The sequence below is a fragment of the Oncorhynchus kisutch genome, linkage group LG28 (assembly GCF_002021735.2).
Source record: "Oncorhynchus kisutch isolate 150728-3 linkage group LG28, Okis_V2, whole genome shotgun sequence".
Classification (NCBI taxonomy): Eukaryota; Metazoa; Chordata; class Actinopteri; order Salmoniformes; family Salmonidae; genus Oncorhynchus; species Oncorhynchus kisutch.
In genome coordinates this window covers 17391365-17514806 of record NC_034201.2, presented here as the reverse complement: position 1 = coordinate 17514806, position 123442 = coordinate 17391365, and the positions used below count along the sequence as shown (strand labels likewise).

At 43.2% G+C, this 123442-nt stretch overlaps 5 protein-coding genes across 8 annotated transcripts; 3 read left to right on the top strand and 2 right to left on the bottom strand.

The window, feature by feature from the left end:
* Nucleotides 1-8637: 8637 nt before the first annotated feature.
* slc6a7 (solute carrier family 6 member 7) lies at nt 8638-17023 on the top strand. 2 transcript variants are annotated; one of them, XM_031808403.1, is made up of 14 exons: nt 8638-9451; nt 11508-11736; nt 12296-12427; nt 12579-12786; nt 13144-13282; nt 13424-13558; nt 13728-13831; nt 13920-14044; nt 14300-14412; nt 14520-14657; nt 14726-14825; nt 14994-15112; nt 15367-15497; nt 15604-15715. In XM_031808403.1, exons 1-14 carry the CDS (start codon nt 9383-9385, stop codon nt 15611-15613), a joined length of 1752 nt encoding a protein of 583 aa, XP_031664263.1. In that variant the 5' UTR covers nt 8638-9382; the 3' UTR covers nt 15614-15715. The 2 variants fall into 2 exon arrangements, with proteins under 2 accessions (XP_031664263.1, XP_020323669.1); XM_020468080.2 differs by lacking the exon at nt 15367-15497 and adding an exon at nt 16041-17023 and having other exon boundaries at nt 8768-9451; nt 15604-15777.
* A 418-nt stretch (nt 17024-17441) lies between these two features.
* Nucleotides 17442-55669, top strand: rb1 (retinoblastoma 1). Its single transcript, XM_020468024.2, has 27 exons — nt 17442-17827; nt 18955-19075; nt 19291-19394; nt 21358-21492; nt 21742-21780; nt 21972-22021; nt 22282-22392; nt 22629-22774; nt 25494-25571; nt 26266-26375; nt 26494-26568; nt 27808-27895; nt 28001-28117; nt 28770-28826; nt 28920-28951; nt 29110-29186; nt 29469-29686; nt 44838-44953; nt 52698-52843; nt 52960-53105; nt 53214-53318; nt 53498-53611; nt 53756-53904; nt 54134-54164; nt 54266-54408; nt 54522-54568; nt 54752-55669. Exons 1-27 carry the CDS (start codon nt 17721-17723, stop codon nt 54820-54822), a joined length of 2733 nt encoding a protein of 910 aa, XP_020323613.1. The 5' UTR covers nt 17442-17720; the 3' UTR covers nt 54823-55669.
* Nucleotides 41311-43669, bottom strand: LOC109875636 (lysophosphatidic acid receptor 6). Its single transcript, XM_020468025.2, has one exon. The coding sequence runs from the start codon at nt 42844-42846 to the stop codon at nt 41746-41748; it is 1101 nt and encodes a 366-aa protein (XP_020323614.1). The 5' UTR covers nt 42847-43669; the 3' UTR covers nt 41311-41745.
* Nucleotides 55198-68384, bottom strand: LOC109875640 (uracil phosphoribosyltransferase homolog). 3 transcript variants are annotated; one of them, XM_020468031.2, is made up of 8 exons: nt 67726-68274; nt 67137-67179; nt 66935-67004; nt 66735-66797; nt 66343-66504; nt 65476-65574; nt 65247-65334; nt 55198-63040 (listed from the first exon to the last, which is right to left on the bottom strand). In XM_020468031.2, exons 1-8 carry the CDS (start codon nt 68013-68015, stop codon nt 62956-62958), a joined length of 900 nt encoding a protein of 299 aa, XP_020323620.1. In that variant the 5' UTR covers nt 68016-68274; the 3' UTR covers nt 55198-62955. The 3 variants fall into 3 exon arrangements, with proteins under 3 accessions (XP_020323620.1, XP_020323622.1, XP_020323621.1); XM_020468033.2 differs by lacking the exon at nt 55198-63040 and adding an exon at nt 63100-64872 and having other exon boundaries at nt 67726-68267; XM_020468032.2 differs by lacking the exon at nt 55198-63040 and having other exon boundaries at nt 63100-65334; nt 67726-68384.
* Nucleotides 68385-88461: 20077 nt separating this feature from the next.
* Nucleotides 88462-122008, top strand: LOC109875623 (neurite extension and migration factor-like). The gene is made up of 3 exons (XM_020468013.2): nt 88462-88902; nt 113806-113927; nt 115546-122008. The coding sequence occupies exons 2-3, from the start codon at nt 113852-113854 to the stop codon at nt 119553-119555; spliced, it is 4086 nt and encodes a 1361-aa protein (XP_020323602.1). The 5' UTR covers nt 88462-88902; nt 113806-113851; the 3' UTR covers nt 119556-122008.
* Nucleotides 122009-123442: the final 1434 nt, after the last annotated feature.

Below are 123442 nucleotides of genomic sequence, written 5' to 3'. Positions count from 1 at the left end.
TGTCAGGATGAGCCTGCAGGAAGGGTACCACATGAGGGAGGAGGATGTCTTCCCTGTAACGCACAGAGTTGAGATTGCCTGCAATGACAACAAGCTCAGTCCGATGATGCTGTGACACACCGGCCCAGACCATGACGGACCCTCCACCTCCAAATCGATCTCGCTCCAGAGTACAGGCCTTGGTGTAACGCTCATTCCTTTGACGATATTCCATTCCTTTGACTCGTCGGTGAAGAGCACTTTTTGCCAGTCCTGTCTGGTCTAGCAACGGTGGGTTTGTGCCCATAGGCGACGTTGTTGCCGGTGATGTCTGGTGAGGACCTGCCTTACAACAGTCATACAAGCACTCAGTCCAGCCTCTCTCGGCCTACTGCGGACAGTCTGAGCACTGATGGAGGGATTGTGCTTTCCTGGTGTAACTTGGGCAGTTGTTGTTGCCATCCTGTACCTGTCCCGCAGGTGTGATGTTCGAATGTACCGATCCTGTGCAGGTGTTGTTACAAATGGTCTGCCACTGCGAGAGCAATCAGCTGTCCGTCCTGTCTCCCTGTAGCTCTGTCTTAAACATCTCACAGTACAGACATTGCAATTTATTGCTCCGGCCACATCTGCAGTCCTCATGCCTCCTTGCAGCATGCCTAAGGCACGTTCACGCAGATGAGCAGGGACCCTGGCCATCTTTCTTTTGGTGTTTTTCAGAGTCAGTAGAAAGGCCTCTTTAGGGTACTAAGTTTTCATAACTGTGACCTTAATTGCCTTCCGCCTGTAAGCTGTTAGTGTCTTAACGACCGTTCCACAGGTGCATGTTCATTAATTGTTTATGGTTCTTGAACAAGCATGGGAAACAGTTTTCAAAACCCTTTACAATTAATATCTGGGAAGTTATTTGATTTTTACGAATGATCTATGAAAGACAGGGTCCTGAAAAATATAGACAGACAGACACACAGACAGACAGACAGACAGACAACAACAAAACATAAACACTGCTCAAAAAAATAAAGGGAACACTTAAACAACACAATATAACTCCAAGTCAATCACACTTCTGTGAAATCAAACTGTCCACTTAGGAAGCAACACTGATTGACAATAAATTTCACATGCTGTTGTGCAAATGGAATAGACAACAGGTGGAAATTATAGGCAATTATCAAGACACCCCCAATAAAGGAGTGGTTCTGCAGGTGGTGACCACAGACCACTTCTCAGTTCCTATGCTTCCTGGCTGATGTTTTGGTCACTTTTGAATGCTGGCGGTGATTTCACTCTAGTGGTAGCATGAGACGGAGTCTACAACCCACACAAGTGGCTCAGGTAGTGCAGCTCATCCAGGATGGCACATCAATGCGAGCTGTGGCAAGAAGGTTTGCTGTGTCTGTCAGCGTAGTGTCCAGAGCATGGAGGCACTACCAGGAGACAGGCCAGTACATCAGGAGACGTGGAGGAGGCCGTAGGAGGGCAACAACCCAGCAGCAGGACCGCTACCTCCGCCTTTGTGCAAGGAGGAGCAGGAGGAGCACTGCCAGAGCCCTGCAAAATTACCTCCAGCAGGCCACAAATGTGCATGTGTCTGCTCAAATGGTCAGAAACAGACTCCATGAGGGTGGTATGAGGGCCTGACGTCCACAGGTGGGGGTTGTGCTTACAGCCCAACACCGTGCAGGACGTTTGGCATTTGCCAGAGAACACCAAGATTGGCAAATTCGCCACTGGCGCCCTGTGCTCTTCACAGATGAAAGCAGGTTCACACTGAGCACGTGACAGACGTGACAGAGTCTGGAGACGCCGTGGAGAACGTTCTGCTGCCTGCAACATCCTCCAGCATGACCGGTTTGGCGGTGGGTCAGTCATGGTGTGGGGTGGCATTTCTTTGGGGGGCCGCACAGCCCTCCATGTGCTCGCCAGAGGTAGCCTGACTGCCATTAGGTACCGAGATGAGATCCTCAGACCCTTTGTGAGACCATATGCTGGTGCGGTTGGCCCTGGGTTCCTCCTAATGCAGGACAATGCTAGACCTCATGTGGCTGGAGTGTGTCAGCAGTTCCTGCAAGAGGAAGGCATTGATGCTATGGACTGGCCCGCCCGTTCCCCAGACCTGAATCCAATTGAGCACATCTGGGATATCATGTCTCGCTCCATCCACCAACACCACGTTGCACCACAGACTGTCAAGGAGTTGGCGGATGCTTTAGTCCAGGTCTGGGAGGAGATCCCTCAGGAGACCATCTGCCACCTCATCAGGAGCATGCCCAGGTGTTGTAGGGAGGTCATACAGGCACGTGGAGGCCACACATACTACTGAGCCTCATTTTGACTTGTTTTAAGGACATTACATCAAAATTGGTTCAGCCTGTAGTGTGGTTCTGGACTCCAAATCCAGACCTCCATGGGTTGATACATTTGATTTCCATTGATCATTTGTGTGATTTTGTTGTCAGCACATTCAACTATGTAAAGAAAAAAGTATTTAATAAGAATATTTCATTCATTCAGATCTAGGATGTGTTATTTTAGTGTTTCCGTTGTTTTTTTGAGCAGTGTATATATGGGAAGCAGGCAAATGCCTTTCACTGAGTTGTGCAAAGACAGACTGACAAGGTTGTCTGCTGTGAAGGAATATCACAACAAGTAAACTACTTGATTGATAAAGGCGTGTCATCCAGCAAAGGCAGCAGCAGTCATCAACTACATGCACCATTTCTTCACCAACTACGGAGCTGGGAAACACATGTGGACCTGAATTGTGATAACTGCAGTGGCCAAAACAAGAACAAGTTTGTGCTCTTCCTGATCACAGGCCACACCAAGTTTGCCCCCGAAAGGTGCTTCGGCCTCATCAAGCAGCGCTTCAGAAAGACCAGAGTGAACACTTTGTCCAAGATTGCTGGTGTTGTGAAGGACAGCACTGTGACAGGAGTGACCACAGATCAAGCAGTTCCAGCACTTCAGGTGAATATCATTTTCATTGGATTGTATGCAGTGGCAACCCGTCATTCAGTGCAGCTGGGGCTTTGGAGCCCCACATTTCTAGAGCAATTTTTTTGGGGGGTGGGGCTTGTCTGTTTTGCATGTTATTTTGGAATTAATACATGTCACATATCAGTTTGCAAACAATGTAAAAAATAATAATAATTGAGTTAATAAAGCCACATACAAACATGGTGTTTTTTTTTATTTCTTGAGTAACAGGCTGACTACACCACTCGCGTCGTGAGTAAATTTAGAAATCTATATTATTCAATTATTGCACCCACACTGCTCGCGCACGCCAACAAGCGTCTGCGTTGCCAAGGGCTAAAATAGAAGTCAGTTCTGTTTGTGACACAGATCGCGCTGCAAGTCCTGCCTCTCCCATCTACGCATTGGTTTATAGAAGCAGGTACTCATGTGCCATCTCCTCATTGGTTATACCCACGTGGGTGATTGAAAGACGAACAAGGTTGCCAATTGCAATATAAAGTCAAGAGAAGAAAAGGCCTAGAAAGAGGAGAGATGACTATAAACGATTCGGTTGACCGTTTTATGTGTGGATTAATTGTAGGAGTAGAGGACCTTCTGCATTTCAGATAAAATAACAACTCAATGTTTATATCGCAGGACAAATTAGCTAGCAACAGCAAGCTAGCTAAATAGGACAAATTAGCTAGCAAGTGCAAGCTAGCTGGCTAAATTAATGTAATTGGTTCAGAGTTTGTTTTGATATTTTAACCTGCGTGTCGTGATCGCGTTTGGTGTGGGGGGGACAAAATGAATTTATGCACGATGGCGCACGCGCGCAGCCGGTTTGGGTTCTGTGTAAGGCAACTCCAAAATGCAGGTGTTTCAGCCTAGCTCAGTGCTTTCTGTGGTGGTGGTGAAGCCAGCGGAAAATACAGTGCGTAGGTGTTGGTAATGTTCTCTAGTTGTGCCGTGATTGGCTCAGTATTCTGTCACTCATGGGGACACTATGTCACCGCCAAGTCTAAGGGTAGAGCTAGAAAATTCAAGCCCCTTGGTTGCTGCCATAGAGTTACATTAGAAGTGCCCATCCAAGAAGGCTCTATGTCATTGGCCACAGATAAAATGACATAAAATCACGTCATATCTACAGTAGCTTTGATTGGGGCGGCAGGGCAGAATCCTAGTGGTTAGAGTGTTGGACTAGTAACCAAAAGGTTGTAAGTTCATATCCCTGAGCTGACAAGGTACAAATCTGTTGTTCTGCCCCTGAACAGGCAGTTAACCCACTGTTCCTAGGCCGTCATTGAAAATAAGAATTTCTTCTTAACTGACTTGCCTAGTTAAATAAAGGTAAAATAAAAAAATATATAAAAAAAAATTGGACATGTCAACATCATACTTTCTGAATCTTAGCTGGCAGTCATTATCATGAATCAAACTGATAATCTACTGGCAAATCCTTTTTAATCCTTGTCATATGAAGAGAAGTAATGAAGAGAAGGAATAGATAAAACGTATCCGTTCTCATCGGCCATTGGACATAAACATGACACAGCAGGTTGGAAATCGCAAATTCAACAATAAGTAGTTTGGATGAAATCAGTGTCTAACTGCAAGCATTGCAATGCCATCACTGGCCTGCTATTCAGTGAGGTGGCTGTATGGTCCTAAATCTTGGATTAAAGGTCTCTTTTCCAAGCATAAAATGATAAACATTCAACATTGGCCATGCTGTCAATCCAGCATGATTTGGGCTTTGCTTAAAACAACTGTTTACATCGGAAAAACGAGCTCCGACCGGGAAAATACATTTTCAACAGTCATCCAACTCTGAAGTGTAAATCCAGAACTCGGGTCTCTTTCTAGAGCTACGACATGAAGATCACTGGCGTCATCATAATTCAACCTGGTTTATTTCAAAGTTCCCAATTGCCTTGAAAGCCCCATAAATCCAGAGAAAGCTAGGCTTTGATGACAAAGTTTGATGACAACATTTGCCCATGAAGGACTTCCGCGCAACCTTCTTGTTCAAGTGAGCACAGCACAACAAGGTGAGTCCAAAAATGTCTTGTATGCTTCTGCATAAATTCTGTTATATGCCAGTGAGATATGTATAGTGTAGCTAAGAAAGTAATACTAAGTGTATGTTGTGTAGTTAGTTGTTAGTAGCCCATGTGCCTCACCTTAATTTTCCCCTCTTAATTTTGCCTACTGTTCTGTCTTGGTGGTGCACATGTAGCCTATAACCTGTTTTAGAGAAATGTAATCAACAAATGTTATAAGAGATTTCATTGTCTGCTTATATGCCCCCTTTATTTATCTGGCAGTTCTGAATGGCCCACTGTAAGAATGGCCCATGTTCTGAATTCTGTCGCTGTACATTTCAAAAGTGCTGAACAAATAGTCATATTGATGTACATTACATCCTAGCTCGCTCATTAATGTCTTAATTGAAATTACAGATGGCCTCTTATCTGCTTGTTGTCCCCTCATACCATAATGTGTACATCTAAATTGTCAGTAGAAAGCACATTTGTTTAAGCAAGTCAGCCATATCAGCTATCATGGTTTTTTAAAAGGCAGTAAATTAGGCTGATTTAACTGTTTTTCTGACAGACAAGGCTCTGCTGATAGCCAGGTGTAAGCAGTGGTAAGGTGTTGGGACAGCTGTTGGGACTCTGCTGTTGGGACAGCTTTATGCAGTCCCTAACAGTTTGTGGGAACCGTTTGTCATTGTTATAGTGCAATTGTTGTGTTGTGTAGTGGCTTTGCTGACATGCATCCCACATTTTCTTTTTTTCCCCCCAACAAGATTTACCTGCTAAAATCACCACTGATTGTATGAGATTCTTCTTCTTATTTAAACTTGGGAGGTGAATTGATGTTATGCAAGGTTGTAATGTTTTCTCAATTTTTGTTGTTGTTGTTATTTCCTGTTTTACAGCTTCGATGCTCTGGAGCCTGGTGTTGTTGTCACCAAAGAGCATTCGGACTCAGTCAGGACCAGGTTTCAGCTGCTGACATCCTTCCTCCCATAGATGGTCTGCCTGTACAAGCACCACCTGGACTGGACACAGCTAAACAAACTTATATTTTTGAGAAGCTCAGGGGGTTTTGCAACAAAAAAGCTATGGACATCACATGCCCTGCAACAAAGTCAAGGGCAAGACAAAAACAGGCTCTCTGATTTTATTTTCCTTTGTTCATATGTGGTTCGCACGGACCAGTCATCAGCACTATCTGCAGTGCCTCTACTCAAATTACTCTCTCCTTACACACACGCCATATGTTGCTGGTACTATTTATTATTTGATCCTGCTGCTCAGCCACTTTACCCCTTATTGTATGCATATTACTACCTGATCTATCACCAGTATCACTGATATGGTTATTGATATTGTTCTTGTACATACTGTATATTATGTAATTATTTCTCTACTGGCATTGACACTTGTTCTTTTTTTATATTGACACTATCTATTTTTGATATTGCTACTATGTCATCTAATATTTATAACATATTTTTGTCTGGACACTTTCAGTTTACCTGGAATTTGTCCTTACTGTAGGCTACTACTTTTACCACTTATAGTCTTAATCTTTACTACACTACTCACTGTTTAGCACATTACCTCACATGTGAATCCTTGTTGGGTGGGGCTGGCTTAAGAGGGTGTGAACAATGCTGAATGGGTGTAGACAAAGAAGAGCTCTCCAGTAGGTGTACCAAAACATTCAAGGGCCATTTTCTCAAAAGTGGGGTTTCAGGTTTATCAACTTTCAAAGGATAATTACTTTCCCATTGTTCCTCAAATGCAGTGTATGTTACCATTTTGTAGCTCTGTGTCTCTGCTTTTATCCAATGTAAAAAAAAAGAAGTAAAATGTTGCTACATAACACCGAATCAAGGTGGTCAGTCACATATAATAATATAACCATCATAAGCACATCCTCCACAGAGTAGGCGTGCTGATCTAGGATCTGTCCATGTTATATTATTCATTATGATCTAAAAGTCCAAACTGATGCAGGATCAGCACTCATAATCTGAGATGATTTGTGGATACGGGCCCTGGGTTATTTGGACTACGTGAGCCCTATCTGGTCATGAACTCAGGCTCAAAAGTCATTCTTGGGCTTTTCTTCTTCCTCTCTGCTGGCTGTCCCCAACAGAGGTTACAGACTGGTAGCTGGCGGGTTTGGCTGCATGGTTCATAAAGGCTGCATCTCTGCCAATGTCGCTTACCTTGGTGTGAAGTGACTGGGACTTTCCTGTAAAGGTTTCTGTAACAAGGGTTTTCCAGGTGGCACAATCTTTTTGATGATAGTGATGATATCAGAAAGCAAAGCATTGATTTTCACTGTCATGCAGACGATACACAACTTTACATTTCTGTGTCACCAAAGTATTTTTAGCTCCACGGATACATTTTAGACTGTATTAGTGATTTAAATACTTGGATGGCTCACAACTTCCTACAGCTAAATCAAGACAAGACCGAGGTACTTATTGTTGGAGCCAAAGCACAGAGAGAGAATCTAGTCACACATTTTAATTCACAGGCAACATAGATAAAACACCAGATAAAAAACCTAGGTGCTATTTTAGATTCTGAACTCAATTTCGAATCACACATTAGGAATGTGACCAAAATGGCTTTTTACCACCTGAGGAACATTGCCAAGGCGAGGCCCTTTCTCTCTCAGGCTGATACAGAGAGTCTCATCCATGTTTTTATTACAAGCAGGCTTGACTACTGTAATGCTCTCCTGTCTGGTCTACCCAAGAAAGCCATTGGTCAACTGCAAAACATACAGAATGCTGCAGCACTGGTCCCAAGACCAGACGGAGAGCACACATTACACCGATTTTAAGGTTTCTGCACTAGCTGTCTGTGAGTTTGAGAATTAATTGTAAGATTTTTCTATTTGTTTTTAAATCAATCCACGATTGTGCACCCCAATACATGTCAGACGTGCTTTTAAGATATGTACCCAGTAGGTTCCTAAGGTCTTCTGGCACTGGCCTTTTAACCATCCCAAAGCCTAGGACCAAGAGGCATGGAGAGGCAGCCTTTAGTTACTATGCCCCCAGCCTCTGGAATAGCCTGTCAGAGAACCTGAGGGGAGCCGAAACTGTGGACATAATCAAAAGTGATCTTAAAACATCTATTTTTGGCTTTGCTTTTCCTTAGGGTGCTTTTTAGTTGTTCAATTTGTCATTATTTAGTTTTTTATGTAATGTTTGTTTTGTAGTAAATATTTTAGCTTTTATGTTCATTATTTATTAATTTTTTTCCCCCCTGTAAAGCACATTGCGTTGCATTCAGTGTCTGAAATGTGCTGTATAAATGAAGCTTGATTTGATTTAAAGTTATGGCCATGGACCATCGCAAGCCAAGATGCCATACAAATTAAGGCATTACCTATTTTTTCCTCGTTTAGCCAATTTGTTCATACGGTCTGCTGTTTTTTTTTTTTTAAATAGATATCATATTACATGTTACATACACAATTCCATCTTCTTGGCCATGCAACAAAACAGGGGAGCTTAATATGTGGTTTCTCATTTCATAGAAAAAGCAACGGCTGCAATTTCCTGCTGTTGCAGTTGGTTTCCTCTACTGGTGCTCTGAGCAACGCTTTCTCAGAATAGAAAAAAGACCGTCTTTGAAGAAGCAGGGTTTGATTAGACGTGCTGTAGCTGCTCAATAACCTGATGAAAATAGATTGAGACAGACAGATACAGTAGGCAAAACATTTAGTGAAGGGGTGCAGTGCAGTTGTAGAAAGGGTGTGGCTCAGTAAAGGTGTTTTAAAAAGAGGGTGTGTTTCCCCCTTTTGTTCAATGGGCGGATTCGATTATGCTGAGCTGCGGTGCACCCGTCTATGGTCGATGACGTTTCCGGGCAAAAGCAGTGAGACAGGAGCGCCCTTCTCAAATGAACAGTAATCTGCGCAGCTCCATCATGTTGTCAACAAGGCAGCATGGTGCATCATCCAGAAACATACATCTCTTTTCCATAAAATATATGTTTGAATTGTCAAACTAATTTTAACTGGGAAGGCGGATAAATCGTTTTTATCAAAAGCAATCACTTTTACATCTGAAAATACAGAATCCTACTCGTTACTCCACGTGCTTAATTATGTCACTTTTGTTTTGGGCCAATTTCGCTGTGGGCTTTGAACGGGCTCACGAATGCAATCAAGCTTCACCCGGTGTAAAACACCCTAACGGGCGCCCGGGCCAGATTAATCGAATCCCCTCAGTGACTGCACCTGCGCTCTACTGTAATTTCCCGGTCATTACCAAAAGTGCCGATTTCAATCATCACTGACGAACATTTCCGTCAAAGCACGAATATATTACCATTAACTTTAATCTGAACAATGTATCGAACATCCAAAGAAACCAAGTGAATCTCTCCCCGGGAAAATGCCGAGCGAGCAGACAAAAACGGCACCTGGGAACATTACAGAGAAAAAATCAACACATCAACAAGGGGTAAGCAAGGAAACAACCTGTTGTTAGTTAACATAAACTTTTTAAACGTCGTTAAAAGGTCTAATTTCACCTTTTTGTGAATATTGGATTGTTTTGGAATTTATGGAAAACGAATGGAACCATCGTTATTTGTAGTTCTATAAAGTAATCTAACCCGTATGTCCTCATTCCTCTGACATCCGATGTAGTGGAAAGTGCAACACCCTACTAGCCTATAGGTCACCATTTTCTACCTCAGTAAAATTAGTTTTGTACTGGATATTCGGTTTTCTCTACCCGATAGCTATTGAACCAAGCATACCATGATAATGAAGATGATGTATTCTGAATCAGGAGTGGATGGATAAAAATTCACAGCTCTTTTTGTTGTTGAAATGTGGGGCTTTTAATCTTTAATATCTCTTACACAACACATTCCATGATAATGAAAATGATATATTCTGAATCGGAACAGGATGGACAAAGATTCACAGCTATTATTGTTCAAATTACATTTTATTTTTGGGGGGAGGCTTTCAATCTTTAATAACACTAACACAAAGCATGCCGAGACTATGAAAAGGATATATTCTGCATCGGTGGAGGATCTACAGATTTTGTTTTTAAACATTTTAATTTTGATCACCTGCCTCCTCCATCTCACCAACCTGCTATTTAACATTTTATGCAGTGGGCTAAACCAGGGCCACACAGAGTGATTCTTAGTAGTCTTAAACAAATCTACTTTGAAACAAAAGTATACACCTCACACATGGTTATGGGCCTAAAAAAATAGTTTAAATGTGTTCAATTTTGAGTTGCATTGCAATATAACTTTTTATATACATCACTAAATATAACAAAACTGTTTGACATAGAAACACCAGACTTGTCAGTAAAAAAACCATTGAGAGGTTTATACCCAAGATAGTTTAATACTGGATATTTGAACCAAGCATGCCATAACTATGAAGATGGTATATTCTGAATCAGGGAAGGATGGACAAAACCCACAGCTTAAAAAAAAAATCTGTAATAACTCTTACACAAAACGTGCCATGACTATGAAAATGATATATTCTGAATCGGGGGGGAGGATGGATTAAAAATCCATGGCTTTTGGTTTTTGGAAATTCAGATTTTGTTTTTGGAGGGTAGGGGATTCAATCTTCAATAGCTCTTACACAAAGTGCGCCATGACAATGACAATTCTATATATAATTGTCATTGTCATGGTGCATTCAGAATATACCATCTTCAGAGTGATGGCATGCCTGGTTCAAATATCCAATATAAAACTACCTTGGGTATAAACCTCTCAATGTTTATTTCAGAGACATAATCAAAGTTAAGACTATCAACATTTCAGTTGATACAGACTTATCATCAATCCATCACATTGCTCTCATTTTATTGTTTGTTTTGCATAACCTATTGTAGCCCATTCTATAACAACTACCTGTAGGCTACTCTTTCTACTCCTTTTATGACTTACAATGTGTCATGATGATGATGATGATGAGGCAGGCGGATGGTAGTGGCCTAAATCAAAGGAATGGCAGTTCTCAAAACTGAACTGCCATTTTCACCTGAACTCCGTCCTCTTGGTGTCCTTAGTTCTTCTCTTTTCTGTCTGTTTAGCCGACTGGTCCACTGACAACACACACACATAAATAGAGGCAATAGTTCCTATTTTGTTGTGAGTTAAATTCTTTGCCTTGCAGGGGAGGAAGCAGAATGAGTGCTTGCATCAGTTGCACTGGATGGCACAACAGTGACAGCTCTAGAGGTCACACGCAATGGTTTACAAAGACTGCATGACAATGTCATATTTCCTGATGTGTGAACCACACCCATATCTGTAAACCTGGACTCTATAGCTATGCCTACCATTGTCACTGACTGTGTTCACCTTAAACAATGTGCAGTCCCAGTGTCTCATACAAGTTCAAATAGAGGGGGGGTACTTTACTTGTGACATGGAATCCAACTTTTCAACATTAAGGCATGACATCGTTATAGGTTATTCTGATAGAGGATCTGTCTGACAGTTGTGAATGTGTTCTATCTGTTCTAGAGTCCAGCACAGCTGAATGGGTTTAATTTAGCTCATGATGTCACCAATCCCTCATCCCAGCCACAGTTTGAGTCCCGCCCCCCGTCCCCTGCACCCCCACCAGACCCACTTATTCTCCCAAGAGAGCAGTGGGGTGGGAAGTATGAGTTTCTGCTCTCTTGTATCGGCTACTGTGTGGGACTGGGGAATGTGTGGAGGTTTCCCTACCTCTGCTACCGCAATGGAGGAGGTGAGTAACCCACAGCCAAGCTGGATTTTAGCCCTCATACACTTCACACTGCCCCTCAGACTCTAAGTATGAATGAAGCTGTATTATTGTATTGAAATGGATGTGTATTATGTTACCTTGGCCTTCCGGTCCGCACTGTCCTCTCCTCTCTGTGGATTGTGCTGCAGAGTTCATCTGAGAGCGGAAACCAAAGCCACGCAATCACAGGCAGCCAGTGGTGCTAGAAAGCCAACACACACCTGTGCACAGAAAAACACACCTTAAGACAGTCTACTGAATGGTTCATTCAAAACTATAGTAAACAAATTTCAGCTCCCCATGTGAAGCTAGCACATGCTGAGACTTCAATAGTTGAGGGATAGAAAAACCCTCTGCTGGCTGGCAGCTTTCCAGATGTAGTAAGTGATTATATAGCCATAGTGCTATTTGTAGGACATACCCGTACATGCCATGTATCCGTGTAACTAGCAGCTCAGTGTTATAACAATTAAATTAATGAGGGATGTCGCCTCTTGTATCACCCATTTCCTGTTTGACTTGTGGCCTCCTCTGTCCCCAGGTGTGTTCCTCATCCCCTACTTCATCATGCTCTTCTTCACCGGTGTCCCCCTCTTTCTCATGGAGCTCAGTCTAGGCCAGTATGGAGCTGCTGGACCAATCACAGTGTGGAAGTGCTGCCCCCTCCTCAAAGGTAAACCTCCATGACCCCCATGCCTCCATTGTCCTCTCAACACTCCATAATTGTCCACCAACACTGATTAGCCTCAATCTTATGTTCGCCAACATCGAAAGCTCCCTCATCTGGACTACACACATCAATCTGCCTCTGTGTCTCTTTATAGGCATTGGCATTGGGATGCTTTGTGTGTCTATGCTGGTGTGCCTCTACTACAACGTGATCATAGCCTGGACCTTCTACTACCTGGGCAGCTCTTTCCAGAGCCCCCTGCCCTGGTCCTGTGATGCCCCAGCCAATGCTTACCTCTGTGGGAACGCCACACTGAACAGCTCCTCTGGCAGAGCCCTCAGCCCCTCAGAGGTCTTCTGGAAGTAAGGGCTCTTTCACCACTGTAGAGTGTTTTTCTCAAAAAATGATTGAATGTCCTTTGCATGATTGAATTCAGATTAGGATTGGTTTATCGTGGGGGAATTAGCGTCATGCTGGCCCTCAACTGTATTGAAATATTGATGACCATGAAATGCCTGAAATGTTCTCCTTCAAAAAGTCTGTGCTGTGTGTACACTGTGCTGTATGTGTTCATGTCGTTAAGGAGATGAGCTGACTTTACTATATGATGTAACATCTATCTCCTGTTAAAAATGTCTCTGTTTGCTGGGTCTATCCAACTAGTTTTGGCTAGAGGTCTGAATACTCTGTGTGTGTTTGCTCGGTGTGTTGTGTTCCAGTGAGCGTGTTCTGGGTGTGGTGAACAGTAAGGGCCTCCATGACCCTGGTCCTGTCAGGTGGCCCCTGGCTCTCTGCCTCCTTGCTGCCTGGGTCATCATCTTCTTCTGCATGCTCAAGGGCATCCGCAGCTCTGGCAAGGTGATATAACACACACGTCATCAGAATACACACACACCTTTAAACACAGACATACTCATGTTACGCAAACATGCCCTCAAAACAAACATCCTTGCACTTGGTGTTGCGATGTACTTAAGAGCTGTTTCTTTAACTTTGTAGGTGGTTTATGTGACTGCGACGTTCCCGTACTTCGTGCTGATCGTTTTGATCATCAGGGGTGCTACACTGGAGGGGTCACTTCAGGGTGTGGCCTTCTACCTCACCCCTGACTGGGGTCGGCTGGCCAGTGCACAGGTAAACTACATCCCCTAGTGGAGACAGGCTGGTAGAATCTCTAGAGTAAAGTCAAGTTAGTTTGTTTTTGTGTGTATTTGTCTACCTGTAATGATGAGTGTCAAGGCTCTTGGTGCTCTTGGCCAACAAAGTATACAGCATGTCTTAACTGTCACCGTTCACCTTGTAGGTGTGGAACGATGCTGCCTCACAGGTCTTCTACTCGTTGGGGATTGGTGTTGGGGGGCTGCTCTCCATGGCCTCCTACAATAAGTTTGACAACAATGTCATCAGGTCAGTTGTACTCTACTCTACTACTGTTCTCTCTGAGGCTACAGGCATGCTGGGAAACTGAGTATATCGAACATTGTGTTGCTTTCAGGGACTGTCTGGTCATCACCATAGGGAACTGCAGCACCAGCTTCTTTGCGGGCTTCGCCATATTCTCAATCCTGGGTCACATGGCCTGGAGGAAGGGAGTGCCTGTTGGCGAGGTGGCAGATACAGGTAGCTCTCAATGAGCCAGTCACTCCACTTGTATTAACAAGCAATCAATCAAATGTATTTATAAAGCCGTTTTTACATCAGCCGATGTCATAAAGTGCTATACAGAAACCCAGCCTAAAACAGCAAGCAATGCAGATGTAGAAGCACATTTCTGTTACGGTTATGACATGGTCATAACAATATACCCAGTTATTATCATGGCATTAAAAAGCTATTTTTATGGCAAAAATAAGCTCATTATTGTTCTTGCTCCAGGTCCTGGTTTGGCATTTGTGGCGTACCCAGAAGCCCTTGCTCTACTGCCAGGCTCGGTGTTCTGGTCCATCCTCTTCTTCCTCATGCTTTTCATGCTGGGGGTCGACACTCTGGTAAACCACAGCCTTGTTCTGTATTGAACCCCTATGTCTTTGAACTAACAAAACGTATACATCTAACATCCCGCTCCCTGTCTTCTGGCCCTGTTTTCACTCTGTAGTTTGGTAACATGGAGGGCATCACCACGGCCGTGCTGGATGAGTTCCCACAGCTCAGAGCTAACATGAAGCAAAAGTCTCTGTTCCTGGGACTGCTGTGTTTCGGCTTCTATCTAATGGGACTGCTGTTGATCACTGATGTGAGTTTGTATTGAAGTATTTGTGTGTGTGTGTCTGTGTGTGTGTACTGATGTCTGTCTCTCCATAGGGAGGGATTTATTGGTTCACCCTCATCGACTCCTTCGCCACTAGCTTCGGCCTCATCATCATCACCCTCTTCATGTGCATTGGCATCTCCTTCTTCTATGGTACACCATGCAACTCCAGCTCCATACCCTGCATGCTACATTCCACATACTAACTAAACATACTAACCACTATTCAGACATGCCACACACTTACTGCATGTCAATAGTGTCTTCAGATACTCTGACTAATCAGCATGCATGTGTGTCTGCATTCTGTAACATTCACAGGAGTGAACCAGTTTTGCCAGGACATCATTGACATGATCTGTCGCTGTCCTCCCTGGTGCAGCAAAGTGCTGCTCTACTTTAAAGCATGCTGGGTATTCTGCACCCCATTTCTCCTACTGGTGAGTCAGACCCTCTACCTTTACATTATGTCTCTGAAAAAGCATCCCTCTGTCTAAAATCCACCCTTTGTTGCACCCTGACAGTGGTGAATAATTTAAAGAGACTGACATTCTATCCCCTTTTCCCCCGGCTGTGTTCTCTATGGGTTTATTTTCAATCACCCCTCATGTATGCACAGTATGTCTGATATGTGTATGTAGTAGCTGTTGAATAGAAACATAAATGAGTGAACTAACCAAGTGTCCTGAGCCAGAAAGAGAGAATGGATCATACCATAGAGGCTCTGCCTGGATTATCATACAGACGTCTGTTTAAGAGTCTGTGCATGCTCTGCCGCACTCTGCTGCGTCTGTCTGGGTGTTGGTCTATCTCTCCAAAGCTACTGTGAGTTTTTGATCACTGCTTTGATTCCATGGTTGCTGTTAAACTTTCTTAGTGTAGTTGCCTTTGTTTCACATGCCCCTCTGTTTCTGTGTTCCTGTGCATCCAGATCATTCTGACCTATATCTTCATTGAGATGTACAACACCCCGCTGCAGTATGGTGCCTATGTGTATCCTCGCTGGGGCAAGGCACTGGGCGTGTGCATGGGTGCCACCTGCTGTCTGCAGATCCCCATTTGGGCCATCGTGGCCATCAGCAAGGAGTCTGGGACACTGAAAAACGTCAGTACCGTCTGCCCCATGTTCCCCTTGTCTGTCATTACACAAGCCATGTTACATGGCTATACGAATTGTCCTAAGGGGACAAATAAATCTGTATTGAAATGACTTGAATACTGAAGCCACACTAAGAACACATTAAACACTTGATAGGTTAAAGGCTGCCAGTGTGCAAATAATTTAAGGGTTACATCAGTTATGAAAATAAACAGTCACATGCCATTCAGTTTAAAAATCTCTTTATTAATCTTTCTCTCTCCATTCAGCGTTTTAAGAAATCCATTCGACCTCTAAATTCCTGGAGGGGGAACAACTTGAACAACAGTGGAGGAGGAGAGGAACGAGTAGAGCCGGAGAGGATGGAGGCACCGTTCACGGTAAACCTGACAGACAGAGACACTGTCAACCTTACCGAGGTGGATTTCACAGCTATAGCCTGGGAAAATGGGACAGAGGCATGACCCTTCCTCACTGGTGGAGGTGAAGAGTATATCATCACCTGCAGAACTTTGTATGAAGAGACAAAGTAAGGATGTCACTGTCCAGGCATCATACCCTGCCAGCCAGAAGGATACCATTTTGCCATTTGCTATACTGACACTTTAAAGATAATTTTTAAAACAAAGACTACTTAGAAAATGTATCGGATTGTCCTTCAGGACAATGTGAATTGGTGGTTTTATTTATGCTTTAAAAATATATTTTACATTGTCTATTTACAATTTTGTTAGTGTGTATATAGCCTACAGGCCATGGCTGCAGCATGCATACACAGAGACCATGGGTGTATTCACTAAGAACTTAACAGAATGAAACGGGGAGGGACCTACCGGAATTGCTCCAATAGAAACTAGTTTTTACTGCAAAACATTTTAGTCTACACTCTTATCCGGAGCGACTTACAGCCTTGCTCAAGGGCACATCAACAGATTGTTTTACCTAGTCAGCTCAGGGATTCAAACCAGTGACCTTTCAGTTACTGGCCCAATGCTATTAACTATTAGGCTACATTTTTCATTTGAAATAAATTGTTTCTGTTGCCAAATGTTTTGGTCTAATGTTTACACCCCATGTTTTTCTTCATGAGAGGACAAATGTAGCGGTGCAGGGCTGTTTCAGTGTCCGCTAACAAAGAGATGCTATAGGACGAGAATCACTGTGTGTGGTCTTCATCTCATCTCTATTCTGATCTGTAGCTCACCAGAGGACTAGCTGTGCAAAGAAATAAAACATATATCATTTTAATGTTAGGCTACTGTACATCTGTTTTTGTCATGTTTTCGTGCTGTTGGTGGGTATACAGAGGGCAGTTCTTTATTGACTGTATAGCTAGGTGAAACTTTGACTAGAGATTTATTTTATTTGAACCTTTATTTAACTAGGCAAGTCAGATAAGAACAAATTCTTATTTACAATGATGGCCTACCAAAAGGCCTCCTGCGGGGAGGGGGCTGGGGTAAAACATTTAAAATATAGGACAAAACACACATAACGAGAGACACCACAACACTACATAAAGAGCATGGCAGCAACACAACATGGCAGCAGCACATGTTTGGTGTCTCTTAAACATTATTTTTGTGTGTCGTTTTTACTAAGCCATTTATTTTGCACCAATACAAGGCAGTTCGTCCATGGCACAATGTATAAATTGCTCTGGTGGTGGAACATTTGGACCTACACACAGATGGCGCCAAAGACGAATGTCAGATTGGCGCGGAGATGACGTCTGGCGGATGTCACGTATGCGACATTTTCCCGCGGTTTCTTTCTTCTGAGAATCGAAGACCTGAATCCGTAGTAGGATTTCAGGAAGCTGACCAGTAAAACCGGGGTTTGTACGGGACCAAATTGGGATATAAACGAAGTAAACTATTAAAAAGGCCATACAATAGAAAACAGATCCATTTAATAATTTAGCTTGAATAATCTGATAACCCACAAAGATGCCTCCCAAAAAACGCAACTCTGGAGCAGCACAGAACAAGGAAATGAAGCCCAGCATAAAAAACGCCTCCCCGGACAAGGAGAATCCAGAATTATCAATTGAAAAGTAAGCAGCCCGTCCATCCATCGTATTTAACAAGATAATTGTTAACATATAACGTACCCGGTTATGTTACTGACTACAATGTAACGTTATTTTCTTTCTGTAAAACGATCGTTTGCTAACTATTTGCTAGCTAACGTAACGTTACCAACAACACCCCCCCCCCCCCACGAAAACAAGTCAAGACGAACAGCTGGGAAAACATGCTAACTAGTTATCAATCAGTAGCTAGCTAGCTATTATTTCGGAATGTGTGACATGCCCATTGTCTTATTTGTTACAAGTTTACTTTTTAAGTTTAGTAACATCAAGCTGTTATTTTCCAGCTATTTAGCTATTTTAGGTGGCTAGATAGCTAGATTCTAAAACAAATTTGTTTCAGTAGCTAGCTACTAGCTAGCTAAGCATCTTGCCAAATGACAAACTTAGCTACTATAGCCATCTCACGACTGTCATCACTTTCACTAATGGGAACACAACTTTCATAGAGCCCCTGATCACGGTTCATAAATATTATTTCCCACTTCAGAAATCGTGTTCAACGTTAGTAAGAATGGACACCGCAACATTTGGGTCTGAACTACAAGGCCTACCATTGAGTGTTAGAATGATGGTGTTAAAGCTAGAGTACGTAGTTGAAACCATAACAAAGGGGAACCCCTTGCCTCTGTTTTGGTAAAAAGATGAGAAAATATATCTGCTCTCATATTCATAAACATCTATGGATGCAAGGACTGAACATCCATGATATCAATAGTATAGTTTTAAGCATGTTTTGAGGCGTTATCGTTTGTTTACATTTACGTTATTTATAAACATTGGAGTAAAACAAGCTTATATTTGGGGTTCTGATGGGGTGCAACAATTGAACTAAGCTCATGAGGCATTTATACGTTATATTCTTTAAGAATCAATGGGTATATATCATTCATTTAGTTTAAAAAAATGGATATAGCAAGACAATGACAAAACACACTAATTCTACATCAACAACTACATGTACTTATTGCCCCCCTCACAAAATCATGACTGTCAAAAGTGATTTTGTTACTATTCTGAGTGCACCATGTCCAAACTAAGTATGGTTGATCTAAATGTGTCTGACTTTTTATCTTTTTTTGAATCATCAGGCACCAAGAAAAGGATGCAGACTTTATGACTCTGTGTCAGAGTCTCCAGGTGATAGATGCTGTGTGTGATCGTGCTTGGACAATATGGAAGGCAGTTCAGGCCTCAGTGGACAAAGTTCTTGTACGTATCCACCCATTGTCTCCAAGTTACTAGTAGACTATACAATGTGTTTTACCTACTGATACCCTTTCTGTCTGCTCTGATGATTGAACGCTTATAGTGAATAAACAACTGAACCATAACTCTCTGTCTCTGAAATAAACTATATTCAAGGCTATTCACACAGACTGACGATGCATTGTTTTACTTCTCTCTCTCTCTCTCTCTCGACACAGGACACTCAAAAAAGGCTTTGGGCTGCTTGTCTGTTTGTGGCTGTGATAGACTTGGAAGTTGCAAGTTTTACCTTTACTCAAATCCTGAAGGCAGTGGATCTGAAGTAAGTACTAGATTCAGGCGTTCCAGTAGGGCCTTTGTCAGTACCAGTTCCCAGATCAGTTGATGTTTTCCCCTGGCAACACTCTTTTGAGTCGCTTACTCACTGGCCGGGTTGGGTTGATTACTTTCTAAACGTAATCCGTTACATTTACTAGTTACCTGTCCAGAATTGTAATCAGTAACAACTTGGGTTACTCAAACTCAGTTACAATCTGATTACTTTAAATTACTTTCAGATGACTTTCCCCTTAAGAGGCATTAGAAGAAGACAAAAATGAATATTACCAATTGAACATCTATTGCAGGATAAATCAATATTAAAGTTTACATAGATGACCATCATTGGATGTTCCATTTTAATTTCTGGGTTGGTTATGTAGGATTCTTCTAACCCATTTCTTTCTACAACAGATAACACAGTTAGGCTGTCTTTACATTATTACCCAACATCTGTCAGATTTACTGTCATTACAATTCATTTAATACCCCTTGATCTTCAATAATAGGACATGGAAATATAGATTAGCCGAACTGTTTTACCTGAGCATAACCCAAAAACGACTTGTTAGCATGCTCTGTTCTTGATTTTGTTGTCATGAACAACTGATTGGACTCATTGCTTTGAGTTGGAAAATAAATGCTGATTTCGGAATGGTATGCTTTGAGCACTACCAAAAAGTGCTATTTGCATGTGAAATATGTATGCCATATGCTGCATTTGATATAGATCTATTGATTATGTTTTTGTTGGTGATATTTAGATAATCAAAAGTGTGAGTTTGAGCATATGTCTGTTAGGCCTATGGACTTTTTTGTTGTTGCATGAATTAGATAATAAATAAAAGCCCCACTCATGGTCTTCTTAAATTAAGCCGGTTCTTGACAGTATTGAGAATAAAAAGAGAACTTCCTCAAACTTGTATTCTATTGGCTGGGATCCACACTATGCAGGTGGTACAAGAGTATATTTTTCACTGGCTGTCCTGGTCGCAAAAACAAGGATTGATAGGCAGCTTAAACTTCTTCAATTCAACTATTATTGGGGTAAAATACACATACATTTGTGAACAGCCATCCATAACTACAATCTGTAAGGGGCAAATAGCTAAATGAGAGAACAGCAGTGTGATTCACATCAATGCATTTTGTAGCTATATCAATAATGTAAATCTGTATTGCCCGAAGGCTTCACTGCTGTTGTCATTACCTCAGAACTTTTATTCAAATTGGATAATCTTTCGATGCCGACAGCAGTTGCGCCATTGAAAGACAGCATGAACTTTAGCCTACAATAGCCTATTCCTGCTCGTTTCCCACAAACCGTGGAGTTTGGTCGGGGAGTCGTTGATGCAGCCGCTCTTCTGTTTTTCTGCCTCTTTATGCTGTGTGCATTAGACAAACTGGATGGATATTGATGATGTAGGCTAAATTAAGTATATCAAGCGTTAATGAAATGTTATGCTGCTGTGGCAGTACTGTGGATATTTAAACTAGCTAGCTAACTACAGGGACTTACCTGGTGACCGCATCTCTCAAGCCATGCATCTTTGGATACCGGGAGACAGACTGGAAAACGGGTATAACCGGGCGTGCGAGCTCCGTACAGGACAGACCAACCAACGGACAAGGTGGGGGACGGCGAACTTGACGGCATCACAATGACTTGCAGGCAGTGGGTTACGACACCAACAACACATTTTCTTTTGGGGGGGATTGTACTACCACCCAAAAGGTAACTTTGGAGACTGGAAGGGCAAAAGGGCATGTGCTCTGCTCCAGTAGAGCCCTATCTGTGCATGTGCCTGCCTCTGTTATAATGAGGAATGCATATATCAGCCGAAGTCTCTGTTCAAAGTTCAGGCCTTAACCCAAACATAACTGGTGTTCGGCCAAGTGAACTCATTCCAATTATTGTTTACAATTAGATGCAGTTCTAGCAGTTTTGTGTGTCCTCTTGTGTGTAGCGTGAAGCAGTTCCTGGGCCTGCTGAAGAAGATGGATGTGAACCTGGACACCATCAGCACCAAGGTGAACTCCGCAGTGACACGCCTGGAGAAGAAGTATGACGTGTCACGGGCACTCTACCAGAGGTTTGAGAAGTGCGTGGGAATATCGTAACGTCATGTTTCCTAATGCCTAGTTTTGATATCTAACTGTGCTGTACCTCTAGATGGCAGTGTAGTTTCTCTGGACCCTTTTGTCAGCTTTTATTGTTATCCAACTTTTTAGATTTTCACAAAAATGCAAACTTCAGAGTACACAACCTGAACTTGAGCTGTTTAGTAATGTAATTATGTTCCCAAAACGGTTTTGAAATGCAATATTAATCACCACTTATCTTGCTTCAGGACATGCAGCAAAATCTATGCAGAAGACTCAGAAGCAAAGTAAGTGAATAAAAAGTACAGGAATACCACTAATTTGAATGATAATCCCTGCCACAATGCTGATCATTGCTATCTTTTAAACCGTGTCTTCACTCAGTCCCGGTTATCCAATAGTAAATGAGGGTCAATGTTGATAATGGGGAGTTTGCTCCCAACATCTTGTGTAATGTCAATAATGCTCTCTGTTCCAGGGGGAAAGAAATACTGCGGAGCTGCTGGACAATGTTCCTTTTGGCTAAGGGTGGGTCAGCACTTGTTGATCACTAACGTTGTAAATGGTTTTTTTCCAAGGCGAAGAACAACATACACGTTTGTAGATGTAGGGCTCTGAGATGGTTTCCATCTTCCACTCGTTATGTTTTCCCTCTCCATGTCATCTCAATAGTTCTGGCGAGATAAACAGCAGGTTTCTGGCCATCGGTCTGTTTCTCCCATGACGCTGTTAAGACTGGCCGGTATTATGATACTGCTCCTGATGTGCGTTGTGTCTACTGTCTGCAGGAAGGGCTCTGCAGATGGAGGATGACCTGGTCATATCCTTCCATCTGATGGTGTGTGTTCTGGAGTTCTTCATCAGGCGTTGCCCGCCCAGCCTTCTGCAACCACTTTACCGTAAGACTCCTTTCCCTCTACTACTGCAAGCCTCAGGCCCTGGGATAGACATGCTCTTCCATTTGCATTGGTCAACTGCCCCTATGAATATATTATCACTCTCATTACTCAACTAAAAACGGGGAAAGTTACCTTTTTAACATAACACATATGTTCAGTGTGTTCTATTACCACAGGTCTGATACGTTCTGTAGATGAATGGTTATAAAATCTAACCTTTTAACCCTTGCCCTCAGAATTGGTCATCAGCACAGCCCAAAGCCCCCCAACAAGAACCTCCCGTCGCAATCAGAGCAAAGCCAAACCCCGTCAAGCCCCGCCAGAGGTGGATGTGCAGCTCCTGGAGACCCTCTGCAAAGAGAACGACTGCAGCGTGGAAGAGGTTCACACAACGTTTTCACTCCTTTACACTCGTGGCTTGTCAAGCTTGTTGTAGCTTTAGATCCCAGTCCCCCAGTCGTCAAAATTCACTACCCCTTTAGTGTTCTAAATAAAAAATTATTGGTAGCACTGGTGCTCCCAACTTAAAATATTTTTTACATTGCTTGAGATACATATAGGACCGATACAGATACTTATATTGGGCCTCAATTAATTCTAACTACTTTTTAAAGCACATGTTGTGCCCTAGACACTAATATGTAACATCAAATACATTTTTTTTCTTTAAATAAAAGCTAAAATGTTGATATGAATACCTGTCATCGAAATGACAGTCAATTGTGGAATATTAGGTTTTTAAATTGTGTAAAAACACTATTTTCCTTTTGAGGTGCATGTTAAATTGTGCACAGTCTCTTTAAAAACATCAAATTTGTGATGACGACATGCAAGCGATCTGTCATTTATTTATTGCTATGATCATTGATCTCCTGAAGAAGAAGCTATACCTTTCTTTCGGTGTCCCCAAATAATATTTGGATATACTGGTAAAGTTGTTAGCTAGCTAGCCAATGAGGTAACATTGAAAAAAGTGTAAACTAATGGTTAATGCGGGGGTTTTAGAACTGCCCACGACACGGTTTATGAAAGTAAAATCGTCCCCGGCGATCTGCTATAGGAAGATACAGTTGTTGGTACTATGGGTCAGATCATATGAACTTGTCGGGCTAGAAGCAAGCCGTTTTTGCTGAAGTAATTGCACAACTATGACGCTAACGAATCTGCACTCGCTTGTTTCTCTTGGGCACTTGGAAACAACGGTACAGCGACGCCTTTATTTACAACAGGTATTATCTGGCAGACTGTTATCACAGTGCTCCCAAAATAAAACTCCTGATTGCACAGCAAAATATATGGTATTGGTCCTACTTTAGAGACCTGCCTTGTATTGTTTTTACATTGTTGCATTTTACGTGTGTGTGACTGTCCTTGTCTAAGTGTATCAATATTTTGTTACTTGTCATGTTTTTTTTTTGTGGACCCCAGGAAGAATAGCTGCTGCATCTGTTAAAGTTAATGGGGATCCAAATAAACAAACACCCAATCCACTTAAGGACAAAATTCAAATGAACGTTTATTAGTCTCATACACAGTTTAGCAGATGTTATAGTTGGTGCAGCGAAATGCTTGTTACTAACAGTGCAGTCAAACAAGTAATATAATAATAATCAAAAATAGAAACACGAAATCACGAATGTCAGGGTGAATTTAGTTAACCCAAACAAAACTGTATCAGTAATCCAAATGTAATCCATGCTTATATACAGCAGAAAGATATACGAAGAATGATATGTACAGTAGTAGATGTATTAGAATGAGCTATGTGAAGAATACAGTGCTTTCGGAATGTATTCAGACCCCTTCACTTTTTATACATTTTGTTACGTTAGACTTATTCTAAAATGAGGAAAAATTATTTAATCCAATCTACAGACAATGCCCCATAATGACAAAGCTTTTTAGAAATCTTGTAAATTAATAACAAAACCTTATCTACATGAGTATACCATATCCTTGAGATGTTTCTACAACCCAATTTCGTAGTATCCAATTGTTAGTAGCTACTATCTTGTCTCATCGCTACAACGATGAGACAAAGGTTGAAAGTCATGCGTCCTCCGATACACAACCCAACCAAGCCGCACTGCTTCTTAACACAGCGCGCATCCAACCCGGAAGCCAGCCGCACCAATGTGTCAGAGGAAACACTGTGCACCTGGCAACCTTGGTTAGCGCGCACTGCGCCCAGCCCGCCACAGGAGTCGCTGGTGCGCGATGAGACAAGGATATCCCTACCAGCCAAACCCTCCCTAACCCGGACGACGCTAGGGCAATTGTGCGTCGCCCCACGGACCTCCCGGTCGCGGCCGGTTATGACAGAACCTGGGCGCGAACCCAGAATCTCTGGTGGCACAGCTGGCGCTGCAGTACAGCACCCTTAACCACTGCGCCACCCGGGAGGCTTGTTTCTACAACTTGATTGGAGTCCACCTGTGGTAAATACAATTGATTGGACATGGTTTGGAAAGGCACACACCGGTCTATATAAGGTCCCAAGGTTGACAATGGATGTCAGATCAAAAACCAAGCCGCGAGGTCAACGGAGTTGTCCATAGAGCTCTGAGACAGGATTGTGTCGAGGCACAGGTCTTGGGAAGGATACCAAAATATTTCTGCAGCATTGAAGTTCCCGAAGAACACAGTGGCCTCCTCCGTTCTTAAATTGAAGGAGTTTGGAACCCCCAAGACTATTCATGGAGCTGGCCACCCGGCCAAACTGAGCAATCGGGAGAGAAGGGCCTTGGTAAGGGAGGTGACCAAGAACCCCGATGGTCACTCTGACAGAGTTCCTTTGTGGAGATAGTTGTCTTTCTGGAAGGTTCTCCCATCTCTGCAGCACTACACCAATAAGGCCTTTATGGTAGTGGCCAGGCGGAAACCACTCCTCAGTAAAAGGCATATGACAGCCCACTTGGAAAATTTAATCAATTTTAGAATAAGGGTGTAACTTAACAAAATGTAGAGAAAGTGAAAGGGTCTGAATACTTTCTGTACACAGTGTATAAAATGGCTTAATGTTTGTGGTTCAGCCTGTTCATTTCCATGGCTGTGTTTGTTTGGGTGTCATCTCATTGGTTTCATTGGTACTTGTGTTCAAGGTGAAGAGCGTGTACCAGACTAGTTTCTCTGCTTTCCTGGACTCCATGAGCCTCTCTGGGACTCGGGACCTTCCTCAGGTAGGAACCACACACTACATTAAATGCTGGAGCTTATTGCTATGACCCAGGTTATATAGAAAATAAGTTCACTAACAATGGTGTCTGTTCAATAATCAGTTGCTAGTAGTAATATCTCTAGCAGACCCACCATATTTCATAACTATATGACAGCCATTGCAAAACAGATCAGTGTTTTTCAGGCAGTGTGCGTGTCTGAAAGCTGTTCTGTCAGGATGTGTTTGTACTGCAATGTTTGGCAGCTGGATTTTCATTAGATGTGGTATCTCAGGACAGTATATTACAGGGGCAGGTATGGAGAAGAAATAGGTTTTAATATTGACTTTGAATTGACAACGATTTGTTTTAATTCAGGACTATTTCCCCACTAGCCAGGAAACAGTCACAAGGATTGACAAAGGCGGCAGTTTAATGTGCTATTTATCTCTGCCAGGACAGTAGCTACATTTGACGTGTGATGTTGGTTTGTCGTAACGACTCGATAACGAATGGTCTCCAGTCATGGGTATTATGATTCATGGTGGCAGTCTGCCTAAATCGTCATGGTAGAGGTCTTTTCCACCCCCCCAACACAAAGCCACACCTTTATACTAAACTGCTGCAGTTTCTGTGTAATTGTGAAATTTACCTGGAATACCCATGATGTTACTGAATTCCTGTCAGAGCCCGTCTTGACCTCCTGTTGACGTTTCAGGCGACTGACCTCAGCAAGCAGTATGAGGAACTCTACTTCAAGAGTAGAGACTTTGACAGTAGGCTGTTCTTGGATAATGACGAGACCCTTCTCACTCCCAAAGTAGAACCGTAAGTAGAACCACAAGTAATGATGTTTCCATAATTTTTGTTTCCAGTATTTTCTCTGACAAAGAAAGTCTCGCTATACCTAGTACTTCAGAGTGTATAATGTCCCCTCACCTCTCAGAATGCCGGTGGAAAGGACACCAAGGAAGAACCTGCCAGAAGATGTTGTTCTCATCCCCCCACAGACGCCTGTCAGGTGAGCCCCCTCTGACCTCCACTGGCTAGAACAGCGTGTTCACCTGGACCAACAGATACTTACTCGGATAATGTTTGAGAGTCCTGTCCACTGGGGTGTACTTGCACATCAACCGCTTCACACTACAGAACAAGGAGCTCCTGCCCTATGGGTTGTTCTGGCTCAAACGAGGCTTACCTACTTATGATGTTTGATAGGTAGTTTTGCCTTCTCAAAGTCATGTGTATTAAGCAGAAACTATTGATAGAAAAACCCTGGCGATATGAAATGGGTTCTTAATTACTTCCACCTCTTCTCTTTATAAATGGGATTACCTGTATGGGTGTGCGTTGAGTCTGTAAATCTATATGTATCAGTTCATGTGACCCTGAATACCACAAGGAGAGATCTGCTTTGATGTTTTGACGTGGCTCTCGCGTGTTTTCATTTGTGTGGCAGGTAGCCTAGTGGTTAGATCGTTGTAACTGAAAGGATGCTGGTTCGAATCCCTGAGCCGACAAGGTGAAAAAACCAACACCGCTGTCAATCACTCTGAAGGGTCGGGTTGAAAATCACACACAAATGACTCAGTTCATGGCTTTGGATTTTAGTCCTGTGTAGATATTCACACTCCTGCTAACTTCAGGTTTTCTCAAATTAGTGTTAAATCTTGTGTCCCTAGAAAGGTATACAAGTCACATGTTGGCCACGTTGCAAAATAAATGTACAAGATAATCATTTCATCTTTCAACTTCTCGCACACGTCAACGAGCATCTGCGTAGCCAGACTCTCTAAAATAGAACTTGTGGGTGATTGGAAAATGAACTGAGGTCCACACTCCAGTCCAGTTGGTGGTGGTAATGCACCTTCATGTTGGTTGCCAACCACCATATAAAGTCCACAGAAGAAGACTGATGGAGGCGAGATTACTAGAAACAAACTAGGTTTCCCCTTTTATCTGTGGATTCATTGTCGAAGTAGAGGACTCAAAATGGGTCATAATTCTACAACGATCCAAAGATCTTAATAACACTATTTACATTCCAGGACAACTTGGCTAGCAATATAGTTGGTTCAGAGTTTGTTTTTATATTTCAACCAGTGTCCTGATCGCGTCTGTGGATCGACAAAATTAGTATGCGCACGTGGATGCATGCGTGTGCCCATTCTAATCAGCATGTCAGTTGATTAAACCGTTTCTGTCTCGTAGAGTCCTAACATTATATTAATCATGTCTGTTTCACCCCATGTCTTTGCAGAGCTGCCATGAACTCCATCGCACAGTTGAGGGTTGATCTCATCACCTCTGGCGACCAGCCCTCTTCCAACCTGGCAGTGTATTTCAAGGTATTTTTCACCACGCCTGCCTTACCATTGAATCATATAGCTCAAGTCATTTTGGGGGCATGTTCCTGCCCTTTTAACACTCTCCTCCTTCCCATCTTGTGACAGAACTGCACAGTGGACCCAACAGAGGAGGTGTTGCAGCGTGTGGAGAGTCTGGGTCTGCTGTTCAGCCAGAGGTTTGGTCAGGCTGTGGGACCACGCTGTGTGGGGCTGGGCAAACAGGTACCACCTGGCTTAAATACAGCACACTATACAGAGGAATTGCACTACTTGAGACAAGGGGGGTGGTATAAACTGTTCATACAGAGGGGTTTTTCCACTTTCAGACCTGACAGAAATACTTATCATGCCACCTTGTGAAACTGGTGTATAATGTTTGGTTGATACACCACAACCCATGATACAGTGCAGGCAGACAACACCATAGGACACTGTAGTCCTAAACTCACCCCATGATAGAGTGCAGGCAGACAACACTATATGATACTGTGTAGTCCTAAACTCACCCCATGATACAGTGCAGGCAGACAACACTATATGATACTGTGTAGTCCTAAACTCACCCCATGATACAGTGCAGACAGACAACACTATATGATACTGTGTAGTCCTAAACTCACCCCATGATACAGTGCAGACAGACAACACTATATGATACTGTGTAGTCCTAAACTCACCCCATGATACAGTGCAGACAGACAACACTATATGATACTGTGTAGTCCTAAACTCACCCCATGATACAGTGCAGACAGACAACACTATATGATACTGTGTAGTCCTAAACTCACCCCATGATACAGTGCAGACAGACAACACTATATGATACTGTGTAGTCCTAAACTCATTCATGTCTTTCCCTTCTTTTCATCAGAGGTTCACCCTTGGCATCCGGTTGTATTACAGAGTCATGGAGTCCATGCTGAAATCGGTAAATGACCTGGTCTTATTCCTATTTCGGTTCTACCTCTATATTTTCTGAAATGTCTGACATATTCTGAAAAATCTATTTTTCCCCAAATAGGAAGAAAAAAGGCTGTCGGTGCAGAATTTCAGGTATGCAAGAGAACAAACTGTGCTCCTCTCACCAGAATTAAAAGGATTTGCTCTTTAATTACCCTCAACAAGCAAACATTTGAATAATATAGCTGCAGAATTTATACTGCAGTGTACTGCCCATTTCCCTGACCTAAATCATGTGATTTCCATTCCAGTAAACTACTCAATGACTCCACATTCCACACCTCGCTCCTGGCCTGCGCTTTGGAGGTCGTCATGGCAACCTATGGTGGTGAGTTTCTTCAGAAGCCACATTCACTCACTGCTAATGGATGCAGTCGTCTGGATGAACATATAGATTATTCTACCGCCCTTTAGTTTCCATATACTCACTTCTCACAGGACACACTAATAGTATTTAATAGAATTAGCAACATGCATATATGTTACAATGCAGTCTGTCATTAGTTGTAACTACTTCCCTTTTAATAACATTTCTAAACAGGATCATAATCAATATAACACTGATGAGCTATGAGTCATGATTTCACTGCCTCTGTTGTCCTCCAATCAGGGAGCACCTTCAAGAATGGTGGCTACAGCAACGGTGGTGTTCCCGTGGAGACGGACCTGTGCTTCCCATGGATCCTGGACGTGTTCCAGCTGACAGCGTTTGACTTCTACAAGGTCATCGAAAGCTTCATCAAGGCTGAGCCCAGCCTGAGCAAAGACATCGTCAAGCACCTGGAGCGCTGCGAACACCTCATCATGGAGACCATCGCCTGGAGGGAGGTAGGTCACACAGCAAGTCTTATCACCACGTAGTTACATTATGACATAACTGCAGCACTCAAGGACAGGTTGCATTCACTTTCTATCAGCAGTTTAACACCTCCAAGCCAGTGCTACCAGAGCAGTTATTGGTTTTATTGATGTCAGGGGGACTTGTTTCTGCATCTATAGATTATAGATCGTACTGTAATAGAATCGACAGTCTCTCTGGGGGCAGCCCCAGCATTGGTCATCATTGGCAGCTGCCTGTGCTGCTGTTAGGCTCCCTATGCACCAGGCTGCAGGAGAAGTAGTAGGTGAGTGGGTTGAGACAGCGGTTGGAGCTGGCCAGGGACAACACCACTGGGTGCAGAGCATTGGTGGTCCGAGCCAGGCCACAGCTGGGCAGCAGGCCTACGTGGGTCAGGGTGTGGCCCAGCAGGTTGAGTGGTGATCTTGAGTGGTGATCTTGAGTGGTGATCTTGAGTGGTGATCTTGAGTGGTGATCGAGAGAGTGGTGATCGAGAGAGTGGTGATCGAGAGAGTGGTGATCGAGAGAGTGGTGATCGAGAGAGTGGTGATCGAGAGAGTGGTGATCGAGAGAGTGGTGATCGAGAGAGTGGTGATCGAGAGAGTGGTGATCGAGAGAGTGGTGATCGAGAGAGTGGTGATCGAGAGAGTGGTGATCGAGAGAGTGGTGATCGAGAGAGTGGTGATCGAGAGAGTGGTGATCGAGAGAGTGGTGATCGAGAGAGCGGTCTGCTGGCACAGCTGTGGTGTGTTGAATGTGCCGGATGGGACGTGAAAAGTCTACAGCTCACAAGCGCACACACATGGGCTATATCAGGGTAATTTCCATCCCAGTAACTGTTCTCCCTAATAAAACACACTGTGCCTGTAAGGTGTGTAATTAACTTCAATGTCCTGTAGAAAATAATCATTCCTTTTAGTGGTTGATTTGCATTTTAATTTCCATGATAATCATCTGTATTGTAAAGGGATCACCTAGGACTTTGGTGTCTCAGTGATTTACTGGGAAAGAAGATGGCATTCAAATTCCTCCTGTACTAAACAAGATAATCTAAATCACAAGACAGTTATGTATATTCTTCTGTCTATCAAATGATATATACATGAACTTAATTTCCTTTAAAGACTCAGACATTAGTTAGAATCTAAATATTGCACAATGTCCTCATTGAATATACACTGCTCAAAAAAATAAAGGGAACACTAAAATAACACATCCTAGATCTGAATGAATGAAATATTCTTATTAAATACTTTTTTCTTTACATAGTTGAATGTGCTGACAACAAAATCACACAAATGATCAATGGAAATCAAATGTATCAACCCATGGAGGTCTGGATTTGGAGTCACACTCAAAATTAAAGTGGAAAACCACACTACAGGCTGATCCAACTTTGATGTAATGTCCTTAAAACAAGTCAAAATGAGGCTCAGTAGTGTGTGTGGCCTCCACGTGCCTGTATGACCTCCCTACAACGCCTGGGCATGCTCCTGATGAGATGGCAGATGGTCTCCTGAGGGATCTCCTCCCAGACCTGGACTAAAGCATCCAAAGCGTCCAGCATCCTGGACAGTCTGTGGTGCAACGTGGCGTTGGTGGATGGAGCGAGACATGATGTCCCAGATGTGCTCAATTGGATTCAGGTCTGGGGAACGGGCGGGCCAGTCCATAGCATCAATGCCTTCCTCTTGCAGGAACTGCTGACACACTCCAGCCACATGAGGTCTAGCATTATCTTGCATTAGGAGGAACCCCAGGGCCAACCGCACCAGCATATGGTCTCACAAGGGGTCTGAGGATCTCATCTCGGTACCTAATGGCAGTCAGGCTACCTCTGGCGAGCACATGGAGGGCTGTGCGGCCCCCCAAAGAAATGCCACCCCACACCATGACTGACCCACCGCCAAACCGGTCATGCTGAAGGATGTTGCAGGCAGCAGAACGTTCTCCACGGCGTCTCCAGACTCTGTCACGTCTGTCACGTGCTCAGTGTGAACCAGCTTTCATCTGTGAAGAGCACAGGGCGCCAGTGGCGAATTTGCCAATCTTGGTGTTCTCTGGCAAATGCCAAACGTCCTGCACGGTGTTGGGCTGTAAGCACAACCCCCACCTGTGGATGTCGGGCCCTCATACCACCCTCATGAAGTCTGTTTCTGACCGTTTGAGCAGACACATGCACATTTGTGGCCTGCTGGAGGTAATTTTGCAGGGCTCTGGCAGTGCTCCTCCTTGCACAAAGGCGGAGGTAGCGGTCCTGCTGCTGGGTTGTTGCCCTCCTACGGCCTCCTCCACGTCTCCTGATGTACTGGCCTGTCTCCTGGTAGCACCTCCATACTCTGGACACTACGCTGACAGACACAGCAAACCTTCTTGCCACAGCTTGCATTGATGTGCCATCCTGGATGAGCTGCACTACCTGAGCCACTTGTATGGGGTTGTAGACTCCGTGTCATGCTACCACTAGAGTGAAATCACCGCCAGCATTCAAAAGTGACCAAAACATCAGCCAGGAAGCATAGGAACTGAGAAGTGGTCTGTGGTTATCACCTGCAGAACCACTCCTTTATTGGGGGTGTCTTGCTAATAGCCTATAATTTCCACCTGTTGTCTATTCCATTTGCACAACAGCATGTGAAATGTATTGTCAATCAGTGTTGCTTCCTAAGTGGACAGTTTGATTTCACAGAAGTGTGATTGACTTGGAGTTACATTGTGTTGTTTAAGTGTTCCCTTTATTTTTTTGAGCAGTGTAGTAATCTAGAGGGAATTATGTTTTTTTTAAATGTTTTTTTTCAGTCAGTGGAGCAGAGGCACACAGCCTCTACTGCAGCCTAGAGTCCATACTGCAGATCAAGCACCATTACTCTAGTGCAGCCTAGAGTCCATACTGCAGATCAAGCACCATTACGCTAGTGCAGCCTAGAGTCCATACTGCAGATCAAGTACCATTACGCTAGTGCAGCCTAGAGTCCATACTGCAGATCAAGCACCATTACGCTAGTGCAGCCTAGAGTCCATACTGCAGATCAAGTACCATTACGCTAGTGCAGCCTAGAGTCCATACTGCAGATCAAGCACCATTCCGCTAGTGCAGCCTAGAGTCCATACTGCAGATCAAGCACCATTACTCTAGTGCAGACTGCACTCATTCATTTCCAGACATTTAGTCTTGTTTTCATTTATTTTATACGGTATTACATTATTGGTGAGTTTAATGTTGGAGTGCATTTTGTTTTATAATGTATAAGAAAAATAGATGTTTAAGTGGATAGATGAGTCACGGAATGTATATGTAGGAAGTAACAAAAATGTCAATGTTTTACTTGAACTTACATGACACTTCACCCATTCAATTGTATTGTGTGTCGGTCAGAGATCCTGAAGCACATGCTCCAGGCAGAGAAAATATTTACAAATGCTGATGTGGTTACTCCATGTTAACCTGGAGAACAACCCTTATCCCAAGTGTCTCTCCTTCCTAGTTCCTTGGAAAAGGAACTCTTACACAATCCTCTATAGATGACAGCCTCTATAGACGACAGCCTCAATAGACGACAGCCTCAATAGACGACAGCCTCAATAGACGACAGCCTCTATAGACGACAGCCTCTATAGACGACAGCCTCTATAGACGACAGCCTCTATAGACGACAGCCTCTATAGACGACAGCCTCTACAGCCTGATATTCTTAGCTGTGCAACATCTCAATAGTTTCCTCAGATGTTATCTATATTTGTATATTGTAGTTATTATAAATCCCATGCAGGAAAACAATCTTGAATGACACTACAGGAATTGTGTGTAAAGAGTCATCTTTGAACAGATATTGAGGAAAGGAGCATATTACCTTATGTTTCAGAAAAATTGTGATCCAAATTCTCTTATTCCGTTAGACTGATGGTCAGTGGTGTATTGGTGTCCAGCCTCTGTCCTATAGTGAAATTATGCTTGGTTTGATTTCGCTGTGGTCTTGGTCCATTTTGAAATGGAGAGGCTACGGTAATAGTTTCATATCAGTTTACGCTCATGTATGGACACCTTAATTCCCAAATACATACTGTACATTCATTATCAGGGTGGCAGGGTAGCCTAGTGGTTAGAGCGTTGGACTAGTAACCGAAAGGTTGCAAGTTCATATCCCCGAGCTGACAAGGTACAAATCTGTCATTCTTTCCCTGAACAGGCAGTTAACCCACTGTTCCTAGGCCGTCATTGAAAATAAGAATTTGTTCTGACTTGCCTAGTTAAATAAAGGTAAAAAAATAAATAATAATCTCTCCAACACACACACTAATTCAATGTTCTCTGGTCACACTGAATCAATAGTGTTGTTTAACCTCACTGTCACTAGCCCAACTCCCAGACAACCTCAGTGGTGTCGTTGACCTGTTAAGTGGTATGGTATTACATTGATGCAAGTCAATATCCTGGAGCTTGCTAGTAAAGTCTCCACATAACAGGCACCAGAGGGAAATTGCCTGATCTTCTATCTCAATCTACACATTTTATGTAGTTAGTGTCAGTGTTTTAATAAGGCTGTTATCTGAGTACTGTACCTGACTGAAACAACCTATCACTTCTCCAGTGTTATTTATGGATGTTTAGGCCTATTTGACTTGTATCAGATTTACCTCACCTTGTATGTTTGAGGATTGGTGCCAAAGCCAAACTAGAGTCTGCATACTTTCCCCACGAGGACGTGTGCTCACTAGTCTGCTTTTGTTTCACAATCCTTCCCATCAGATGAGTAGAGAATCAAATTGTATTAGTCACCTGTGCTGAATACAACAGGTATAGTAGACATTACAGTGAAATGATTTTGGTACATGTCTCTCCCCCCCCCCCCACTGAAGGTCTAATAATAATAATAATAATAGATCAACTTACCATTTCCCTCGGTCTCACCTTACGAATAGTGAGCGCGCAACTTTCAAATAATTTCCCCACTCTTCCCTACCAGCTAACCAAGGAAATTCTGACGAGCATGACAAAGTTTGAGGATATTTCTTTTTACAAAAAGTAAAGAACAGTAAATGTTATGATTTAAGTAGGAGGTCCAGGTTTCAATAAGCTATAAGATATATATTTGGCCTGGCAAAATGGTTTTATGTGTTGACTGAATGTTAGCTGATAATTACTGTATGAGTTCTACTCCGCTGGTCTCGGGAAGAAATGACATGTTCTCATTGTCTGAGACGGAGTCAAGACTGAGTAAAAACGTGTCTGACCCCGAGACACTCGATGTGGTCTCGAGACCAGTCGAGGGTTCCAACACTGCTCTCAGCTATAAGAGCACCATGCAGTCAGTGTGAGCAACAAACAGTCCCTGCTTTCCTGATTGGTTGTTAACCCCCAGTGCCCTATCTGACAGACATACAGTGCTCTCCTTCTGGTCCAAGCACACCAAGACAGTCGTGAAGAGGGCACGACAAAACCTATTCCCCTCAGGAGACTGAAAAGATTTGGCATGGGTCCTCAGATCCTCAAAAGGTTCTACGGCTGCACCATCGAGAGCAGGTTGCCAGAGCAGGTTGCAACCCACTGGTTGCATCACTGCCTGGTATGGCCATCTACCTCCACTACACTACTTCTGATGGTCTAGCCAATGGCTGATTTTAGCTCCCCAGAGACCACTGAAGAAAAATCCTTATTGGATCTTTTTTCTCTTCGGTGTTAATCCTTAATCCAACAACAAGATATTAAATCAGAACATCATTGAAAGTAATATAATTAGTATTTTATAAATCCTTAGCCATTCTCTGAATGTGTGTTTGGGTTAGTAATAATTTGTAGAGTGGCTCTATTGTTCCTCAGCAGCATTTATTCACTATTCTGAATGTCTAAAGAATCCATATGTTGTTCAGAAATAATGGACATTTTGAACTCTTGTGGTGGTGATTTGACAACATTACAAGACCGGGAGGGGGACGAGGGGTCAGTAAAAACCGATACCAGAAAAATGTGACTCCAATGCAAGACCATGATTGTAATTAGTTGTACATTTAGATTAGGAAATGCGTAGCCTAATGGTTGTGTTTGTATTCTTGTGATTGGGACCTAGTGGCAGAGTGAATGGACTGCTTATCCTGAACATCATGCTGTGTGTGCCTGCTGTCTTTCCATTGGTGCTATGTAGTGGTGTAGTGGTGCCTGGAGAAATGGGTACAAACATTATGCCCAAAATTTCCCAAACGGCCTCCCCAGTGAAGGAAAGCACCCTGTGTGAAATAGAACATTTTTTAAAGTCCACAATGCTTAAACTACACCAGGAGAACATTTTGGAGGTCTGGGAAGAATTTATATTATTTTTACCCAATCTGGTCGGGTGGGCCTGGCTCCCCAGTGAGTTGGCCTGTGCCCACCCATGCCTACGCTTCTGATGCAAACCAGGCATGATGACTGAATTGGACATCACAAATAGCTAACCAAGATTTAGGACAACCTTTTCAATACCTGGTTTGCATACCCATTGTTGCCTTAGTTAGCAATTACTGGTAAATATTGTACGTTGAAACGTCTTTCATAACTACCCACCTGCTACCAATGTCATTCTTCCGTGAGCTGCTCCATGCCAAAACCAGTTGAGCTCTCTTGCTGCCTGCAGATGATATTCTGCAGAAACGAGGCCGTGTGCAGCACACGTGAATATATTTCATGTGTAGGTTACTTTGTGCATGATTTCACTTATGTACTACATAATTGGTAAGTCATATACCTCCACTACACTACTTTGATGTGTATCTGTGGGGATTAAGTGAGTATATGCAATGCCCATAAAGTATAGCCTCCAATACACCACTGGCCCTTTGTGTTTTACAGAAAGTGCACTCTCACATGAGTGGCTGGTATTACCGTTGCTGTCCTTTTAAGCATCACAAACTTGTCACACACTGGAGGTCCAATAGGTTCACCACTGTGCAAACATGTCTATAATAGGTATTGTTTCAAGAAAGGAGTGTATCTATTTGGAAGCGGGTTTATGCTCTTACTGCATGGAAGCGGATCATTTTTATTTTTGAACTCTGCTGGTCTCTGGAAGAAGTTACGTTTCCTCACTGTCCAGGACAGAGTCAAGACCGGGTTCAAATGTATCCGACACCGAGACACTCAATGTGGTCTCGACCAAGACCGATCTCAAGTACTACAACACACTGAGTTAAAGCCATAGATTGCTCAAATGTACAATGCATTCGGAAAGTATTCAGACCCTTTCACTTTTTTGCACATTTTGTTACGTTACAGCCTTATTCTAAAATGGATTAAATGGAGACAAAAAAAATCCTCTTAACTCTACACACCAATACCCCATAATGACAAAGCGAAAACAGTTTTTAATTGTTTTTTACAGAAAAAAATTTATTGCATAAGTATTCAGCCCCTTTGCTATGAGACTCGAAATTGAGCTCAGGTGTTTTCATTGATCATTCTTGATGTTTCTTCAACTTGATTGGAGTCCACCTGTGGTAAATTCAATTGATTGGACATGATTTGGAAAGGCACACACCTGTCTATATAAGGTCCCACAGTTGACCGTGCATGTCAGAGCAAAAACCAAGCCATGAGGTCGAAGGAATTGTCCGTAGAGCTCCGAGACAGGATTGTGTCGCTGCACAAATCTGAGGAAGGGTACCACAACGCTCTTTTCCAGCATTGAAGGTCCCCAAGAAAACAGTGGCCTCGGAATCACCAAGACTCTTCGTAGAGCAGGCCGCCCGGCCAAACTGAGCAATCGGGTGAGAAGGGTCTTTGTTAGGGAGTTGACCAAGAACCCGATGGTCACTCTTGAGTTCCAGAGTTCCTCTGTGGAGATGGGAGAACCTTTCAGAAGGACAACCATCTCTGCAGCACTCCACTGATTAGGCCTTTATGGTAAAGTGGCCAGACGTGACTTTCAATGAGTGGCTTCCATGACAGCCAGCTTGGAGATTGAAAAAAGGCACCTAAAGGACTCTCAGACCATAAGAAACAAGATTCTCTGGTCTGATGAAACCAAGATTCAGCTCTTTGGCCTGAATGCCAAGCGTCACATCTGGAAGAAACCTGGCACCATCCCTAAGGTAAAGCATGGTGGTGGTGGCAGCATCATGCTGTGGGAATATTTTTCAGAGGCAGGGACTCGGAAACTAGTGAGGATTGAGGGAAAGATGAACGACGCAAAGTACAGAGGTCCTTGATGACAACCTGCTCCTGAGTGCTCAGGACCTCCGACTGGGGCGAAGGTTCACCTTCCAACAGTACGATGACACTAAGCACACAGCCAAAACAATGCAGGAGTGGCTTCGGGACAGGTCCCTGAATGTCTTTGAGTGGCCCAGCCAGAGCCTGGACTTGAACCCGATCGAACATCTCTGGAGAGACCTGAAAATAGCTGTTCAGCGACGCTCCCCATCCAACCTGACAGAGCTTGAGAGGGTCTGCAGAGAAGAATGGGAGAAACTCCCCAAATACAGGTGTGCCAAGCTTGTAGCGTCATACCCAAGGAGACTCGAGGCTGTCAAAGATGCTTCAACAAAGTACTGAGTAAAGGGTCTGAATACTAATGTAAATGTCATATTTCAGAGTAAAGGGTCTGAATACTAATGTAAATGTCATATTTCAGAGTAAAGGGTCTGAATACTAATGTAAATGTGATATTTCAGAGTAAAGGGTCTGAATACTAATGTAAATGTCATATTTCAGTTTTTTGCAAAAGGTTCTGAAACTGTTTTTGCTTTGTCATTGTTGTTGATTGTGTGTAGAGTTGAGGGCACATTTTAGAATAAGGCTGAAATGGAACAAAATGTGGAAAAAGTGAAGGGGTCTGAATACTTTCCGAATGCCCTGTATGGAGTTTGCGTTTCACTAAGACCCCCCACCCTTACAAAGTGTTCATAAGAAACCCTGATATGGGTTTGGTAAAGGATTATTGAACAGAACTACCCAGTTAAAACCCAATCTGAACAAATATATAATCGCAACATGTAAAGTGTTGGTCCCATGTTTCATGAGCTGAAATAAAATATCCCAGAAATGTTCCATACACACAAAGCTTATTTCTCTCATTTTGTGCACAAATGTATTTACATCCCTGTTAGTGAGCATTTCTCCTTTGCCAAGATAATCCGTCCACCTGACAGTTGTGGCATATCAAGAAGCTGATTAAAAGGCATGATCATTACACAGGTGCATCTTGTGCTGGGGAGAATAAAATTGCACTCAAATGTGCAGTTTTGTCACACAACACAATGCCACAGATGTTTCAAGTTGAGGAAGAATGCAATTGGCTTGCTGATTGCAGGAATGTCCACCAGAGCTGTTGCCAGAGAATTTAATCTTAATTTCTCTACCATAAGATGCCTCCAACTTCGTTTTAGGGAATATGGAAGTAAGTCCAACCGGCCTCACAACCGCAGACTACATGAAACCATGCCAGCCCGGGACCTCCACATCTGGCTTCACCTGTGGGATTGTCTAGAGACCAGCCACCCAGTATTTCTGTCGGTGATAAAGCCCCTTTGTTGTGAAAAACTAATTCTGATTGGCTGCGCCTGGCTCCCCAGTGGGTGTCCCTGGCTCCCAAGTGGGTGGGCCTATGCCCACCCATGGCTGTGCGCCTGCCCAGTCATGCGAAATCCACAGATTAGGGTCTTATTGATTTGATTTCCTTATATGAACTGTAATTCAGTAAAATTGTTGCATGTTGCATTTTTATATTTTTGTTCAGTGTATGAATAAGATGTTGATGCCCTAAAATACAGCATTGAGCTGTTTTTCTTTTCCATAATCATTGAGTGTTGAATCAATGTTGTATTCACTTTGGCTGACTTTGGTACATTTTGGCCACCCACCATTGACATAGTTAGTCAGTGTCACAGGTTTCACATACCTCTGTCCTCTGGCTGTATAACAGAGGCCAGATGCTTCTCACATTTCCCTCATGGCTGATGCTGTCAAAGTAAATGTTTCTTCAGGTAGCAGCCCTTGGCTGTGGTAGTCTAGCTATTCTATGTTGCTGAACAGGGCCAGAATGTGTTCACAGCCTTATTCTCTTTGGTTTTCTCAAATATATATTATTTCATTTTTTTTTGTTCTAAAATAACCATCCAGCAACGCATTAGATCAGACTTAAATCTACTTTCTTCCTACTTTTGTTTTTGTTTCACCCCCTGAACTCAATTTTATGGTCTCGAAGGCGAGATTTAGTTGTGGTGTGACACTCAACTTAATTAAACAATGATTTCACACATGCATGATGAACTGCATCAACAGCAAACAAATCCTTCTTAACTCAGTTGTCATCAGCTAGCCAGACGTTCTTTGTCATGCTTGGCAATGGTTTGAGGTGGTTTCTGTGTGCACTAGCTATTTAGTCGTTCAGTTGTATGATTAATATGAGCAAGGGAGAACGTTATCGCTAAGCTAGTGAGGTGGCGTCATAAACCTGAAGGACTGATAACCACATGTCTTTGTAAAATGCCCTAAATATCTCACTCTGTTTTATTACCCACAAATCAATATATGGCGTGCAAAGGTAAACCTGGGTAATATCATACATATTTACCACCGACTGTTCACTTCTGGTGACTCAACAAAATAGATGAGAACTTGTTTGCTTTCATTATTATTATTTTTTAAATTGGTGTCACAATCACTGTTGAGGGGGGGGGGGGGGGGGGGGGTGCAAGTAAAATGTGTTGCTCTATAAATTGCTATTTCATTATTTTAGTTTATTATACAATATTCTGTACTTATTGTTGCAGGGAAAATACTGACCACTGCCTGGTATAAAGTATTTCAATAGAGCCACATTTAGACACCTGAGTCACTGTTTGACAAGTCACAAAGTGTGTTGTGGGTAAATGTTCACACTTTTTGTTTTGTAAATCTGTAGCACCACAGTCCAGGTTTCCCCGCCAGACCTGTATCATGTAGGAAAATCTTAAGGGCAATTCCATGGTAACAGAGGGATATTGAGACTCATATTTAAATCTTTGTCAAACAAAAACCAACGATTGCCAAGTTAAACAAACCATACAACTATGCACAAGGACTACTTTTAACAATTTCCACTGAACATTTTACAAAAACACATTTACTTGAAGAACCGTGAAGATACGAAGTTTGGTAACAATTTTAATTTGTTAATTCGACGTGGTGATCTTTTTCTGTCTGTAAAACAAATTATATGAGAAATGGCAGTGGAAATGCCTTCATGCGCAAATGTTGATATAATTAACCATCATGTGGAAGTAAACTTGGAGTCGCGATAATGTGTGGTCCTCCCACTACGACTCGGGAAACCATGAAGTTTTATTAGGCTACAGATTAAAATAAATGATTAACTTCAGTGTGGTGAAAGTGCACCCTGATCTTCACGCTTCTTTCCAGTAAATATCGCGGCTCTTATTCTGTTGACATGATGACCGTTGCTTGACTGCCGGTTTTACAAAAAATATTCTCTCTTATCCAGAATAATCTCACAAGACTAGCCTACCCGCACAGCCTACCCGCACTGTTTCTGTCAGCTGTTGGCAGTAGCACAAGTGCCAAGACCAGAGTAGACACATTTGCTATTTAAACCAACAGTTTTTGACAACTATCGGTGGAGTTGAAAATGCGATGGAAACACTTTGAACTTTAGATTTTTATTCGGTACATGAAAATGAAGAGAAATGACATTTTGTGTGCAGTATGGCATTACACAGAGATAGATAGATATCTATCTATCCACCAGTTTGTTTGGTGGAAACGCACCACTGGTGGGTAAATTCACATATTTTATTTGTGCAGATGTTTAGAATATTTGCATAAATCTTTCGCCAATTGAATGGAAACCTAGTTAGTGTCACTGATACCGTGGAATTGCCCTTAACATGACAACACTCAGCTGAGTCAGTGGACTTAGTGGGTACCCTTAATGCAACTGCACTTGCTTCCTGTGATGCTATGGTTCTTATAGAATCCACTCCAGACCACCGATCTCCCATCTTTTGCTTTAGATCATCTGGGTGTGTTGCACCAACACGGAGTCACCTGAAATATTGATGCCTCATCAAGGGGGTGACGTCACACAGTGGATTCATTGTGAAATACTTTTTCTCTCAGAGTTGTCAGGTTGTTCTGCATGGTGCTGTGGCTCTTCAGCGTGTCTGTCTGAAGCCCCACGGACATCTTATTGTTGCGAACTGCCATCGACTTCCGTTTGATGGAGTTCTGGATGGTCTCAGATGTAAAGTAGTAGATGACTGGGTCAAAACAGCAGTTGGTGACCGCAATGCAGAGGGCGATAGGGTAGATGGTCCTCACCACTGACTCCACAGCGCAGCCTTCCAGCAGCTTGGTGCGGACCAGGGCATAGAACACCAGATTGACATTATAAGGGATGAAGCAGAAGCAGAAAATGAGGAGATGAACCACGATCATCCTCAGAATCTTCGTCTTGTTGAGCTGGCCACCACGGCTGATGGCCTGGGGCTGGCGCAGTGTTTGGAGGACCGAGACCGAGCAGAAGACATTGAGTAACAACGGAATCAGGAATCCCACTGTCTCAATAAACACCACCACCTTGGACAGACTGGACTGCCACTGCTTGTTGGAGAAGTTCTCGAAGCAGTAGTTGACAGAGGAGTTGGAGTTTTCGTTTCTGAGCGAGGTGGTGTCCAGGAGGAAGCCCGTCGGCAGGCTGCCAGACAGCACCAACACCCACACGGCACAGCAGGCCAGCTTGGCGTTCCGTTTTGTCCGCAGCGCCTGTGATCGGAATGGGTAGACGATGGCCAGGAAGCGGTCCACGGTGATGCAGGTGAGGAAGAGGATGCTTCCGTACATGTTGGTGTAGAAGAGGGAGACTGAGAGCTGGCAGAGCACCCTGCCGAACGGCCAGTCTCTGTTGATGAAGTAGAAGATCCTGAAGGGCAGGGTGAGGACGAAGAGCAGGTCGGACACCACCAGGTTCATCATGTAGGTGGTGGTCTCGTTACGCAGCTTCAGCGTGCAGGCAAAGATGTAGACTGCGACCATGTTGAAGAGCAACCCGACTATGAAGACCAGGCTGAAGACTGAAGTGTACATGGTGTACTTGAAGCCGTCACTCTTAAAGCAGCTCGTGTTGTTTTGGCTCAAGCCCAGAGAACTGATGCCATCAGTCTCCAGAGTGCTGTTATACATCTTTCGGGAGGAGTGGTGTAAGGTTTGGAGGATGGGAGTGTTGATGAATGTCAATACAAAAATGGGAACGTTTCTGTGGAAAGCAGCAATCACTTGTACAAGATAATTCCAAAGAATAGAGTACAAAATAAGTTTCCTTATTTTCAGGGGTACACATCCGTTGATGTTATCTATGTAATTTCCAGTTAAGCTTTAGCCTCATCCCCAAGCATAAAAGTAAACCATTTTCATTCAATCCAATGGTTTTTAAGCATAATAATGTGCTCTGGTGCAAATACCACCGTCAACTTGCTTTTTCAGAAAGCCCAGTTTTAAAAAGAACAGCAAGCAACTCTGTCAATACCTGTGCTAGTATCCAAAAAGATAACAGTCCTCTCAGTTAATCCATTGGCAGGAGTAAGATGTATCTAGTTAAAGTAATTGTAAGATCCCAGGTCTGTTTTTATGTCCTGTGGTCTTCTTGTGAACAGCCTTGAGGTTGTCTTTTCTGAGTCTGGAGAGTTTCTTCTCTCACTCCAGAGTCAGTGGTGTTCCTTGCTCCAGTGAAAGAGGGGGGAGTCATGTGCCTTTCCTCGGGTCTGTGAGCTGAGAGGCTTTCTGCTGCCCCTCTGGGTCCCTCCCTCTCTCCCGGCCTCCTGCTTTGCCTCTGGCAGCCCTCTTCCAGTCTCTTCCTGCTGCAGCCCTTGGGGGCATGATGTTCCTACTGACCCTACACTTGGAAACTGACAGCGGCTCTGCTGCAGCCTGCCTGTCCACCGGTGATGCAGCCTTAAGTTCAGTGGAGTCAGTGTTCTGTTCTGAAGCTCTACCTTTTAGACTGAAGCTTAAACGACTGTTTGCTCACACACTGGGAGGAGTAGGCCACTACGCCTCCAAGCCCAGCCCACAGCTTTAGCTGAAAGACCTACAGTCTTTCTCGCTCACTTTCTCTCTTGATGTTTGTTTTGAAAATGTCATCTTTAACGCCTTATATCCCCAGGCTGAAGTAACTCTAGATATGTGTTAGCTTGTTTTCTGTGCCCTTAGCATGCTGTCAGGATCTCATGAAAATATCACATTTATATCAAGCAATGAAATGTAGTGTATTATTTTGTCTTTATTTTGTTTGATATCTAAGAGCAATACTACCCCCAAACAGAGCACGCCTTCATTTGGCTCTGCTTGGTGAAAGGAATCAGTTAAGTCATACTCTCATGTCAGCCCCAGAGCCCAGTGTACTTTCTTGAGCTGTTTTGGAGTCAGTGGCGTCACCGAAGCAGCTGCCTCAGAATGACAGGAAGGGGAAGGTTCCAGTGATGGCAAGCCTGAACCTGCAGACTAACTTGATGAGGCAGGCGACTAGGTGCGGCTTTCACCGACTCCGATACAGAGCCGTGCTGTATGCGTCTATTTGTGTGCAAGTGTGGGTGTGCATGTGAGTGTTCAATAAATGTCATACCTTTTGATCTTGGCCCAAAATGCAGCTTGACAAACAGCCACAGGAAGTTTGTCTGCCTTTTTATGTTGCATATAGCACGGGGAACAACTGAAAGTGTTGAATGTGGAGTTCCTGGTGAAGTCTTAGTGTAGATAACCATATAGGCCTGCTTTCATAAACACACCCACCCTTTTGTATGAATATAGTTGAATTGAATATTACGTGTGTCTGATAAGATCTAATACATAGAGGCTTAGGGAGTGTCCATGTTCCAAAGGTCAAACCCGATATCACCAGTGGCATGAGGACGGGATGTTAACCCTGTAGCAACTAATGTTATAAAATGCGATTGTAATAAATTCTGATAATGTAATACATTGCCAATAATGGAGGTATAATGTAATAACGTTTAGGCACATAGTGTAATGTACATTGTGTTGATTATAACATTGAGCTTTAGGAACAAGTTCCATGAAATTGGTATTACTTGCTGTTGTGTTTGTAGTGCTTCGGTGCATGTGTGAAATGCTGTAGTGCCTGTCTAATGAATGCTGTTCCGTGTGTTTCTCCCTAGGACTCGCCACTGTTTGAGCTGCTGAAACGGACCCGTGAGGAGGGTCCAGTGGAGCAGGCAGAGCCCCCTGCCACCCTCAACCAGCCCCTACAGCACAACCACACTGCAGCGGACCTGTAAGTCCCCACCCTCATCTGACACTAACGCACCTTATTCACAGTCCCCATTGTGAAATATGATGATGTCTGGGGAGACTGACTGTTAATGTGTAGTTTACACAGCCTATAAAAAGTCTACACCCCAGACATCGTTGTCATGCTGGAAGGTGAACTGTCCCCGTTTCAGCGTTCTTGCAGAGGGTAGCAGGTTTTCCTCAAGGACCTTTCTGTACAATGCTCCATTCATTTTCCCTTCTATCCTGATAAGACGATGAGAAACATCCCCATAACATGATGCTGCCACCATCATGCTTTCACAGTAGGGGTTGGGTTCTTTGGGTGATGTGTAGGGATTGGGTTCTTTGGGTGATGTGTAGGGATTGGGTTCTTTGGGTGATGTGTTGGGATTGCGCCAAATGTAACATTTGCTTTTAGGCCAAAAAGTTACATTTTAGTTTCATCACAACGTTTTGACACATGGCTACAGAAGCTCCAGTGTTGTTTTGCATAATTCAAACTGCATTCAAGGTGGGCTTTCTTGTGTAATGGCTTCCTTCTTTCCACCCTACCATACATACCAGATTTGGTGGAGTGCTTGGGATATTATCACATGCACATTTTGACCAGTCTTGGCAATATAAGCCTATCTCTCTTTCAAAGTTGCCATTGGACTCTTGGTAGCCTCTCTGATCAGTCTCTTACTTGCTCTGTCATCCAGTTTTGACAGACGGCAGGGTCTTGGTGGCGCCATACACATTCCACTTCTTAATTGAAGGCCTTTTGAAATCTTTTTATACCCAACCCCTGATCTGCCTTTCCACTACTTTGTCCCGGAGTTCTTTTGAAGGCTCCGTGGTGCTCATGGTTGAGTGTTTGCTTTGATACTCACTACCCAGCATAGGGAACTGCTGGATTTATCCTGAAATCATGTGAATCACTACAATTTAATAATATATATATATATATATATATATCTCTATCTATATATATAAATATAGATTTTATTTTATATATAATAAAAAAAATCTGAGATTAAAAGTTTTTACTGTAAATTAAAACATATTACACCCTATGTGTATAAAATCAACTATATATGCATTGAGCTTGTCTGAGGCTTTAAGCTCACTGTTTGATGAAATAAGACACAAATGACTCTAGAGGGAACCAGAGATCAAGATGACAAGAAGAGGGAGAACTGAAGCTGTCCCGACCATTCTCCTCCCGCTCCTACTGGCTTTTGTAGAATTCTGCCATTACTCTCCTGAAGTTGCCGGTAATAGGCTACACAAGGAGTCGGTAAACTTTCTCATGTGGAATGCCAATTTATCTTACCATTTCTACCGATATGTGCGCCACTTGTGGTTTTCATATGAACATTTTCGTGGAACATTGTCATTTAATTTATAACAACGTCTTTGTATCTCAATCAATTTCATTTGGTTAATCTATCTATTTCCAACTATGTAAAAATAGCCTATAAAGCCAACAAATGAAAGCATTGCAGCCTGCAAGTAAAAAAAATATATTCTGACTTTAAAATAAAAAAAATCCTATAAATCACATTGGCTACGCATGGCCTGTCTGCAAGAAACTTGAAACATTGTATCAACTATTAACTGAGCCCTCAGTTTCCTGTGCCAGTGAGCTCGGGACTGACACCGCTGTAGGCTATTTGCTCAAGGGATAATAATAAAATAAGTAGGCCTATGTTATATTTCCACTAGCTCTGAGCATTACATTGGTCATCGAAAGGAAAGATTTTCCAAAAACATTGAGGAGCTATTGTCATTATTGGTTTCTCAAATGACTGCCTCGCTTGGTTCACCAACTACTTCTCAGAGTTCAGTGTGTCAAATCGGAGAGCCTGTTGTCCGGACCTCTGGCGGTCTCTATGGGGGTGCCACAGGGTTCAATTCTCGGGCTGACTCTTTTCTCTGTATACATCAATGATGTTGCTCTTGCTGCTGGTGATTCTCTGATCCACCTCTACGCAGACGACGCCATTCTGTATACTTCTGGCCCTTCGTTGGACACTGTGTTAACTAACCTCCAAATGAGCTTCAACGCCATACAACAACACTCCTTCCGTGGCCTCCAACTGCTCTTAAATGCAAGTAAAACTAAATGCATGCTCTTCAACCGATCGCTGCCCGCACCCGCCCGCCCGTCCAGCATCCCTACTCTGGATGGTTCTGACTTAGAATATGTGGACAATTACAAATACCTAGGTGTCTGGATAGACTGTAAACTCTCCTTCCAGGCTCACATTAAGCATCTCAAATACAAAATTAAATCTAGAATCGGCCTCCTATTTCGCAACCAAGCATCCTTCACTCATGCTGCCAAACATACCCTCGTAAAACTGACTATCCTACCAATCCTCGACTTCGGCGATGTCATTTACAAAATAATCTCCAACACTCTACTCAGCAAATTGGATGCAGTCTATCACAGTGCCATCCGTTTTGTCACCAAAGCCCCATATACTACCCACCACTACGACCTGTATGCTCTCGTTGGCTGGCCCTCGCTTCATATTCGTCGCCAAACCCACTGGCTCCAGGTCATCTAAAAGTCTTTGCTAGGTAAAGCCCCGCCTTATCTCAGCTCGCTGGTCACCATAGCAGCACCGACCCATAGCACGCGCTACAGCAGGTGTATTTCACTGGTCACCCCCAAAACCAATTCCTCATTTGGCCGCCTTTCCTTCCAGTTCTCTGCTGCCAATGACTGGAACAAATTACAGAAATAACTGAAGCTGGAGACTCATATCTCCTTCACTAACTTTAAGCATCAGCTGTCAGAGCAGCTCATAGATCATTGCACCTGTATATAGCCCATCTGTAAATAGCCCATCCAACTACCTCATGACGATATTGCTATTTATTTTTTTGCTATTTTGCACCCCAGTATCTCTACTTGCACATTCATCTTCTGCACATCTATCACTCCAGTGTTTAATTGCTAAATTACAATTACTTTTCCACTACGGCCTATTTATTGCCTTACTCCCTAATCTTACCTCACACACTGATCTTACTAATCTTACTAATCTTACCTCACACACTGTATATCGATTTTTTTCTACTGTGTTATTGACTGTACGTTAGTTTATTCCATGTGTGTAACTGTTGTTTGTCACACTGCTTTGCTTTATCTTGGCCAGGTCGCAGTTGTAAATGAGAACTTGTTCTCAACTGGCCTACCTGGTTAAATAAAGGTGAAATAAAAAAAATCTCAATGGCTGTAAAAACCAACTTTGCTTGCTGTTTGAGGTGAAGAAAACATTACTTTGAGAAGCTCCATAGCTCATTAGTGGTTGTGCATTAAGCCAATCAGAAATACAATCAGATCCCCAAATGGACACACTTTTTTTTGCCTACATTTGTGCGCAGACTAGGCAGCCTATAGGCTTACTTCTATGCATAATCATGTGCGCATCCTTACTCCACATTGACTGGAGGCTCCAAACAAAAGACAATGACTAAATTGACAAAATTCATAAAAAGAATGAAATAAACCAAAACTTGTTTCTCACAGGTGTAGCAAAGGTTGTGCTCTCTGCAAACGTGTCCACTCCCTCTGACAATGAGAACGGTAAAAGGAATAATGTATTGAATGCATTACCGTAACCAAACAAACATTGTCGATTAGGAATTAGCAAACAATTCACACAATGAAGTTATGAAACAATGAATGTGCACAAATTGGTGGGGGAGAGTGAATTCTGGAGGGAGACCTGCATTGTCCAGCCACACTCTCTTTCTTGGACTGTGCCATCCCCGCAGCCTCTGCAATAGATTAGTCTGCCTCAGATTAGTTCACTGAAATGGGTGTGAATGAGATGGGTGTCTCTCCATAAAATATATTTTCGGTACTTCTCGACAAAAAAAAAAATCTTGGTCGACCAACAGCCTATTGACCAAACAATCGACCAGTCGAATAATTGGGGTCAGCCCTAGTCCCCTGGCTACGTTACGTTTTTAGGCTATTCAAAATAGAGGTTGACCGATTAATCGGCATTGCTGATTTCATAACTATCGGTAATCTGCATTTTTGGATGCTGATTATGGCCGATTTACATTGCATTCCACGAGGAGACTGCATGGCAGGCTTGACCACCTGTTATGCGAGTGCAGCAAGGAGCCAAGTTAAGTTGTTAGCTAGCATTAAACTTATTTTTTTTAAACAATTTAATCTTCACATAATCACTAGTTAACTACACATGGTTGATGATATTGCTAGGTTAACTAGCTTGTCCTGCGTTGGTTGGGGGGGGCACACAATGCAAATAGTCCGGGTAACCAATTGGTTAGCTGTTCAGGAGTCTTATGGCTTGGGGGTAAAAACTGTTGAGAAGCCTTTTTGTCCTAGACTTGGTACTCCGGTACCGCTTCCCGTGTGGTAGCAGAGAGAACAGTCTATGACTAGGGTGGCTGGAGTCTTTGACAATTTTTAGGGCCTTCCTCTGACACCGCCTGGTGTAGAGGTCCTGGATGGCAGGCAGCTTTGCCCCTGTGATGTACTGGGCCGTGCGCACTACCCTCTGAAGTGCCTTGCGGTCGGAGGCCGAACAGTTGCCGTACCAGGCAGTGATGCAACCGGTCAGGATGCTCTCGATGGTGCAGCTTTAGAACCTTTCGAGGATCTCAGGAACCATGCCAAATCTTTTTACTTTCCTGAGGGGGAATAGGCTTTGTCGTGCCCTCTTCACGACTGTCTTGGCGTGTTTGGACCATTCTAGTTTGTTGTTGATGTGGACACCAAGGAACTTGAAGCTCTCAACCTGCTCCACTACAGCCCCGTCGATGAGAATGGGGGCATGCTCGGTGCTCCTTTTCCTGTAGTCCACAATCATCTCCTTAGTCTTGGTTACGTTGCGGGATAGGTTGTTATTCTGGCACCACCCGGCCAGGTCTCTGACCTCCCTATAGGCTGTCTCGTCGGTGATCAGGCCTACCACTGTTGTGTCGTCTGCAAACCCTTTAGCTCAGTGTTGGAGTCGTGCCTGGCCATACAGGGAGTACAGGAGGGGACTGAGCACGCAACCCTGGGGAGCTCCAGTGTTGAGGATCAGCGTGGCAGATGTGTTGCTACCTACCCTCCCGACCTCGGGGCGGCCCGTCAGGAAGTTCAGGATCCAGTTGCAGAGAGAGGTGTTTAGTCCCAGGTGTTCCTTAGCTTAGTGATGAGCTTTGAGGGTACTATGGTGTTGAACGCTGAGCTGTAGTCAATGAACAGCATTATCATATAGGTGTTCCTTTTGTCCAGGTGGGAAAGGGCAGTGTGGAGTGCAATAGAGATTGCATCATCTATGGATCTGTTTGGGCGGTATGCAAATTGGAGTGAGTCTAGGGTTTCTGGGATAATGGTGTTGAAGTGAGCCATTACCAGCCTTTCAAAGCACTTCATGGCTACGGACATGAGTGCTACGGATCTGTAGTCATTTAGGCAAGTTGCCTTTGTGTTCTTGGGTGGTCTGCTTAAAACATGTTGGTATTACAGACTCAATCAGGGACATGTTGGAAATGTCAGTGAAGAAACCTGCCAGTTGGTCAGCACATGCCCAGAGCAAACGTCCTGGTAATCCGTCTGGCCCCACAGCCTTGAGTATGTTGACCTGTTTAAAGGTCTTACTCACATCGGCTACGGAGAGCGGGATCACACAGTCGTCCGGAACAGCTGATGCTCTCATGCATGCCTCAGTGTTGCTTGCCTCAAAGCGAGCATAGAAGTGATTTAGCTCGTCTGCTAGGCTCGTGTCACTGGACAGCTCGCGGCTGTGCTTCTCTTTGTAGTCTGTAATAGTTTGCAAGCTCTGCCACATCCAACGAGCGTCGGAGCCGGTGTAGAATGATTCAATCTTAGCCCTGTATTGAAGCTTTGCCTGTTTGATGGTTTGTCGCAGGGCATAGCGGGATTTCTTGTAAGCTTCCGGGTTTAAAGCGTCAGCTCTACCCTTTAGCTCAGTGCGAATGTTGCCTGTAATCCATGGATTCTGGTTGGGGTACGTACAGTCACTATGTGGACGACGTCCTCGATGCACTTATTGATAAAGCCAGTGACTGATGTGGTGTATTCCTCAATGTCATCGGAAGAATCCCGGAACATGTTCCAGCTGTGATAGCAAAACAGTCCTGTAGTTTAGCATCTGCTTCATCTGACCACTTTTTTTATAGACCGAGTCACTGGTGCTTCGTGCTTTAATTTTGGCTTGTAAGCAGGAATCAGGAGGATAGAGTTGTGGTCGGATTTACCAAATGGAGGGCGAGGGAGAGCTTTGTACGCATCTCTGTGTGTGGAGTACAGGTGATCTTTATTTATTATTATTTATTTTTCTCATTTAAGGTTGCACATTTAACACGTTGATAGAGATTTGGTAGAACTGATTTAAGTTTCCCTGCATTAAAGTCTCTGGCCACTAGGAGTGCCGCCTCTGGGTGAATGGTTTCCTGTTTGCTTATTTCCTTATACAGCTGACTGAGTGCGGTCTTAGTGCCAGCAAGTATAGCGTTTCATTATTTATTTGAGACAAATAGATTTTATTTATGTATTATATTAAGTTAAAATAAGTGTTCATTCAGTATTGTTGTAATTGTCATTATTACAAACAACAACAACAAAAAAAATATATATATATAAACAACTTTTTGAGATGTAACTTAGATTCATTGTGAGAAAGCTGCTGTGGAAATTCTTACACAGGGACATTCTAAGTCAATCTTAAATGAATAATTGTCAGCACGCTGGAGAGGTTCCAACAAACGTAATGCACCATTGAATGGGGCAGTCCCATTCCCTTATCTGCAGTATACGTCAAATTTGCATGATTTAGCTTATTCATCGTTCATAATTGGTTAACGTTTGCTTCATTCTTGTGACCGACCAATACCTCACGAGGCTTCTTCTCTCTATTTTGAGACCTTGAAACTGATCGCTTTTGTTCTCAAAACAAGGTCTGGGCTTACTGCCAAATTGCAGATACTGATAAGTGAGGATTTGTTCAATGGGTCGCTTGCATGAACACAGAAGTTGGTACAATTTGTCACTTCTCAATGTCATCATCGACGATCTATGTCAAGCATCGTCAATAGACGATGCTATCGTAATATTGCCCAACCTTAGGTTGTGAGTGTATGACCCCATTTTCATTGACCGTTGTTTTGTTACAAAGCTGGAGTAAGATCCGGTCAAGCATTGATGGGTGCCAGAGATCTGAGTAGTAAATGTTGTTTGTTTTTCAAATGGCATCCCTTTCAGGCTTGGGAAGGCACGCAAGTTGTACTTCTGCCCAATGGATTGATAACCACCAATTTGAGGATATTAAGCTGGATTGGTATGCTCTTGCATTTGAATGCTCACAAAAAAAGCACGGTACACTTTCAGCCTGGTCTTCTTGTAACTGCATTTAGGAACAACATGTATCTTATCGAAGTTGTTTTGCGGAACCCTGACAAAGCATGAACTAAGTAGTTGTGGAATGTTAAGTCTGTGAATGGGTGAAGTGAACAGGGTGGGGGATAATGGGCTTGTCTGGCCACATGAACACTGACCAACAGTAACCGATATCAAAGCCCTAGGCTTTGGGAAAGACTGGTCAGAGGTTAGGTTGAGAACCTGTGAAGATCTCTTCAGGATATTGACCATTTAACCTTTTTTTAGAACATGGTTTAAGAAATAATTGTGCGTCACTGATCCATCTCATTGTTATGCTTGAAGCTTGTACTATTGTTTTTCTAATATTGTTATTCCTCTCTGGCAGGTATCTTTCCCCTGTGCGGCCCAGTAGCCGTACCCTGCCGGCCCCTGAATCTACAGCCCCACCCTCCTCTCAGCCCTCTGCCCCGGTGCCCCATCAGACCCCTAGGCACCCAAAGTCCAACTCTCTCAGCCTCTTCTACAAAAAATGTAAGATTTCACGAGTTGGTAGTTGGTCTACAGTCGTCGGTGGGGTGTTGTTTGTGTATGACTGGTTGTCTGTCTTTGTAACCCGGTTTCTAACTCGTTCCGTGTTCTTCCTGTAGTGTACCGGTTGGCCTACATGAGGCTGAAGATGCTTTACACACAACTTTTGACCTCTCACCCTGAGCTGGAGCCAATCATGTGGACTCTGTTCCAGCACACACTGCAGAATGAGTATGAACTGATGAGAGACCGCCACCTGGACCAGGTACTGTGCTGTGTTCACACACGTACTCTGATGCAAATTGTGCGATTAAAACACTCTATACATGATTATGTACAACTTTGACACCTGTGGCTTTTTATCCCCAAACAGTTGATGATGTCTGCCATGTACGCCATATGCAAGGTGAAGAACGTGGACTTGCGTTTCAAGACCATCGTCACTGCTTACAAGAACATGCCCAACACCAACCAAGAGGTGAGTACACAGTTCATACCCCTGTGTACCCCTATCTACTCCTGCTGTGGAGCTGTAGTGTAGACATGAGGGACTGAAAAGGACTTGCTCCATATGGCTAGTGTGGCAGGCTTTATTAAGTCAGATGAGAGGAAGGATTACCACAGATGCAGAACATCTCATCCCCGTTTTTCTTGCAGACATTTAAGCACGTGTTAATCCGGGAGGGCCAGTATGACTCCATCATTGTCTTCTACAACCTGGTGTTCATGCAGAAACTGAAGACCAACATCCTGCAGTACGCCTCTCCCAGGGTGAGACGGACAGTTAGTGTTCCCATGTGGCACCGCAGCATACTTCACATGGTCCTGATCTCTCACACGCAGGTTCAAAATGCTTGCCTTCTTAATGTTCTAGTATTCTCTACTGACACACTCCCTACGGTCTCTCTCCCCCAGCCCCCCACACTGTCTCCCATCCCACACATCCCCCGCAGCCCCTACAAGTTCCCCAACTCCCCCCTGAGAGTGCCTGGCAGCAACAACGTCTATATCTCTCCCATGAAGAACCCAACACGCATGTCTCCAGTCATGACCCCACGTACCAGGTCAGTACCCTCCCACCCATGAACCAGGCTGACACCTTGTTTTGTATGCGCTTAGTGATGAACCGATTTATAGCTGAGGCACATTTCATTATCTGGATGTTTCAGTTCCAAACTGGCAAAGATATTAGCAAATTAAGTGAAATTTTCTCCTATTTTGTTATGGTAATATCTGTTAAATTTTTTGCGTTATTAACTAGTAAATGTAAACCCTGTGTTTTGTTCTCCACAGAATCCTGGTATCGATCGGTGAATCGTTTGGAGTAAGTGATCATTTTCATCAACATAGTGGAAAATATTCTTTCCTGAAATGGGCATTGTGTCCAGTGCACTAAAAAGATGTTCTGTCTTGTTTCCTCTGCAGACCTCTGATAAGTTCCAGAAGATCAATGCGATGGTGAACAGCAGTGATAGGTCCTTGAAGAGGAGTTTGGATATGAGCTCCGCCCCCAAGCCCCTGAAGAGGTTGCGCTTTGATGTAGAAGGACAGGATGAAGCTGATGACAGGTAGGAGATGGCTATCTTTAATTTTGGTTATACTAGGCTGCAGAATGTTGTGTTCATGCAGAGGTGAGGCACGGTTGAAATAAGTTGCTGATCTCATCTTGCTCTCCTCACAGCAAACCTGGTGAAGAGTCGAGACTGATACAGAAACTTGCAGAGATAGGTACGTTTGTTTCTGGCTTTACCTGAATTCTGCTTTCATCATCCTTCGTTTCTTTTACCATCCCTCAAACATTGTAATCCAATAGACTTTGCTTTTATCTGCCTCAAGTGCTGTAGTCTGTCTGTTAACTGTCTGTTGTTCTGTATGTATGCCATGAAACTCAAGGTTGTCTCTGTTTTTCAGGCTCCACTCGGACCCGTATGCAGGAACAGAAGATGAAGGATGATGCAGAGTCCGAAAAGGACAAGCCTTGAATTTCACTGAAGGACTTACTGTCCAGCACTGTTTGAGTGTACAGGTTCCAGAGACTACTCCCTACCCCTGACATGCTAGACCCCCAACCATCCCTTGAAAAAAGGAATAAATTTTTTTCTGTGCTTTTGTTTTTTTATATTTTAGTTTGGCCTGTTTTATATTTAAGCGATACTCTTTTGAGAGTAATTTGTGAATACAGAGGAGTCTTGTTTCTCTTTCTTGTTTAGTGTGGATTCTTTAACGGAGTGTTTAAAAAAATACATTTAAAAAAGATCAAGTGAGTATTACCATGTTTTATAGCGGGACACTAGTTTTAAAGGTATGCTATAAGAAATTGTTGTTTTGACTTGGTCTTCTGGGGTTTCATAAAGTCAGGGTGGTTGATGCAATATGTATTACATATCTCTTCCTGGTCTATTTTGAAGTAGGAACCTGACTTGAAATAACCTCAAGGATTCTGAACAGGCAGACCTGCGTAATGTTTTTTACAGAAACAATCAACACACCTTGCCTTCATTGACATCTGACATGTTTTAAATCTTGTGATGTGACTGTATAACCTGGAACTTAATTTGCTTTCGGGAGCATTAAAGATGTGACAGTCTTGTTATAGTATCATTAGCAACAATACCTTTTCATTAGATCAAATCCTTAAACGTGTACTATTATCTCTTCACATTGACTGTTGAATGGCTACATAGGAATGTTTGGTTTTTGTATTAAGGACATTCTTTACAGTTCAAAGGGACTTGGTAGCACTTTATTTTACAGAAAAGACCAGGTATTTACTCAAATGTTATATTGGAAGTTATCCCAAAGACACCAATAAATAACATTTTGGGTAAATATGAATTGTCAGTTGAGTTCTTTATAGTAGCAAACCCAGTAACATTTATACTGAACAAACAATATAAACGCAACATGCAACAATTTCAACGATTTTACGGAGTTATAGTTCATATAAGGAAATCATACAGTTGAAATAAATGAATTAGGCCCTAGTCTATGGATTTCACATGACTGTGCAGGGGTGCAGCCATGGGTGGGCCTGGGAGGGCATAGGCCCACCCACTTGGGAGCCAGGTCCACACACTGGGGAGCCAGGCCCAGCCAATTAGAATTTGTTTTTTTGCCACAAAAGGGCTTTATTACAGACAAAAATAATCCTTAGTTTCATCAGCTGTCTGGGTGGCTGGTCTCTCCACGATCCTGCAAGTGCAGAAGCTGGATGTGGAGGTCCTGCGCTGGCATTTTTACTCATGGTCTGCGGTCGTGAGGCCGGTTGGACATACTGCCAAATTCTCTAAAACAGCATATGGTACAGCGTATGGTAGAGAAATTAATATTAAATTCTCTGGCAACAGCTCTGGTGGACATTCCTGCAGTCATCATGCCAATTGCAGACTCCCTGAAAACTTGAAATATCTGTGGCATTCTGTTGTGTGACACCTGTACATGTTAGTGCCCTTTTATTGTCCCCAGGACAAGGTGCATCTGTGTAATTAAGGATCATGCTGTTTAATCTGCTTCTTGATATATCACACCTGGATAAGGTGGATGGCTTGTCTGGATAGGTCAGGTGGATGGCTTTCCTTCAAAGGAGAAATGCTCAATAACAGGGATGTAAACAAATGTGTGCACATCATTTGAGAGAAATAAGCTTTTTGTGCGTATGGAACATTTCTGGGATCTTTTATTTCAGCTCAGGAAACATGGGAATAACACTTTACATATTGTGTTTTATATTTTTGTTCAGTGTATATATGAAATGTTTATACTTTGTACTGGCTCCAGTATGTCATAATACCAGTGCATTCGGGAAAGTATTCAGACCCTTGACTTTTTCCACATTTTATGTTAGTCTTATTCTAAAATGGATTAAATACATTTTTTCCCTCATCAATCTACACATTATACCCCAGTTATGACAAAGCAAAACCAGATTTTTAGCAAATGTATAAAAAAAATAAAAAATACCATATTCACATAAGTATTCAGACCCTTTGCTATGAGACTTGAAATCGACAACACAGAGCCGTAGATGGATATTAATGCAACGGTTGCTCTGCCTTCAGGCAAACATCCTCCAATCACTCGCCACCCAGTACTTAAAAATAAAATAGAGTAACACTGTTGCAGGTGAGGAACAGCAGAAAGAACTTGGAGAATCTGTAGAACCTGCCTTGTTGATAGTGCTGTTAAGAAGGTAGAGCAGCGCTTTATTATGGACAGACTTCTCCCCATCTTAGCTACTGTTGTATTAATATATTTTGACCATGACAGAATACAATGCTTCTATACCTGCATTACTTGCTGTTTGGGGTTTTAGGCTGGGTTTCTCTACAGCACTTTGATATATCAGCTGATGTAAGAAGGGCTATATAAATACATTTGATTTGACAGTCTAGTGTTACTCCAAGCAGTTTAGTCACCTCAACTTGCTCAATTTCCACATTATTCATTACAAGATTTAATTCAGGTTTAGTGAATGATTTTGTCCCAAATACAATGCTTTTTTTTTTTTTTTTTTATAGTTCTAAATAGTCCCATTCTGAAACTAACTGCAGTCCTATAAGGGTTGCAGTCATTTCAGTCGCTGTACTAGCTGACTTGTATTGTGATGAGTCATCCGTATACATAGACACACTGGCTTTACTCATCTAGAATGTCATTGTATGCTGTAGCGTTAAGATTTCCCTTTACTGGAACGGAAGGGCCTAGCCCAAACTATGAAAAACAGTCCCAGACCATTATTCTACCTCCACCAAATTTTACAGTTGGCACTATGTATTCAGGCAGGTAGCATTCTCCTGGCATCCGCCAAACCCAAATTCGTCCATCAGACTGATGGTGAAACGTGAGTCATCACTCCAGAGAACGTGTTTTCACTGCTCCAGAGTTCAATGGCGGCGAGCTTCACACCACTCCAGCCGATGCTTGGCATTGCATATGATGATCTTAGACTTGTGTGCAGCTGCTCGGCCATGGAAACCCATTTCATGACGCTCCCGACGAACAGTTCTTGTGCTGATGTTGCTTCTAGTGATAGTTTGGAACTTGGTTTGAGTGTTGCAACCGAGTACAGACAATTTTTACACGCTATGCGCTTCAGCACTTGGGGGTCCCGTTCTGTGAGCTTGTGTGGCCTACAACTTCGTGGCTGAGCCATTGTTGCTCCTAGACGTTTCCACTTCACAATAACAGCACTTACAGTGCAGGGCAGAAATTTGACGTACTGACTTGTTAGAAAGGTGGCATCCTATGAAGGTGCATTGTTGAAAGTCACTGAGCTCTCCATTCTACTGCCAATGTTTGTCTATGGAGATTGCATGGATGTGTGCTTGATTTTATACACCTGTCAGCAACAGGTGTGGCTGAAATAGCAGGATCCACTATTTTGAAGGGGTGTACACATACTTCTGTATATATAGTGTAATTCCAGAATGCTATTAGAAACTCAAACTGCAGAGGAAGTCATTCATTGTAATTTCACTGTTTGTCACCTCTCTCACTCCTGTTTTATCCCCAGGTTGAACAACTGCGTAGGATTCTCCAAGTTCTTTCTGCCGTTCCTCACCTGCAACAGTGTTACTCTATTTTATTTTTAAGTACTGGGTGGCGAGTGATTGGAGGATGTTTGTCTGAAGGCAGAGCAACCGTTGCATTAATATCCATCTACGGCTCTGTGTTGTCGTCTTAATGGCTCTTTCTTTTTTCTCTTCTCTTTCTCCCTCTGTTTCTCACTCTGAGGGGGCTCCCTAATAGGCCTGCTAAGTTACATGTTCTCTTCCTCATGCTGGTAGCTCTGATGTTCTTGGTGACTCTGTTCCTGTTTGGGTACCACTGCTGACTGGTGGCCAGGAACAAATCTACATTGGGTAAGTATAAATACCCAGAGTGTTCTGCCTTTACAGCTACACTCAACTGCAGCTTGATATGTGATATAAACATTTAGCTGAATCAAAGATGTTTTAAGCATGCTATAGATTTTTTACATATTCTTATCGGTTCACAACATGCAGAGGTTTGGGTGTTGTTTTATGGAACGGTGTGTTTGTCTTCATCGTCTTCTTTCCGTTCTCTTCCCCTCCCTCAGGGCCACTCTGCTCCTTTCTTTCCTGAGAGGAATGGCTTCAACATTGGGCTCTTGGAGAACTTCCTCCAGGTGTTTGGAGAAGATAAGATGCCCTGGTTCATTCTTACCTTCTCAAGGTGTGCTTGGCTATTAGGGCCAAAAGTATGCAGTTAGATATGCAGTTAGTTTTCTTGCATCGTACTGATTTTTATTTACAGCTATATCCCTCCATTACACCTTACAGTATGACATAATAATTGAATCAAGAAATGAAATAAAGCTTGCTGTCACAGATTACAATGGGAAACCCAGCCACGAACTGACAAGTGACGCAAGCCTAACAGACAAGCTAAATGCCTTCTATGTTCGTTTAGAGGCAAGCAACACTGAACCATGCATGAGAGCACCAGCTGTTCCGGATGACTTTGGGATCTCGCTCTCCGTAGCGATGTCAGACCTTTAAACGGGTTAGCATTCTCAAGGCCACGGGCCAGACGAAATACTAGGACGCGTACTCCGAGCATGCGCTGACCAGCTGGCAAGTGTTTTCACTGAAATGTTCAACCTATCCCTGACACGGTCTGTAATTATTGTTTCAAGCAGAACACCATAGTCCCCATGCCAAGGTAACCTGCCTAAATGACTATTGCCCCGTAGCACTCACACCTATAGCCATGAAATGCTTTGAAAGCCTGGTCATGGCCCACATCAACACCGTCATCCCAGACACCCTGGACCCAATCCAATTCGCATACCGCCCCAACAGATCCACAGACGATGGAATCTTTATTGCACTCCACACTGGCCTCACCCACCTGGAAAAAAGGTTTACCTATGTAAGAATGCTGTTCATTGACTACAGCTCAGCATTCAACACCACAGTCCCCTCCACGCTCAGGACCCTGGGACTGAACACCACCTTCTGCAACTAGATCCTAGATTTCCTGATGGGCCGCCCCCAGGCGGTGAGGATAGACAACAACACGTCCGCCAACCTGACTATCAACTTGGGACCCATCAGGGGTGTGTGCTTAGTCTCCTCCTGAACTCCCAGTTCAACCACAGCTGTGAGGCCGCGCACGACTCCTACACCATTATCTAGTTTGCTGATGACACAACGGTGGAGGGCTTGATCACGACGACGAGGGAGGGGGAAGGTTCTGAGACCTGGCATTGTAGTACCAGGACAACAACCTCTCCCTCAATGTCAGCAAGACCAAGGAGCTGATCATGAACAACACGAAACAGAGGGGCGAGCACACCCCCATCCACATTGATGGGGCTGTAGTGGAGCGGGTCGAGTGCTCCAAGATCCTCGATGTCCACATCACTAAGGAATTAACACTTCTTCCCCCCCAGGAGGCTGAAAACATTTGGCATGGGTCCTCAGATCCTAAAAGTTCTGTAGCTGCACCAATGAGAGCATCTTGACTGGCTGCACCACTGCTTGGTACGACAACTGCAAGGCACTGCAGAGGGTGGCGAGAGGGGCCGAGCTCCCTACCATCCAGGACCTCTATACTAGGCAGTGTCAGAGGAAGGCCCCAAAAATTGTCAAGGACTCCAGCCACTCAAGCCATAGACTGTTCTCTCTGCTACTGCACGGCAAGCGGTACCAGTGCACCAAGTTTGGAACCAACAGAACCGTGAACAGCTTCTACCCCTACAAACTGCTAAACAAGACTGCTAAATAGTTAATCAAATGGATACACCCACTGGAGTCTACCCATACACTCACACATACTTACACTGACACCCCAGCACCCCGAACACATAACAAACACACAGAAATGCATACTGACGCCACACACACTCACCTCATACGCTGCTGCTACTGTCTTATCTATCCTGTTGCATAGTCACTTTACCTCTACCTATATATTTTTTATTTAACTAGGCAAGTCAGTTAAGAACAAATTCTTATTTCCAATGACTGCCTACGCCGGCCAAACCCTAAACCGGACGACCCTGGGCCAATTGTGCGCTGCCCTATGGGACTCACAATCACGGCTGGTTGTGATACAGCCTGAAATCGAACCAGGGTCTGTAGTGACACCTCTAGCACTGAGATGCAGTGCCTTAGACCGCTGCACCACTCGGGAGCCGCCCCATATATGTACAGTACGTAATGTAGCTATATCAATTACCTCGTACCCCTGCACATCAACTCGGCACTGATACTCCCTGTATAACCAGGTAGGCTAGTTGAGAACAAGTTCTCGATGTGCAAAACTGATAGAGACATACCACAAGCGACTTACAGCTGTAATCGCAGCAAAAGGTGGCGCTACAAAGTATTAACTTAAGGGGGCTGAATAATTTTGCATGCCCAATTTTTCAGTTTTTAAATTTGTTAAAAAAGTTTGAAATATCCAATAAATGTTGTTCCACTTCATGATTGTGTCCCACTTGTTGTTGATTCTTCACAAAAAAATACAGTTTTATATCTTTATGTTTGAAGCCTGAAATGTGGCAAAAGGTCGCAAAGTTCAAGGGGGCCGAATACTTTCGCAAGGCACTGTAGCTAATGAGGTGTGGAGGGAGAGGGAGGCAGGATCTGAAGAGGAGAGCTTGGGTAAGTCGAGCCCAGCAGGCCAGGGGAATCCAAGGTGATACTCTGGGCCCGGTTTCCCAAAAGCATCTTAAGGCTAAGTTCATCATTAGAACCATGTAGCTCTAACAATGACCTTAACCCTAAGATGCTTTTGAGAAACCGTCCCAGTCATTAGAATAGAATAAAACACTTCACATTTACTGCAACCAATCCAAGGCAATTAATGTAGATGGACATCTTGGGGAGGTGCCGAACACTTTCCAGCAAAGAGATCTGTGGTGCCTCACCCCTGAGGATTACATAACCAGCTACTGTTCATCTGCCGGTGATTGGGTGAATGGCTTCTACATTTAGTGAGCCCTTGTAGCAATAGGAAGGATAATATAGTAAACAGTTTCTAGGTGTCTATGGCAACTGGAAGTTATGCTTTTCTCCCTGATTTAATGGCTAATACAGTACTTGGTAGAAACCTAAGAGACTAGTTGCGCTGACAATGACGACATACCTTGGTGGTGGTCACGGAACCAAAAAATGACTTGATATAAAAGCATATAAAAGATATTTAAAGCTATTCTTATGGGCTTTTGTCTTGATTGAATCTGATCCCTTGTTTTGGGAAATCATCATGTCCGTTGTTAATGTCTAATTCATCAACCTAAGTGTATGACTACCAGCAGTCCAGTAACAACCACACTCACTCATTGACTTGTGAGGTACGTATTGATATAAACTAATTACGGGTACTCACTCAATCATTGTAAAGACACACCACATGTTCGTTCACTGGTGTACCTATTGGTAATCTACATGTAATAAGCAGTCCTGAAATAGGATAGGTTGGTTAGTATGATGACAGGCAGCCTTGCTAAATGGTCTGTGGATGAGACGGCTCCTTCTCTCTGAGCTCTTGGAAAGTACACTCTTAATTTGATTAAGTGGTTATTTTCCTCTAACTTTATCCCAGACAGATAAGACTCCTTAGAAGTCAAATTGTCACAGTGCATGATGAACTGGCGACTGATGATTCAAAACAATCATGCTCTCTATCCTTGCCACTTAGACTTAAGAATGACATTCAACACAATGTAATGTGCATGAAAATCATGCCAGGCCACCAGAACATGTGCAGGTGTAGTGCTACCTAGTGGCCATAAGGTTTGTCATGGTGAGTGCTTGACAAAGTGCATAATAATTTCTCAGAAAACAAGGAACTGGGGGACTGAAATGTGTTTGCAGAGGTATTGTGTTGTTTCTGTCTGTGTTTGGAGTATTGACATTTGATCTATTGTATGATTTCAGCACCTCTGAGAGACCTCCCTGATGTCAATAACAGAGCCAGTGAGTCATAGGGAGAAAGACATTCTATGAAGTGGGATTGGTAGAATCTGGTGAGGGACTTCTCTGTCAGTATCAATAATGTTTTATTCTAAGTGTTTGCATGATATGAGGAATATGTTCCAAACCTTTACTTCTTTGTGGTTATTAGCTAGTAACTTGTTTGTCTCAACAGCATTTGGGCCAGGCAGGCATATGTGAAGATGACTCTTCTTCCCATACAAAGATGATACATTCCAACCTCAAACTCACTCTGAAAGAAAAGGGGTATGCTTTGTCAATAGATCCAATAGACTGAATAATTTATCACAATGTAGTTAATCATTTATTTTTGTATATGGGTTTTATCTGTGTATTCTTTATTTTTTTCTTGAATGATACAAAACGTACAAACAGCATACAGACACACAGAAACCTCGACGTCACACCCCCATCGCCACCATCACGGACTCAAACTGCCTCGTTTTGTTTCTCTGTCGCCCACGCAACACTTTCAACATTTAGATAAAGCATTTGACCTTTCCATTGTGTTCACGATGGAGGTTTGATGACTCCTTAACTACACATAGATGTCATAAGGGCAATGTATTTCTGAGCTTCTTTTTCCAGCCTTTTCCACTCTGAAATGTCCAAATTGCATATTCCATCAAATTGCACTTCAGATCTGGTCAGAGTTTATCTTGATTGGTTTGTTTCTTTTCAGTGTTATGATACATTAAAACTGTTTGTGGCAATAATAATGACAACACTAAAGAAAGAAAAAAAGACAAGACAATAGAATCAGAGTATGTGAGCGGAGCGTGCCCTTTTGACTGGAGCGCGGTGCGAGATCCCCAAAGGCTGGAACGTCGGCCTTCTCACCCGCTCCAATTTTGCTCAAGTAGCGCTCACTTCAAGGACATGGCTGGCGTAGCATGCATTTGTAGTTTACTTTTGTGCTGCTATAGCTCACTAAATATTTCCATAAAGAAACTGATTGAACACACAGGTGAAAAATCAAGGTGACTTACAAAGATGAGGACCAAGAGCAAGAGAGGGATTGTGGTGATGTAGTGTCCACAACTAAAGAATCATTGTGGAAACTGAAAACATATCCTGAAAGCACGATGGTGTACTTATTAAGTGCACATGCTAAAAGAAAGGAACTAAGTGTGTCATTGTAGCAAAGTATTTATAAACTAAAAATAAGATATCTTAAAAGTTCTGTTACATATATCTAGCTCTATACACACACAATAGGCCATATTGATTTTGGCCCAATAAGCCTGGCATATTCCAACATTCAAGGAGCTTTCTGTTTTAATTGGGTTACTTTGCCTAAAAACCTTTAGGCCTACCGATAGAAAAATAAATATACAACTCTGCATCACTACCCAGCCTGGCAAGAGTGGCCAAAGGGGTGTTTAGCATCCCCAGTGGCTCTGCAAGTGCAGAGAGGATATTCTCTGCTGCTGGCCTGCTCTCCACGCATCATCACATGAGCATGAAGCCACAAACTGATGTTTCTAAAAAATAAATTCAAAGGCACTGTAGACTGAGCCTAATAATGTTTTCATTTAATTCTAAGTCACAGCCTAAAAGCACAATTTATAGACTAATGATTGAATACAACTAAACGTTGTTTAAATGCTGAGCGCTTTGTCCCTATCAGCCTATTGTGTTGGACTCGCAAATGCCGCACAATGTATTTCTTTGTAATAATTGAAATAATATAGCCTAAATAATATTTTTTTGTTCCTTCTTAGGCTCCTGACCTTTTGAGTGTTTATATGTTGTTTAATATGACGTGGCCTATTTGAAATGATGAGCGCTTCTTACATTCACCTTTTCATGTTTAGTAGAATACTTTTCATTCAAATCATATGGTTTGGTTTCAATTATTAAAAACCAAATGCTAGGTCCAGGTAGTCAAAAAAATAGATGCGTGTTGGTTAAATGGTGATTTTAATGACTGGAGAGAATTTGGAGCGGCATTTTTCCCCCTGTGAGAGTGGAGAGGTTTGTTGCGGAGTGGTTGGAAAGGACGTGGAGCACCGCTCCATAAGCGACGAGCAGGATTTCCGTCTGCTCAACTCAGCTCACATACTTTGAATAGAATATATTGAAAAAATATATTTAAATTATTTAGACTTTCTAATGAGGAAAAACAACCTAGAATGAACTACCATTACTGAATAAATAAAACGGCAGCAGTACATGCAAGCTCGCTAGACTAGTTCCTAAAAGACCTACATGGAATGTGCTTTTTTGTTGTTTCCAGGAAAATCTTTGCATTGTTTGTCAGACTGAGGAGCACAGGTTAAGGCGGAGTACACAGCAAAGCAAGAATCTTCAGCAGGGTAACAACTCCTTTTGAAATAAGTGGACAAACTGACAGAGGGACCATTCAATGGTTGGTTCTCATAGTATGGTGTCCCATTGAATGGCCCTAGAGGGCTGACTAGTCTGTCCCAAAGTACCTCTGGCCAAAGTGTGTGGGAGCCACAGGGTGCACCTCGGTGGTCAATATGGTGATTTCTGGGAACTCTTGAATGATGGATTTGGCACCTGGTGAGATGACACAACCATTAGACTGTGCTTTCAATAAAACTGAATGAATGGAAAACATGCTGTAGTATGAAACCCCAGAATTTTGAACATTACAGAATCTACTTCGATATTAAGCAAGGAACTGTAGGTGAGGCGTACCGTGAGGGGTGGAGAAGAGACTCAGGAGGATAATATGTTTGGGCTGAAGACCATGTTCAGTCAGAACTCTCACAGCCTCAATCACTGTGTTACCTGTACCTGAAGGCAGAACATGTATAAATAGCATAAACACAGGACAGATATCAGTGACTTGACAAAACAGGCAACATTATAGAAGTATTGAAGAAAAGTCTGCCCTTACTAGCCTTGTGATCATTACTATGACTCATCTGCTGCTACTTTCTATAAAAGAACAAAATGTCATTTTGATTTCTCAAGGCAGTTTTTCATCCTTTCAGAGAGGGATGTTAGTTAGAGGACAAAAAGATTAACATTACTTCTCTTGGTGGCTTCATTTGTCCTATTTATCATTTTCATGGCCTTGCAGTGAGCTCTTCATGGTTTACCCCAAGCAGATAAACTTGTAATTATTTTCTTGGGGTAAATTATGCTGAAAAATATGCAGCATGCTAACTACTAAGGTCATTATCAGAGCCGAATAAAAGACACCTTACCACAATTATCTTAGAGGATGCCTATGATTACACTATTGTCTTGCTAACGGGAGCAATTAAGTCTTCATTTCTGGTTCATTAAAAAGAGACAGTTCTTCAGGCCCAGGGCAGGGCAACACTTCACCTGAACTCTTTGTCCTCAAGAGGAGTTAGTACTGTATTGAGACTGTCTATTAGTGCTTTTCCATGGCAGGGTTTTACAACGTACTTGGCCTAAAGACATGTAAAGACATTCGTTGTTTACATGCGTGTAATCCCCCTGGACTATGATTAAGGATGGGGAATGTGAGTACTACTCTCGCCATACTTACTGAGAATATGGGGTACACAAGTACCGTATATCCATACTCACTGAGAATGGGGTACATGAGGAGGACTTTCCTCCTGCTGATGTCTGGGGGGAACTTTGCATAGTAGACTTTGGCCTTCTGGGTGTCCTCGTCACTCTGGATTAGGATCTTACCGATACGGATGGACCGGCAGCAGTCTCTGAGGCCCTGCTCCATGGCCTCGCCTACACACACAGCAATTAATAGATGTTGCATTAAACTAAATTCATTCAAGGGAAAGCTCATAAAAGATGTAGTAATGGTGAGCAAATCAAACAGTCAAACTGATAGGTCAAACAGTTGAGTGGATAGCACTAGGTATGTCAGGTATAGGCAAGTCCACCAGCCAGGGATTCTATTCAGAGACCAATTCAGATGAATCTTCCTTTAATATCCTATATGATCAGTGCCTTACCACTTCTCATAATGCTGACACCGCAGTTGCCTTTTTCAAACTTGACACCATCATATTTATGCCCTGAAGAAGAGGGGGAAGGGGGGAGCGATTGAAATAGACAGTTCTGTTCTTGGTGAGAAATGTAACAGTAATCCTGTAATACATAGTATTCGCCCAATTTCTATCATTTCTGACAAATTTCATCTAATAGGTCTAACCTGTGGGAGTGGTCACTGTACACTCGCTGTATGGCAGCTGATTGAGTCCCTCTTCAACCACTAGTCTGATCTGTGGGCAAACCGAGTGGGTCAAAACAATACAGTGTGCATTATACAAATGAGTCATTCAATTAAAAACATAATATATTACTATTTAACCTAGAGTAAAAACAACGTCAATTGAACCAAGACAGTTTCTTACCAATCTATCAGCACAAAATACAAAATCTCCCCTGCTAGTAGACCTGTAAAAGAACAAGAATAACATGGATGCTTACAGTAAGGGCTACATAAGAGGAAATCAATGCATGATCCACTTTCACCCCCCAAAAATGTAGGCCTATTCGTGGTATCACCTTACAACAGAAACTCAAATTGTGATTAGTGTACTCATTCAATGTTCTGTTATCACTATCGTCTATTGTTGTCAGTAGGTCTAACATGATTTGAAATTAAACCTCATGCTAGACAAGGAAGTTGTGGCCACGTTTACGCTACTACGGAGTAATGGGGCAGACTATAATGACATTTTGCCTAGGTCTTCATAGAAATAACCAGGTGTATTTACAGTTCTGGGTAACAAAGATCCCAGATAACGCTACCGTAACCATATAAGTGCAGTGTAATATGACAGTTATAAATAGTAACATGGCGTCGATTGGTCATTCACTTGGTTTACAATGCATCATTCAATTCCACATCATTAGACAGTTATCTGGTGCATTATAATACAGGTCCATTATCTGTCAGATAATGTGGTTGCTATTCTTTGACAAAATATGATGACTCACTTGTCTCTAATGATGGTCTGTAATTCTCGTATTTGGTCATTCAAAGGAAGCAGTTTTAATTGCGATCCGATCTGCCTCTGTAGTTCACTGTTGAATACATTTTCACAAGTTTCGGCTACTTCTGCATCTCTATTGGACTCTGTCAGAACGCTGTTTCCGCAGCTAGCAAACCGAACCTGCTTGGTGCTGCTCATTGCCGCGTGTTCTTGTCTGTCATTGTTGTTCAGCTGCTGATTTTGACAAGGCATTTTGATTTCCGTACCAATTCCGCTCTCAAAATACGTTTCCATAGAATTAAGAAAACGCTAAATAGTTGAGCAGTTTAGGCTCTCTGCGGTTTTGCTATTCATATAGCTAAATGTCTTGTCGGGCATTTTTTGTCTTCTCTGATTCTGGGTCGCCGCCATTGGGTGGCCGCAGCAAAAACCAGAGAGGAAGAGGCGAAACGAGAGGGTTCACTCTCGCCTAAATCTGTTCAATAGAAGCGTTTCCCTTAGCGTTTCTATATGCTTATTTTGGACCATGTCGCCTGCCTTCCCGCTTTTGGGACAACGACTCATTGTTAGGGCGGAGACGAGTATCTCGTCATTATAAATACATCTATGTTAGTATAAACCTACAGGAACATAAAGTTTGTAACAGGAAGTAACGTCACACCTGATTCTAGCCTCATAATGGTCAGAATGATGTAGGTCTAGTACCGCTTGAGAGCTCATTGATCGACACTAGTTAACACAGCCACAGAGTCATATATTGCATGAATGAGTTCTTATGTGAAAGTTTGACTGTGTTATCTAGTGGAAACCGGGAGCATTCTGTCAGCGCTTGAGACTATTTTCAATGCCTAGGCATTGATGGACAGTCAAGTGCCATTCTTTTAAAAATGATCACCATTCACAAACCCCTAACAGAGCTCCCCAGCTTGTAGTCCTAAAAAACGAAAATTAGTTACCTATGGTTCGTTCAGTCATTCCTATGGGTTTTGTCTAGAAGGGTACAGCTTTTGTCAAACTTGGCTTTTCGTAGCAGGTTAGGGGAATTAACGTGGCAGGTTAGGATAATTAGGCTAAGGTTAGGAAAAGGGTTGGGCTTAGCTAAAATGCACAACAACAAAAAAAAGACAAACAAGTCCATTTGAAAAGCTGTATCCCATCTAGACATGACTGTTCCTACGGGGGAAAGAATGGGGTTTGGGATAAACACTGAAAATAAGGTTTTAGGTTTACACAGTTTAGGAGATTTTACAAGTTTTGTTCTATGAGATGATATAGGTCCATTAACCTGACCTTTATGAATTATGAAGCTTTTGTACTTGTTTTGATTACATAAATGCTTTAACATTCACAACAAGTGATGTTAACTGATGAAGATTATATCATACAAAACATAGATCTTCTAAGCCTGTGTTTACTAACCACTTATTTTCGGCGTTTATCCAAGAACCCTACAAAAAAATGGTTAACCATGGTTGTGTGAGCTATATGGATCACTCCAATATATTGGTATCACTCCGCAGCCGAGGGATACATCCGAGATGAGGATTTGCAGATTTACTCCCGTGTCCACAGCTGGGGTCCGCCCCTATATATTGACCTCATGGCTGCGACACACATTCTCTACATCAAACCAACCACAGAGGGAGGACCTTCAGGAAGAATGAAGGGTTGGGGCGGAGAGATATACTCCTCCCACCGGGGTCCATCCAGTAGCACTCAGAACTTACCGAAAGAGCATGGAGCTCACCCACACTCTTCATGGAAGCAATCACTACCAAGAAAGCCACCTTAGGGGTTTCAGGGAGGCAGACTCCAACGGTTCAAAAGGCGGCTTTGCCAAAGCTGCCAAGACCACATCCAGATCCCAGCTCGCCATTGAGTGGATCCTAGCTGGACGCAGGCGACGAACCCCTTCATAAACCTGGAGACCAAGGGGTGGTGCCCCACTGGCCTGTCCATCCACCCCACATGGCAGGCAGATATAGCGGCCAAATACCCTCTGTGTTGAGGCCCTCATCCACGCGAGACTGCAGATATTGGAGGACATACTGTACACCGCATGACTCGGGCACAACCTCAATACTAGGGCACCAAGAGCAGAACCGCCGCCAGCGCTACTGGTATGCCGCGGTTGTAGCCGGTGCCCCTGCGATCTGCATGGTGTACATTACACCCTCCTGTAGTCCTAACATGGACCATTGGTGCCGTTCAGCGGCCAAGCCCACAGACTGAGGCAGTACGGTCTCGGATGCCACAGAGTTCCCCCGGCTTGAGACAGCAAGGTGTCTCAGACAACCGGGACAGGAGAATGCTGAACCAGGGTCATCTGGGCCACTATGGGGCCACCAGCAGCAGACGATGCTCCGTCATCCTGGTACTGACAAGCACAGCCAGGATCAGGAGAAAAGGGTGGAATGCGTAAGCTCCAGCTCTGGCCAATCGTGAGCCAGAGCATCCAAGCCCAGAGGCCCTGGTGGTTCCGACATGGAGTACCACAGGGGGCAGTGTGCATAGTCCAGGGAGGCAAACAGGTCCACCTGCACCCTCCCGAACTTGTCCCACAGGTGCTGCACCACCTGGGGATGTAGGCTCCAGTCCCAAGGTGGCAGACCCTCCATGGAGAGAATATCCGCTGCCACATTCAGGATGTCAGGTACGTGCGCTGCGCATAGAGACACTAGATGGCCCTGAGCCCAGAGAAGGAGCTCCCGTGCCATAAGATGGTGGGACCTCAGTCCACCCTGATGGTTGATGTAAGCCTCCACTGTGCTGTTGTCCGTTCTCACCAGGACATGTCTTCCCTTCAGATGTGGAAGAAAAGACTGCAGGGCCAGCAGTACAGCTCGGAGCTGTAGTGTATTTAATGTGCCTGCCACTCCAAGAGAGTAGCCAACTGTTAGGAATATTATGAATAATGACTAAACAATATCTAAATTTTAAATAGAACTATAACAAATGAAACTTATATTCTGTTTTATTATATCTGATTAACAATATTAATTCATAAGGGAGGGATTGTGGAGCATGAAACGGGGTAATTAAATAAAATAAATACCATTCCAGCCAGGTTGGAGAGGCCTGGAATTGTGGGTTTTTAAGTAAGCAAAAAGGGTCATTAACCTATGGTTGAACCGACTCAACTTAGCTCTGGGATGTTTAGATAAGGCAGTGTGTGTTTTCTTAGGTTTTCCATTAGCTGGAACTGTCTGCTGAATGGTGATGGATGAATACTTTAGAAGTTTAATCTTGAATTAACTGTGTGCCTGGAGTAAGAGAGCAAGGGGGTGGGAATAAACTTTTCAACTTTGTTGGGTCCTGGTCGATAGGAGGAAGGACAATTTATAACCTATGATGTCATATTTTGTATATAAACTGTTGTTCGTGGTTTCATGGCAGCGCGCTCCGAGAATAAATACTATTATCTATTTTTGATAAGACTGGTCTCTGTCTATTTTATGCAAATAAGAATCTTACAAATTCTCATACAATGGACTAAGTGAATTCAATTAATGAAAACATATTGGAATTATGAAATTACATTAACACCAACAGCTGCTGGCTGACCTGCCCTTGGTTACATCTCCCCAGCCGATCTGGGAGGCGTCTGTGCTGACCAGCTCACCGCGGCACATCCTCAGCATCTCCACCCCACCTGAGAGAAAGAAGCGATAATGCCACCTCAACAATGCCCTGAAGTACTGTGCGGTCACCCGCAGCTGGCGGTGACGGTGGTGCTTTGGGTGCAGCCGTTGGGAGTTGAACCACCGTTAGAGGCCGGATATGGAGCAGGCCCAGGGGAATCAGCAATGAGGCCGCCGTCAGCAACCTCAGCAGGCGTTGGCAGGTCAGGGCAGATACCACCCGCCCCTGCCGAAAGTGGTCGAGGCAAGATAAGACCGCCTGGAACCTTCTGGTGGGCAGGCATGCTCTCATGAGGACTGAGTCCAGTTCCATGTCGATGGCCACCCTCTGGGTGGGCGTCAGACGACTCTTCTTGTAGTTTACAGTAATGCCCAGCCCGCCAATGTGGGTCAGGGGCATCTCTGTCTGACAGGATCTAGGTCCTTGTCGGGGCACAAATCAGCCAATCATCCAGGTAATTGAGAATCAACCATCCTCGGTAGGTGAGATTTGCCAGGAGAGCATCCATGCACTTTTTGAAAGTAGAACAAGCCACTCGACAAGTTGTTTAAGGTAAATTAAAAATCAAATCAAAATCAAATCAAATCAAATTTATTTGTCACATACACATGGTTAGCAGATGTTAATGCGAGTGTAGCGAAATGCTTGTGCTTCTAGTTCCGACAATGCAGTAATAACGAACAAGTAATCTAACTAACAATTCAAAAAAAAACTACTGTCTTATACACAGTGTAAGGGGATAAAGAATATGTACATAAGGATATATGAATGAGTGATGGTACAGAGCAGCATAGGCAAGATACAGTAGATGATATCGAGTACAGTATATACATATGAGATGAGCATGTAAACCAAGTGGCATAGTTAAAGTGGCTAGTGATACATGTATTACATAAGGATGCAGTCGATGATATAGAGTACAGTATCTACGTATGCATATGAGATGAATAATGTAGGGTAAGTAACATTATATAAGGTAGCATTGTTTAAAGTGGCTAGTGATATATTTACATAATTTCCCATCAATTCCCATGATTAAAGTGGCTGGAGTAGAGTCAGTGGCATTGACAGTGTGTTGGCAGTAGCCACTCAATGTTAGTGGTGGCTGTTTAACAGTCTGATGGCCTTGAGATAGAAGCTGTTTTTCAGTCTCTCGGTCCCAGCTTTGATGCACCTGTACTGACCTCGCCTTCTGGATGACAGCGGGGTGAACAGGCAGTGGCTCGGGTGGTTGATGTCCTTGATGATCTTTATGGCCTTCCTGTAGCATCGGGTGGTGTAGGTGTCCTGGAGGGCAGGTAGTTTGCCCCCGGTGATGCGTTGTGCAGACCTCACTACCCTCTGGAGAGCCTTACGGTTGAGGGCGGTGCAGTTGCCATACCAGGCGGTGATACAGCCCGCCAGGATGCTCTCGATTGTGCATCTGTAGAAGTTTGTGAGTGCTTTTGGTGACAAGCCGAATTTCTTCAGCCTCCTGAGGTTGAAGAGGCGCTGCTGCGCCTTCTTCACGATGCTGTCTGTGTGAGTGGACCAATTCAGTTTGTCTGTGATGTGTATGCCGAGGAACTTAAAACTTGCTACCCTCTCCACTACTGTTCCATCGATGTGGATGGGGGGGTGTTCCCTCTGCTGTTTCCTGAAGTCCACAATCATCTCCTTAGTTTTGTTGACGTTGAGTGTGAGGTTATTTTCCTGACACCACACTCCGAGGGCCCTCACCTCCTCCCTGTAGGCCGTCTCGTCGTTATTGGTAATCAAGCCTACCACTGTTGTGTCGTCCGCAAACTTGATGATTGAGTTGGAGGCGTGCGTGGCCACGCAGTCGTGGGTGAACAGGGAGTACAGGAGAGGGCTCAGAACGCACCCTTGTGGGGCCCCAGTGTTGAGGATCAGCGGGGAGGAGATGTTGTTGCCTACCCTCACCACCTGGGGGCGGCCCGTCAGGAAGTCCAGTACCCAGTTGCACAGGGCGGGGTCGAGACCCAGGGTCTCGAGCTTGATGACGAGCTTGGAGGGTACTATGGTGTTGAATGCCGAGCTGTAGTCGATGAACAGCATTCTCACATAGGTATTCCTCTTGTCCAGATGGGTTAGGGCAGTGTGCAGTGTGGTTGAGATTGCATCGTCTGTGGACCTATTTGGGCGGTAAGCAAATTGGAGTGGGTCAAGGGTGTCAGGTAGGGTGGAGGTGATATGGTCCTTGACTAGTCTCTCAAAGCACTTCATGATGACGGATGTGAGTGCTACGGGGCGGTAGTCGTTTAGCTCAGTTACCTTAGCTTTCTTGGGAACAGGAACAATGGTGGCCCTCTTGAAGCATGTGGGAACAGCAGACTGGTATAGGGATTGGTTGAATATGTCCGTAAACACACCGGCCAGCTGGTCTGCGCATGCTCTGAGGGCGCGGCTGGGGATGCCGTCTGGGCCTGCAGCCTTGCGAGGGTTAACACGTTTAAATGTCTTACTCACTTCGGCTGCAGTGAAGGAGAGACCGCATGTTTTCGTTGCAGGCCGTGTCAGTGGCACTGTATTGTCCTCAAAGCGGGCAAAAAAGTTGTTTAGTCTGCCTGGGAGCAAGACATCCTGGTCCGTGACTGTGCTGGGTTTCTTCCTGTAGTCCGTGATTGACTGTAGACCCTGCCACATGCCTCTTGTGTCTGAGCCGTTGAATTGAGATTCTACTTTGTCTCTGTACTGGCGCTTAGCTTGTTTGATAGCCTTGCGGAGGGAATAGCTGCACTGTTTGTATTCAGTCATGTTACCAGACACCTTGCCCTGATTAAAAGCAGTGGTTCGCGCCTTCAGTTCCACACGAATGCTGCCATCAATCCACGGTTTCTGGTTGGGGAATGTTTTAATCGTTGCTATGGGAACGACATCTTCAACGCACGTTCTAATGAACTCGCACACCGAATCAGCGTATTCGTCAATGTTGTTGGCTGACGCAATACGAAACATCTCCCAGTCCACGTGATGGAAGCAGTCTTGGAGTGTGGAGTCAGCTTGGTCGGACCAGCGTTGGACAGACCTCAGCGTGGGAGCTTCTTGTTTTAGTTTCTGTCTGTAGGCAGGGATCAACAAAATGGAGTCGTGGTCAGCTTTTCCGAAAGGGGGGCGGGGCAGGGCCTTATATGCATCGCGGAAGTTAGAGTAACAATGATCCAGGGTCTTTCCACCCCTGGTTGCGCAATCGATATGCTGATAAAATTTAGGGAGTCTTGTTTTCAGATTAGCCTTGTTAAAATCCCCAGCTACAATGAATGCAGCCTCCGGATAAATCGTTTCCAGTTTGCAGAGAGTTAAATAAAGTTCGTTCAGAGCCATCGATGTGTCTGCTTGGGGGGGGATATATACGGCTGTGATTATAATCGAAGAGAATTCTCTTGGTAGATAATGCGGTCTACATTTGATTGTGAGGAATTCTAAATCAGGTGAACAGAAGGATTTGAGTTCCTGTATGTTTCTTTCATCACACCATGTCACATTGGCCATAAGGCATACGCCCCCGCCCCTCTTCTTACCAGAAAGATGTTCGTTTCTGTCCGCGCGATGCGTGGAGAAACCCGCTGGCTGCACCGCTTCGGATTGCGTCTCTCCAGTGAGCCACGTTTCCGTGAAACAGAGAACGTTACAGTCTCTGATGTCCCTCTGGAATGCTACCCTTGCTCGGATTTCATCAACCTTGTTGTCAAGAGACTGGACATTGGCAAGAAGAATGCTAGGGAGTGGTGCACGATGTGCCCGTCTCCGGAGTCTGACCAGAAGACCGCTTCGTTTCCCTCTTTTTCTGAGTCGTTTTTTTGGGTCGCTGCATGGGAACCATCCCGTGGCGCTGGTTCTAAGGCAGAACACAGGATCCGCATCGCGAAAAACATATTCTTGGTCGTACTGGTGGTGAGTTGACGCTGATCTTATATTCAATAGTTCTTCTCGGCTGTATGTGATGAAACCTAAGATGACCTGGGGTACTAGTGTAAGAAATAACACGTAAAAAAACAAAAAACTGCATAGTTTCCTAGGAACGCGAAGCGAGGCGGCCATCTCTGTCGGCGCAAAATTACAGTTTGTGGCAGCAAGAGCCACCATACTAATGGATGCACACAGAGTCATAGTGTAACGCTAACAAAACACAAGTACGACAAACCACAGGCAGAAGATACAGACAAAAAAGGGGAACTGTGAGTTGAGCACTCAAGAGGAGGGGCTGGCCATGTGGCCAGCTGCTCCAGGCTGCAAACAGTCGAGGAGTATACTTCCACACAGGATATTACACTTACCAGTGACTTACCAAGCGAACTTCAGAAAGTTTGTACCTCAAACCATACGGACGTCCGCCGAGAAAATGAAAGAGAACACGTGTCGTGGCCATGGGGTCTATATATAGGGGCGGACCCCAGCCGTGACACAGGTGTACACGGGAGTAAATCTGTAAATCCTCACCTCGAATGTATCCATCTGCCGCGGATTGAAAATCAATATATTGGAGTGATCCAATATAGTGAAACATAACATGAATTTCCCCAGAGTTGATGCCTTCAAAAAGACACCTTCACTATTGCTCTCTATATGCTATTTTCACATGCCCCATAAATCACAAATTCAAACCAATCTTTGGGTAATTAATATTTCCAGACATTAAAACTAAATACCAGAACATGTTTGAATATGCCAACTTGTCTTGTCAATAAATGCTTTAGAAAGAACCCATTACATTAGAAGTTTATTGACAAAAATGCTTACTATTGAAATAACTCAGTATTTTTTAACATGGTTCCAGTAATGAAAATAAAAATATCTTTCAAGTAGATCACCTGATCTAGTTAAACAAATATCTAACCTCTTGAGGAAAATAGACTCATCACTCATTGCCCTTTGGAAAACGTCAGAAGGTGTTGGTTCTTCTTTCGGGAGTGCTTTCGAAAATTAGTTTAGTTTTAGATTAGATATATTAACGCCATGTTGCAGTCTTAGGGTGCCATATTGCCTGGATTAGAGGAATTTGCACATGCATCTGAGACCGCAGTCATCCCAGTGGCAGCTGGCATTAGACAATAGGCAGCAGAGTAAATAGTCATGTTGGTATCCCTATCTCTGCCTGCCTGACTGCGTCTCTACTGACAGACAAGTACCCCCGATCATCTGGAACCTGAGCTGCTGTTGTGTAGCACCACTTTACGCCTGGTACTTACGTACTGGTACTCTTTTTACAACTGATGAGTTGTTGGTTTGAAGGTTGTGGACATTCTCATATTTTCACCTGAAAGCTGTCTTTTGTGTGTGTGTGTGTGTGTGTGTGTGTGTGTGTGTGTGTGTGTGTGTGTGTGTGTGTGTGTGTGTGTGTGTGTGTGTGTGTGTGTGTGTGTGTGTGTGTGTGTGTGTGTGTGTGTGTGTGTGTGTTGAAACATCTGATTTGGACTAGTGCCACATGAGAAGAAGACTGCAGGCACAACCTAGGTTGTGTCCTTCAGAGTTGAGCATGCCAAATGATCAGTGAGGGGAAGGAAGGTTACTCTTGTGGTTTGGCTAATTGGTAAATGCTAATCTAATGCAAGGCCATTGATACTGATTGAGGGCAATGAGAGGGCAAACAGTTCCCTGTCACATACCACAAACTATACTCTAACTACCATTCATGTTTTTTTATTAATTAAAATTCATGTTTTTTTTTTTTACAGTTTTGTGTAAGATGTCTGCTCATGGAACAGTTGTTTGTATGTCCTTTTCAAACAGGTATTAGAGCTGTTGATGGCATCCCCAGGGGTGATTGGCATAGTTTGTAACAGCAGTGTGGGAGTTATATTGCTTTTCAAAGCACTCTGGTGATGTGAGAAAATTATATTCCTGACATATACAGCAAATGTATGTCTTATTTCTTGTCAAATTTCTCTGTAATTATTTGAATTTTATGAATGTTCATTGTATTGAAAAAGGCGGGGACAGAATCTCAAGAAGGTGGGAAGTATTTTTCATGGTGTGAGATTGTGTGATAAATCCGTAGAACTCCTCGTCAAATTAGAGGGACAAATGAAGATTGACGACAGACCATTAACACGATAGAATGTGCCCAGGGCTCCTGTGGCCCCTGTCAGGCGGTAGCTCCTAAACGATTAACACCATACTGTATGTGGGTGAAAAGCCTGTGAATAAACCTCTGTGCTCTGTTTCAATAGAATGTCTTAATTTGGCCTGAAAGACAATCACACAGACAACCTAGATCTAAACAATTTACTTTCTATTTCGCCTTTGTATTTTCATTTGCATTTAGTTGAATGTATCTTTAAAGATATTAAAGACTCAATGTATGGTTCACCTTATGCATGGTGTAGGTAGAGAATGAGAGAGATAACGAGCATGTTTCTGTGTCAGGGAATAACAACTTCTCTTTTATTGAGATCTATTCAAGAGGTGACCAGCATGATGCCTGGCATGTTTTGATCTACAGGCAGTGAAAGGCCAGTTCCAGATGTCATGATGAAATACACAGAATTGGCACCAAAACTGCATCACCCATGACAACCTCTCCCCTGGCTGCATGGCTGAGGAGCCAGCTTAGCTTAGTTGTCCCTTGGCAGGGGCTGGTTCCTCTCCGAAAGGTTGCTGAATCGTAGACAACAGCTGGTTTCTTACAGAAAAGCCATTTCAGTGTTACTCTTATTTGCTGTGTATTGTCTAATTCTGCCCCTTCCCTGTCACTTAATGCAGGGTCTGGCTTTCCAATTGTTCACTTGCCTGTTAATTTGCTCAATTGTGACTGCAGGGTCGTTGGGTCTCAAAGTGAAATGTACCCGGGAAATTAGTGGCTTTGGCTTTTTTACATGACATCTAATAACTGTTGCTGTTGTTTTGATTGGACAAGTACAGTGCATTCGGAAAGTATTCAGACCCTTTAACTTTTTCCACATTTTGTTATGTTACAACCTTATTCTAAAATGGATGAAATACAAAAAGGTCCTCATCAATCTACACACAAAACCCCACAAAGCGAAAACAGGTTTTTAGAAATGTTTGAACATTTATTACAAATAAAAAACAGATACCTTATTTGTGTAAGTATTCAGACCCTTTGCTATGAGACTCGAAATTGAGCTCAGGTGCATCCTGTTTCCATTAATCATCCTTGAGATGTTTCGAACAACTTGACTGGAGTCCACCTGTGGTAAATTCAATTGATTGGACGTGATTTGGAAAGGCACACACCTGCCTACATAAGGTCCCACAGTTGACAGTGCATGTCAGAGCAAAACCAAGCCATGAGGTGGAAAGAATTTTCCGTAGAGCTCCGAAACAGAATTGTGTCAAGGCACAGATCTGGGGAAGGGTACTAAAAAATGTTTGCAGCATTGAACCTCCCCAAGAACACAGTGGCCTCCATCATTCTTAAATGGAAGAAGTTTGGAACCACTAAGACTCTTCCTAGAGCTGTCCGCCCGGCCAAACTGATCAATCGGGAGAGAAAGGCCTTGGTCAGGGAGGTGACCAAGAATACGATGGTCACTCTGACAGAGCTCCAGAGTTCCTCTGTGGAGATGGGAGAACCTTCTCTGCAGCACTCCACCAATCAGGCCTTTATGGTAGAGTGGCCAGAGAGAAACCACTCCTCAGTAAAAGGCACATGACAGCCCATTTGGAGTTTGGCACACCTAAGAAGACTCAAGGCTGTAGTCGCTGCCAAAGGTGCTTCAACAAAGTACTGAGTAAAGGGTCTGAATACTTATGCAAATGTGATATTTCAGTTTTTTTATTTTATACATTTGAAAAAAATGTATACAAATCTGTGTAGATTGATGAAGGACATTTTTTAAAACTACATTTTAGAATATGGCTGTAACGTAACAAAATGTGGAAAAAGTCAAGGGGTCAGAATACTTTGCGAATGCACTGTATGTTTAAAAAGAGTGGATGCCCCACTGGCCACAAACGGGTTAAATCAACATTGTTTCAATGTAATTTGTTAACATATTGTGATGTGGAATCTATCTGGAAGATACATTGGATTTGAAAAAAGTAATCAACTGTTGTTTTGAGGGTGAAATTTCAACCACAGGATTATGTCACTATGGTAACCAATTCTCAACATAGACAAACAAATCTTCTATAATATATGTTGAATTTCTACATTTGAGACGTCAGATCTTCAAAGTTATATCCACTATAGGCTGGGCAGCACCTCCTACTGGGGAGTTGATTTATCTACAGCTATCCATTTGATCTCCCATTCAGGGTTTTAACCAAGTCCTGCCTAGCTTTGATATTTGTCACTAACTATTACCAATGTGTTATCTTGAGAATGATTATTGAGAGATCTCTAAATAACTAAATAGATTCATTGTTGCTATCAAAGTCATTCCAAAGGGTAGGTTAAACAGAGCAATTTAAATAAAACCATACTTTATTAGTCATGTGTCATCAGGGATAGAATGTAGGTCTACAGCGATTTGTTTAAATTCAACCCATAGTTCAACTAAAATTGACAATACATATAGGCAAAGGGTTCAAGCTTTGGTTGATTTCGAATTGTGTTTGGTTGTCAACGCAACCAAATGTCAAAATTTGAAGATGTATATTTTGTGCATATGACTTAGTCTAGGTTTAATTCCAGTTTTTCTATAAAGAAATAATTGATATGTTGGATTCACGTCTCCGGCTCAACCAAAAATCTAAGTTAAAGGATAGGACTAAATCAAACTTTATTTAAAGTTCATTTAAAATTTGATTATATTTAGTCCTATTCTTTAACTTTGGTTGAGATGGAGACGTGCATCCAACATGTAAATTATTCGTTTGTAGAACGACTGGAATTAAACCCAGACTAAGTCAGTGGCACAAAAGATACATCTCCTTAAAATGTTGACATTTGGTTGTGTTGACAACCAAACACAATTCAATATCACTTTTGCAATACAGTAAATGTCCTAATTGTTATCTTACTTAAACAACCTTAAAATGAGTAACACGTCCATGGCCACGTTTTCAGGTTACTGTAATTGTCTTATGTAATCATAGAAAGCTTGCATGTTAAGATGGCATGCAAAGGGTGCAGTTCTGTGGAGACCTTTGCAATTGCTATAATAGTAATATGTGCAGAATCTCCAATCTGTTGTAATGTAATCTTATTTGCAATCCAGGTAATTTGGTTGCATATGCATGCATAGGTCGTCACAGGTCTGTGGAGATATTCACAATTGCTGTAATAATCTGTGCAGAACATGCAACATGTACTTTTAATGTAATCTCAACTGTAATCCAGGTCATTTGGTTCTGCTATTAGATGAAGCACAGTGATATCACAATCTGTATTATAAATAAAACAATTCCCATTTTTAAACTTTGCTGTGCTTTTAAATGGTTGAATGCGCAGTGGTAACACATTTAGATGACAACTAAACCAAAAATCAGTCATTGTTTTTCCATTGGAATTTGATTGTAGATGGTTAACACATTGTTCAATTCCAGTGGGTGAATAAAGGTTGAAATATTTTTGGTCAAAGTCTCAATCAAATATTACCCACATTTCCACATTGAAATGACGTGGTGTGCCCAGTGGGGCTTTATCATTCAACTTAATTATGGAAAAAATACATACTCTCAATAAATACAAGCACCCACTGTAGCATCTGTGAATGTATTCAATACATTCTGTAACATTTAAATTGTATTATGTTAATTTCAAATATCCTAAATTAATCCTGAACATCATCTCTTGACAGTAGCATTTGGCGGTATATGTAACTCAGTCTTTTGTATAATAAAATGCAGCACAGCAGCCTAAATTTCGCTGCTGCTGGATATTTTAATGAAACCGTTTTAAGTCTTGTGTATAGAACTCTGTGTGGAGATTAATTGGTTTTGTGAAAAGGGAGGGACGGCTCTTGCGGAAAACAAAGACAAAACACAATTTTTAAAAACAAATGACAAAAAGCCTGGCTCCTCAAATAGAATTAATGTAAGCAGCTTATTTGAAATGCTTCCAAATCACCTCAGCATCCGAGTGGAATTGTGTTGCTAACTTTTCTGTTCCTTAATGACAGTAAAACAGAAAAGAGCTTATTTTGTCAGATTATGTCAGTGTGCTCAAGACGCAGGCCTCCTAATTGTCCCTAGAATTTCTAAGCAAACAGCTGGAGGCAGGGCTTTCTCCTATAGAGCTCCATTTTTATGGAACGGTCTGCCTACCCATGTCAGAGACGCAAACTCGGTCTCAACCTTTAAGTCTTTACTGAAGACTCATCTCTTCAGTGGGTCATATGATTGAGTGTAGTCTGGCCCAGGAGTGGGAAGGTGAACGGAAAGGCTCTGGAGCAACGAACCGCCCTTGCTGTCTCTGCCTGGCCGGTTCCCCTCTTTCCACTGGGATTCTCTGACTCTAACCCTATTACAGGGGCTGAGTCACTGGCTTGCTGGGGCTCTCTCATGCTGTCCCTGGAGGGGGTGCGTCACCTGAGTGGGTTGATTCACTGTTGTGGTCATCCTGTCTGGGTTGGCGCCCCCCCCCCCTTGGGTTGTGCCGTGGCGGAGATCTTTGTGGGCTATACTCAGCCTTGTCTCAGGATGGTAAGTTGGTGGTTGAAGATATCCCTCTAGTGGTGTGGGGGCTGTGCTTTGGCAAAGTGGGTGGGGTTATATCCTTCCTGTTTGGCCCTGTCCGGGGGTGTCCTCGGATGGGGCCACAGTGTCTCCTGACCCCTCCTGTCTCAGCCTCCAGTATTTATGCTGCAGTAGTTTATGTGTCGGGGGGCTGGGGTCAGTTTGTTATATCTGGAGTACTTCTCCTGTCCTATTCGGTGTCCTGTGTGAATCTAAGTGTGCGTTCTCTAATTCTCTCCTTCTCTCTTTCTTTCTCTCTCTCGGAGGACCTGAGCCCTAGGACCATGCCCCAGGACTACCTGACATGATGACTCCTTGCTGTCCCCAGTCCACCTGGCCATGCTGCTGTTCCAGTTTCAACTGACCTGAGCCCTAGGACCATGCCCCAGGACTACCTGACATGATGACTCCTTGCTGTCCCCAGTCTACCTGGCCATGCTGCTGCTCCAGTTTCAACTTCCACCTGACTGTGCTGCTGCTCTAGTTTCAACTGTTCTGCCTTATTATTATTCGACCATGCTGGTCATTTATGAACATTGAACATCTTGACCATGTTCTGTTATAATCTCCACCCGCCACAGCCAGAAGAGGACTGGCCACCCCACATAGCCTGGTTCCTCTCTAGGTTTCTTCCTAGGTATTGGCCTTTCTAGGGAGTTTTTCCTAGCCACTGTGCTTCTCCACCTGCATTGCTTGCTGTTTGGGGTTTTAGGCTGGGTTTCTGTACAGCACTTTGAGATATCAGCTGATGTACGAAGGGCTATATAAATAAATTTGATTTGATTTGATTTGATTTGCTGTGTGTTCCATCTCTGAATATGTTACAATTTGTGCAATGAAACACTGGGCACCAGGAGCCTTACTAACACACTGGTCCTGTAGAAACTTGTGAATTGTCAGATTTCCATAAACCATCAACACTGAAAGCACATGGATATGCAAATAGCCTGGCTGGTTTCAGTGGGTCAAATTCTTATTTACATTGACTGCCCCAGTCAAACACAGACAACACTGGGCCAATTGCCTGCCACCCTATGGGACTCCCAATCACAGCCTGTTGTGATACAGCCTAGAATTGAACCAGGGTCTGTAGTGACACCTCTAGCACTGAGAAGCAGTGCCTTAGACCGTTGCGCCACCATGTAGGCATGATGTAAATGGAAATGGAAAAAAATGGAATGTTTGTGCAAAACTGCATAATATGCTACAGTAGGAAATCTCCTTTGTAGAAAATGATAATGACTACAAGAGCCTTTTCTACAAAAGGCTCCTGTATGGACACTGTGTATTGACAACACCCAGGGTCAGAGCTCACCTGAGTCCCACCTCCTGTAACAACTCCTGATACTCCAGTCATAACGAGCTTTAGGTTCACCAGTGTCACCTGACTGCTGTAGCCCTCACTGTCTGTCTGTCTGAACACTGTGTTTCTAAGAAATGTAGACGGATTAACCCTCATTATTACAAAATAACCCCTCTGGATGGGGTATGGAACTCTGCAGCTCCAATCTTTTTCTGATTATACTAGTTAATGAGCATAAGATACAGGAAAACTCTCTGGCCTATCATATTTTATTCCTGAACTAACCATCCTGAAAAATAAATACATACCCATATACTGAATGCACCCTTTGTTTTATTGAGTGTGACGTTTCAAACAGAAGGTCTTCGTCAGTCTTTAGTTCCACTCTCTATTCAAATTCTACAAAGGGGCATAAACCAACAGAGATTACTCTCATTATACTGGTACTTGAACATCATAGATATATGACATGTAATATTTAAAATGGCAGTATAAAGAGTAAGTTGCTGTTAAACGTCTAGTCGCGTCTGAAGCCTTCAGGGTTAACTGCATTAATATCTGTGGAAAGTTTAGATCACTAAGGATTAGGGACATGGTAACCAGAGGGTGGCCTGTTTAGAGCTCACTTATTAGTGAAATAGTTGTGGTGGGGGAGTTTACATGTAGCCCTATAGTTTAACAAATGTATTAAACAATAAGTGGATGTTGCTTATATGAATTTCCACAAGACATAACATTAGGGAAATGGGACCTGAATTGTTTGGGTTTGTAACTTAATCGACGTAATAAGACAGTGGCTTGCGAAAGTATTCACCCCCTTGGCATTTTTCCTATTTTGTTGCCTTACAACCTGGAATTAAAATAGATTTTTTGGGAGGTTTGTATCATTTGATTTACACAACACGCCTATCACTTTGAAGATGAAAAATATATTTTATTGCGAAACAAACAACAAATAAGACAATAAAACAGAAAACTTGAGCAAACTCAATACTTTGAGCTGCCTTTTGCAGCAATTACAGCTGAAGTCTCTTGGGGTATGTCTCTATAAGCTTGGCACATCTAGCCACTGGGATTTTTGCCCATTCTTCAAGGCAAAACTGCTTGAGCTCCTTCAATTTGGATGGGTTCCGCTGGTGTACAGCAACCTTGAAGTCATACCGCAGATTCTCAATTGGATTGAGGTCTGGGCTTTGACCTGGCCATTCCAAGACATTTAAATGTTTTCGCTTAAACCACTCGAGTGTTGCTTTAGCACTATGCTTAGGGTCATTGTCCCGCTGAAAGATGAACCTCCGCCCCAGTCTCAAATCTCTGGAAGACTGAAACAGGTTTCCCTCAAGAATTTCCATGTATTTAGCACCATCCATCATTCCTTCCATTCAGACCAGTTTCCCAGTCCTTGCTGAGGAAAAACATCCCCACAGCATGATGCTGCCACCATCATGTTTCACTGTAGGGATGGTGTTCTCAGGGTGATGAGAGGTGTTTTCTTTCTGGACACTCTTCTGTAAAGCCCAGCTCTGTGGAGTGTACAGCTTATAGTGGTCCTTTGGACAGATACTCCAATCTCCGCTGTGGAGCTTTGCAGCTCCTTCAGGGTTATTTTTGATCTCTTTGTTGCCTCTGATTAATGCCCTCCTTGCCCGGTCCGTGAGTTTTTGTGGGCGGCCCACTCTTGGCAGGTTTGTTGTGGTGCCATATTCTTTCCATTTTGAAATTATCTGTGGGATTTTCAAAGTTCTGTATATTTTTTTTATAACCCAACCCTGATCTGTACTTCTCCACAACTTCTCCAACTGTTTGGAGCGCTCCTTGGTCTTCACAGTGCCTGCTTGCTTGGTGGTGCCCCTTGCTTAGTGGTGTTGCAGACTCTGGGGCCTTTCAGAACAGGTGTATATATACTGAGATCATGTGACAGATCATGTGACACTTAGATTGCACACGGGTGGACTTTATTTAACTAATTATGTGACTTCTGAAGGTAATTGGTTGCACCAGATCTTATTTAGGGGCTTCATAGCAAAAGGGGTGAATACATATGCACACATCACTTTGCTGTTTTTTATTTTTTATAATTTTTTAACAAGTTCTTTTTTAAATTTCACTTCACCAATTTGGACTATTTTGTGTATGTCCATTACATGAAATCCAAATAAGAATCAATTTAAATTACAGTTGTAATGCAACAAAATAGAAAAAACAGTGGGTGAATACATTTGTAAGGCACTGTATATAATATGAGATTATTGTTGTCAGTCATTATATGAATCGATAGACAATCAGAAATGTGTAATCGCTGAGATACAAGGATACATTTCTTCTTGCTCATTAATTCCTTTCTCCCTCTGCATCTGTAATCTCAGAAGCGACTGCTCCCTCAGTGAAGGCTTTGTTGTGCCCCCATCCCAGTGCTGAGCAGGTTTAAAGACCCAGTTTAAAGCTGCCACTGTAAAGGGCCAGCCGCCCACTCACAGTCTGTGTAACTCTGTGGGATAATGAGGAAGGGAGAACCAACACTTAGTTGGGCAAAACAGTATCATAACAACAGTATGGCAGTATTAAACAAAGTTCCCAACAGGGATAGGCCACTACACAGGGCATGATATAACAAGAGCACCTGCAGCATCTGGGGTAGAGAATATAGCAGATGTTTGAGTGGTGCTTTTCAGTAAATTAAATATGGAGAAGGTTAGTGGGGAAGGTTGACCATAACCCCAAATTTCCAGTCTGCCAGCAGGGCTTGCTTCTTGTTATCCATATCTCTCATAATATATTTCATAAGGAGTATCATACTCAGACAAAATAGACTGATTATATCAGTGTCTAAGCTATGCAGCATACAACTAAAATTAATTATGACATTAATACAATTTCAGTGATGATTGATTTCAAACTGAAATTCAGGTCTCTCTGTCAACAGTCAGAATTTAGTCTTTAGTAAGCCTCTTAAGTCAATTAAATGTTTTACCTTACTGTATGTGAGCTCCAAAAGTATTGAGAGAAATACGCTTTTGCTGTGCATATGGAACATTTCGAGGATCTTTTATTTCATCTCATAAAACATTAGACCAACACTTTACATGTTGCGTTTATATTTTGGTTCAGTATATATAACTACTGCTGTACATATACTGACAGACTGACCAGGTGAATCCAGGTGAAAGCTATGATCCCTTATTTATGTCACTTGTTAAATCCACTTCAATCAGTGTGTAGATGATTTTTAAGCCTTGAGACATTTGAGACATGGATTGTGTGTGTGCCATTGAGGGGATTTAATAAGTGCCTTTGAAAGGTCTATGTGACAGGCATACCGGTTTGTGTCAAGAATTGCAACACTGCTGGGTTTTTCACACTTAACAGTTTACCGTGTGTATCAAGAATGGTCCACCACCCAAAGAACATCCAGCCAACTTGACACAACTGTTGGAGTCAACATGGGCCAGCATCCCTGTGGAACGCTTTTGACACCTTGTAGAGTCCATGCCCCGCCGGGCAAAAGGGGGGGAGGGGTGTGCAACTCAATATTAGGAAGGTGTTCCTAATGTTTGGTAAACTCAGTGAATATTAACATATTGTAATCATGTCTAAAAATGGGATTCAAGGGATATGTCATTCTCTGCACAATATGTTTTTCTCCTCAAACTATGCCGCTGCAGGTTATCAGAACTGCCAGTTCAGTTCTCTTGGTGTTATTTCTAGAAAATATGTATCATGTGGTTATAGTGAGTCAGGCACCATTGATGAGGAGAGCTCAGGTGCATTCATGTCAAATCTCAAGGATACCTGGGAAAAGGCTGCTCAAATGAAAAGTTGGTAGTTAGAGGAAGGGTTAGTAGCTAGATTAGTATGGAGTGCTCTTATGTGACAAATGAAAAACACTTTGTTCACTTAACTCGAGGATCCTGCAGCCTCTCCAAAACGTAATCATAATTGCAGGTCTAGGTGGTCGACAATGATTATCGTCTGAGTTGAAGAAGAACTTAAAGATTAAACTGATCACATCCACAATTTGCCAGATTTTCCTGCATCTCTTTTGATTTGAGAATATGAGTAGTTAAATCAGCCTGTCTCCGTACCTTTAACTAGATGGATCCATGCCAAGACAGCCCTGCCTTGGATGATTTTTAGGAGCAGCATATTCTCAGAGAGTGAATAAGAATATAGCTCTGAACAAAAAGCTCACCTGCAATTTATATTTATCCCCAAATGCCATTCTTTTACAAGGTTGGACATCTCTAACTCACATGCCCAGCTCCTTGAAGGTGGCCAGCCCAGGTTATTTTGGTTTCACCTTGCATTTATTTGTGCAGAAAACTGTTGTCCCATGACTGTCAGACTCTGGCCCTCTAGGACTGGAGTTGCACCCGGGAAAAAGGGTGCAATTACAGCCCGCAATTCGTGGCGTTGCTGCATGTGGGCATTTCTGCATCTGCAGGAACCCCTCTTTTTATACTTCAATTGGTCCATTTTTAAGCTAGGACTGTGGTACACAGGCGGGAGGTGGGGCCACTCCAGTACAGTAGGCAATGCACCATAAAATTGGATGCCAACCGCCGATAAACCCCAAAGAAGAAGAGGCGGGGGTGACAACGGTAGCTAGCTAGGACACCGGTAAGGCAGTGTCTTCGCCCCTGTCTGTTCGGCACTGCTTTCCAGCAGTTCTGTTAATGACGGTGAGGGCAGGTGTTCGGCAGGTGGTAGCGAAGGACACTGTGTGCTAGCTACAAATAGTGTCCCTTGCACCACAAAAACTCAGATAATACTTTTATTTCTCCTTTGACACACATTTTTATTGCACAGGCAATTAGTGGAAATCCAGAATATCAAAAGTGTCACACAGGCATGAATCGTGTGCTGAGGGGTGGCATTCATGCAGGAACCAATGGGATGCTCGAGGTAGGGTGCACATGCAGGAACGCCCCGAATTGCAGGCTGCAATCATGCTTTTCATGTTAGGAAGAATGGTAAAACTCTAATAAATATAATCCATCCAATTTATAAGCCCATAAACTAGGTTCCAGGTTTAGCTAAAAATACATTTTAAGAGAAGAGAGCTCTGCTTGTCATTTAACGTTTCAACGTGTGTGATGACATTGTAATAGCTATTTTCCTTGAGAACCAAACTGCACCGTTAAACTGGGCGCGTCAACGACGTAGAAGCGCGGTCACGAGTGGAATTTGTGGGCGCGCTCTTTATGGCAGGTCGCAAAAGAGGGGGAGCAAACTGACACGAGCCTGCCGTCGTTGTCAGGGACAGGGTGCATCTGGGAAAAAAATATATGGCATAACAATAGCAGCATCCAGTATCGGTATACATGAATCCAGGGAGCCTAATAGGAAATGAACATGGCCATGGCGCTTTATAAAACATGACCTACACATGACACATGGAATGGTCAAGATATTTTGTTTATTTCCTGGATTACAAAGAAGACTGTAGAATAAAATGGAGTGGTAGGGGGACCGAGGCGCGCTGTCTCCATCATAGGGAGGCGCGTCCACCTGCTGATACAGGGAGTCCGGGCTTGGGAAAAACATGGTGAGGTTGCTGCATTGAGGAGAAGATACAGTTTCCATCTGTCAAATAAACAACTGTGTAATTGAAATGCTGGCGACGGGAAAAGCGCAGCCGGTGTGAATATAGAGGTAAGTTAAATGTTGTACAGTAACGAATATGGTTTTTCAGTTCAGGGAAACACTTGCGTGAAGAATATTCTACGTAGTCTGCAATTTCTTCATATGGCTTCATTCGATATAAAAGGGGGCGGGTATTTCATGCATCACATTAGAACAACATTCATCTGTTGGGGAATGTGTATTTTAACAATGTATTTCATGCATCACATTAGATCAACATTCATCTGTTGGGGAATGTGTATTTTAACCATGTATTTCATGTATTACAGTTACTTCACTTTTAAACTGAAAGGGACATCAATTGTTATAAAATGCATTAAGAGGCATCATTCCTTAAATGTTATGGTTTAAAAGTGATACCCTACATTGGAGCATTAGAGCACCTGCAAACTGCACCCCACATCCCATCCCCCAAAACAAACACACACACACACACACAGACACACACACACACACACACACACACAGAGGCAATATGAGAATTGTCAGTGCTGGTCGTGGACAACCTTTGCGGTATTTGGCAGTGCTTAGTTCAGTAAACAAGCTGCTTAAACTTGAACATTTCACTGAATAATGTGCTCCCCTTGGCATGAAATCAACCATTTCTCTGCGCTCCCAGATTCATTTATTTTCAGCATTGAGTTCCCAGCTTTTCATCTTCCCCTGTGGTTAGATGCTGTGTTCAATTTCAGTCCACATATGTATGTGACATAAGTTCAGACCGGCCACACTCAGAAATATACTCTCTTTGTGTACAATAATGACACACAAATTATTTCATTGTTATTATAGTATTATTATCATTGTAAAGTTTCATCTATCCTACTTCTCACATGTATAGCAATAACATACTTCAAGCTCTCTGCTGGATTGAGGGGAGGGAGAGCTCAACTAGATGATTCACCCTCTTTCCAGAATAATGCCTGGATAAAGGGCTCCTACTCTCTTTAACTCAACAACATTCCTTTGTGAAATGGCTGGGGAATTGTTTATCAGGCTTAATTATGCACAAGTGTTTATTTGAAATTGAAGGTTAATTCATTGGTTTCGTGTTTTGGAAAATACGTCAGATAAGAGGACCAAACTAACCCTGTTCATTTAGTTCAGAGTATCCCCATTAATAGGCCCTGAACATCCTTTCATTTGATCAGGTCTGTGTATCAACTCAAGCATGGTTCCTGCTAAAGCCTACCTATCCCAGTGCCAGACCTAGTACGTGTCCTTTACTGTCCCAAGGGGTTGTGTTGCCCCAGGTCGCTCCATTGATGCAATAAGGTTTCAAAGTCATTTTGAAGAAATATGCTGGTCATTTTCCCATGCATCAATTCCTCTTTCCTTTCCTGATCCTCCCATCCCATCTCTCCTCATGTGATTGAGGAGGCATGTTCAGGGTGAGACAACAACCATCCTCTTAATGTATCCTCTGTCCCACCGTTCTATGGGTCTTCCTTACTTCAGCAGCCCAAGGTTCTCAGCCAAAGAGAGAGCAGGTTTCTGAAGGCTGGGCTGCACACAGCACTGCATTGTGTTTGTCTGAAAGTAGTGCCAGAGGGGGAGGAGTGAGGCTGCCTGGGTGGTTGGGTGAGGGGTTGTACCTAACCTGGGCAGATGTCACACTGATTTAACACATTTCAGTCTTCTATATAGGACCCTGTATGTATGCTATCAACTTGAATTTCACCCCTGTTAAAATGGCTATACAGAAAATGAACATACATGTTTTCATATGATTTAACCTGTTGAATAGTGGGCATCAATTGCACATTGACTCGCTGCCAGTACCCCCTGTATATAGCCTCGTTATTTTATTGTGTCACTATATTGTACATTTATTTTATTTAGCATTTTCTTATTCTGCATTGTTGGTTAAGGGCTTGTCAGTAAGCATTTCACAGTAAGGTCTCTATACTTGTTGTATTTGACACGTGACAAATACAATTTGATTTGATTTGAAATGCTATTGTGCCTGGTTTTCTCTCATTCATTCCCTCAGAGAGCGCCCCCTCCCTCCCTCAGTACTGCACCGTTGCGGTGACTGCGGCGCTGCTCGGCGTCAGAGGGAGTGGAGGCAGTGTGCTGTAATTAACAGAAAGGTAACAACCCCGGGAGACGGGTGGCTCAGCCCCTTTTGATTGCTTTCATGACTGCAGGGAAAGAGTCTGAGCCGAGCTTCCTCTCTAGTGGGACAGACAGACAGACAGACAGACAGACAGACAGACAGACAGACAGACAGACAGACAGACAGACAGACAGACAGACAGACAGACAGACAGACAGACAGACAGACACAGACAGACACAGACAGACAGACAGACACAGACAGACAGACAGACAGACAGACAGACAGACAGACAGACAGACAGACAGACAGACAGACAGACAGACAGACATTAGAGCAGAGTGCTGAGCTCTTTAGCTGCCCATGCTGGGCCTGTTTCATTTACAATGCTCCTCTATCATTCTCACAGGCAGGCAGATACCAACCCCACTGCTGTGGTCCTGGACTACTCTTGTCTGTATCTTTTTTGGTAGCTCCTCCCTTGCTGTATAAAACACTCAAAACACCCATAGGGCATGAATAGGGCACACACACACTCAAAACAACGGTGACTTGTTGTATATTTCCTAAGGCCTCCAAGCGTTAGAGAGTTAGTAGAAGGGAAGACAGTTGTTGCATCTCTTCCTTTAGAAAAAAGCTTTTTCTCTCAGCTTTGGTTGTTAAATAACCTACTACCAATGTCTCTTAGCTGAGGACTCATGCACGCTCTATTATTAACAAATATGTGACAAATGGCTTTTGATTCACAGGGAGATTGAGGGGGGAGGTGTTGATATTGTAGGGTGAGTACATGTTGCCATTGTGGGCTGCTGCAGAATGTCAGGCTGTCCATCAGACGTCTTTCTATAAAGGGGCCCTGTTGCCGTCGTTGTAGAGCCATGTACTCGGAGAGGCTTGGCAAAGACAGGTCCTGGTGAAAGCAGCAGCACAGAGGAATAACAGGAGGCTTTTGTGTTCCTCTCCCCCTTGAAGCTGGAGCCTCCGGTTTAATGCACTAGAGCTGTGTAGGGGGAGGAGTCGTTCAGCCAACCATTAATGACCTTGGTCATCAGAAAAGTTCCAGACGAAAATAACAGCAAGGTTTTACGTTTCTATTTGGATAGGGTCCGTGTTTTCAGAGGTATGGCAGTTATGTTCTGTCTCTCACAATCAGATACCTCAGAATATTGGTTAACCTCTCAGGTCAACCTCTCAGTAAATGAGCATACTCTACAGTCTCTGAGGCCATTTTCTAAATGACATGTTGTATTGATACATAGGTCAAGGTTCAGCAGTGCATGGGTCAGAGGTTTGATAACTCTTTTTAAGTGGGGTAAGGATAAAACGTTTTACTCATTGTTGTTCTGCAACACCTAAGAGGAAGACATTAATCTTATTTTCAACCTTACCTTGCATTGAGCATATGATAAACAAAATGCAAATATCACTTCTCCCACAAAGATATTGACGGCAGACATTTACCTTTATGTACTGTAATTCTGTCAGTGACATTTGCATAACGCTTTTAATAACGATTAACTGATATTCCTCAAATACCTTCCTTCTCCAGCCTCGTGGACATACAGTACAATCGAACCACGGTTCACAATACATCCATTATTCAGATAAATCTTTAAGGCTTGAAGAAGAAGAATTACTTTCAGCTGGTTTTCCCTTCTTCCATAACTCCTTGTCTGGGGGATCGTCTAATCCGTCTAGTTTCAGTCTTAAGCAAGGCTCTAATGCTGGATAAATATTAATCACATTTTTAATAAAAGGAGTTTGCTGAAGAAGCTGCTGTCAGGCCTGTCCGTCAGGGGAAGTGAGGTAAAGCCTAGTAAACAGCCCTGCCCTGCTCAAATCAATGGCTGTTTACTAGGCTTTGTACTGTCCTGCTCCTGGCCCACTCAGAGTTCTTCTTATTATCTGTATTCAGCTCCTATATTTTTGTTTGGAGAGACGACAAGAGAAATCATACAAAGACCTCCCACAAAACCAAAAGGGTGGGAATTAAAGGAGCTACAATATTGAACAACAGTTATACACTACATTATCAAAAGTATGTGGACACCTGCTCGTCGAACATCTCATTCCAAAATCATGGTCCCCCCATTGCTGCTATAACAGCCTCTACTCTTCCTGGAAGGCTTTCCGATAGATTTTGGAACATCCTGCAGGGACTTGCTTCCATTTAGCCACAAGTCGGGCACTGATGTTGGGCGATTAGGCCTGGCTTGCCGTCGGCATTCCAATTCATCCCAAAGGTGTTCAATGGGGTTGAGGTCAGGGCTCTGTGCAGGCCAGTCAAGTTCTTCCACACCGATCTCGACAAACCATTTCTGTATTCACCTCGCTTTGTGCACGGGGGCATTGTCATGCTGAAACAGGAAAAGGCTTTCCCCAAACTGTTGCCACAAAGTTGGAAGCACAGAATCGTCTAGAACGTCATTGTATTCTTCAGCGTTAAGATTTACCTTCAGTGGAACTAAGGGCCCTAGCCTGAACCATGAAAAACAGCCCCAGACCATTATTCCTCCTCCAGCAAACTTTACAGTTGGCACTATGCATTGGGGCAGGTTCTCCTGGCATCCGCCAAACCCAGATTCTGCTGTCGGCCAGACAGATGGTGAAGCGTGATTCATCACTCCAGAGAACGTGTTTCCACTGCTCCAGAGTCCAATGGCGGCGAGCTTTACACCACTCCAGCCAACGCTTGACATTGCGGATGGGGATCTTAGGCTTATGTGCGGCTGCTCGGCCATGGAAACCCATTTCATGAAGCTCTCGACAAACAGTTATTGTGCTGACATGTGCTGACATTGCTTCCAGAGGCAGTTTGCAACCAAGGACAGACGATTTTTACACACTATGTGCATCAGTGGTCCCGTTCTGTGAGCTTGTGTGGCCTACCACTTCGCGGCTGAGCCGTTGCTGCTCCTAGACGTTTCCACTTTACAATAACAGCACTTACAGTTGACCGGGGCAGCTCTAACAGGGCAGAAATGTGACAAACTGACTTGTTGGAAAGGTGGCATCCTATGGCGGTGCCACATTGAAACTGAGCTCTTCTGTAAGGACATTTTACTGCCCATGTTTTTCGACAGAGATTGCATAACTGTGTGCTCGATTTTATACACCTGTTAGCAACGAATCCACTAATGAATGAAATAGCCAAATCCACTAATTTGAAGGGGTGTCCACATACTTTTGTATTAAGGTATAGTTGTCCCCTGACAGTTACAGTACTTTACAGGGAATCTTTACCAATTCCATGTAGAGATTATGCTGAAGAGACCAAATACTTCTCATCTCCTCCTCGTAGTCACTGTGCCATTGAATCTATGTAATTATGTCAGCACACCATCACACCTAATATAAGTTAGAAAATGTTCTGTAGCATTTTGGGCCTCTTGGTTCATCAGTATTTAGTTCTGTAGATAGAGCACTGAGCAGTAATAGATTATAACACTCCAAAATATCCAAGATCTTCTGAGACTAGGTGGTTTGATAGGATATGAAAATGGAACTGAAAAGTAATTTAGTTATTTTCAGTTATCAAAATCTAAACCTCTAGCTTCACACATTCTGTTCTTTCCTCTCTGCATCCACTGAGCTTTTGACCCCCAGCCTCTCTCTCTCTCTCTCTCTCTCTCTCTTTCACACACACACACACACAGACACACACACACACACACACCAGCTCTTTGGCTCCTCACTGGCATTTGGGCTGAGTGACAGAGCAGCCCATCGGTACAGTAATTGGTATTCAGAGGGGCAGCTGGGATGCACGCCTCGCAGACAGAGGGGGAATTTAGTGAGTCAATACACTGCTTCATTAGAGCTGTGAGTCACCACGCCATGCTTCAATTGTTTGTATTTGTCCAAGAGAAACCAATGCCTCCTCCCATGCAACCTGACTAACCCCATGCTAACCTCAGATTGGTGGTTAACTGGTCCCCTACTCATTTTTTACCCAATAATATATTTACTGTGGTACAGAGATTGAGATGTGGCGTCAATATGCTCAAAGTCACACATCCACACCAGAGTTGTATGTTCATCGGTGTATTGTATTGGCCAGAATGGCAGTTTATCCACTTGTCTCAGGATAAATCTCCTTCTGAGGCCTTAATCCTTGAGTCTAGGATGATATTTAATCTCTTCTAACAAATATATTTCCTTCATCCTAATATTTTCATATTTTAACAATCCAAGCTACTGGGTGCTGAATATGTTAGCATATGATTATATCAGAAGATAAAGTGGGAGTATTTGGCTTCAGGACACAAATTGAAATGATTGAAGTGTGACCTGACCTCTGTATTGTGTTTTTTCAGCATACTTATTTCTCTGGTTATTGAACATGGGAATCAAACCTAAGCACTGTCAACCAATTGTGTATTGTACACAACAATATCTGAAATATAATTTCTTCCTTGTTACTTATGGTATGCGCTAGAGCAAGCCAGATGGCTTATTATCATTTCACTGCTTTTATTTTCACAATTATTAGATTTTTTTGTGCACTGGTATGTGCATTATTAATCAACAAGATTAACAAAGTAAACTGGTTTTAAGATCTGTGGAATAGTACAGTAACACAGAATCAGTGTGCAATTTCTGCACACGCCATTAGTACAATCTTGTGTGTGTTCCACCCCTTTACTCTCATGTAAACTCAAAATATTTCCCTTCCCTTACGTCTCTTTCGGATTTTTTTGGTCTGAATTTCATATCCTAACCCCCATACATGGAGAGGTTGCTCTTCTGTTTGCTTTCTCCTGACCAGAAATACACTGTTCCCGTCATACATAGTGGATAGGTACAATGGTTCCCATCCCAGGGACTATGAAGGATAAACTGTAGGGCAGGGGTGTTAAACTCGTTATGCCACAGGGGCTGCATTCGGTCTTGAACGTCGTCAAAATCAGAAAGAAATGGTCCTCTATTAATAGTTTCATAGCTTCCATTTTGGTGATTATTAACTGGATCCAGTCCAGACACTGTATGAATTTAGTCATTTAAAAGTATATTGAGTTTATTACATTTTTTACTCAAACCACCCGCGGGACGGATTGTTTGACACCCCTCCTGTAAGGAAATTAACCCTCTGTGTCAACGGGCCTTGATTTGCATGCCGATACATGTTCATTTCTAGGATCAGTAAAGGGTCAAAGAAAGTAGTATTCAGTGCATTCGGAAAGTATTCAGACCCCTTGACTTTTTCCACATTTTGTTACGTTACAGCCTTATTCTAAAATGGATAAAATAAAATAAAATCCTCATCAATCTACACACAATACCCCATAATGACACGGCGAAACATAACTCGTTGCTAAGAGAGTTGACAGTGCATGTGCACAGTTGACAGTGCATGTCAGAGCAAAAACCAAGCCATGAGGTCAAAGGAATTGTCCATAGAGCTCCGAGACAGGATTGTGTCAAGGCACAAATGTACCAAAAAATGTCTACAGCACAGTGGCCTCCATCATTCTTAAATATAAGAAGTTTGGAATCACCAAGACTCAACCTAGAGCAGGCCGCCCAGCCATACTGAGCAATAGGGGGAGAAGTGCCTTGGTCAGGGAGGTGACAACGAACCCTCTGTGGAATTAGGAGAACCTTCCAGAAGAACAACCATCTCTGCAGCACTCCACCAATCAGGCCAGACCGAAGCACGCTTGGAGTTTGCCAAAAGGCAATATGTGCTATGTAAGAAAGCTAACGTTTCAGTTCCTTGCTCAGAACATGAGAACATATGAAAGCTGGTGGATCCTTTTAACACGAGTCTTCAATATTCCCAGGTAAGAAGTTTTAGGTTGTAGTTATTATAGGAATTATAGGACTATTTCCCTCTATACCATTTGTATTTCATTAACCTTTGACTATTGGATGTTCTTATAGGCACTTTAGTATTGCCAGTGAAACAGTATAGCTTCCGTCCCTCTAGTTAGCGCGCCCTAACTAGCTAGCCATTTCACTTCGGTTACACCAGCCTCATCTCGGGAGTTGATAGGTTTGAAGTCATAAACAGCGCAATACTTGACGCACACGAAGAACCTTTGACTATTGGATGTTCTTATAGGCACTTTAGTATTGCCAGGGTAACAGTATAGCTTCCGTCCGTCTCCTCGCTCCTCCCTGGGCTCGAACCAGCAACACAACGACAATTAGCGCTAACTAGCTAGCCATTTCACTTCGGTTACACCAGCCTCATCTCGGGAGTTGATAGGCTTGAAGTTATAAACAGCGCAATGCTTGACGCACAACACAGAGCTGCTGGCAAAACGCAAGAAAGTGCTGTTTGAATGAATGTTTACGCGCCTGCTTCTGCCTACCACCGCTCAGTCAGATACTTAGATACTTGTATGCTCAGTCAGATTATATGCAACGCAGGACACGCTAGATAATATCTAGTAATATCATCAACCATGTGGAGAGGCAGGTCGTTATTGCGTTGGACTAGTTAACTGTAAGGGTGCAAGATTGAATCCCCCGAGCTGACAAGGTGAACATCTGTCGTTCTGCCCCTGAACAAGGCAGTTAACCCACCGTTCCTAGGCCGTAATTGAAAATAAGAATGTGTTCTTAACTGACTTGCCTAGTTAAATAAAGGTATAAAAAAAAATCGGAGCCAAAATACCGATTTCCGATTGTTATGAAAACTTGAAATCGGCCCTAATTAATCGGCCATTCCGATTAATCGGTCGACCTCTACCTCAGACTGGGGTGAAGGTTCACCTTCCAACAGGACAATGATCCTAAGCACACCGCCAAGACAATGCAGGAGTGGCTTTGGGACAAGTCTCTGAATGCCCTTGAGTGGCCCAGCCAGAGCCCTGACTTGAACCCAATCAAACATTTCTGGAGAGACCTGAAAATAGCTGTGCTGTGACGCTCCCCATCCAACCTGACAGAGCTTGAGAGGATCTGCAGAGAAGAATGGGAGAAACTCCTCAAATACAGGTGTGCCAAGCTTGTAGTGTCCACCTACAAGAAGACTCAAGGCTGTAATCACTGCCAAAGGTTCTTCAACAAAGTACTGAGTAAAGGGTCTGAATACTTATGGAAATGTTATATTACAGAGTAAAGGGTCTGAATACTTATGGAAATGTTATATATGAAATGTTATAGTTCCATTTTTTTATTTATATACATTTGCAAAAATGTCTAAAAATCCGTTTTGACTTTGATATTATGGGGCACTGTGTGCAGATTGACGAGGGGAAAAACTATTTAATCCATTTAAAAATAAGGCTGTAACGTAACAAAATGTGGAAAAAGTCAAGTGGTCTGAATACTTTCTGAATGCACTGTACGTTTTCATCTCACATGAAAGTAATTATACTTTAGCTAAAGTCCTTTTCGCATGGCCTTTTATTCCTTTTCAGATATTAGTCCTTTTCACATCGCCAGAAAACATGTTTTGAACACTCAACTACACAGTAAAGATACACTCTAAACTGAATGGAGTGGGGAGTTGATTTGTTATAGACGTCTCACTGTGTGGAGTTGTTTTTATTTCCATCATTTGCAACATCAGGCACCCCAGAATGAAGTCTTTGTGCTTCATAATGGAAAAGTTATCACATTTGTGACTTAAATGAAGAACTCATTTCAAAAGCCCTGGGATGGGGGTCTTTGCATGTTAATGAGCAGATTGAGCTTTTGCTCACTGGCGTACCACGCAGCCCCCTCAAAGCAGGGGGGCCAAGGGGCTCTGGGAGCCCACAACCCCCCCACCCTACCCCGACCTGGAGGTCGCCCCGCCTCCCCAGATAGGATTTGAACATGTCATAAGCCATGGCAAGAATGTTTAGATATGAACATGTGATTATTATTTGACCCTGCTGATCATCTATGAACGTTTGAACATCTTTAAGAACAATCTGGCCTTAATGACCACCGGCACAGCCAGAAGAGGACTGGCCACTCCTCAGAGCCTGGTTCCTCTCCAGGTTTATACCTAAGTACCGACCTTTCTAGGGAGTTTTTCCCAGTCACCGTGCTTCTACATCTGCATTGCTTGCTGTTTGGGGTTTGAGGTTGGTTTCTGTATTAGCACTTTGTGACATCTGCTGATGAAAAATTTGCTTTATAAATGCATTTGTTTGAATTTGATTGAAAACTGCACATTTCCTTGTCTGTCCCATTGCAAAATGTGTAGTATAGCATGAGATTAGCTATAAAACTGTACATGTTTCTCTCTGCCCCATGGTAGTATGTGTAGAATTGCAGGAAAATAGTTTTAAAACGGCAACATTTTCTCTCGGCCTTAAGGCAAAATGTGTAGAATAGCATAAGATTAGCTACAAAGGTAGGCTTGCTCAGACCTTACAGGGGGCCATGCGAAACTGTAGACTTTTGTTACAGTCACAATTTTTCTCCTTCTTTCGTCCTCTGGTTTGATTTGAAATAAAAATGATAATCATACGCATGATGACAAATAAGTAATGACAATGGAGGAAAAAGATATATGCAGTCACCAGCAATTCTGTTTTTGATATTTTTTTAGTGGGGTTTTTTGCACCGAAAATTTGGGAGGAATATAATATATTTCTTCAATGATGTACAAAATGTACACAATATGTATGAAGGCCTAAATAATACACTCTATTAGATTATACTCTAATAATGCATCCGGTATATTTCATAGGAGGTGAACATAACTGCTCATTTGTCTTTTGAGCTGCTTCATGATTTGGATTGAAACAGAAGAGGAAGCTGATGGGAGAATGAATGAAGGGCTGGTCAGCCAGCAATGTTGACAGTTCTCTTCAATACACTATTTAACACCCCAAACTGGTCAGAGGGATAACGAATGGCACTGTTCCACAGTGTGTGTAGTAGTAGGTTTGTTGTTTGTGTATGCTGGAGGTATTATTGACTGTAATAAGGAAGAGCTTCTTGTTTACTGCAGAACCTCCTCTTATCATGGGTATATAGTCCTTCCCAGTTCCCACCTGAAGGAATAAGGAGAAAACATGTTCTATTGTCAGGTCTCCAGTTCTAACCAGGACATCTCCTATATGGGCTGTATTGTGCAATCGGCATGCAACCCCTCTGCTTCTCTGTTCTAAAGCCCCCCTTTCTGTCACACTCCCCCCACCCTCCTTACCCGCCCCACTCTGTTTGAGATGTGGCCTGTGTGTGTAAGTGGAGGGGGTTGTATGGGTGCAGAGAGAGGAGAGGCTGAATCACAATTAGCTCGAGTTTTCGCCTCTTAATACAGCAGCACAAATGGGCCAAAGAGGCTTGGACTACAAAAGACGCCAGAGACGGGAAAAACAGGACCAGAAAATGTCACATTCTGTGGATTCGCTAGTTGAACATATTTGTTATTTACAACAAAAAATGTAATAAATGTAGCACCCTTGGATAACATGGATTGCTCCATATGTTCTCTCTATATATTATTGTCTAAAAGGCAGAAATAATAGATGCTATGATTCAAGCCCTGGTCTGTCTCGGTGACTCGACTTGGAAACATTGAGAGAAATCCAGAATCATGAGTCATGCCGCAAACTGTAGCCATTATAATTGCTTATTGAACCAGATGAGAGCCGAGGCTTTTAAAGTCTCGGCTTTACAGCCAAGTTAAATGCAGTATGTTACTTATGTCACCTTTGCTTCATTATGTTTTGTGGAGAAAAATGAATGGCTGAAAACAAAATAATTTTGTTTACAAGGTTGTTGTTGCTATGATCTCCGGCCCCTCTTGTTGGGTTCTCTCAAGGACTACATCACGTTGACATTCTTCTGACTCTCTTTTTAGTTCCAGATTCCACGCGTTTTTCAGCATAAATCCTTTCTCTACACTTGTAAATGACTCTACATAAGAGGTTGAGTCACGTGGGCGGCAGGTTGCCTAGCAGTTAAGAGCTTTGGGCCAGTAACCGAAAGGCTGCTGGTTCGAGTCCCCGAGCTGACAAGGTGGGGGAAAAAACTGCCATTCTGCCCTTGAGCAAGGCAGTTAAACCCCATCAACAACTGCTCCTCGGGTGCTGATTACCTTGATTAAGGCAGCCCCCTGCACCTCTCTGATTCAGAGTTGGGTTAAATGCGGAAGGAACATTTCGGTTGAATGCAGTCAGTTGTGCAACTGACTAGGTTTTTCCTGTATTTTATTTGAATTGAACCTTTATTCAACTAGTATTGCAGGGCTTGGTCTCTGACTGTCACTTGGAATAGTGTAATAGCAATTCATACACTCTTCCCTTCACACTATCACTATTGATATCAGAATAAGAATGGTATGATGAAATTAAATGATAATAATAATAATAATAATAATGAGATGATCGTTACAAATGTCAACATTTTAACATGTTGGCCAATCCATCCAATCATCACTGCACATGCTCCTATGCTTTTAGCCAACCCTATGCTATCTAGGTCATTTGGCTTGCTTTGTCTTGTGTTCATTCTCCTAAAGTGAGTTAATGTGGACCACCATGCAGGTAGTTTCAAGCTGAGTTGCTGAGATGTTTTCAGATGTGGTCCCTCTCTTTTGTTCCCTATGACTGTGCTCTGTTCTGGACTAGTCGGCCATGTGGAGTTCCCGATCTGTCACTTAGGGTCCCATATGCAGTCAGTCTGCCACAGCAGTTCTTGCCAGACACGAGGAATGTTTTGAATAGATGCAATGCTGTCTGGTCATACAGGGGGATGGGTAGTTGAAATAGCCATCTACAGATATGGGATTTTAATTTGATCAGTTTTGTCGCAGGTGTAAAAGGTTACTGTAGGCTATTGTTTTTGTGAGATCTAATGAGAGAAAGAGAACTGCAAGTTTTCATTGAATTGATGGAAATCTATAAGCGCAGGAAAATTCTTTGCTGCAACCGATATTATATCTGTACATGAGCTATTCCTGGAGCAAGAATTGAGACCAAAATACCTACCGTATTGGGATGACCATCATCATCTTGGAGTATAACTTGAATGAGTTTGAGTAATTTATTTCAACATATCTCAACATACTATACATTCATAAAATGATTATCTGCGATATTTAACAATTTATGGGGTGTTGAAAGTACTAAAGTGACCCATTGTCTTGTTTTGAAGTTTTTTAAACAGAGAGAAACTGGTGTATTGGATTAACTGAAATGCATGTATTTGATTTTGTTTGCAAATGTATGCCCTGTGCTGTGTTTTCCTTCCATAAGTCAGTGGGTGAATTGACAGTTGAGGGTGGATGCAGTTAACTGCACTGTTAAGACCTCATTTATTTTTTTGTGTTGCTTTGTTTCTGCTGGGTAGGCAATTGGCAAGCTTTCCAAGGCTAGTGCACCATGCTTGGAGGGGGCGGGGGTGTCTATTGGAGAGCCAAGTCTAGTGCACCATGCTTGGAGGGGGCGGGGGTGTCTATTGGAGAGCCAAGTCGAGTGCACCATGCTTGGAGGGGGCGGGGGTGTCTATTGGAGAGCCAAGTCTAGTGCACCATGCTTGGAGGGGGCGGGGGTGTCTATTGGAGAGCCAAGTCTAGTGCACCATGCTTGGAGGGGGCGGGGGTGTCTATTGGAGAGACAAGTCTAGTGCACCATGCTTGGAGGGGGCGGGGGTGTCTATTGGAGAGCCAAGTCTAGTGCACCATGCTTGGAGGGGGCGGGGGTGTCTATTGGAGAGCCAAGTCTAGTGCACCATGCTTGGAGGGGGCGGGGGTGTCTATTGGAGAGCCAAGTCTTTACTTCCAGCAAAAGATAGAGGGCAAAATATAGTCTGTCAGGATTTAAATTAGCTTCAATTGTCACCAAATCATATCGACTAGCCTACATCCCATTCCCAAGCAACCTTTGTTTCTTTGCTTGCTTTTCTGACGTCTCTCAGGATATTTCATCCAGTATTCATTTGAGGGCTCTTAAATGACTTCATGTCTCAGAATTAGCTCTACAATTCTATGAAGTTTGAATCCAGTGAATCTCTCAGTTTGAGCCAGTTACAGCGTTGGTATTTCCTCAGGAGAATACACAATCACAAGTGGAATTGGATATTTTTCAGTACTGTTAAAGAACGGTGCAGATGCAAAGTTTGGTAACAGAATGACGGCACAAACAGTCATTCTGTTACCAAACTTTGCATCTTCACTGTTCTTCAAGTAAATGTGGTTTTGTAAAATGTTTAGTGGAAATGGTTAAAAGTAGTCATTGTGCATAGAGTTGAATGGTTTGTTTAACTTTGCAGTCATAGCTTTTTGTTTGGTATACATTTTAAAGTGGACAATCTTAGCCTCAGTATCACTCTTACTGTGGAATTGCCCTAATATATGACGTCAAACCGTGCATACAGTAGCTAGCAGACAGACAAAGTACACTACATGACCAAAAGTATGTGGGCACCTACTCATCAAACATCTCATTCCAAAATCATGGGCATTAATCTGGAATTGGTCCCCCCTTTGCTGCTATAACAGCCTCCACTCTTTTGGGAAGGCTTTCCACTAGATGTTGGAACTAAAGATCGACCGGATCCAATCTTGCAACCTTACAGGTAACTAGTCCAACGCAATAACGACCTGCCTCTCTCTCGTTGCACTCCACAAGGAGACTGCCTGTTACTCGAATGCAGTAAGCCAAGGTAAGTTGCTAGCTAGCATTAAACTTATCTTATAAAAAACAATCATAATCACTAGTTAACTACACATGGTTGATGATATTACTAGATATTATCTAGCGTGTCCTGCGTTGCATATAATCTGACTGAGCATACAAGTATCTGACTGAGCGGTGGTAGGCAGAAGCAGGCGCGTAAACGTTCATTCAAACAGCACTTTTGTGCGTTTTGCCAGCAGCTCTTCGTTGTGCGTCAAGCATTGCGCTGTTTATGACTTCAAACCTATCAACACCCGAGATGAGGCTGGTGTAACCGAAGTGAAATGGCTAGCTAGTTAGCTAACTAGAGGGACGGAAGCTATACTGTTTCACTGGCAATACTAAAGTGCCTATAAGAACATCCAATAGTCAAAGGTTAATGAAATACAAATGGTATAGAGGGAAATAGTCCTATAATTCCTATAATAACTACAACCTAAAACTTCTTACCTGGGAATATTGAAGTCTCTTGTTAAAAGGAACCACCAACTTTCATATGTTCTCATGTTCTGAGCAAGGAACTGAAACATTAGCTTTCTTACATAGCACATATTGCACTTTTACTTTCTTCTCCAACACTTTGTTTTTGCATTATTTAAACCAAATTGAACATGTTTCATTGTTTCATTATAAATTGATTTTATTGATGTATTATATTAAGTTAAAACAAGTGTTCATTCAGTATTGTTGTTGTAATTGTCATTATTACAAAATAATAAATAAAATCGGCCGATTAATCGGTATCGGCTTTTTAGGCCCTACAATAATCGGTATCGGCATTTAAAAATCATAATCGGTTGACCTCTAGTTGGAACATTGCTGCGGGGACTTGCTTCCATTCAGCCACGGACATTAGTGAGGTCGGGCAGTGATGCCTGGCTCGCAGTCGGCATTCCAATTCATCCCAAAGGTGTTCGATGAAGTTGCGGTCAGGGCTCTGTTCAGGCCAGTCATATTCTTCCACACCGATATCGACAAACCATTTCTGTATGGACCTTACTTTGTGCAAGGGGCATTGTCATGCCAAAACAGGAAAGGGCCTTCCCCAAACTGTTGCCACAAAATTGGAAGCACAGAATCGTTTAGAATGTCATTGTATGCTGTAGTGTTAAGATTTCCCTTCACTGGAACTAAAGGGCCTAGCTGGAATCATGAAAACAGTCCCAGACCATTATTCCTCCTCCACCAAACTGTTTTTTAAAATGTATTATTTTACTTCTTTACCCCTTTTTCTCTCCAATTTCGTGGTATCCAGTTGGTAGTTACAGTCTTGTTTCATCGCTGCAACTCCTGTACGGACTCGGGAGAGGCAAAGGTCGAGAGCGTCCTCCGACAACACGACCCAACCAAGCCGCCACAGGAGTCGCTAGAGTGCGATGGGACAAGGACATCCCTGCCGGCCAAACCCTCCCCTAGGCTGGACAACACTGGGCCAATTGTGCGCCGACCCATGGGTCTCCCGGTCACGGCCGTCTGCGACAGAGCCTGGACTTGAATCAGGATCTCTAGTGGTATAGCTAGCAACTGCAGTGCAGTGCCTCTGACCACTGCCCCACTCGGGAGGCCCCCTCCACCAAACTTTACAGTGGGCACTATGCATTTGGGAAGGTAGCATTCACCTGGCATCCGCCAAACCCAGATTCGTCCGTCGGAATGGCAGATGGTGAAGCGTGATTCATCACTCCAGAGAACGTGTTTTCACTGCTCCAGAGTCAAATGACGGCAAGCTTTACACCACTCCAGCCAACGCTTGGCATTATGCATGGTGATCTTAGGCAAGTGTGTGGCTGCTCGGCCATGGAAACCCATTTTATGAAGCTTCTGACGAACAGTTCTCGTGCTGACATTGCTTCCAGAGGCAGTTTGGAACCCTGTAGTGAGTGTTGCAACTGAGGACAGACGATTTTTACACTCTACGTGCTTCAGCACTAGGTTGTTCCATTCTGTGAGCTTGTATGGCCTACCACTTCGCGGCTGAGCCGTTGTTTCTCCTAGACATATCAAATTCACAATAACAGCACTTAAAGTTGACCTGGGCAGCTCTAGCAGGGCAGAAATGTGACGAACTGGTTTGTTGGAAAGGTGGTATCCTATGACAGTGCATTGTTGAAAGTCAGTGAGCTCTTCAGGAAGGCCATTCTTGTCTATGGAGATTTTATACACCTGTCAGCAACGGATGTGGCTGAAATATATAGTGTATATATAGTGTACTAACCCTGCATTCATAGCCAAGTGGGAAGGTGGTATTTACCACATACAATGCATTAAAAAAAAATATTATACAAAAAAGAAAATTCACTTCTATGCCCCTCCATCTGTTAATTACTAGTGGGAAACTTGTCTATCATCCCTGAACTCCGACTTCTTCCACATGTTGACCTCTGATGTTACTTACTGAGAAATTACCTTGATAACAGAATTTTCGGCAGTTAAATGCAACATTACATTCGTTTTTTAACACTATAATTTGTTTGCAAAGCATGATAGATGTATTTTTATTTTATGGTTGACACAGCTTGGCCATTGCTATTAACAAGAAGCATTGCCTGATGTGAACCATGCCTCTAACAAAAGAGATCTCAGAAGACCTGAGATTAATAATTGTTAACTTGCATAAATCTGGAAAGGGTTTCAAAAGTATCTCTAAAAGTCTTGATGTTCATCAGTCCATGGTAAGACAAATTGTCTACTCTCCCTAGGAGTGGCTGTCCTGCAAAGATGACTGCAAGAGCACAGCGCAGAATGCTCAATGAGGTTAAGAAGAATCTTAGAGTGTCAGCTAAAGACTTACAGAAATCTCTGGAACATGCTAACATCTCTGTTGACGAGTCTACGATACGTAAAACACTAAACGAGAATGGTGTTCATGTGAGGACACCACGGAAGAAGCCACTGCTCGCCAAAAAAACATTGCTGCACGTTTGAAGTTAGCAAAAGAGCACCTGGATGTTCCACAGCACTACTGGCAAAATATTCTTTGGACAGATTCAACTAAAGTTGAGTTGTTTGGAAGGAAGGAACACAAAACTGTGTGGAGAAAAAAAGGCACAGCACACCAACATCAAAACCTCATCCCAACTGTAAAGTATGGTGAAGGGAGCATTATGGTTTGAAGCTGCTTTGCTGCCTCAGGGCCTGGACAGCTTGCTATCATCGACGGAAACATTTATTCCCAAGTTTATCAAGACATTTTGCAGGAGAATCTGTTCGCCAATTGAAGCTCAACAGAAGTTGGGTGATGCAACAGGACAACGACCCACAACACAAAAGTAAATCAACAACAGAATGGATTCAACAGAAGAAAATATGTCTTCTGGAGTGGCCCAGTCAGAGTCCTGACCACAACCCGATTGAGATGCTGTGGTATGACCTCAAGAGAGCGAATCACACCAGACATCCCAAGAATATTGCTGAACTGAAACAGTTTTGTAAAGAGGACTGGTCCAAAATTCCTCCTGACCGTTGTGCAGGTCTGACCCGCAACTACAGAAAACGTTTGGTTGAGGTTATTGCTGCCAAAGGAGGGTCAATCAGTTATTAAAACCAAGGGTTCACTGATACTTTTCCCACTTTGCACTATGAATGTTTACACGGTGTGTTCAATAAAGACATGAAAACATATAATTGTTTGCGTGTTATTAGTTTAAGCAGACTGTGTTTGTCTATTGTTGTGACTTAGATGAAGATCAGATCAAGTGTTATGACCAGTTTATGCAGAAGTCCAGGTCATTCCGAAGGGTTTACAAACGTTTTCTTGCCACTGTATTAGCTGACTACTGTTCCTTAGTAATTTAGACAAATTGGAAGGGCAATGATTATCATTTTAAACGTATTTTTGTTGGGTATTGGACACTATTATTGAGACACTTTGGAAATCAGAAGCAGATACAGGTAGGTGGATTTAACCCCAGTCTCCAGTGAGGCATTGTATTTCTGACTTGAGTGTTACCACTACACCACAGCTCTGCACAGGCAATGATTATTCTGAGCACTGGAAATTCTTTCTCTGTAAAATATGTATCACAATGATCCGTTGTCAGCTCCTATATTGAGAGGCTGGTGTTTCAGGTTTCAGGATATGACAGCTAGAAAACAATGGTTGTGTCCCAAGTGTTTCAAGTCAGCAAAATGAGGGATCAAGGGGGTCATACTAAATGGTTATAAAGTAGCTGATGTTTTGTGTTCGTAGTACTCAAGTGTATTCAGCCAGGGAAGTCTTGTTCGGTCCGTATGTGGGTAGTGCTCCCTCCTCTCCAGCTCTCTGTGGAGTTTTGTTCTATTCTATTCTGTTTTATTTTTTCTTGTGTTTATGCCTTGGTAGTGGAATCACTCGGGAAGTCTTTCATATCCCCACTCTGCGCTGCCCTGGCGGCTGTCAGTGTAATAGTATGTGAGATGGATTATGGGGTTATTTCCCTGCAGTGAAAAAACTATTGTTGCATCAGTCAGTCAGTCAGCGCCTTCCCAGACTGGCCTCTTAGTACACTGGAGTTAAGCTTTGTCAGGATGCCCTCCTGCACCAGAATTATGAATCACTTCTACCTCCCACCTTCAGCTATACGTGCTATACAGTGTACAAACACACACAGACGCACTCTCACAGACAAATGTGTAGGCCCTATATACAGGTAGTACTCTATGTGGGACTGTCAATTTGAGTCTGTGCGAGTAATCAATCCATCATGCAAAATTGATTACATGAATCAGGATATGATGCAAGACAGAAGGAAAACCGGCAGATATGGTCGTCTGTATGCTCAAAGTAATGTTCTTGGTAGGGGTAACGGTTCCGTAACCACAGACGCTGGGAGACGGGGAAGCAAGTACAGGGTGAGGATTTAATAATAAATAGACATGAAACTAAACAAGACCAGAGTCTGGACAAGAGAAACAAAACAACATCAATGCAGACACGGGAATGAAACTGAGGAATTTACAGATATAGGGGAGGCAATCAATGACGTGATGGAGTCCAGGTGAGTCCGATGAAGCGCTGGTGTGCGTAACGATGGTGACAGGTGTGCGTAATGATGAGCAGCCTGGCGACCTCGAGCGCCAGAGAGGGGGAGCGGGGACAAACGTGACAGTACCCCCTTCTAGGGACGCCACCTGGCATCCTACCTGGGCGAGCCTGACGGGCCTGCCGAGGTGCGGGAGCCCGACGAGCCATCTGAGTCATGGCGTGGGACCCTACCAAGCCAACCGAGGCTTGGGAGCCTGATGAGCCAGCTGAAACATCCCTGGTTGCTTCGGCAATGGCACCTGGACCCGATGTCACCAAAACAAATTATAATAATTCCTGATGCTTCCAATTGTGGTGTCTGCATTCTGTAACGGTTCCGTAACCACAGACGCTGGGAGACGGGAAGCAAGTACAGGGTGGGGATTTAATAATAAATAGACATGAAACTAAACAAGACCAGAGTCTGGACAAGAGAAACAAAACAACATCAATGCAGACACGGGAAGGAAACTGAGGAAGTGACAGAAATAGGGTAGGCAATCAATGATGTGATGGAGTCCAGGTGAGTCCGATGAAGCACTGGTGTGCGTAACGATGATGACAGGTGTGCGTAACGATGATGACAGGTGTGCGTAACGATGATGACAGGTGTGCGTAACGATGATGACAGGTGTGCGTAATGATGATGACAGGTGTGCGTAACGATGATGACAGGTTTGCGTAACGATGATGACAGGTGTGCGTAATGATGATGACAGGTGTGCGTAACGATGATGACAGGTGTGCGTAACGATGATGACAAGTGTGCGTAATGATGACAGGTGTGCGTAACGATGATGACAGGTGTGCGTAATGATGATGACAGGTGTGCGTAACGATGATGACAGGTGTGCGTAACGATGATGACAGGTGTGCGTAATGATGAGCAGCCTGGCGACCTCGAGCGCCAGAGAGGGGGAGCGGGGACAGATGTGATAGGTAGGGATAATACTAATTCATAAAACATAATTTCATCCTCAGTACCTCCAGTTTCAGTTCCTCCTCTTCATCACCACAGGTTTTCCACCTCTGCAACCTACCTCTTTACTCGGTAATTACTCCTTTCTTCTAAGCCGCTTGTGGCTAGTCACAATAAAGTGCTATTATGGGTTTACAGATTAGAGCTTCTCTTATCAGGATTTATATTAGCTGCTTTGATATGAAATACAGCGGCTCCCCACTGGCCTTGATACCCCTCTTGATATGTATGGAGGTTATTACAGGTTCTTAAATGTCTTCACTCCTGTTTGCTATTTACTGTAAATGTTTTTTCCCTTTATCATGGAATCTGCTGTCTATCTGAAGGGTGAAACCTTTTCTCTGTTCATTAAAGAAATTAGACTAATACATCAGTAAAATACGCTAATGTTGCTATGAATTAAAACGCTAAACTATTGAAACAGCTTCTAAATTCAAGTCATGAACAACGATGGTAACAATTCATGAAAAAATAGATACAGTTACATATCTGGATATTATTTTGGGGATATATCATATCTTACCATTTTGACAATATTGATAATATTATTTTTGCGCTGGTTGGCTGTACCTGCACCAACAATCCAGTATTTTTCCTTCATTGCTTATCCTCCAGATTATTTTTTAAATAGGGAGCACATTTTTTTCAGCAGTTTTATTTCCATGACTGTGTCACGGATCCCTCTGGAACTTTCATTGCGCACACCTGGCCCCTATTCCCGCTGATTGTATTTGTATATATGTGCCCTTTGGTTTCCATTGAGCTGTCGATTATTGATACAATGTCCATTGGTTCGTGTGAGTATCTGTGCTGTGTGTTTTGGATTTCATTGTGGATTGCGCAGATGATTACGGGTCTCGTCCTGTGTGTTAATCATTGTGCGCGTGTGTTATTTATTTGAGGTACTCCTCGCTCTTTTGTTTGGGTTTCAACCTTGTGTGTTGTATACATGTTTGTTTGGTCTTCTTCCCCGTGCCCTTGCACGGCACGCCTTAATTTGGGTGTAATAAAAAACCCTGTTACGCATTCCTGCGCCTGTCTCCCGAATCGTACATACCGACGTGACAGACTGATCAAAACTCGTTTGCAGCAGACATATGGTGAGCAATATGTTTGAAACATCGAATCCTAATAAAAATCACAGTATCGAATCGCAATACATACTGTAAAATTGTGAGAATCGCAATACATATCGTATCGGCAACTATGTATCGCTATAATATCGTATGGTGAGGTCCCTGGCATTTCCCAGCCCTGGTATGCATCCATTATTAATTAGGTGCCTACAGCCTCTCATACACTTACTCTACTGTATGTGTCCTCAAGTAAATTAAACCAATAAGCAACATTTCAGGAGATGTGTTTCTATTCCCTTGCTCAGCAGCTAAGAACACACTGTTTTTCCACATTTTGCTCAATATGGCTTCAAACAAAGGAATGAGTGCATGCAGAGTGCAGTATGATGTAATATAGTCAAATATACAGTAACTATGCAGTGGTTGACGTAGTTCTCTGTAGGATTTTGAAAGTTGAATTATTGAAGACTTATCATTTTCTATAACATCATCATACCGCTGCAATGGTGTACTGCTATGCCCCACTACAAACCCATACTGTAGTGTTTCATTATTTTAAGTGAAACTGGTCAATCATGCGTTATGTTTGCTATGCTGTAGCCCAGCACCACCATTTGGCTGATTTCTGGTTCATCTAAAATTGTGATTTCAGTGTTTCTCTGGGAATTCAGTTGTTCCTCCTGAGAAGAAAGACTCAGTGTCACATATACTCCCATTTAGAGCCCTGATTGCAGCAGATGGATCAGGTGATGTGGATGTGGACTGAAAGTGAATCTCCTGCATTAGCAGTGATCCCTTCTGTTTAATCACCTCAGAGCCTCTGGGCCAGTGGCCCGCACTATGAGCAGAGAGAAAGCTCTGATAACCTGGGCCTCTTAGAAATAACATCATTTCATTTCATATGATGGGATGTGATTTCCTTTTCTCTGCATACAGAAATGGAAAAAAATAAATTGAATGTGCCTCACAAGGGTCTGATAACCACAGATGCTACCCCATGCCAGTAATGGATTCAAGTCTGGCAGTTATACTTTCACGCATTTGTCATCTTGGGCCCGCCAGGTGTTGTTTTTAGTTGTAAAAAGATGCTGAGCATCTCCCACTGAATAATTTGTCATGTCTCTGCAAACTCTCTCCCTATACTACTGTGTTTCCAATGGTCCCTCTATGCAGTGCTGAGATTCAACAATTCTAATGTTAAGATTTTCAAATGGCTTACCAATGGCTCATACTGACTAGTCTTTCCAGTAAGATTAGTGCACAGTGGTAGACACAGACCCATGGCCAGGTTAACACACAGACCCATGGCCAGGTTAACACACAGACCCATGGCCAGGTTAACACACAGACCCATGGCCAAGTTAACACACAGACCCATGGCCAAGTTAACACACAGACCCATGGCCAGGTTAACACACAGACCCATGGCCAGGTTAACACACAGACCCATGGCCAGGTTATCACACAGACCCATGGCCAGGTTAACACACAGACCCATGGCCAAGTTAACACACAGACCCATGGCCAAGTTAACACACAGACCCATGGCCAGGTTAACACACAGACCCATGGCCAGGTTAACACACAGACCCATGGCCAGGTTATCACACAGACCCATGGCCAGGTTAACACACAGACCCATGGCCAGGTTAACACACAGACCCATGGCCAGGTTAACACACAGACCCATGGCCAGGTTAACACACAGACCCATGGCCAGGTTATCACACAGACCCATGGCCAGGTTAACACACAGACCCATGGCCAGGTTAACACACAGACCCATGGCCAGGTTAACACACAGACCCATTGCCGGGTTAACACACAGACCCATGGTTACGTTAACAGACAGACCCATGGTCAGGTTATCACAGAGAGCCAGGCCAGGTTAACACAGACAGAGGCCCAGGTTAATGACACAGAGAGCCAGGCCAGGTTAACACAGACAGAGGCCCAGGTTAATGACACAGAGAACCAGGCCAGGTTAACACAGACAGAGGCCCAGGTTAATGACATAGAGAGCCAGGGCAGGTTAACACAGACAGAGGCCCAGGTTAATGACACAGAGAGCCAGGCCAGGTTAACACAGACATAGGCCCAGGTTAATGACACAGAGAGCCAGGCCAGGTTAACACAGACAGAGGCCCAGGTTAATGACACAGAGAGCCAGGCCAGGTTAACACAGACAGAGGCCCAGGTTAATGACACAGAGAGCCAGGCCAGGTTAACACAGACAGAGGCCCAGGTTAATGACACAGAGAGCCAGGCCAGGTTAACACAGACAGAGGCCCAGGTTAATGACACAGAGAGCCAGGCCAGGTTAACACAGACAGAGGCCCAGGTTAATGACACAGAGAGCCAGGCCAGGTTAACACAGACAGAGGCCCAGGTTAATGACACAGAGAGCCAGGCCAGGTTAACAGTATCTTTCTAGCTGGCAGTGAGTCAGCACTGCGCTGGCAGAGAGTCTTGTTTCATGCGGCTCACAAACCTTTGTCGCAAATTGCCTCCAGGAGAAACAACATGGCTTAATAATGTGTTAAATTGGACATGATCGTTGGACATAGGGCTAATTTTATGCAACCTCTTATTGCTTCTTCTCCGTCTCCATTAATCTGGCCATTTGTTTTTTCTCCCTGGCTGCAAGAAAGGGGATAGTGGGAGGAGGACGGGGAGTTTGAGAGCGTGAACAAGAGAGTTAGAGAGCTAGTTAGAGAACAGAAATAAGATTTTTTGGGGGCATGATTTTATACAATTATTACTTCTGACATTTGCTTAGAACAATTCTCATTCAGCAAGCATGTTATTGAGGAGTTTTACGATTTGAGAAACACTTAAAGCGATCAACAAAAGGCCAGGAGGATGTGCCTGCAATTTGCATGCAGACTGAGGCTCAGGTGTTTAAAAGCCTACTATATACAGTATAAGGCAGTCTCCTATAATGGTGCCCAAAACAATATCCCTTGGTAGCCCATAGATGGGGACATATATTTTACAGGAACAAAGAGTAGAATCTTGGGCTAAAGGTAGAAATATAGCATCCCGAATATTCCCTGGCCTCTTTTGAAGCCCCAGAAAGAGTAGCTGCTGCTCATGCAGCAGTTGAGAAAGGCGAGAGTCAACAAGGGATTTGCATGGCAGTATATATTATTATGATGACATAATACACCTTTTCCTTTGGTCAACACCAGTGTTTTCATGTGTCTTGTGTTTTTCCTCTGCAGGTTGGATAGTGGTAATAATGTAAGGGACAAGAACCACGCTAAATTGATGGATGTTTTTCAAGAACCCAACTTTGCTGTGCTGGCTTCAAACCTGGAGCAGATCAACAAAGTGGACGAGAATGGTAAAGACATGTGTATGTTGCTTTGCTAGAAACACATTAGGCCTACTTGAAAAATAAATAAATAAATAAATAAATAAAAATGGACACACCAAGACCTAATTCTTCTCCACAGGTGTAGCTATATTGTATCATATTGTACTGTATGTTCTGGCATTTTACAATGTGTTTTTATGAAGGAACAGAGGGAATGCTGCTACATTATCACGGTACATTATGTCACAATCGTAGTACGAGTTCTTATATGGAACAAGATGCTCCAGTACGCATTGTTTTCACCTCGGCTATTTTAGCTTGGCTGTGACCTTTACAAAGCTGAAAGGCAAGAAGCCTCAGCCTTGATATTTAGTGACCTTAACCTTTGCTACCTGTTTTAATGCCCAGAGACGGTCTAATGAATGTGTGGAATGTTTTCGTCCGTTTTTTTTATTCTGAAAGAACTTATCATCCTTTCGCACGACACTCCCATCCTTAATGACCTGAATGTCAAAGGGTAAAGGCCACTCACACAGAGGAGGGGAAAGGTTATTACTTTTGTCATTCCTTCCGTTCATCCTGTAAATACATCAACATAAAGATGTTCAATCAGAGTAATAGAAAAGGCAGAGGCCTTATTTAAGATTGAACAAAATAGGCTAATGATTTCTATATTTCCACAAAATTTGTCCCATGATTACTTTCTATAATGGCTTTTTATTTTATTCTCATTGCATTCTTATCACAAATTATAGAGCTGAAGAAACACAATGATGATGATTAATGATGAGCTTTTCATTTTTCTCAAGAAAAAGCTGAATTCCCCTTTTCAGCTTGAATTAACTCTAATATGCCTCGTCTTTGTACAAAACTATTACTTTGTGCAGCCTGTTTGGAAAAAAAACATGACCTGTGCATTTTACCAAATGAAAGAGAGGCTAGAAACATACACTGAGTGCACAAAACATTAGGAACACCTGTTCTTTCCATGACTGACCAGATGAATTCAGGGGAAAACTATGATCGCTTATTGATGTCACTTGCTAAATCCACTTCAATCATTGTAGATGAAGGGGAGGAGACAGGTTAAAGAATGATTTTTAAGCCTTGAGACAAGTGAGACATGGATTGTGTATGTGTGCCATTGAGGGTGAATGGGCAAGACAAAGTATTTAAGTGCCTTTGAAAGGGGTATGGTTGTAGATGCCAGGTGTGCCGGTTTGAGTTAAGAACTGCAACACTCCTGGGTTTTTCACGCTCAACAGTTTCCTGTGTGTATCAACAATGGTCCACCACCCAAAGGACATCCAGCCAACTTGACACAACTGTTGGAAGCATTGGAGTCAACATGGGCCAGCGACCCTGTGGAATGCATTCGACACCTTGTAGAACCCATGCCTCGACGAATTGAGGCTGTTCTGATGGCAAAGGGGGGTGCAACTCAATATTAGGGAGGTGTTCCTAATGTTTTGTACACTGTGTACATTGAGCTGAAAATGAAAAATAATTCAAGAAAGGAAATAGTACATTAAAAGTCATCTTATATAGGAAATACAGTATGTTAAAGTACTCTCACATTGTGCATCAGTGAGTTCACAAGGGAATTAGTTGATATCTGATACTATCTCTTTGTTCCGCTCTACAGAATCACACAACCAGGACAGTTCTTTGAAGCTAGACAGTCCCGGCACCCCTCCTAAAGCCAATCTACCAAAAGGAGGCCCTGAGAGTGAGAGGACCTCACTTAGCCCATCCTCACCTCTCAGCCCAACAGAGACCCCTGAGCCCAGCACCACTACTGCTGATGACTCCTCCTCCACTCACACCATCTCCCTCACCTCCTCTTGCTCCACCAAGTTGGTGAGTCACTGGGCTCTTCCAGAGGACTGTAGTGACAAGGCTGCCTTCACCATGATGGAGACAGGGAGTGTCTCGGCCCTGTCTGGGGGGGACTGCCTTATGCCACAGAGCCGCACCTGCCTGGGCTGCTTCATCGAGAGCAAGGACGCTACAGAGCCTGAGCCAGGGCTGGGCCTGGGCCGGGACTACGACCCCTGTCCTGTCTCCTGTCCTGTCTCCTGTCCTGACATGGCGATGCAGTGCATGAGTTCTGGTATCCGCTACGGGGATCAGCTGCTCTCAGACCAGCTCCTCAGCTACCCAGAGCACAAGGTTAGAGCGGTGGAGAAGACAGATGAGGAGAAGTCAGCAGAGGACAGTGACTCGGAGGATGCCACGTCAAAGAGTATCTACGAAGGCCTGCTCCTGGACAAGTGCAATGGTGAGGAGGCTCTGCTGGCCAACTCCAGCCAGGACTGGGGCTGCTTTGAGTCCTTTATCAGCGAGAGTAAGATCGAGCTGCTGGACCTCTGCTCTAAGAACGAGCTCTCTGTAAACCTCTTCTCAGAAGAGGACGTAGACAACTATATGTTTGATGATGAGGACTCCACCCTGGGCAGCGACGTGTGCTCGCTGAAGATCCGCTACGAGTCCTTCCAGGACAACGTCCGAGAGAAGACCAACACCATTCAGGAGGAAACCCAGTTCAACTTCTTCCCAAGTGTCGTCGCCAAAAAGGAGGGAGAGGGAGCAGTGAAGAAGGAAGCTGAAGTGCCGCAGGTGAATGGAGAGAAGGTCGAAGTCTGGGCGGCTGGAGAAAAGGTTGACAAAAACAACAGCAGCAGCTCTGCTGAAGTGATGCCCAGTGTCAGTCCAGAGAGCAGCTACCTGTTTGACTTCAACAACTCCACAGAGGACTCTGGAGAGTACAGCGATGACAGCTCCTGTACTGGATCCTCCCTTGACACCTGCCAGACCAAACGGAAACACTGCTTCCTCTCCAGGGAGAACTCCAGCTCCTCCAGCCAGCTGAGCTATGGGCTGAGGTCCAAGAGGAAAGTCCGATACAGCGACGACTATCTGTACGACGTGGATTCTATCGAGAGCGAGAAGAACACGGAGAAAAAGGAGAAGCAGCCGGTGGGTCCAAAAAAAGAGGAGGATGACGACTGGTGTCCAAAGAAGAGGAGAAAATCGTCACGAAAAGAGCCTCCGGTGATAATCAAATACATCATCATAAACCGATTTAAAGGGGAGAAGCACATGTTAGTAAAGCTGGGAAAAATGGACACATCAGAGACAACAGTAAGCTTAAGTAAGGACTTAGTTCATAAGTACCAGAGAATGGCCCCTCTGAAAGACTACTGGCAAAAGAGGCGCCAGGAAATGCAGGAGCAGCGCAGGCTGGCTGCTGGTGATAAAAACACATTTCCGAATGGCTGCAGGCGTTCCCTTAATTCTAGCCTGACAAAACGAAAATACAGGATTGCAAATAGAGTCCGGATTCAAAGAATTCACACTGTAGAGCTCTCGCCAAACCACGCCGATCACAAGCAAGAGGTGCGAGCAGCTGAGGATCAGGCTGCCTGTACAGATATGGCATCAATAACAACAACAACCTCCGACTGTGCTGCTAGATTAGACCAAGGAAGTGTGACAGGAAAAAGCAGATCGCTAGAGAGGGAGGGGAAAAGACTTGGAAATAAGATTTTGAAAATAAGGAAATTTAAAAGCGAGGCCAGACTGAAGTCGAAAAAAATGACAGAGGCTCAGCAGGAGGATGGTAAAACTGTGGTACACCTACAAGAGGTTGGCCCACTATCCCCAAGTCAGCACCCTGACATAGTTTACTCTAAAGCAGGCAGCCCCCAGCTTTGTGATGACTCCACTGTCAGTGTCGACCCCACTGAAAAGTCTACTTTTTCACCAGCCCCCTGCTCCTCTTCCAGCACAATGACCCATCCTGTAAATGTGAATAGTGGTCTGCCTGTCATCCCCGGAGGCTACCTACAGACATTACTAGATGCCTCTGACTCATCCAGTAACACTGGACTGTCATATTACTCCCAGCAGCAGCAGCAGCAGCAGAATCCCCGACAACAGTTTCCCCATGGGCTCTACCAGGAAGAGAATCCATTCACTAACCTACAGCTGGCCCAGAGCTGTGTTCTATCTCCTCCCTCAGAGTCCGAGCTCCAACAATCCCCCTCTAACTCCAATCAGATGGAGCCAAACTTCACTCACATATCATGGCAGTCTGGAGGTGAACAGCTACCATTTACATCTGACATTCCACCTGAATCTGCTGGCTTTTCCAACACCATGCCTTTGCCAATGACAAACAACTTGCCCTTGTCAGGATATAGTCAAGTCAATGTAGATGGCAACAGACTGCTGAATGATAAGGCACATTTACCTGAAGAGCCACCAGGACCAGACTCAACCCTACAGGCCAGCCGGTCAGCTGAAGAGGAACAGGTGCAGTTCCATAGAGTCACTCTAAACACAGAGAACAGCAGGCTGGCCAGCTATGACTCTATGGGTTCACTGTCGGCCTCCTCTAGCAACTACAGCACTATGAGTCACAAGTCCTGTGAGAAGGAGAGTGAAGAGGATGTGAACGAGAACTTCTTGGCCCACTGTAGTCCCAAACTGGTGATCCAGCAAAGTACTGATGAAATCACTCCCCTTAGGGAGTCCACAGACCTACTGGACATCTCCAACTTCACCCCCGATAAGTTCAGGCACTCGTCGTTGTCAGAGATGTCGCCACCCGACACACCAAATCTCTCCCCACAGGTGATGGGTCCAGAAATGAGGGAAAGCCTAGGAAAGGCCAGGGAGTTTCAAGGAGAGACAGGAGACATGACTCTCTCAACTACACCTGATGGGACTAAGTGGGACTGTAATGTCCTGCCACAACAAAACCATGATGGCAGAGCGATTAACAATCATCAGTTCCAGTTCCATACTTTCAATGACAATGATGGCACAGGGTTAGGTGATAAGATTGACGGCACGGACGTCTTTGATGAGCAGGCTGAACCTATTGGAGGCCGAACTAAAGGTCCCAAGTCAAAAAGGAAAACAACCAGTAAACAGAAAACCAAGACTCCAAGGGCCCCCAAGACAGAGAAGAACAAAGCCCCTAGACAGAATTCTCGTTCATCCAAAAAGCTAAAAGCCCTGCTTGATGCAAAGGCAAAGGCGAAAGGTGAAGAAAGTGAAGGTCTTGCTGGACTGTCAGAAGACTGGCCTTTACTGGTGGAGCACGGTGGGGGCTGGGTAGACGGCGGAAACAACAACAACATTGCTGTGGATGACGACCAGCGAGAGTTTGAGGAGCCCTCCAACATCCTGTCCAACATAGTCTCTGGGATGGCAGAGGTCGAGAGGTTTATGAAGGTGTCCATCGAGCCACTGTGGGACCCCATGTCTGGACTCTGTCAGCCTCCAGAGGCCAACAGCCTTAAAACTAAGACACTCAAAATCCTGGCGGGCACAACAGCTGACGTCAGGAAAAAGGGTGGTTATGCCACCTCCCCTGGGGCAGGAAGGGGCAGGAAGGCAACTGGCAGGGGAGCCAAAAACCAATCCAAGTTCATTCCTTCAAACCCCTTCTTCCCCCCTCTCACTCTAGACTGCAACATGTTCAACAAGTCCAGCCTCGGTATACCTGGCATCTGTGGGCCCGCACACAAAAAAATGTACCGTCACAAAACCAGTGCAAAATTTGCTGGAGACGAAAACAATACAGGGAAGCGGGACTCGAGCAAGAACGTAGCTCTGATGGCCTCTTATGAGAAACTGAGGTAATATTTTGTAACAGTGGCTGCAAAATACGTCCCCCTCACTCTATTTCCTCCCGCCTCTTGCTCAGTTCCCTGGGTTCCCTTACTGCTCTCACTTTTTGACTTAAATCCAAGTGTTGCATGGCAAAGACATTAACCCTGACTACCCCACCTCCTTCTTTTACCCTGAAACAACTTGCATGTGAGCTTTTATTTGTTCCGGCGAAACTACCTATTGTGTGATTGATTGTCTCTAGCTTGACTGTGATTTCGAACTACCGTGGCTGCTTTTTGTTTCTGACTGCTGCTTGATTCACCTTTCTTGGTCTTTAGTTTGTTTTGTTTTTTGTTACTTTGAGTTTGACTTTTGTATAATAAGAAAAATTGCCTTGAAACTGTTTTGAAAATCATTTTTGTGATACTTAATGGTTTGCTTTGTTTTTTCAATTCTCCATTTCAGCGGAACAGATTGCCCCTCCTTAACAATGTCAAAATTCAGTTTGTGGCTCTCCACAAATGTTTAAAATAACAGTTCAAAAGTTGTCCGTCCTTACATTTAGTCAATGGTTGCCTTCAGTGTACAAAGCGAGAGTGGAGTAGAGTTAGTCATGAGGGAACAATAGAAGTGTCCTATCATTACTGATACCACCCAGCCATTCCATTTGTGGATGTTTTACTGGTGTAGGAGAACTGTATCGCTGTTCTGCTGGGAACCAGACTTTTCAGAATAAAAAGGGACATTTTTGTATTAACGATAAGACGACTTTCTCATACTGTCCTAATTTTCTTAATATCTTGAAATGGCATTATTTGTCATTGGCTTTTTGCCGTGGTTTGGGGAGAGGAGGTGGGAGGGTACGTGGAGTAAGTACCCAGAATTGCAATTTGTTAATGCTATTGTACAGAGACATATGCACTATTTGCAGAATATGACGATAATTATAATTGTTAAAAATGGAATTATGTGCCAAACGTTGAACAAGTATCTGTATAAACATTTTCTATCTATATGTATATTGGCTGTTTCATGTTCTTTTTGTTAGGGTTGGGGGGTGGGGGTTCTGGACTTCGGTGGCCGGTCGACATTCTAGAGAACTGACACTTCATTCCGTTTGCCAAGCACCTGCAGCTGACAGTGATACACCTTTTACCAAAATGCAAATGACTGTCTTTTCATTCATACATTCCTTTGAAATGATTGCCATCTGAACTCAAAATCAACAGCCAGCATGGCGATACAGAGAAGGGGATTAAATAGGTCCTGTGGAGAGCTGCCATAAGCTGTTTCAGCAACTAAAAAGTAGCACTGTGTCAATAAGAAATCTTTATGCTCTAACAGGTTAGTTCAATCTTGAGGTTTGAATTTGTACTCTACTCAAGGTTAGTATACTGCTTCATGTAATCTCATGTAATCTCATGGATTCACCTACCACGGCACAAACATGGAGCTCTGTATTAGATTTCTACAATTTATTTCAATTTACATGAATTGATACTATCCATCAGAGATTGAATATTTATTGCGAAGACCTTTTGTCTCTCGAAACCCCCCTTCCCCTCCATCTTCTCCAAGTTGCCAGGCTAGCCATTGAGACTGGGGATCAGGACAGGTGTCACCACCAGGTGGTGTGGAGTAGACTGCCTTATATCAGCCCATTGTTAATTGAATGTATTTGACTTCCTCTCCAACATGAGTTTTATATGATGTACCACTGTTGAGCTGCCTGGGAAAGGTGCTTGAAGGCAAATGAATTTACAGGTAACTGAAAAAAGGATGAATAAATCCTCTGTGCCCTATTTATGAATGTATAAGATACTGTTATGTTTGATGTAATTCTGCCATGATTTTGACATTAATTAGAATTGTGTTTTGCCATTTTTGTTGAAAAGAATATTGAGCTTTATAAATATTGTCAGAGTTGTTGCCAGAGGGATTCCACAAGAACTCCTGACATCCTCCATGAATCTTGTATATTTTTCAGTGTGCCAATTTGTAAAATATTTTCTAAGTGTATATTTTTCTTAGAAAGTGTTGTGAAGTATTTGTAAATGTGGATACCCTTTTTTCGCCTTTATAGGCAGTGAAAGGGATGTATAATGACATGCCTTTGGTTTTAAAAACCAAAATAACAAACATGACAAAAAAAATTATAAAAGGAGAGAGGGAAAACACTGGGAAAAAAGTTGTAACATTTTGTCGGAAGTTTTGTAATCAGACCAATCTTGTTGTGGGAGTGTAGTGCTACTGTGTAAAAAGTATGATAAAACAAAAAGAAAAACTGAAATAAAGACATATTTGTGATTTTATTGCTGTTTTATAAATCATTCTAGTATCATTTTGTTTTGTTGTAACTGTTGCAAAGGTTTAAATATTTGTGAACAAGCCTGTATGGTGACAATGTAATATTGGTAACTTGCTGAGTTTTGTAATAATGTTTATGGAATAAATATAAAATAAAAATGAGGTTTTGATTCCTGCTTTCAGATGAGGTCTCCATTTTCTTCTCTCCGCGGACTGTATGACATCTTTCTGAGAATGTATACAGTTCTTATGTTGCATGGATCTTAAAGACCCTCAAAAAGTGTTGATATTACATTTTACTTGTAGTCTGTGTAGTTTGTCTGCAAATAGATTGACTCCACAAAATGCTAAATATGTTACTTCATATACAGTAACAGTCAAAAGTTTGGACACAGCTACTCATTCAAGGATTTTTCTTGATTATTTTTACTATTTTCTACATTGTAGAATAATAGTGATGACATCAAAACTATGAAATAACACATATGAAATAATGTAGTAACCCAAAAAGTGTTAAGCAAATACAAATCGATTTAAGATTTTAGATTATTCAAAGTAGCCACCCTTTGCCTTGATGACAGCTTTGTACACTCATTCTCTCAACCAGCATCACCTGGAATGCTTGAAGGAGTTTCCACATATGCTGAGCACTTTTTAGCTGCTTTGCCTTCACTCTGCGGTCCAACTCATCCCAAACCATTTCAATTGGGTTGAGGTTGGGTGATTGTGGAGGCCAGGTCATCTAATGCAGCACTCCATCACTCTCCTTCTTGGTCAAATAGCCCTTACACAGCCTGGAGGTATGTTGGGTCATTGTCCTGTTGAAAAACAAATTATAGTCTCACTAAGTGCAACCAGATGGGATGGTGTATCGCTGCAGAATGCTGTGGTAGCCATGCTGGTTAAGTGTGCCTTGAATTCTAAATAATTCACAGACAGTGTCACCAGCAAAGCACCCCCACATCGTTACACCTTCTCCATGCTTCACGGTGAAAACCACACATGCAGACATCGTCCGTTCACCAACTCTGCGTCTCACAAAGACACAGCAGTTGGCACCAAAAATCTCAAATTTGGATTAATCAGACCAAAGGACAGATTTCCACCGGTCTAATGTCCACTGCTCGTGTTTCTTGGCCCAAGCAAGTCTCTTCTTCTTATTGGTGTCATTTAGTACAGTTTCTTTGGCAGAAATTCGACCATGAAGGCCTGATTCACACAGTCTCCTCTGAATAGTTGATGCTGAGATGTGTCTCTTACTTGAACTCTGTGAAGGATTTATTTGGGCTGCAAGTTCTGAGGCTGGTGACTCTAATGAACTTATTCTCTGCAGCAGAGGTAACTCTGGGTCTTCCTTTCCTGTGGCGGTCTTCATGAGAGCCAATTTCATCATAGCTCTTGATGGTTTTTGCGACTGCTCTTGAAGAAACTGTCAAAGTGTTTGACATTTTCTGGATTGACTGACCTTCATGTCTTAAAGTAATGATGGACTGTCATTTCTCTTTGCTTATTTGAGCTGTTCTTGCCATAATATGGACTTGGTCTTTTACCAAATAGGGCTATCTTCTGTACACCACCCCTACCTTGTCACAACACAACTGATTGGCTCA

Coding starts and splice junctions, on each gene's coding strand:
- slc6a7 (XM_020468080.2), top strand. CDS start 9,383: ATGCCGAGCGAGCAGACAAAAACGGCACCTGGGAACATTACAGAGAAA. Junction 13,283..13,423: donor GCATCCGCAGCTCTGGCAAG/GTGATATAACAC, acceptor TTAACTTTGTAG/GTGGTTTATGTGACTGCGAC. Junction 15,778..16,040: donor AGTCTGGGACACTGAAAAAC/GTCAGTACCGTC, acceptor CTCTCCATTCAG/CGTTTTAAGAAATCCATTCG.
- LOC109875640 (XM_020468031.2), bottom strand. CDS start 68,015: ATGGAAACGTATTTTGAGAGCGGAATTGGTACGGAAATCAAAATGCCT. Junction 66,798..66,934: donor TACAGTGACCACTCCCACAG/GTTAGACCTATT, acceptor CCTCTTCTTCAG/GGCATAAATATGATGGTGTC. Junction 65,575..66,342: donor CCTCATGTACCCCATTCTCA/GTGAGTATGGAT, acceptor TTCTGCCTTCAG/GTACAGGTAACACAGTGATT.
- rb1 (XM_020468024.2), top strand. CDS start 17,721: ATGCCTCCCAAAAAACGCAACTCTGGAGCAGCACAGAACAAGGAAATG. Junction 22,022..22,281: donor AATGTTCCTTTTGGCTAAGG/GTGGGTCAGCAC, acceptor TACTGTCTGCAG/GAAGGGCTCTGCAGATGGAG. Junction 54,569..54,751: donor ACAGAAACTTGCAGAGATAG/GTACGTTTGTTT, acceptor TCTGTTTTTCAG/GCTCCACTCGGACCCGTATG.
- LOC109875623 (XM_020468013.2), top strand. CDS start 113,852: ATGGATGTTTTTCAAGAACCCAACTTTGCTGTGCTGGCTTCAAACCTG. Junction 113,928..115,545: donor CAACAAAGTGGACGAGAATG/GTAAAGACATGT, acceptor TCCGCTCTACAG/AATCACACAACCAGGACAGT.
- LOC109875636 (XM_020468025.2), bottom strand. CDS start 42,846: ATGTATAACAGCACTCTGGAGACTGATGGCATCAGTTCTCTGGGCTTG.